The sequence below is a fragment of the Pseudophryne corroboree genome, chromosome 8, assembly GCF_028390025.1.
Source record: "Pseudophryne corroboree isolate aPseCor3 chromosome 8, aPseCor3.hap2, whole genome shotgun sequence".
Lineage (NCBI taxonomy): Eukaryota > Metazoa > Chordata > Amphibia > Anura > Myobatrachidae > Pseudophryne > Pseudophryne corroboree.
In genome coordinates this window covers 3,437,278-3,581,456 of record NC_086451.1, presented here as the reverse complement: position 1 = coordinate 3,581,456, position 144,179 = coordinate 3,437,278, and the positions used below count along the sequence as shown (strand labels likewise).

Genomic DNA, 144,179 nt, shown 5'->3' with positions numbered 1-144,179 from the left:
AACGGAGGGGTATCCCCCTCCAGTTATGAGTCTGAGCCATATTATAGAGACAACATTATCAGGATATGGTTATGTGTATCGATACAGGTATAAATATGAGCATGTTTATAATTATGAGGGGGGTTTTGTCATCGTGTAGCACCGATACAACGGTGTGTCCTTAAAGTCGTACCAGGGAAACCAAACAGCTATAAAGTTAGCTGTTTTCCCGGATGAGAAGGAGACAAGGTCTTCCATGTCTAAAAGGTAGTCAACCCTCGTGAACCACAATTTAATCGAGGGTGGAGAGGTGGATCTCCAAAGGATTGGAACCACCGCTTTAGCTAAGTTGCTAAGGTGTCTTAACAGGGAATGTTTGTAGGAGTGTGATCCTGCGGGGGTGTGATTAAGGAGCCAGAAACCTGGGTCTTTCGGAATCTCATCTCCCACTATCTGTTCTGTGCATTTAAATACCTCTGCCCAGAATGGGGTTACAGTGGCAAACGCAGGATTTGCATGGGGGGGTTTCCAGAACTGGGCGGAGCCAATCACGGGGGTGGGGACTGAGGTGACCCAGTATATGCTGGGTCCGTAAAACTAGCGTGTCTGTGTATATATATATATATATATATACACACATATATATACAGTATACATATATCTACACACACACACACACATATATATATATATATATATACACACATACATATACATGGGTGGTCTTCAGTATGCCGGCGGTCGGGCTCCCGGCGACCAGCATACCGGCGCCGGGAGCCTGACCGCCGGCATACCGACACTTATTCTACCTCGTGGGGGTCCACGACCCCCCTGGAGGGAGAATAGAATAGTGTGGAGCGCGTAGCATGGCGAGCGCAGCGAGCCCGCAAGGGGCTCATTTGCGCTCGCCACACTGTTGGTAAGCCGGTGGCCGGCCTCCCGGCGCCGGTATGCTGGTCGCCGGGAGGCCGGCCGCCGGGAGATCGTAGTGAACCCATATACACATATACATAGCATATTAAACATGCATACATATATATATATATATATATATACACACACATACAGTACACATATATATACACATGTATATATATATATATATATCATGTGTGTGTGTGTGTTTATATGTATGTATGTATATACATGTGTATATATGTAGGCACATAGATATATATGTACTATAATTAAAATAAAGTAAACTTTTATTGCACTTGCAAGTGCCACCAGGAAGACAGCAGGCTGCAGAGGACGCTAGACAGTCATTAATAATACTCATGCAGCTAAATTTAAAAAAAAAATAAAAAAAAAAAAATTTTTTTTTTTTTTAGTGGAGGGGGGTTTCTGGGTACTCGGAAACCCCCCCTGGGTGCGCCACTGGGTTATAAGAGGGCAGTCCCACCAAATATGTAGAAAACTCCCTGGGGCTTTTTTGCATCTCCAACACATATTCGAAAGAGAGGGGAACATTTTATTGAGAACACGAGGAGTCCTGTACCACCTATATATAAGTTTATAAAGGGTCTCTAGTGTCGAGATGCATAAAGAACTCGCCTGGGCGTTCTTAAATACGGAGACCCAGTTAATCTGCGTAGGTAGCCCTGACAATTCCTTCTCCCAGGAAGCCAGGAAGGTAGGAGGTTGTGGGAAAAAGTTTTCCATAATCATCGTATAGATTTGTGAGATAGTATGCGTGGGGGAACTGGGAGAGGTGCATAGTTTTTCAAACGTCCCTAGTTATGTCAGAGAGGTTCTTAGAAGATGATATGAAATGGTGGACCTGCAGGAACCTCCAAAACTCAGCACTATGCAGGTTCCAAGAGGACTGAACATCTGAAAAGGAGCGTACCCTGCCCGAGCTCACCAGCTGACCAACTCTAAAAATCCCAGCTTCTGCCCATGAGGCGAAAGCAGTCCCTCGAAAGCCAGGGGCAAATTCGGAGTTACAGAGAAGGGAGGTTAAGGGGGACCATTTTGAGGATATATGACTCTGGGATCTCAGCTTGGCCCATAATTTGAGCGTGGGGGAGACCGTGGGGTGTGAAACCTTCGGGAGGGTGGGAAGCCAAGGAGCAATTTCAATATAATGTGGGAGACAGCCCTCCTCAAGGAGGACCCATTGTTTGCGGTCTTTGGCACGCGTCCATTCCAGAATCCTATTCAAGTGCACCGCGTGGTAGTAGTTAGGAATATGTGGGAGTTGTTGCCCCCCTTGTTGTTTTCTCCTGAACAAAATATAATGTTTAAACCTGGGTGTTTTACTACCCCATACAAACGCGCGAATAAGACTCTGGACGTCTCGGAGCCAAAGCAGGGGGATGTGTATCGGAAGGGTCTGGAGGAAGAATAAAATCCTAGGGAGAGCATTCATTTTGACAACGTTAATCCTTCTGAACCAGGACAGTCTTAGTTTCTTCCATTTCAGGAAGTCAATAAGGGTTTAAAATTTAGGGAGAACAATTTGGATAAGTCGTTGGTCAGTAGCACCCCCAAATATTTTAGTTTGTGATCGTGCCAGGTGAAAGGGAAGGCCTGTTTCAGGCTTTCTACTATGGCAGGAGGAGTAGTTAAATTCATGGCAATAGATTTGGAATAATTTATTTTGAAGTTAGAGAGGGCTCCAAACCTCTCAAATTCTGCCATCAGGTTTGGCAAGGAGGTGACCGGATTCGTGATTATGGCGAGTAGATCATCGGCATATAATGCCAGTTTGTATTCGGTCCCCCTTACCAACAAGCCCGAAATGTTTGGGTTAGCCCTAATACTTCGGGCTAATGTTTCCATGCAAAGGACAAAGAGCAATGGGGATAACGGGCATCCCTGTCGTGTGCCGTTGGAGATTGAAAAGGAGTCAGAAAGGGAGCCATTAATCCTAATTTTGGCGGACGGGGAGGTATAGAGGGATAAGATTCTGTGAAGACAGACGCTACCCAGTCCCAGATGCTTCAATATACCGGTCAGAAAGTCCCAGTCCACCCTGTCAACAGCTTTTTCGGCATCGGTCGACAGTAGGATTGATGGGGATGAAGACTGGCCGGCACAGTGAACCATGCTGAGCACTTTAGCGGTATTGTCCCTAGCTTCTCGGCCTAAAACAAATCCAGCTTGGTCCCCATGTATCAAGCCAGGTAATAATAAATAAGATTTTACTTACCGATAAATCTATTTCTCGTAGTCCGTAGTGGATGCTGGGGACTCCGTAAGGACCATGGGGATATAGCGGCTCCGCAGGAGACAGGGCACAATAATAAAAGCTTTAGGATCAGGTGGTGTGCACTGGCTCCTCCCCCTATGACCCTCCTCCAAGCCTCAGTTAGGATACTGTGCCCGGACGAGCGTGCATAATAAGGAAGGATATTGAATCCCGGGTAAGACTCATACCAGCCACACCAATTACACCGTACAACCTGTGATCTGAACCCAGTTAACAGTATGATAACAACGAAGGAGCCTCTGACAAGATGGCTCACAACAAGAATAACCCGATTTTTGTAACAATAACTATGTACAAGTATTGCAGACAATCCGCACTTGGGATGGGCGCCCAGCATCCACTACGGACTACGAGAAATAGATTTATCGGTAAGTAAAATCTTATTTTCTCTGACGTCCTAGTGGATGCTGGGGACTCCGTAAGGACCATGGGGATTATACCAAAGCTCCCAAACGGGCGGGAGAGTGCGGATGACCCTGCAGCACCGAATGAGAGACTCCATGTCCTCCTCAGCCAGGGTATCAAATTTGTAGAATTTAGCAAACGTGTTTGCCCCTGACCAAGTAACTGCTCGGCAAAGTTGTAAAGCCGAGACCCCTCGGGCAGTCGCCCAAGATGAGCCCCCTTCCTTTTGGAATGGGCTTTTACAGATTTTGGCTGTGGCAGGCCTGCCACAGAATGTGTAAACTAAATTGTATTACAAATCCAGCGAGCAATCGTCTGCTTAGAAGCAGGAGCACCCATCTTGTTGGGTGCATACAGGCTAAACAGCGAGTCAGATTTTCTGACTCCAGCCGTCCTGGAAACATATTTTTCAGGGCCCTGACAACGTCAAGTAACTTGGAGTCCTCCAAGTCCCTAGTACCCGCAGGTACCACAATAGGTTGGTTCATGTGAAAAACAGAAAACACCTTAAGGAGAAATTGAGGACGAGTCCTCAATTCTGCCCTGTCAGAATGAAAAATTAAGTAAGGGCTTTATATATGATAAAGCCGCCAATTCTGACACACGCCTGGCTGAAGCCAGGGCTAATAGCATCGTCACCTTCCATGTGAGATATTTTAAGTCCACAGTGGTGAGTGGTTCAAACCAATGTGACTTTAGGAAACTCAAAACATTGAGATCCCAAGGTGCCACTGGGGCACAAAATGAGGCTGTATATGCAGTACCCCTTTTACAAACATCTGAACGTCAGGCACTAAAGCCAGTTCTTTCTGGAAGAAATTCGACAGGGCCGAAATTTGAACCTTAATGGACCCTACTTTTAGGCCCATAGACAGTCCTGTTTTCAGGAAATGTAGGAAACGACCCAGTTGGAATTCCTCTGTAGGGGCCTTCTTGGCCTCACACCACGCAACATATCTTCACCAAATGCGGTGAAAATGTTTTGCGGTTACATCCTTCCTGTCTTCGACCAGGGTAGGGATGACTTCATCTGGAATGCCCTTTCAGGATCCGGCGTTCAACCGCCATGCCGTCAAACGCGGCCGCGGTAAGTCTTGGAACAGACAAGGCCCCTGCTGGAGCAGGTCCTTTCTTAAAGGTAGAGGCCACGGGTCTTCCGTGAACATCTCTTGAAGTTTCGGGTACCAAGTCCTTCTTGGCCAATCCGGAACCACGAGTATCGTTCTTACTCATCTCCCTCTTATGATTCTCAGTACTTTTGGTATGAGAGGCATAGGACGGAACACATACTCTGACTGGTACACCCACAGTGTTACCAGAGCGTCCACCGCTATTGCCTGAGGGTCCCTTGACCTGGCGCAATATCTGTCTAGTTTTTTGTTCAGGCGGGACGCCATCATGTCCACCTTTGGTTTTTCTCAACGGTTTACAATCATGTGGAAGACTTCCCGATGAAGTCCCCACTCTCCCGGGTAGAGGTCATGCCTGCTGAGGAAGTCTGCTTCCCAGTTTTCCACTCCCGGAATGAACACTGCTGAGAGTGTTATCACATGATTTTTCGCCCAGCGAAGAATCCTTGTAGTTTCTGCCATTTCCCTCCTGCTTCTTGTGCCGCCCTGTTTACGTGGGCGACTGCCGTGATGTTGTCCTACTGGATCAATACCGGCTGACCTTGAAGCAGAGGTCTTGCTAAGCTTAGAGCATTGTAAATTGCCCTTAGCTCCAGTATATTTATGTGGAGAGAAGTCTCCAGACTTGATCACACTCTCTGGAAATTTTTTCCTTGTGTGACTGCTCCCCAGCCACTCAGGCTGGCATCCGTGGTCACCAGGACCCAGTCCTGAATGCCGAATCTGCGGCCCTTTCATAGATGAGCACTCTGCAGCCACCGCAGAAGAAACACCCTTGTCCTTGGAGACAGGGTTATCCGCTGATGCATCTGAAGATGCGATCCGGACCATTTTTCCAGCAGATCCCACGGAAAGGTTCTTGCGTGAAATCTACCGAATGGGATCGCTTTGTAAGAAACCACCATTTTTCACAGGATCCTTGTGCAATGATGCACTGATACTTTTCCTGGTTTTAGGAGGTTCCTGACTAGCTCGGATAACTCCCTGGCTTTCTTCTCCGGGAGAAAACATCCTTTTCTGGACTGTGTCCAGAATCATCCCTAGGAACAGTAGACGTGTCGTCGGAAAAAACTGCGATTTTGGAATATTTAGAATCCACTCGTGCTGTCGTAGAACTACTTAAGATAGTGCTACTCCGACCTCCAATTGTTCTCTGGACCTTGCCTTTATCAGGAAAGCGTCCATATTTCTTTTAAGAAGAATCATCATTTCGGCCATTACCTTGGTAAAGACCCAGGGTGCCGTGGACAATCCAAACGGCAGCGTCTGAACTGATAGTGACAGTTCTGTACCACGAACCTGAGGTACCCTTGGTGAGAAAGCAAATTTGGACATGTAGGTAAGCGTCCCTGATATCCAGTGACACCATATCGTCCCCTTCTTCCTGGTTCGCTATCACTACTCTGAGTGACTCCATCTTGATTTGAACGCTTGTATGTAAGTGTTCAAATATTTCAGATCTCACCGAGCCGTCTGGCTTCAGTACCACAATATAGTGTGGAATAATACCCCTTCCCTTGTTGTAGAAGGGGTACTTTGATTATCACCTGCTGGGAATACAGCCTGTGAATTGTTCCCAATACTGCCTCCCTGTCGGAGGGAGACGTTGGTAAAGCAGACTTCAGGAACTTGTGAGGGGGAGACGTCTCGAATTTCCAATGTACACCTGGGATACTACGTGTAGGATCCAGGAGTCCACTTGTGAGTGAGCCCCCTGCGTGCTGAAACTCTTGAGATGACCCCCTACCGCACCTGATTCCGCTTGTACTGCCCCAGCGTCATGCTGCGGACTTGGCAGAAGCTGTGGAGGGCTTCTGTTCCTGGGAATGGGCTGCCTGCTGCAGTCTTCTTCCCTTTCCTCTACCCCTGGGCAGATATGACTGGCCCTTTTGCCCGCCTGCCCTTATGGGGACGAAAGGACTGAGACTGAAAAGACTGTGTCCTTTTCTGCTGAGATGTGACTTGGGGTAACAAAAGGTGGATTTTTCAGCTGTTGCCATGGCCACCAGGTCCGATGGGCCGCCCCTTTATACGGCAATACTTCCATGTGCCGTCTGGAATCTGCATCACCTGACCACTGTCGTGTCTTCGTCTGGCAGATATGGACATCACATTTACTCTTGATGCCAGAATGCAAATATCCCTCTGCGCATCTCGCATATATAGAAATGCATCTATAGTCAATAAAATCTTGTCCCTGTCAAGGGTATCAATATTTTCAGTCAGGAAATCCGACCAAGCCCCCTCAGCGCTGCACATCCAGGCTGAGGCGATTGCTGGTCGTAGTATAACACCAGTATGTGTGTATATACTTTTAAGATATTTTTCAGCTTCCTATCAGCTGGCTCCTTGAGGGCTGCCGTATCTGGAGACGGTAACGCCCCTTGTTTTTATAAGCGTGTGAGCGCCTTATCCACCCTAAGGGGTGTTTCCCAACGCGCCCTAACTTCTGGCGGGAAAGGGTATACCGCCAATAATTTTCTATCGGAGGAAACCCACGTATCATCACACACTTCATTTAATTTATCTGATTCAGGAAAAACTACAAGTAGTTTATTCACACCCTACATAATACCCTTATTTGTGGTACTTGTAGTATCAGAAATATGTAACACCTCCTTCATTGCCCTTAACATGAAACGTGTGGCCCTAAAGGAAAATACGTTTGTTTATTCACCGTCGACACTGGAGTCAGTGTCCGTGTCTGTGTCTGTGTCAACCGACTGAGGTAAATGGGCGTTTTTACAAGCCCCTGACGGTGTCTGAGACGCCTGGACAGGTACTAATTTGTTTGCCGGACGTCTCATGTCGTCAACCGACCTTGCAGCGTGTTGACATTATCACGTAATTCCTAAATAAGCCATCCATTCCAGTGTCGACTCCCTAGAGAGTGACATCACCAATACAGGCAATTTGCTCCGCCTCCTCACCAACATCGTCCTCCTACATGTCGACACACACGTACCGACACACAGCACACACACAGGGAATGCTCTGATAGAGGACAGGACCGCACTAGCCCTTTGGGGAGACAGAGGGAGAGTTTGCCAGCACACACCAAAAACGCTATAATTATACAGGGACAACCCCTTATACAAGTGTTTTCCCTTATAGCATTTTTATATATGTAATCATATCGCCAAATAAGTGCCCCCCCTCTCTGTTTTAACCCTGTTTCTGTAGTGCAGTGCAGGGGAGAGCCTGGGAGCCTTCCTCACAGCAGAGCTGAGCAGGAAAATGGCGCCGTGTGCTGAGGAGAATAGGCCCCGCCCCCTTTTCGGCGGGCTCTTCTCCCGGAGTTTGTGAGATCTGGCAGGGGTTAAATACATCCATATAGCCTCAAGGGCTATATGTGATGTATTTTAGCCATAAAAAGGTATTATACATTGCTGCCCAGGGCGCCCCCCCCAGCGCCCTGCACTCTCAGTGACAGTTGGTGACTGTTGGTGAAGTGTGCTGACAACAATGGCGCACAGCTGCAGTGCTGTGCGCTACCTTATGAAGACTGAAAGTCTTCTGCCGCCTGTTTCTGGACCTCTGGACCTCTTCAACTTCGGCATCTGCAAGGGGGGTCGGCGGCACGGCTCCGGGACGAACCCCAGGGTGAGACCTGTGTTCCGACTCCCTCTGGAGCTAATGGTGTCCAGTAGCCTAAGAAGCAAATCCATCCTGCACGCAGGTGAGTTTACTTCTCTCCCCTAAGTCCCTCGTAGCAGTGAGCCTGTTGCCAGCAGGTCTCACTGAAAGAAAAAAACCTAACTTAAACTTTTATTCTAAGCAGCTCAGGAGAGCCACCTAGATTGCACCCTTCTCGGCCGGGCACAAAAATCTTACTGAGGCTTGGAGGAGGGTCATAGGGGGAGGAGCCAGTGCACACCACCTGATCCTAAAGCTTTTATTATTGTGCCCTGTCTCCTGCGGAGCCGCTATATCCCCATGGTCCTTACGGAGTCCCCAGCATCCACTAGGACGTCAGAGAAATTTAAGGCGGTTTGCAATTAATTTGGCAAAAAGTTTTATATCTATATTCAATAGTGAGATTGGCCGGTAGCTAGAGCAAAGACTGGGATCTTTACCCTCCTTAGGTAGAACTGCTATATGAGCTTCAAGAGATTGTGGGGAGAAAGGCGATTGATCTGATATGGTGTTAAAGGCTCTTGTGAGTATAGGTATTAATTTCTCTTTAAAAGCTTTGTAGTAGGCAATAGTATATCCATCAGGGCCGGGACTCTTACCATTAGGAGAGGATTCAATAACTTTCTGAACCTCCTCAGTAGAAAACGGGGCATCTAGGTCTTCTACTTCCGTTGCTGTTAGTGTGGGGAAATGTAAGGTCCGCAAGTAGTCAGCTATGGCTGTTTGATGGGATGACCTGTCAATTCTTCCGGTTGGGCCAGAGAGGTTATACAGAGTGGAATAATAAGTCCTGAAGGCCCTGGCTATGTGGGATGTCTGGTGTTGGGATTGGCCGTGAGTATTTTTAATTGTATGAATAAAAGTAACAGCACGTTGTTCTCTAAGTGCTTTGGCTAGTAGTTTCCCAGGCTTATTGCCCCACTGATAATACCTGCCTCGGCACTTCCGATAAGAATACTTGACTATCAGCGAGTAACTTATTCAGGTCCGCCCTAGCAGTTTCGAGATCAGCATAGTGTTGTGGAGTTTGGGATTTTTTGTGTAGAAGCTCGAGAGATTGTATCTTAGACAGTAAATCACCTCAGAGTTTCTCTCTCTGCTTTTTACGGAAGGATCCTATTTGAACACAAACCCCCCTGATGACACATTTGTGAGCTTCCAGGACTGAGACTTTGGAAATATCATCTAAGTCGTTGGTACAAATGTAAGAGTCTAAAGCGTTGTCGATTCGGGACTTACAATCTGCGTCCTGCAGGAAAGTGTCGTTAAAACGCCAGGACCATTGGCGATGTGTGTTGGGAGGTAAGCGCAGGGTGAGGTTAACTGGGGCATGATCTGACCATACAATCTGTCCTATAGGAGGCATCAGACAGAAGATGTAAATGTCGATGACTCAAAAATAAATAATCAATTCTGGAATAAGTCTGGTGTGGGTGCGAGAAATAGGAGTAGTCTATATCAGTAGGGTGTGTCAATCTCCATGTATCAATCAGCTGGTGGTCGAGCAGGGCACGTCTCACTCCCCTATGCTCCCTCTCTGGCCTACAGGAAATCTTTTTAGAATTGTCCTGGCGGGGATCCAGGGTCCAATTTAGATCACCTCCCATCACAACCACCCCCTCCAAAAGAAGTTCCGCGTCTTCCAGAACTGAGGATATAAAGGAAGGTTGTTTAGCGTTAGGAGCATATATATTCAAGAAAGAGAAACGTTGGCCATGTATATCGCATTTCACCAGCAACCCCCTACCCCTCAGCTATTCTGTGGGAGGCAACATTGAGGACAGGCAGATGGCGAGCTAATAATATGGCTACGCCTAGTGTCTTACCAGCAGAGTTATTAGACAGGAACACATGCGGGTAATAGTGACATTTTAGTGACGGTACGTGTCCTATCTTGAAATGTGTTTCCTGAATAAATGCAACGTCAATTTTCTCATCTCTAAGCCATTTGAGAAGTTTAGATTTTTTTTCAGGAACATTCAGCCCTTTGACGTTAAGAGTAGTTATATGTAGATCATTCACCCCCATTATCAAACGAATTTAATCGCTTCACATTAGTCTTCTCTACGGCAGACCCTGGGAGAGGTGAGGAAGGAACAGCAAGGGGGGGGGGGGGGGGGGGGGGGATGGGATAAGAAAAAGGAGAAAGCAAGGAAAGGGAAAGAAAAAGATGCGGCGTGGGAAACCCCGCCAAAAAGTACTTTGACAATAAACAAAAATGATACTACTACAAAAAGGACTGCTGCAAAAAGGACAGGAGCGGAATCCTGCCGACTCCCGATCCAAAGAAACAAGGGATGCAGCATAGTGGGGTTATACGGGGGGCTCAGGACAGCGACCACCCCCAAGATAGAAACTAGATAAATATTTGGTATTACCGAGGTGTGCACTAGGCATATGTGAAATAAAAAGAAAAAGTATAGAAATACATAAGTATATATGCTTGTATAAGAGCGTACAGACAATCGTTAAATTATCAAACCAGGATTCATGACACTATTATCCAATTACAAAAAACAAAAAGATTAAAAAATAAAAAATAGAAAAAAAAAACGATCTCACTTATGAGCAACATATAGCACTATTAAGAGAGAAAAAGACTCAATGTATAACATAGGTGACAAATAAATTTACGTCCCTTCGGGACGATACTTCTCATTCAGAGAGGCTTCGAAAGTCGTGGACCAGGAGTGGCACCCCGCGTCCGTGGGGAGCGAACTTGCTGCTACGCGTCGTCTGGAGGGAGTACAATAGGCAAGTCCGGCAGGTGGTGAAAAGCGTCCCAGTCTGGCACCGGAACCGGGGGGATTCCCAGAATCGTGAAAAAGGCCTGTAAATCTGAAGGTCTAGTGAGACTTGCGATTTTACCGCCATGGGAGACCTGGAGGGAGAAAGGGAAGCCCCATCGATATTTCAGCTCGAGTTTCCTGAGAGAATCTGTAAGAGGTTTCAAGGCACGACGTTGTTGTAAGGTCGACCAAGCAAGGTCAGGAAATATCTGAATCTTGTCGCCTTGAAAGTCAATGCTGTCCAGTTGATGGGCCGACCTCATTATTTCCTCTTTTTGGGCGTAATAATGGAGCCTACAAATAACGTCCCGTGGTCTGTCGGAGGGTAAGCCCCGAGGACGGAGGGCTCTGTGAGCTCTATCGAATGTAATGTCCATGTTCGGATCCAGGTCAATAAGTTCTCCAAATATCTTGGATAAGGCGGCTACCAGGTCTGTTTGTTGGACACTCTCAGGCAAGCCCCTGACTCTAATATTATTTCGCCGGCCGCGATTATCCATGTCCTCAATGCGTGATTTTAAGAAGGAGATATCATCCCGTTGGTGAGATAGCACTTCCCGAAATTTAGTCAAAGAGTCCACAGTAGACGATTCGTGGCGTTCCAGGACATCAACTCGTGTCGCGATTTGAGACATATCTTGTCGGAGCGCTGTCACTTCCTGAGTGATGGTGGATAGTAGACGAGTCTCCAAGGCTGAGAAGTCTTGTTTCGTAGGAAGTGACCTTACATGAGACAATATTTTGCTTATCTCCGCAGACAGAGAGAGGGCCTGTGGGGGCTCCGGAGTCCCAGGGGAGGCCATGTCGTCCACCGGGTCGTGTAAACTCGGGGAGGTCGGGACGTTAGAGGGAGCAGCGGGGGTTGAGGTTGGAGAAGTTAGGAACTGACGTAGATCTGATGAGCGTCGATTCACCGGGGGGTGGGATCGCGTCCGGCTTGGTCTTGGCCTTCTTTTTTTTCTTTATTCCTTTCACCATGAGATCGGTCTTTAAATAAAGCGGTGTAGAATTACACTTTCACATATCCTCGGCGCTGTGAATCATGAGGGCCGTCGCCGTGCAAAAACCCCCGTCGTGGTCTTAAGGTAGCATCAGGCGGGCATGCATGAAGCTAGGGGCTCATTCGTCCACTTGCAGTGGTGGTATCTCTGATATAGCCCGATGGGGATGTAGTTGCGGGACCCCAGGCCACTGAGCAGGGAGTCAGCCAGCGAATATACTGAATTGATAGATGGATGGGTGAGGGGAACACTGTGACTGGTTTTATAATACACCAATGCCTGTATGGCACAGCCTTGTGGGTCTCCCCCCTTTCCCTTACACTCAGGTGCCTCAGGGTATCCGTCCAGGGACCGCAGTCCCGTTCAGCAGCTTAGTTGCAGAGAAAGCTCAATACCTATCAGTTGTTGCAAGATGGCCGCCGAGCGTCCTCCTGCTCATCGGGTTGCCAGGTCCCCGCCGGGCGTATATACAGCAGCAGGAGCCGGGGGCAGGGAGACACAACTAGCCGTGGCTGGCGGCCAGCGGCAGCAGAGAGCACGGAGCTCCGTGTAGCGTCCACGGCCCGATCAGCGGGTCCCGGAGCCGTCCCCGGCCTAATGCCCAACTCGAGGCCCCGGCTTCTCCCAGCCCCGTAGGCCGCAATCCGCGGGAGCAGTTAAAACTGCTCCCCGATTCCGCGGCACTTCAGGGGTCTCAGCCGGGGGGCACAAGGAGGGCAGCAAAGGAAGTAGGGTGGCTCAGGAGGTGCAGAGGTAAGGGGGTTGAGCAGTTTGGGCTATGGGTCTCAGGAGCTCTCATCAGACACATCTGCCTCCTTTAGCACCCAGACCACGCCCCCTCGTGGATCTTTTTTTTTTTTTACTAAGAATGCCAAATTGATTTCTCACAAATATTTAAAATGCCCGCTCTAATATATATTGCAGACGCCAGGCGCATCTTATTACCATATACGATAAAAGTGCGCTGTACATCGCAAAACACTGCATCCCATAAGAGAAAACAATACACCCACACATTATCTGAGTTCCAAAGCTCATTGATGTATATATTTGTTATTAAAAAGGATATGGATTCAATATATATTACAAAGTACAGTATACCTATAGTTACATGATTACAACTTACACAGTAAGCAGTTAACACATAAAGTTACATACAGTTACATGCCAGCATACAATACCATTATCCTTAAGTTATATACATTCGTCTTTCCATATCACACTCTCTCTCTGTAAAGTAATGCTGGGACTCCATCTTCCTCTGAGACCAAAACAGGAACTGATCTGCCAGCAAGTCCATCATCGTCTCAGACCTTACAGCCACTGAGCTCCAGTGTGATCAATAAGTGTTATCTAGTTTCTGGGGGAGGGGTTCACAATGAGTCACCAATCCCTTTGTATATGCTGAACAGGTTCAGCCTTGGGGACGTCCAAAGGGGCTGGCCTGAGTTTCCTGTCCACCACCTGTTTGGAATATCTATTGTTCTAATAAAAGTGATTTTAGCTTTTATACATTCAATCATAATTATCCGCTGCAATGTCCCACAACTTCACAACAAGCATAAAATGAATCTACACATCAATCTGGTTGCCTCAATAGTAAACATGACAGGTCTATCTCTCGTTTCGTTCAAACAATACACATTCATGAATTTAATTCATTAGATAATTTTAAATCATGATGTCTGGCGCTTGACATTATTATAATTATGTACTGTATGAGATAAGTGTCGAATCCATCTCTGTGGCATGTCCGTGTAAATGCGTGTGTTACCATATATTGCTGTGCTCGCTGCGCATATTTGCAAGTATAGCGACTTATATGTGTGTAGTTTGTATGTTCTTTTTATGTAATTTTTTTTTACTTAAACATTACTGTGAGGGCCAATGTGTGTTTTTTGCTTTTTTTTCTGTGGGGAACTGATGGTGTGCCTTGGCATTTTTAAAAATAAGATTTTACTTACCGGTAAACCTATTTCTCGTAGTCCGTAGTGGATGCTGGGGACTCCGTAAGGACCATGGGGAATAGACGGGCTCCGCAGGAGACATGGGCACTTTAAGAAAGAATTTGGATTCTGGTGTGCTCTGGCTCCTCCCTCTATGTCCCTCCTCCAGACCTCAGTTAGAGAAACTGTGCCCGGAAGAGCTGACAGTACAAGGAAAGGATTTTGGGAATCCAGGGTAAGACTCATACCAGCCACACCAATCACACCGTATAACTTGTGATAACTTTACCCAGTTAACAGTATGAACAACAACAGAGCATCAGACCAACCCTGATGCAACTATAACATAACCCTTATTTAAGCAATAACTATATACAAGCATTGCAGGAGAAGTCCGCACTTGGGACGGGCGCCCAGCATCCACTACGGACTACGAGAAATAGATTTACTGGTAAGTAAAATCTTATTTTCTCTAACGTCCTAGTGGATGCTGGGGACTCCGTAAGGACCATGGGGATTATACCAAAGCTCCCAAACGGGCGGGAGAGTTCGGATGACTCTGCAGCACCGAATGAGCAAACACAAGGTCCTCCTCAGCCAGGGTATCAAACTTGTAGAACTTTGCAAAGGTGTTTGAACCTGACCAAGTAGCCGCTCGGCAAAGCTGTAATGCCGAGACCCCTTGGGCAGCCGCCCAAGAAGAGCCCACCTTCCTTGTGGAATGGGCCTTAACTGATTTAGGCAGCGGCAACCCAGCCGCAAAATGAGCCTGCTGAATCGTGTTACAGATCCAGCGAGCAATCGTTTGCTTTGAAGCAGGCGCCCCAAGCTTGTTGGAAGCATACAGGATAAACAAAGATTCTGTTTTCCTGACCTTAGCCGTTCTGGTTACATAAACCTTCAAAGCCCTGACCACATCCAGTGACTCGGAATCCTCCAAGTCAGTAATAGCCACAGGCATCACAATAGGTTGGTTTATATGAAAGGATGAAACCACGTTCGGCAGAAATTGTGGGCGGGTCCGCAATTCTGCTCTATCCGCATGGAAAACCAGATAAGGGCTTTTATGTGACAAAGCAGCTAATTCTGACACACGCCTAGCTGAAGCCAAGGCTAATAGCATGACCACCTTCCACGTGAGATATTTCAATTCCACCGTTTTGAGTGGTTCAAACCAGTGTGATTTCAGGAAACTCAACACCACGTTAAGATCCCAATGTGCCCCTGGAGGCACAAAGGGAGGCTAAATATGCAGCACTCCTTTCACAAACGTCTGAACTTCTGGCAGAGAAGCCAACTCTTTTTGAAAGAAAATGGAAAGGGCCGAAATCTGGACATTAATTGAGCCTAACTTCAGGCCCAAATCCACTCCTGACTGAAGGAAGTGAAGGAAACGGCCCAGCTGAAACTCCTCTGCAGGAGCATTGCTGGCCTCACACCAAGAAACATATTTTCGCCATATCCGGTGATAATGCTTTGCTGTTATGTCCTTCCTAGCCTTTATCAGCGTAGGGATAACCTCCTCCGGAATACCCTTTTCTGCTAGGATCCGGCGTTCAACCGCCATGCCGTCAAACGCAGCCACGGTAAGTCTTGGAAGAGACAGGGTCCCTGTTGCAACAGGTCCTGTCTTAGAGGAAGAGGCCACGGATCCTCTGTGAGCAATTCTTGCAGATCTGGATACCAAGTCCTTCGTGGCCAATCTGTAACAATGAGAATTGTTCTTACTCCTTTTTCTTATTATCCTCAGTACCTTGGGTATGAGAGGAAGAGGAGGAAATAATAAGAATTTACTTACCGGTAATTTTGTTTCTCGTAGTCCGTAGTGGATGCTGGGAACTCCGTAAGGACCATGGGGAATAGCGGGCTCCGAAGGAGGCTGGGCACTCTAGAAAGATCTTAGACTACCTGGTGTGCACTGGCTCCTCCCACTATGACCCTCCTCCAAGCCTCAGTTAGGTACTGTGACCGGACGAGCGTACACAATAAGGAAGGATTTTGAATCCCGGGTAAGACTCATACCAGCCACACCAATCACACCGTACAACTCGTGATATGAAACAGTTAACAGTATGAAACAATAGAGCCGGCTCAACAATAACCCGATTTAGTTAACAATAACTATGTACAAGTATTGCAGATAGACCGCACTTGGGATGGGCGCCCAGCATCCACTACGGACTACGAGAAACAGAATTACCGGTAAGTAAATTCTTATTTTCTCTAACGTCCTAGTGGATGCTGGGAACTCCGTAAGGACCATGGGGATTATACCAAAGCTCCCAAACGGGCGGGAGAGTGCGGATGACTCTGCAGCACCGAATGAGAGAACTCCAGGTCCTCCTCAGCCAGGGTATCAAATTTATAGAATTTTGCAAACGTGTTTGCCCCTGACCAAGTAGCTGCTCGGCAAAGTTGTAAAGCCGAGACCCCTCGGGCAGCCGCCCAAGATGAGCCCACCTTCCTTGTGGAATGGGCATTGACAGATTTAGGCTGTGGCAGGCCTGCCACAGTATGTGCAAGCTGAATTGTACTACAAATCCAACGAGCAATAGTCTGCTTAGAAGCAGGAGCACCCAGCTTGTTGGGTGCATATAGGATAAACAGCGAGTCAGATTTTCTGACTCCAGCCGTCCTGGAAACATATATTTTCAGGGCCCTGACAACGTCTAGCAACTTGGAGTCCTCCAAATCCTTAGTAGCCGCAGGCACCACAATAGGCTGATTCAGGTGAAACGCTGACACCACCTTAGGGAGAAACTGGGGATGAGTCCTCAATTCTGCCCTATCCATATGAAAAATCAGATAAGGGCTTTTACATGATAAAGCCGCCAATTCTGACACTCGCCTGGCTGATGCCAGGGCCAATAACATGACCACTTTCCACGTGAGATATTTCAGATCCACGGTTTTTAGTGGCTCAAACCAATGTGATTTCAAGAAATTCAACATCACGTTGAGATCCCACGGTGCCACAGGAGGCACAAATGGGGGCTGAATATGCAGCACTCCTTTCACAAATGTCTGAACTTCAGGTACTGAAGCTAGTTCCTTTTGAAAGAAAAATCGACAGAGCCGAGATCTGTACTTTAATGGAGCCTAGTTTTAGGCCCATATTCACTCCTGCTTGCAGGAAATGCAGAAATCGACCCAGTTGAAATTCCTCTGTTGGGGCCTTTTTGGCCTCGCACCATGCAACATATTTCCGCCATATGCGGTGATAATGTTTTGCCGTAACATCTTTCCTGGCTTTAATAAGCGTAGGAATGACTTCCTCCGGAATGCCCTTTTCCTTCAGGATCCGGCGTTCAACCGCCATGCCGTCAAACGCAGCCGCGGTAAGTCTTGGAACAGACAGGGGCCCTGCTGTAGCAGGTCCTGTCTGAGCGGCAGGGACCAAGGGTCCTCTGAGATCATCTCTTGAAGTTCCGGGTACCACGCTCTTCTTGGCCAATCCGGAACCACAAGAATTGTGTTTACTCCTCGCTTTCTTATTATTCTCAGTACCTTTGGTATGAGAGGTAGAGGAGGGAACACATACACTGACCGGTACACCCACGGTGTCACTAGGGCGTCCACCGCTATCGCCTGAGGGTCTCTTGACCTGGCGCAATACTTCTCTAGTTTTTTGTTTATGCGGGACGCCATCATGTCCACCTGTGGACGACCCCATTGATTTACAATCATTTGGAAGACTTCTGGATGAAGTCCCCACTCTCCCGGGTGGAGGTCGTGCCTGCTGAGAAAGTCTGCTTCCCAGTTGTCCACTCCCGGGATGAACACTGCTGACAGTGCTAGTACATGATTCTCCGCCCATCGGAGAATTTTTGTGGCTTCTGCCATCGCCGTCCTGCTTCTTGTGCCGCCCTGTCGATTCACATGGGCGACTGCCGTGATGTTGTCTGACTGGATCAGCACCGGCTGGTGTAGGAGCAGGGATTTTGCTTGACTTAGGGCATTGTAAATGGCCCTTAGTTCCAGAATATTTATGTGAAGGGCAGTCTCCTGACTTGACCATAGTCCCTGGAAATTTCTTCCCTTTGTGACTGCCCCCCAGCCTCGTAGGCTGGCATCCGTGGTCACCAGGACCCAGTCCTGTATGCCGAATCTGCGGCCCTCCAGAAGATGAGCACTGTTCAGCCACCACAGAAGAGACACCCTGGTTCGTGGAGACAGGGTTATTAAACGATGCATCTGAAGATGCGATCCGGACCACTTGTCCAACAGGTTCCACTGAAAGATTCTGGCATGGAACCTGCCGAATGGAATTGCTTCGTAAGAAGCTACCATCTTTCCCAGGACCCGCGTGCAGTGATGCACCGATACCTGTTTTGGTTTTAGGAGGTCTCTGACTAGAGAAGACAACTCCCTGGCTTTCTCCTCCGGGAGAAACACTTTTTTCTGGGCTGTGTCCAGAATCATTCCCAGGAACATTAGACGTGTCGTGGGGACCAGCTGTGACTTTGGGATATTCAGAATCCAACCGTGCTGGCTCAGCACTTCCTGAGATAGTGCTACTCCCACTAACAACTGTTCCTTGGATCGTGCCTTTATTAGGAGATCGTCCAAGTATGGGATAATTAAAACTCCCTTTTTTCGAAGGAGTATCATCATTTCCGCCATAACCTTGGTAAATACCCTCGGTGCCGTGGAGAGTCCAAACGGCAGCGTCTGGAATTGGTAATGGCAATCCTGTACCACAAATCTGAGGTACTCCTGGTGAGAATTGTAAATGGGGACATGCAGGTAAGCATCCTTGATGTCCAGGGATACCATGTAATCCCCCTCGTCCAGGCTTGCAATAACCGCCCTGAGCGATTCCATCTTGAACTTGAATTTTTTTATGTATGTGTTCAAGGACTTCAAATTTAGAATGGGTCTCACCGAACCGTCCGGTTTCGGTACCACAAATAGTGTGGAATAGTAACCCCGGCCTTGTTGAAGTAGGGGTACCTTGATTATCACCTGCTGGGAATACAGCTTGTGAATTGCCGCTAGCACTGCCTCCCTGTCTGAGGGAGCAATCGGCAAGGCGGATTTTAGGAAACGGCGGGGTGGAATCGCCTCGAATTCCAGCCTGTATCCCTGAGATACTATTTGAAGGATCCAGGGATCCACCTGTGAGCGAACCCACTGATCGCTGAAATTCCTGAGGCGGGCCCCCACCGTACCTGGCTCCGCTTGGGAAGCCCCACCGTCATGCGGCGGACTTGGAAGAGGAAGCGGGGGAGGACTTTTGTTCCTGGGAACCTGCTGTTTGCTGCAGCCTTTTTCCCCTGCCTCTTGACAGAAAAGACCCTCCTTTTCCCCGCTTATTTTTCTGGGATCGAAAGGACTGAACCTGATAAAATGGCGCCTTCTTAGGCTGCGAGGGGACATGGGGTAAAAATGCTGACTTCCCAGACGTTGCTGTGGAAACTAGTCGGAGAGACCATCCCCAAATAATTCCTCCCCTTTATAAGGCAAAACTTCCATGTGCCTTTTGGAATCTGCATCTCCAGTCCACTGGCGAGTCCATAAGCATCTCCTAGCAGAGATAGATAGTGCACTTACTTTAGATGCCAGCCGGCAGATTTCCCTCTGTGCATCTCTCATGTATAAGACTGAGTCTTTTATATGGTCAATTGTTAACAGGATTGTGTCTCTGTCTAGTGTGTCAATATTTTCTGACAGGTTATCTGACCACGCAGCGGCAGCACTGCACATCCCTGCTGACGCAATTGCTGGTCTGAGTATAATGCCTGAGTGTGTATATACAGACTTCAGGATCGCCTCCTGCCTTCTATCAGCAGGTTCCTTAAGGGCGGCCGTATCCTGGGACGGTAGTGCCACCTTTTTTGACAAACGTGTGAGCGCTTTATCCACCCTCGGGGGTGTTTCCCAACGTAACCTATCCTCTGGCGGGAAAGGGAACGCCATTAGTAATTTCTTAGGAATCACCAATTTCTTATCAGGGGAAGCCCACGCTTCTTCACACACTTCATTTAATTCATCTGACGGGGGAAAAAATAAGAATTTACTTACCGATAATTCTATTTCTCGGAGTCCGTAGTGGATGCTGGGGTTCCTGAAAGGACCATGGGGAATAGCGGCTCCGCAGGAGACAGGGCACAAAAGTAAAGCTTTTACAGGTCAGGTGGTGTGTACTGGCTCCTCCCCCTATGACCCTCCTCCAGACTCCAGTTAGGTACTGTGCCCGGACGAGCGTACACAATAAGGGAGGATTTTGAATCCCGGGTAAGACTCATACCAGCCACACCAATCACACCGTACAACTTGTGATCTAAACCCAGTTAACAGTATGATAACAGAGGAGCCTCTGAAAGATGGCTTCCTAAACAATAACCCGAATTAGTTAACAATAACTATGCACAAGTATTGCAGATAATCCGCACTTGGGATGGGCGCCCAGCATCCACTACGGACTCCGAGAAATAGAATTATCGGTAAGTAAATTCTTATTTTCTCTATCGTCCTAAGTGGATGCTGGGGTTCCTGAAAGGACCATGGGGATTATACCAAAGCTCCCAAACGGGCGGGAGAGTGCGGATGACTCTGCAGCACCGAATGAGAGAACTCCAGGTCCTCCTTTGCCAGGGTATCAAATTTGTAAAAATTTACAAACGTGTTCTCCCCTGACCACGTAGCTGCTCGGCAGAGTTGTAATGCCGAGACCCCTCGGGCAGCCGCCCAAGATGAGCCCACCTTCCATGCGGAATGGGCCTTAACAGATTTAGGCTGTGGCAGGCCTGCCACAGAATGTACAAGTTGAATTTTGTTACAAATCCAACGAGCAATCGACTGCTTAGAAGCAGGTGCACCCAACTTGTTGGGTGCATACAGTATAAACAGCGAGTCAGATTTTCTGACTCCAGCCGTCCTTTAAATGTATATTTTTAAGGCTCTGACAACGTCCAACAACTTGGAGTCCTTCAAGTCGTCTGTAGCCGCAGGCACTACAATAGGCTGGTTCAGGTGAAACGCTGATACCACCTTAGGGAGAAAATGCGGACGCGTCCGCAGCTCTGCCCTATGTCGAATGGAAAATTAAATAAGGGCTTTTATAAAACAAAAGCCGCCAGTTCAGATACTCTCCCGGCCGAAGCCAGGGCCAGTAACATAGTCACTTTCCATGTGAGATATTTCAAATCCACATTCTTTAGTGGTTCAAACCAATTGGATTTGAGGAAATCTAAAACTACATTTAGATCCCACGGTGCCACCTTAGGCACCACAGGAGGCTGTATATGCAGTACTCCTTTGATAAAAATCTGGACCTCAGGGACTGAGGCCAATTCTTTTTGGAAGAATATTGATAGGGCCGAAATTTGAACCTTAATAGATCCCAATTTGAGACCCATAGACAATCCTGATTGCAGGAAATGTAGGAAAACGACCCAGTTGAAATTCCTCCATCGGAGCACTCCGCTGCTCGCACCACGCAACATATTTTCGCCAAATACGGCGATAATGCTTCGCGGTGACTTCCTTCCTTGCCTTTATCAAGGTAGGAATGACTTCTTCTGGAATGCCTTTTCCTTTTAGGATCTGGCATTCAAACGCCATGCCGTCAAACGCAGCCGCGGTAAGTCTTGAAAAAGACAAGGACCCTGCTGAAGCAGGTCCCTTCTCAGAAGTAGAGGCCACGGATCGTCCGTGACCATCTCTTGAAGTTCCGGGTACCAAGTCCTTCTTGGCCAATCCGGAGCCACTAGTCTTACTCCTCTTTGCCGTATAATCCTCAATACCTTTGGTATGAGAGGCAGAGGAGGAAACACATATACGGACTGGTACACCCAAAGTGTTACCAACGCGTCCACAGCTATTGCCTGCGGATCTCTTGACCTGGCGCAATAACTGTCCAGTGTCTTGTTGAGGCAAGACGCCATCATGTCCACCATTGGTTTTACCCAACGGTTTAATAGCATGTGGAAAACTTCTGGATGAAGTACCCACTCTCCCGGGTGAAGGTCGTGTCTGCTGAGGAAGTCTGCTTCCCAGTTGTCCACGCCCGGGATGAATACTGCTGACCGTGCTATCACGTGATTCTCCGCCCAGCGAAGGATCCTGGCAGCCTCTGCCATTCTGTTTCTTGTGCCGCCCTGTCTGTTTACATGGGCGACTGCCGTGATGTTGTCCGACTGGATCAACACCGGTCTTCCTTGAAGCAGAGGTTCCGCCTGGCTTAGAGCATTGTAGATTGCTCTTAGTTCCAGAATGCTTATGTGAAGAGACTTTTTCAGGCTCGACCACACTCCCTGGAAATTTCTTCCCTGTGTGACTGCTCCCCAGCCTCTCAGGCTGGCATCCGTGGTCACCAGGATCCAATCCTGCATGCCGAATCTGCGGCCCTCCAATAGATGAGCCTCCTGCAACCACCACAGAAGGGATACCCTTGTCCTCGGCGACAGGGTTATCCGCAGGTGCATCTGAAGATGCGACCCTGACCATTTGTCCAACAGATCCCTTTGCATGGAATCTGCCGAAAGGGATTGCTTCGTAAGAAGCTACCATTTTTTCCCAGGACTCTTGTGCATTGATGTACAGACACCTTTCCTGGTTTTAGGAGGTTCCTGACCAGGTCAGATAACTCCTTGGCTTTTTCTTCGGGAAGAAAAACCTTTTTCTGAACTGTGTCCAGAATCATCCCCAGGAACATCAGACGAGTTGTCGGCATTAATTGGGATTTTGGAATATTCAGAATCCATCCGTGCTGCTTTAGCACCTCTTGAGATAGTGCTAAACCCATCTCTAGCTGTTCTCTGGACCTTGTCCTTATTAGGAGATCGTCCAAGTATGGGATAATTAATACGCCTTTTCTTCGAAGAAGAAATATTATCTCGGCCATTACCTTTGTAAAGACCCGAGGTGCCGTGGACAAACCAAACGGCAGCGTCTGAAACTGATAGTGACAGTTTTGTACAACGAACCTGAGGTACCCCTGGTGTGAGGGGTAATTGGAACGTGGAGATACGCATCCTTGATGTCCAAGGATACCATAAAGTCCCCTTCTTCCAGGTTCGCTATCACTGCTCTGAGTGACTCCATCTTGAACTTGAACTTCTTTATGTACAGGTTCAAGGACTTCAGATTTAGAATAGGCCGTACCGAGCCATCCGGCTTCGGTACCACAAAAAGAGTGGAATAATACCCCTTCCCTTGTTGTAGAAGAGGTACCTTGACTATCACCTGCTGAGAATACAGCTTGTGAATGGCTTCCAAAACCGTCTCCCTTTCTGAGGGGGACGTTGGTAAAGCCGACTTCAGGAAACGGCGAGGTGGCTCTGTCTCTAATTTCAACCTGTACCCCTGAGATATTATCTGCAGGATCCAGGGATTTACCTGCGAGTGAGCCCACTGCGCGCTGTAATTTTTGAGACGACCGCCTACCGCCCCCAAGTCCGCTTGCGAAGCCCCAGCGTCATGCTGAGGCTTTTGTAGAAGCCGGGGAGGGCTTCTGTTCCTGGGAAGGAGCTGCCTGTTGCTGTCTCTTCCCTCGTCCTCTGCCTCGTGGCAGATATGAATAGCCCTTTGCTCTCTTATTTTTAAAGGAACGAAAAGGCTGCGGTTGAAAAGTCGGTGCCTTTTTCTGTTGGGGAGTGACTTGAGGTAGAAAGGTGGATTTCCCGGCCGTAGCCGTGGCCACCAAATCCGATAGACCGACCCCAAATAACTCCTCTACGCATCGCCTGTCCACTGTCGTGTCCATAAAGCTCTTCTGGCCGAAATGGACATAGCACTTACCCGTGATGCCAGTGTGCAGATATCTCTCTGTGCATCACGCATATAAAGAAATGCATCCTTTATTTGTTCTAACGACAGTAAAATATTGTCCCCGTCCAGGGTATCAATATTTTCGATCAGGGACTCTGACCAAACTACCCCAGCACTGCACATCCAGGCAGTCGCAATAGCTGGTCGTAGTATAACACCTGCATGTGTGTATATACCTTTTTGGATATTTTCCATCTTCCTATCTGATGGATCTTTAAGTGCGGCCGTCTCAGGAGAGGGTAACGCCACTTGTTTTGATAAGCGTGTTAGCGCTTTGTCCACCCTAGGAGGTGTTTCCCAGCGCTCCCTAACCTCTGGCGGGAAAGGGTATAAAGCCAATAACTTCTTTGAAATTAGCAGTTTTTTATCGGGGCACCCCACGCTTCATCACACACGTCATTTAATTCTTCTGATTCGGTAAAAACTACTGGTAGTTTTTTCACACCCCACATAATACCCTGTTTAGTGGTACCTGTAGTATCAGCTAAATGTAACATCTCCTTTATTGCCAAAATCATATAACGTGTGGCCCTACTGGAAAATACGGTTGATTCGTCACCTTCACCACCGGAATCAGTGCCTGTGTCTGGGTCTGTGTCGACCGACTGAGGCAAGGGGCGTTTTACAGCCCCTGACGGTGTTTGAGGCGCCTGGACAGGCACTAATTGAGTGTCCGGCCGCCTCATGTCGGCAAACGACTGCTTAAGCGAGTTGACGCTATCCCGTAATTCCACAAATAAAGGCATCCATTCTGGTGTCGACCCCCTAGGAGGTGACATCCTCATATTTGGCAATTGCTCCGCCTCCACACCAATAACGTCCTCATACATGTCGACACACACGTACCGACACACAGCAGACACACAGGGAATGCTCTATACGAAGACAGGACCCACTAGCCCTTTGGGGAGACAGAGGGAGAGTCTGCCAGCACACACCAAAAAGCGCTATATATGACAGGGATAGCCTTATGATTAAGTGCTCCCTTATAGCTGCTTTTATATTGATATATTGCCATTTATTTTGCCCCCCCTCTCTGTTATACCCTGTTTCTGTAGTGCAGTGCAGGGGAGAGACCTGGGAGCCTTCCTGACCAGCGGATCTGTGACAGAAAATGGCGCCGTGTGCTGAGGAGATAGGCCCCGCCCCTTTTCCGGCGGGCTCGTCTCCCGCTATTTAGTACATTTAGGCAGGGGTAAATATCTCCATATAGCCTCTGGGGCTATATGTGAGGTATTTTTAGCCTTTTTAAAGGTTTTCATTTGCCTCCCAGGGCGCCCCCCTCCCAGCGCCCTGCACCCTCAGTGACTGCGTGTGAAGTGTGCTGAGAGGAAAATGGCGCACAGCTGCAGTGCTGTGCGCTACCTTAAGAAGACTGCAGGAGTCTTCAGCCGCCGATTCTGGACCTCTTCTTGCTTCAGCATCTGTGAGGGGGCCGGCGGCGTGGCTCCGGTGACCATCCAGGCTGTACCTGTGATCGTCCCTCTGGAGCTTCATGTCCAGTAGCCAAGAAGCCAATCCATCCTGCACGCAGGTGAGTTCACTTCTTCTCCCCTCTGTCCCTCGTTGCAGTGATCCTGTTGCCAGCAGGAATCACTGTAAAATAAAAAAACCTAAGCTAAACTCTCTAAGCAGCTCTTTATGAGAGCCACCTAGAATTGCACCCTTCTCGGCCGGGCACAAAAATCTAACTGGAGTCTGGAGGAGGGTCATAGGGGGAGGAGCCAGTACACACCACCTGACCTGTAAAAGCTTTACTTTTGTGCCCTGTCTCCTGCGGAGCCGCTATTCCCCATGGTCCTTTCAGGAACCCCAGCATCCACTTAGGACGATAGAGAAACTACAGGTAGTTTTTTCTCCCCAAACATAATACCCTTTTTTGTGGTACCTGGATGTAAATCAGAAATATTTAACACCTCTTTCATTGCCTCAATCATGCAGCGAATGGCCTTAACGGGCATTAAATTTGACTCATCGTCGTCGACACTGGCGTCAGTATCCGTGTCGACATCTACTTGTGCCACCTGAGATAACGGGCGTTTTAGAGCCCCTGATGACTTTTGAGACCCTTGGACAGGCACGAGCTGAAGACTCGGCTGTCCCACAGTCGGCATGTCGTCAAATTTTTTATGTAAGGAGTCTATACGTGCACTCATCTCTTGCCATAATACCATCCACTCAGGTGTCTGCCCCGCAGGGGGTGACATCTCTGCTAAAGGCATCTGCTCCCCCTCCACATCATTATCCTCCTCAAACATGTCGACACAGCCGTACCGACACACTCCACACACACAGGGAATGCTCAAATAGAGGACAGGACCCACAAAAGCCCTTTGGGGGGACAGAGTAAGAGTATGCCAGCACACACCAGAGCGCTATATATATACAGGGACTAACTGAGTTATGTCCCTAATAGCTGCTTATATTGTATACAGTGACAATTTAGTGCCCCCCCCTCTCTTTTCCCTCTTACTGTACTGTAGAAATGCAGGGAAGAGCCAGGGAGCTTCCTTCCAGCCGAGCTGTGAGGGAAAAATGGCGCCAGTGTGCTGAGGAGATAGGCTCCGCCCCTTTTTCGCGGCCTATTCTCCCGCTTTTTTTGGGATTCTGGCAGGGGTATTTACCTCATATATAGCCCCAGGGGCTATATATTGAGGTATTTTAGCCAGCCAAGGTGTTTTTATTGCTGCCTCAGGGCGCCCCCCCCCCAGCGCCCTGCACCCTCAGTGACTGGAGTGTGAAGTGTGTATGAGGAGCAATGGCGCACAGCTGCAGTGCTGTGCGCTACCTTGGTGAAGACAGGATGTCTTCATGCCGCCGATTTTCCGGACCATCTTCCTGCTTCTGGCTCTGTAAGGGGGACGGCGGCGCGGCTCCGGGACCGAACATCAAGGCTGGGCCTGCGGTCGATCCCTCTGGAGCTAATGGTGTCCAGTAGCCTAAGAAGCCCAATCCGGCTGCAAGCAGGCGAGTTCGCTTCTTCTCCCCTTAGTCCCTCGCTGCAGTGAGCCTGTTGCCAGCAGGTCTCACTGAAAAAAACAAATTCTAAGACTATAACTTTCTAAGAGCTCAGGAGAGCCCCTAGTGTGCATCCAACCTCGGCCGGGCACGAAATCTAACTGAGGCTTGGAGGAGGGTCATAGTGGGAGGAGCCAGTGCACACCAGGTAGTCTAAGATCTTTCTAGAGTGCCCAGCCTCCTTCGGAGCCCGCTATTCCCCATGGTCCTTACGGAGTTCCCAGCATCCACTAGGACGTTAGAGAAACAGACCGACTGGAACACCCACGGTGTCACCAGGGCGTCTACAGCTACCGCCTGAGGGTCCCTTGACCTGGCGCAATAGCTCTGTAGCTTTTTGTTGAGGCGTGACGCCATAATGTCTATCTGTGGTAGTTCCCACCGACTTGTAATCTGTGTGAAGACTTCTTGATGAAGTCCCCACTCTCCCGGGTGGAGGTCGTGTCTGCTGAGGAAGTCTGCTTCCCAGTTGTCCACTGCCGGGATGAACACTGCTGACAGTGCACTTACGTAATTCTCCGCCCAGCGAAGAATCCTGGTGGCTTCCGCCATCGCCACTCTGCTCCGTGTGCCGCCTTGGCGGTTTACATGAGCCACTGCGGTTATGTTGTCTGACTGAATCAGAACCGGTTGTTCGCGAAGTAGGGTCTCTGCTTGACGTAGGGCGTTGTATACGCCCCTTAGTTCCAGGATGTTGATGTGAAGGCAAGTCTCCTGACTTGACCACAGGCCTTGGAAATTTCTTCCCTGCGTGACTGCCCCCCACCCCCGGAGGTTTGCATCCGTGGTCACCAGGACCCAGTCCTGAATGCCGAATCTGCGGCCCTCCAGAAGGTAAGCAACCTGCAGCCACCACAGGAGAGACACCCTGGCCCTGGGGGATAGGGTGATTAACCAATGCATCTGAAGATGTGATCCGGACCACTTGTCCAGGAGATCCCATTGAAAGGTCCTCGCATGGAACCTGCCGAAGGGAATGGCCTCGTATGATGCCACCATCTTTCCCAGGACTCGTGTGCAGTGATGCACCGACACCTTTTTTGGTTTTAATAGGTCTCTGACCAGTGTCATGAGTTCCTGAGCCTTCTCCATCGGGAGATAAACCCTCTTCTGGTCTGTGTCCAGAATCATGCCCAGGAAGGGCAGACGAGTCGTAGGAATCAACTATTCAGAATCCAGCCGTGCTGTCCTAACACTTCCAGAGAGCGTGCTACGCTGATCAGTAACTGCTCTCTTGACCTCGCTTTTATGAGGAGATCGTCCAAGTATGGGATAATTGTGACCCCTTGCTTCCGCAGGAGTACCATCATTTCTGCCATCACCTTGGTAAATATTCTCGGTGCCGTGGAGAGACCAAACGGCAACGTCTGAAATTGGTAATGACAATCCTGTACCACAAATCTGAGGTACGCCTGATGAGGTGGATAAATGGGGACATGAAGGTATGCATCCTTTATGTCCAGAGACACCATAAAATCCCCCTCTTCCAGGCTTGCAATGACCGCTCTGAGCGATTCCATCTTGAACTTGAACCTTTTCAGGTATATGTTCAGAGATTTTAAATTTAATATGGGTCTGACCGAACCGTCCGGTTTCGGTACCACAAACATGGTTGAATAATAACCCTTCCCTTGTTGAAGGAGGGGAACCTTGACCACCACATGCTGAAGATACAATTTGTGAATTGCAGCTAACACTACTTTCCTCTCTAATGGGGAAGCTGGCAGGGCCGATTTGAAGTATCGGTGAGGGGGCATCTCTTCGAATTCCAGCTTGTATCCCTGAGACACAATCTCTATTGCCCAGGGATCCACCTGGGAGTGAACCCACTTGTTGCTGAAATTTCGGAGACGCGCCCCCACTGGGCCTAGCTCCGCCTGTGGAGCCCCAGCGTCATGCGGTGGATTTAGTGGAAGCCGGGGAGGACTTCTGTTCCTGGGAACTAGCTGTGTTGTGCAGCTTCCTTCCTCTGCCCCTGCCTCTGGCAAGAAAGGACGCACCTCGGACTTTCTTGCCTTTTTCCTCAGACAAGGTATCCGTCCATGCTGCTACAGCACTACACACCCAGGCCGACGCAATCGCCGGCCTTAGTAAGGTACCTGAATGTGTATAAATGGACTTCAAGGTACCCTCTTGCTTTCTATCAGCAGCATCTTTTCGGGTGGCCGTATCCTGTGACGGCAGGGCTACCCTCTTGGATAAGTGTGTTAGAGCTTTGTCCACCCTAGGGGAGGATTCCCAGCGTAACCTGACCGTTGGCGGGAAGGGATACGCCATAAGCATCCTCTTGGAAATCTGCAGTTTTCTATCTGGAGATTCCCAAGCCTTTTCACATAACTCATTCAGCTCGTGTGAGGGGGGAAAGGTCACCTCCTGCCTTTTTTCCCCATACATATAAACCCTCTTGTCAGGGACTGGGATTTCCTCTGTGATGTGCAACACCTCCTTCATTGCTATAATCATATAACGGATGGCTTTAGCCAATTTAGGCTGTAACTTTGCATCATCGTAATCGACACTGGAGTCACAATCCATGTCGGTATCTGTGTCAACAATTTGGGATAGTGAGCGCTTCTGAGACCCTGACAGCCTCTGCGACATCGGATCAGGCATGGGCTGAGACCCCGACTGTCCTAAGGTTTCAGCTTTATCCAACCTTTTATGCAAGGAATTAACATTATCATTTAAAACCTTCCACATATCCATCCAATCGGGGGTCGGCGCCGTCGGCGGAGACCCCACATTCATTTGCTCCCGCTCTGCTTCCACATAGCCTTCCTCGTCAAACATGTCGACACAAGCGTACCGACACACCACACACACAGGGAATGCTCTTTTTGAAGACAGTTCCCCCACAAGGCCCTTTGGAGAGACAGAGAGAGAGTATGCCAGCACACACCTCAGCGCTATATGTCCCAGGAATTACACAGTAACTTAGTGTTAACCCAGTAGCTGCTGTATATTATGTTTTTGCGCCAAATTTATGTGCCCCCCCTCTCTTTTTATCCTCTTCTACTGTGAGTCTGCAGGGGAGAGCCTGGGGAGCTTCCTCTCAGCGGAGCTGTGGAGAGAAAATGGCGCTGGTGAGTGCTGAGGAAGAAGCCCCGCCCACTCAGCGGCGGGCTTCTGTCCCGCGTTTATGTACACTATTATGGCGGGCGCTCATACATATATACAGTGCCTAACTGTATATATGTGTAACTTTTGCCAAAGAGGTCTCTAATTGCTGCCCAGGGCGCCCCCCCTCCCTGCGCCCTGCACCCTACAGTGACCGGAGTATGTGGGTTTAGTGTGGGAGCAATGGCGCACAGCTGCAGTGCTGTGCGCTACCTCATATGAAGACTGGAGTCTTCTGCCGCCGATTTCGAAGTCTTTTTGCTTCTTTCACCCGGCTTCTGTCTTCTGGCTCTGCGAGGGGGGCGGCGGCGCGGCTCCGGGATCGGACGACGAGGGTGAGATCCTGTGTACGATCCCTCTGGAGCTAATGGTGTCCAGTAGCCTAAGAAGCAGGACCTACCAGAGAGTAGGGCTGCTTCTCTCCCCTCAGTCCCACGATGCAGGGAGTCTGTTGCCAGCAGATCTCTCTGAAAATAAAAAACCTAACAAAATACTTTCTTTCTAGCAAGCTCAGGAGAGCTCACTGAAAAGCACCCAGCTCGTCCGGGCACAGATTCTAACTGAGGTCTGGAGGAGGGACATAGAGGGAGGAGCCAGTGCACACCAGAATCTACATTCTTTCTTAAAGTGCCCATGTCTCCTGCGGAGCCCGTCTATTCCCCATGGTCCTTACGGGGTCCCCAGCATCCACTAGGACGTTAGAGAAAATAAGAATTTACTTACCGATAATTCTATTTCTCATAGTCCGTAGTGGATGCTGGGAACTCCGTAAGGACCATGGGGAATAGCGGCTCCGCAGGAGACTGGGCACAAAAGTAAAAGCTTTAGGACTACCTGGTGTGCACTGGCTCCTCCCCCTATGACCCTCCTCCAAGCCTCAGTTAGGATACTGTGCCCGGACGAGCGTACACAATAAGGAAGGATTTTGAATCCCGGGTAAGACTCATACCAGCTACACCAATCACACCGTACAACCTGTGATATGAACCCAGTTAACAGCATGATAACAGAGGAGCCTCTGAAAGATGGCTCACAACAATAATAACCCGATTTTTGTAACAATAACTATGTACAATTATTGCAGACAATCCGCACTTGGGATGGGCGCCCAGCATCCACTACGGACTATGAGAAATAGAATTATCGGTAAGTAAATTCTTATTTTCTCTGACGTCCTAGTGGATGCTGGGAACTCCGTAAGGACCATGGGGATTATACCAAAGCTCCCAAACGGGCGGGAGAGTGCGGATGACTCTGCAGCACCGAATGAGAGAACTCCAGGTCCTCCTCAGCCAGGGTATCAAATTTGTAGAATTTAGCAAACGTGTTTGCCCCTGACCAAGTAGCTGCTCGGCAAAGTTGTAAAGCCGAGACCCCTCGGGCAGCCGCCCAAGGTGAGCCCACCTTCCTTGTGGAATGGGCTTTTACAGATTTTGGCTGTGGCAGGCCTGCCACAGAATGTGCAAGTTGAATTGTACTACAAATCCAACGAGCAATCGTCTGCTTAGAAGCAGGAGCACCCAGCTTGTTGGGTGCATACAGGATAAACAGCGAGTCAGATTTTCTGACTCCAGCCGTCCTGGAAACATATATTTTCAGGGCCCTGACTACGTCCAGCAACTTGGAGTCCTCCAAATCCCTAGTAGCCGCAGGCACCACAATAGGTTGGTTTAGGTGAAACGCTGAAACCACCTTAGGTAGAAATTGAGGACGAGTCCTCAATTCTGCCCTGTCCGTATGAAAAATTAGGTAAGGGCTTTTATAGGATAAAGCCGCCAATTCTGAGACACTGAAGCCAGTTCTTTCTGGAAGAAAATCGACAGGGCCGAAATTTGAACCTTAATGGACCCTAATTTTAGGCCCATAGACAGTCCTGTTTGCAGGAAATGCAGGAAACGACCCAGTTGAAATTCCTCTGTAGGGGCCTTCCTGGCCTCACACCACGCAACATATTTACGCCAAATACGGTGATAATGCTGCACGGTTACATCCTTCCTGGCTTTGATCAGGGTAGGGATGACTTCATCCGGAATGCCTTTTTCCTTCAGGATCCGGCGTTCAACCGCCATGCCGTCAAACGCAGCCGCGGTAAGTCTTGGAACAGACAGGGTCCCTGCTGGAGCAGGTCCTTTCTTAGAGGTAGAGGCCACGGGTCCTCCGTGAGCATCTCTTGAAGTTCCGGGTACCAAGTCCTTCTTGGCCAATCCGGAGCCACGAGTATAGTCCTTACTCCGCTCCTTCTTATGATTCTCAGTACCTTGGGTATGAGAGGCAGTGGAGGGAACACATACACTGACTGGTACACCCACGGTGTTACCAGAGCGTCCACAGCTATTGCCTGAGGGTCCCTTGACCTGGCGCAATATCTGTCTAGTTTTTTGTTGAGGCGGGACGCCATCATGTCCACCTTTGGTTTTTCCCAACGGTTCACAATCATGTGGAAGACTTCTGGGTGAAGTCCCCACTCCCCCGGGTGGAGGTCGTGTCTGCTGAGGAAGTCTGCTTCCCAGTTGTCCACTCCCGGAATGAACACTGCTGACAGTGCTATCACATGATTTTCCGCCCAGCGAAGAATCCTTGCAACTTCTGCCATTGCCCTCCTGCTTCTTGTGCCGCCCTGTCTGTTTACGTGGGCGACTGCCGTAATGTTGTCCGACTGGATCAACACCGGCTGACCCTGAAGCAGAGGCCTTGCTTGACTTAGGGCATTGTAAATGGCCCTTAGTTCCAGGATATTTATGTGAAATGACGTTTCCATGCTTGACCACAAGCCCTGGAAATTTTTTCCCTGTGTGACTGCTCCCCAGCCTCTCAGGCTGGCATCCGTGGTCACCAGGACCCAGTCCTGAATGCCGAATCTGCGGCCCTCTAGAAGATGAGCACTCTGCAACCACCACAGGAGGGACACCCTTGTCCTTGGAGATAGGGTTATCCGCTGATGCATCTGAAGATGCGATCCGGACCATTTGTCCAGCAGATCCCACTGAAAAGTTCTTGCGTGGAATCTGCCGAATGGAATCGCTTCGTAAGAAGCCACCATTTTTCCCAGGACCCTTGTGCATTGATGCACTGACACTTGGCCTGGTTTTAGGAGGTTCCTGACTAGCTCGGATAACTCCCTGGCTTTCTCCTCCGGGAGAAACACCTTTTTCTGGACTGTGTCCAGAATCATCCCTAGGAACAGCAGACGTGTCGTCGGAATCAGCTTCGATTTTGGAATATTTAGAATCCATCCGTGCTGTCGTAGTACTACTTGAGATAGTGCTACTCCGACCTCTAACTGTTCCCTGGACCTTGCCCTTATCAGGAGATCGTCCAAGTAAGGGATAATTAAGACGCCTTTTCTTCGAAGAAGAATCATCATTTCGGCCATTACCTTGGTAAAGACCCGGGGTGCCGTGGACAATCCAAACGGCAGCGTCTGAAACTGATAGTGACAGTTCTGTACCACAAACCTGAGGTACCCTTGGTGAGAAGGGCAAATTGGGACATGGAGGTAAGCATCCTTGATGTCCAGAGACACCATATAGTCCCCTTCTTCCAGGTTCGCTATCACTGCTCTGAGTGACTCCATCTTGAATTTGAACCTTTGTATGTAAGTGTTCAAGGATTTCAGATTTAAAATAGGTCTCACCGAGCCGTCCGGCTTCGGTACCACAAACAGCGTGGAATAATACCCCTTTCCCTGTTGTAGGAGGGGTACCTTGATTATCACCTGCTGGGAATACAGCTTGTGAATGGCTTCCAATACCGCCTCCCTGTCTGAGGGAGACGTCGGTAAAGCAGACTTCAGGAACCGGCGAGGGGGAGACGTCTCGAATTCTAATTTGTACCCCTGAGTTACTACCTGCAGGATCCAGGGGTCCACTTGCGAGTGAGCCCACTGCGCGCTGAAATTCTTGAGACGACCCCCCACCGTACCTGAGTCCGCTTGTAAGGCCCCAGCGTCATGCTGAGGACTTGGCAGAAGCGGGGGAGGGCTTCTGATCCTGGGAAGAGGCTGCCTGCTGCAGTCTTTTTCCCCTTCCTCTGCCCCGGGGCAGATATGAGTGGCCTTTTGCCCGCTTGCCCTTAAGGGGACGAAAGGACTGAGCCTGAAAAGACGGTGTCTTTTTCTGCTGAGAGGTGACCTGGGGTAAAAAGGTGGATTTCCCAGCCGTTGCCGTGGCCACCAGGTCCGATAGACCGACCCCAAATAACTCCTCCCCTTTATACGGCAATACTTCCATATGCCGTTTGGAATCCGCATCACCTGACCACTGCAGCGTCCATAACCCTCTTCTGGCAGAAATGGACAGCGCACATACTCTTGATGCCAGAGTGCAAATATCCCTCTGTGCATCTCGCATATATAGAAATGCATCCTTTAAATGCTCTATAGTCAATAATATACTGTCCCTGTCCAGGGTATCAATATTTTCAGTCAGGGAATCCGACCAAGCCACCCCAGCACTGCACATCCAGGCTGAGGCGATTGCTGGTCGCAGTATAACACCAGTATGTGTGTATATACTTTTTAGGATATTTTCCAGCTTCCTATCAGCTGGCTCCTTGAGGGCGGCCGTATCAGGAGACGGTAACGCCACTTGTTTTGATAAGCGTGTGAGTGCCTTATCTACCCTAGGGGGTGTTTCCCAACGCGCCCTAACCTCTGGCGGGAAAGGGTATAATGCCAATAATATTTTAGAAATTAGCAGTTTTTTATCGGGGGAAACCCACGCTTCATCACACACCTCATTTAATTCATCTGATTCAGGAAAAACTACGGGTAGTTTTTTCACACCCCACATAATACCCTTTTTTGTGGTACTTGTAGTATCAGAAATGTTCAAAACCTCCTTCATTGCCGTGATCATGTAACGTGTGGCCCTACTGGAAAATACGTTTGTTTCCTCACCGTCGACACTGGAGTCAGTGTCCGTGTCTGGGTCTGTGTCGACCATCTGAGGTAACGGGCGCTTTAGAGCCCCTGACGGTGTTTGAGACGCCTGGACAGGTAATAACTGATTTGCCGGCTGTCTCATGTCGTAAACAGTCTTTTGTAAAGTGCTGACGCTATCACGTAATTCCTTCCATAGGACCATCCAGTCAGGTGTCGACTCCCTAGGGGGTGACATCACTATTACAGGCAATTGCTCCGCCTCCATACCATTTTCCTCCTCATACATGTCGACACGACGTACCGACACACAGCACACACACAGGGAATGCTCTGATAGAGGACAGGACCCCTCTAGCCCTTTGGGGAGACAGAGGGAGAGTTTGCCAGCACACACCAGAGCGCTATATATATATATACAGGGATAACCTTATATAAGTGTTTTTCCCTTATATAGCTGCTGTATTGATTAATCTGCCAAATTAGTGCCCCCCCTCTCTTGTTTTACCCTGTTTCTGTAGTGCAGGACTGCAGGGGAGAGTCAGGGAGACGTCCTTCCAGCGGAGCTGTGAGGGAAAATGGCGCTTGTGTGCTGAGGAGATAGGCTCCGCCCCCTTCTCGGCGGCCTTTCTCCCGCTTTTTTAAGGAAAAACTGGCAGGGGTTAAATGCATCCATATAGCCCAGGAGCTATATGTGATGTATTTTTCGCCATCTAAGGTGTTTTTATTGCGTCTCAGGGCGCCCCCCCCTCAGCGCCCTGCACCCTCAGTGACCGGAGTGTGAAGTGTGCTGAGAGCAATGGCGCACAGCTGCGGTGCTGTGCGCTACCTTATTGAAGACAGGACGTCTTCTGCCGCCGATTTCCCGGACCTCTTCTGTCTTCTGGCTCTGTAAGGGGGCCGGCGCCGCGGCTCTGGGACCCATCCATGGCTGGGCCTGTGATCGTCCCTCTGGAGCTAATGTCCAGTAGCCTAAGAAGCCCAATCCACTCTGCACGCAGGTGAGTTCGCTTCTTCTCCCCTTAGTCCCTCGGTGCAGTGAACCTGTTGCCAGCAGGACTCACTGAAAATAAAAAACCTATACTTAAACTTTTTCACTAAGCAGCTCAGGAGAGCCACCTAGTGTGCACCCTTCTCGTTCGGGCACAAAAATCTAACTGAGGCTTGGAGGAGGGTCATAGGGGGAGGAGCCAGTGCACACCAGGTAGTCCTAAAGCTTTTACTTTTGTGCCCAGTCTCCTGCGGAGCCGCTATTCCCCATGGTCCTTACGGAGTTCCCAGCATCCACTAGGACGTCAGAGAAATAATAAATATAAACCCACCTAAATTCATCCAATTAGCAAAGTATGCAAAATAAAAAATAATTTTTTATTTGGTTTAGTTACAGACTGAATGATGTGTTTCATGGCTGTTACTCTTTCTCTTCTCAGCCAGAAGTAATGTGCATATTCTGTAACTAGTGTGCAATAAGTGCTTATTAATAATATATCAACATAACACTGAATCTATGTTATTATATTATTACCAATCAGTGCATAAGCAGCTGCCTCCCTCAGATACACTGCACAATCACTGCAGCTGCCTCCCCCAGACACACCGCACAATCACTGCAGCTGCCTCCCCCAGATACACCGCACAATCACTGCAGCTGCCTCCCCCAGACACACCGCACAATCACTGCAGCTGCCTCCCCCAGATACACTGCACAATCACTGCAGCTGCCTCCCCCAGACACACCGCACAATCACTGCAGCTGCCTCCCCCAGATACACCGCACAATCACTGCAGCTGCCTCCCCCAGATACACTGCACAATCACTGCAGCTGCCTCCCCCAGACACACCGCACAATCACTGCAGCGGTCTCTCCCAGATACACTGCACAATCACTGCAGCTGCCTCCCCCAGATACACTGCACAATCACTGCAGCTGCCTCCAACAGATACACTGCACACAATCACTGCAGCTGCCTCCCCCAGATACACCGCACAATCACTGCAGCTGCCTCCCCCAGATACACCGCAATTTCACTGCAGCTGCCTCCAACAGATACACTGCACAATCACCGCAGCTGCCTCCCCCAGATACACTGCACAATCACCGCAGCTGCCTCCCCCAGATACACTGCACAATCACCGCAGCTGCCTCCCCCAGATACACTGCACACAATCACCGCAGCTGCCTCCCCCAGATACACCGCACAATCACCGCAGCTGCCTCCCCCAGATACACCGCACAATCACCGCAGCTGCCTCCCCCAGATACACCGCACAATCACCGCAGCTGCCTCCCCCAGATACACCGCACAATCACTGCAGCTGCCTCCCCCAGATACACCGCACAATCACCGCAGCTGCCTCCCCCAGATACACCGCACAATCACCGCAGCTGCCTCCCCCAGATACACCGCACAATCACTGCAGCTGCCTCCCCCAGATACACTGCAGCTGCCTCCCCCAGATACACTGCACATTCACTGCAGCTGCCTCCCCCAGATACACTGCACATTCACTGCAGCTGCCTCTGCACATTCACTGCAGCTGCCTCCCCCAGATACACTGCACATTCACCGCAGCTGCCTCCCCCAGATACACTGCACAATCACCGCAGCTGCCTCCCCCAGATACACTGCACAATCACCGCAGCTGCCTCCCCCAGATACACTGCACAATCACCGCAGCTGCCTCCCCCAGATACACTGCACAATCACCGCAGCTGCCTCCCCCAGATACACTGCACAATCACCGCAGCTGCCTCCCCCAGATACACTGCACAATCACCGCAGCTGCCTCCCCCAGATACACTGCACACAATCACCGCAGCTGCCTCCCCCAGATACACCGCACAATCACTGCAGCTGCCTCCCCCAGATACACCGCACAATCACCGCAGCTGCCTCCCCCAGATACACCGCACAATCACCGCAGCTGCCTCCCCCAGATACACCGCACAATCACCGCAGCTGCCTCCCCCAGATACACCGCACAATCACTGCAGCTGCCTCCCCCAGATACACTGCACACAATCACTGCAGCTGCCTCCCCCAGATACACTGCACAATCATGCACACAATCACTGCAGCTGCCTCCCCCATATACACTGCACACAATCACTGCAGCTGCCTCCCCCAGATACACTGCACAATCACTGCAGCTGCCTCCCCCAGATACACTGCACAATCATGCACACAATCACTGCAGCTGCCTCCCCCAGATACACTGCAATCACTGCAGCTGCCTCCCCCAGATACACTGCACATTCAATGCAGCTGCCTCCCCCAGATACACTGCACATTCAATGCAGCTGCCTCCCCCAGATACACTGCACATTCACCGCAGCTGCCTCCCCCAGATACACTGCACAATCACCGCAGCTGCCTCCCCCAGATACACTGCACAATCACTGCAGCTGCCTCCCCCAGATACACCGCACATTCACTGCAGCTGCCTCCAACAGATACACTGCACACAATCACTGCAGCTGCCTCCCCCAGATACACTGCACAATCACTGCAGCTGCCTCCCCCAGATACACCGCAATTTCACTGCAGCTGCCTCCAACAGATACACTGCACAATCACCGCAGCTGCCTCCCCCAGATACACTGCACAATCACCGCAGCTGCCTCCCCCAGATACACTGCACAATCACCGCAGCTGCCTCCCCCAGATACACTGCACACAATCACCGCAGCTGCCTCCCCCAGATACACTGCACAATCACCGCAGCTGCCTCCCCCAGATACACCGCACAATCACCGCAGCTGCCTCCCCCAGATACACCGCACAATCACCGCAGCTGCCTCCCCCAGATACACCGCACAATCACCGCAGCTGCCTCCCCCAGATACACCGCACAATCACTGCAGCTGCCTCCCCCAGATACACCGCACAATCACCGCAGCTGCCTCCCCCAGATACACCGCACAATCACCGCAGCTGCCTCCTCCAGATACACCGCACAATCACCGCAGCTGCCTCCCCCAGATACACCGCACAATCACTGCAGCTGCCTCCCCCAGATACACTGCACAATCATGCACACAATCACTGCAGCTGCCTCCCCCAGATACACTGCACAATCACTGCAGCTGCCTCCCCCAGATACACCGCACAATCACCGCAGCTGCCTCCCCCAGATACACCGCACATTCACCGCAGCTGCCTCCAACAGATACACTGCACAATCACCGCAGCTGCCTCCCCCAGATACACTGCACAATCACCGCAGCTGCCTCCCCCAGATACACCGCACAATCACCGCAGCTGCCTCCCCCAGATACACCGCACAATCACCGCAGCTGCCTCCCCCAGATACACCGCACAATCACCGCAGCTGCCTCCCCCAGATACACCGCACAATCACCGCAGCTGCCTCCCCCAGATACACCGCACAATCACCGCAGCTGCCTCCCCCAGATACACCGCACAATCACCGCAGCTGCCTCCCCCAGATACACCGCACAATCACCGCAGCTGCCTCCCCCAGATACACCGCACAATCACCGCAGCTGCCTCCCCCAGATACACCGCACAATCACCGCAGCTGCCTCCCCCAGATACACCGCACAATCACCGCAGCTGCCTCCCCCAGATACACCGCACAATCACCGCAGCTGCCTCCCCCAGATACACCGCACAATCACCGCAGCTGCCTCCCCCAGATACACCGCACAATCACCGCAGCTGCCTCCCCCAGATACACCGCACAATCACCGCAGCTGCCTCCCCCAGATACACCGCACAATCACCGCAGCTGCCTCCCCCAGATACACCGCACAATCACCGCAGCTGCCTCCCCCAGATACACCGCACAATCACCGCAGCTGCCTCCCCCAGATACACCGCACAATCACCGCAGCTGCCTCCCCCAGATACACCGCACAATCACCGCAGCTGCCTCCCCCAGATACACCGCACAATCACCGCAGCTGCCTCCCCCAGATACACCGCACAATCACCGCAGCTGCCTCCCCCAGATACACCGCACAATCACCGCAGCTGCCTCCCCCAGATACACCGCACAATCACCGCAGCTGCCTCCCCCAGATACACCGCACAATCACCGCAGCTGCCTCCCCCAGATACACCGCACAATCACCGCAGCTGCCTCCCCCAGATACACCGCACAATCACCGCAGCTGCCTCCCCCAGATACACCGCACAATCACCGCAGCTGCCTCCCCCAGATACACCGCACAATCACCGCAGCTGCCTCCCCCAGATACACCGCACAATCACCGCAGCTGCCTCCCCCAGATACACCGCACAATCACCGCAGCTGCCTCCCCAGATACACCGCACAATCACCGCAGCTGCCTCCCCCAGATACACCGCACAATCACCGCAGCTGCCTCCCCCAGATACACCGCACAATCACTGCAGCTGCCTCCCCCAGATACACTGCACAATCACTGCAGCTGCCTCCCCCAGATACACTGCACACAATCACTGCAGCTGCCTCCCCCAGATACACTGCACAATCACTGCAGCTGCCTCCCCCAGATACACCGCACAATCACTGCAGCTGCCTCCCCCAGATACACTGCACAATCACTGCAGCTGCCTCCCCCAGATACACTGCACACAATCACTGCAGCTGCCTCCCCCAGATACACTGCACAATCACTGCAGCTGCCTCCCCCAGATACACCGCACATTCACTGCAGCGGCCTCCAACAGATACACTGCACAATCACTGCAGCTGCCTCCCCCAGATACACTGCACACAATCACTGCAGCTGCCTCCCCCAGATACACCGCACAATCACCGCAGCTGCCTCCCCCAGATACACCGCACAATCACCGCAGCTGCCTCCCCCAGATACACCGCACAATCACTGCAGCTGCCTCCCCCAGATACACCGCACAATCACCGCAGCTGCCTCCCCCAGATACACCGCACAATCACCGCAGCTGCCTCCCCCAGATACACCGCACAATCACCGCAGCTGCCTCCCCCAGATACACTGCACACAATCACTGCAGCTGCCTCCCCCAGATACACTGCACACAATCACTGCAGCTGCCTCCCCCAGATACACTGCACATTCACTGCAGCTGCCTCCCCCAGATACACTGCACATTCACTGCAGCTGCCTCTGCACATTCACTGCAGCTGCCTCCCCCAGATACACTGCACAATCACCGCAGCTGCCTCCCCCAGATACACTGCACAATCACCGCAGCTGCCTCCCCCAGATACACTGCACAATCACCGCAGCTGCCTCCCCCAGATACACTGCACACAATCACTGCAGCTGCCTCCCCCAGATACACCGCACAATCACCGCAGCTGCCTCCCCCAGATACACTGCACAATCACTGCAGCTGCCTCCCCCAGATACACCGCACACAATCACCGCAGCTGCCTCCCCCAGATACACCGCACAATCACCGCAGCTGCCTCCCCCAGATACACTGCACAATCACTGCAGCTGCCTCCCCCAGATACACCGCACAAAATCACTGCAGCTGCCTCCCCCAGATACACCGCACACAATCACCGCAGCTGCCTCCCCCAGATACACTGCACAATCACTGCAGCTGCCTCCCCCAGATACACCGCACACAATCACTGCAGCTGCCTCCCCCAGATACACCGCACAATCACCGCAGCTGCCTCCCCCAGATACACTGCACAATCACTGCAGCTGCCTCCCCCAGATACACTGCACAATCACTGCAGCTGCCTCCCCCATATACACTGCACACAATCACTGCAGCTGCCTCCCCCAGATACACTGCACAATCACTGCAGCTGCCTCCCCCAGATACACTGCACAATCATGCACACAATCACTGCAGCTGCCTCCCCCAGATACACTGCAATCACTGCAGCTGCCTCCCCCAGATACACTGCACAATCACTGCAGCTGCCTCCCCCAGATACACCGCACATTCAATGCAGCTGCCTCCCCCAGATACACTGCACATTCACCGCAGCTGCCTCCCCCAGATACACTGCACAATCACCGCAGCTGCCTCCCCCAGATACACTGCACAATCACTGCAGCTGCCTCCCCCAGATACACCGCACATTCACTGCAGCTGCCTCCAACAGATACACTGCACACAATCACTGCAGCTGCCTCCCCCAGATACACTGCACAATCACTGCAGCTGCCTCCCCCAGATACACCGCAATTTCACTGCAGCTGCCTCCAACAGATACACTGCACAATCACCGCAGCTGCCTCCCCCAGATACACTGCACAATCACCGCAGCTGCCTCCCCCAGATACACTGCACAATCACCGCAGCTGCCTCCCCCAGATACACTGCACACAATCACCGCAGCTGCCTCCCCCAGATACACCGCACAATCACCGCAGCTGCCTCCCCCAGATACACCGCACAATCACCGCAGCTGCCTCCCCCAGATACACCGCACAATCACCGCAGCTGCCTCCCCCAGATACACCGCACAATCACCGCAGCTGCCTCCCCCAGATACACCGCACAATCACTGCAGCTGCCTCCCCCAGATACACCGCACAATCACCGCAGCTGCCTCCCCCAGATACACCGCACAATCACCGCAGCTGCCTCCTCCAGATACACCGCACAATCACCGCAGCTGCCTCCCCCAGATACACCGCACAATCACTGCAGCTGCCTCCCCCAGATACACTGCACAATCATGCACACAATCACTGCAGCTGCCTCCCCCAGATACACTGCACAATCACTGCAGCTGCCTCCCCCAGATACACCGCACAATCACCGCAGCTGCCTCCCCCAGATACACCGCACATTCACCGCAGCTGCCTCCAACAGATACACTGCACAATCACCGCAGCTGCCTCCCCCAGATACACTGCACAATCACCGCAGCTGCCTCCCCCAGATACACTGCACAATCACCGCAGCTGCCTCCCCCAGATACACTGCACACAATCACCGCAGCTGCCTCCCCCAGATACACCGCACAATCACCGCAGCTGCCTCCCCCAGATACACCGCACAATCACCGCAGCTGCCTCCCCCAGATACACCGCACAATCACCGCAGCTGCCTCCCCCAGATACACCGCACAATCACTGCAGCTGCCTCCCCCAGATACACCGCACAATCACCGCAGCTGCCTCCCCCAGATACACCGCACAATCACCGCAGCTGCCTCCCCCAGATACACCGCACAATCACTGCAGCTGCCTCCCCCAGATACACTGCAGCTGCCTCCCCCAGATACACTGCACATTCACTGCAGCTGCCTCCCCCAGATACACTGCACATTCACTGCAGCTGCCTCTGCACATTCACTGCAGCTGCCTCCCCCAGATACACTGCACACAATCACTGCAGCTGCCTCCCCCAGATACACCGCACAATCACCGCAGCTGCCTCCCCCAGATACACCGCACAATCACCGCAGCTGCCTCCCCCAGATACACCGCACAATCACCGCAGCTGCCTCCCCCAGATACACCGCACAATCACCGCAGCTGCCTCCCCCAGATACACCGCACAATCACCGCAGCTGCCTCCCCCAGATACACCGCACAATCACCGCAGCTGCCTCCCCCAGATACACCGCACAATCACCGCAGCTGCCTCCCCCAGATACACCGCACAATCACCGCAGCTGCCTCCCCCAGATACACCGCACAATCACCGCAGCTGCCTCCCCCAGATACACCGCACAATCACCGCAGCTGCCTCCCCCAGATACACCGCACAATCACCGCAGCTGCCTCCCCCAGATACACCGCACAATCACCGCAGCTGCCTCCCCCAGATACACCGCACAATCACCGCAGCTGCCTCCCCCAGATACACCGCACAATCACCGCAGCTGCCTCCCCCAGATACACCGCACAATCACCGCAGCTGCCTCCCCCAGATACACCGCACAATCACCGCAGCTGCCTCCCCCAGATACACCGCACAATCACCGCAGCTGCCTCCCCCAGATACACCGCACAATCACCGCAGCTGCCTCCCCCAGATACACCGCACAATCACCGCAGCTGCCTCCCCCAGATACACCGCACAATCACCGCAGCTGCCTCCCCCAGATACACCGCACAATCACCGCAGCTGCCTCCCCCAGATACACCGCACAATCACCGCAGCTGCCTCCCCCAGATACACCGCACAATCACCGCAGCTGCCTCCCCCAGATACACCGCACAATCACCGCAGCTGCCTCCCCCAGATACACCGCACAATCACCGCAGCTGCCTCCCCCAGATACACCGCACAATCACCGCAGCTGCCTCCCCCAGATACACCGCACAATCACCGCAGCTGCCTCCCCCAGATACACCGCACAATCACCGCAGCTGCCTCCCCCAGATACACCGCACAATCACCGCAGCTGCCTCCCCAGATACACCGCACAATCACCGCAGCTGCCTCCCCCAGATACACCGCACAATCACCGCAGCTGCCTCCCCCAGATACACCGCACAATCACTGCAGCTGCCTCCCCCAGATACACTGCACAATCACTGCAGCTGCCTCCCCCAGATACACTGCACACAATCACTGCAGCTGCCTCCCCCAGATACACTGCACAATCACTGCAGCTGCCTCCCCCAGATACACTGCACATTCACTGCAGCGGCCTCCAACAGATACACTGCACAATCACTGCAGCTGCCTCCCCCAGATACACTGCACACAATCACTGCAGCTGCCTCCCCCAGATACACCGCACAATCACCGCAGCTGCCTCCCCCAGATACACCGCACAATCACCGCAGCTGCCTCCCCCAGATACACCGCACAATCACTGCAGCTGCCTCCCCCAGATACACCGCACAATCACCGCAGCTGCCTCCCCCAGATACACCGCACAATCACCGCAGCTGCCTCCCCCAGATACACCGCACAATCACCGCAGCTGCCTCCCCCAGATACACTGCACACAATCACTGCAGCTGCCTCCCCCAGATACACTGCACACAATCACTGCAGCTGCCTCCCCCAGATACACTGCACATTCACTGCAGCTGCCTCCCCCAGATACACTGCACATTCACTGCAGCTGCCTCTGCACATTCCCTGCAGCTGCCTCCCCCAGATACACTGCACATTCACCGCAGCTGCCTCCCCCAGATACACTGCACATTCACCGCAGCTGCCTCCCCCAGATACACCGCACAATCACCGCAGCTGCCTCCCCCAGATACACCGCACAATCACCGCAGCTGCCTCCCCCAGATACACCGCACAATCACCGCAGCTGCCTCCCCCAGATACACCGCACAATCACCGCAGCTGCCTCCCCCAGATACACTGCACACAATCACTGCAGCTGCCTCCCCCAGATACACTGCACACAATCACTGCAGCTGCCTCCCCCAGATACACTGCACATTCACTGCAGCTGCCTCCCCCAGATACACTGCACATTCACTGCAGCTGCCTCCCCCAGATACACTGCACATTCACTGCAGCTGCCTCTGCACATTCACTGCAGCTGCCTCCCCCAGATACACTGCACAATCACCGCAGCTGCCTCCCCCAGATACACTGCACAATCACCGCAGCTGCCTCCCCCAGATACACTGCACAATCACCGCAGCTGCCTCCCCCAGATACACTGCACACAATCACTGCAGCTGCCTCCCCCAGATACACCGCACAATCACTGCAGCTGCCTCCCCCAGATACACCGCACAATCACCGCAGCTGCCTCCCCCAGATACACTGCACAATCACTGCAGCTGCCTCCCCCAGATACACCGCACACAATCACTGCAGCTGCCTCCCCCAGATACACCGCACAATCACCGCAGCTGCCTCCCCCAGATACACTGCACAATCACTGCAGCTGCCTCCCCCAGATACACCGCACAAAATCACTGCAGCTGCCTCCCCCAGATACACCGCACACAATCACTGCAGCTGCCTCCCCCAGATACACTGCACAATCACTGCAGCTGCCTCCCCCAGATACACTGCACAATCACTGCAGCTGCCTCCCCCAGATACACCGCACAAAATCACTGCAGCTGCCTCCCCCAGATACACTGCACACAATCACTGCAGCTGCCTCCCCCAGATACACTGCACAATCACTGCAGCTGCCTCCCCCAGATACACTGCACAATCACTGCAGCTGCCTCCCCCAGATACACTGCACACAATCACTGCAGCTGCCTCCCCCAGATACACCGCACAATCACTGCAGCTGCCTCCCCCAGATACACTGCACAATCACCGCAGCTGCCTCCCCCAGATACACTGCACAATCACTGCAGCTGCCTCCCCCAGATACACCGCACACAATCACTGCAGCTGCCTCCCCCAGATACACCGCACACAATCACTGCAGCTGCCTCCCCCAGATACACCGCACACAATCACTGCAGCTGCCTCCCCCAGATACACCGCACAATCACCGCAGCTGCCTCCCCCAGATACACTGCACAATCACTGCAGCTGCCTCCCCCAGATACACCGCACACAATCACTGCAGCTGCCTCCCCCAGATACACTGCACAATCACTGCAGCTGCCTCCCCCAGATACACTGCACAATCACTGCAGCTGCCTCCCCCAGATACACCGCACACAATCACTGCAGCTGCCTCCCCCAGATACACCGCACAATCACCGCAGCTGCCTCCCCCAGATACACTGCACAATCACCGCAGCTGCCTCCCCCAGATACACCGCACAATCACCGCAGCTGCCTCCCTCAGATACACTGCACAATCACTGCAGCTGCCTCCCCCAGATACACCGCACAATCACTGCAGCTGCCTCCCCCAGATACACTGCACAATCACCGCAGCTGCCTCCCCCAGATACACCGCACAATCACCGCAGCTGCCTCCCTCAGATACACTGCACAATCACCGCAGCTGCCTCCCCCAGATACACCGCACAATCACTGCAGCTGCCTCCCCCAGATACACTGCACAATCACTGCAGCTGCCTCCCCCAGATACACCGCACACAATCACTGCAGCTGCCTCCCCCAGATACACTGCACACAATCACTGCAGCTGCCTCCCCCAGATACACCGCACACAATCACTGCAGCTGCCTCCCCCAGATACACCGCACAATCACTGCAGCTGCCTCCCCCAGATACACCGCACAATCACCGCAGCTGCCTCCCCCAGATACACCGCACAATCACCGTAGCTGCCTCCCCCAGACACACCGCACACAATCACTGCAGCTGCCTCCCCCAGATACACCGCACAATCACTGCAGCTGAATAACTCCCTCCATGAGTCCAGCACTGGCAGGTCACTGATTCATGTGCAGTCTCTGCAATACATTCCAGTAGAAATGAGTCACGTGTCTCAACTCAGTTCACTGAATCACTTTGCCCATGACTAATAGAAACACAACTACCCCAAACGCTCGGAAAACGAAGACAACATGCAGGAGCTGTGAGGGCGGAAGTTCTCTCCTGCCCTCTCCTTATGTCACTTCCAGGTCCTGAGCACGAAGGTAACAACCGTATCGCACCGGAGGGTGACGTACCGCGCATGTCTGTATCGCGAGGGGTGGTGACGTACCGCGCATGTCTGTATCGCGAGGGGTGGTGACGTACCGCGCATGCCTGTAACGCGAGTGGGGGAGTGACGTACAGCGCATGTCTGTATCGCCAGGGGGAAAGACGTATGGCGCATGCGTTCTGTACTCGCACATCACCTGACTTTTTACTGACAGACGTTTTCGCCGTCCAATTACTGCAATCTCCCGCCCCCGAGCCTCTCCCTGTTAGATTGACAATAGCGGCAGCCTATGAGTGTCGCTCTTGTCACCTGATCGCCGGCCAGTCATGTGATTCCGTTCCTTGTGTCAGAGGCATGAAGATGGCGGCAGTGACGGGTCCGTTCCTGTTCTCTGTTCTCCTTATATCGGCGCTGCCGCGGTCTGTGACCCCGTCCCAGCAAGTGCCCGTCCTGCTGTGGTCCAGCGAGAGGTGAGTGTGTGTCTGTGATAGAGGCACGGAGAGCGTAGTGGGCAGCATTACTGCACTCCCACCATGTCTATCTGTGTGGAGTTTGCATGTTCCTTCCTGCGCCTGCATGGGCGATAAGGAATATATAGGGGCTGATGTACTAAGCCTGGAGAAGTGATAATGCACCGGCGTGTCGGCTCGTGTTATGTCGCAGGCGGGCGCGTTGTCCCGTCACAGGCGGGCGCGTTGTCCCTTGTCCCGTCACAGGCGGGCGCGTTGTCCCTTGTCCCATCACAGGCGGGCGCGTTGTGCCTTGTCCCGTCGCAGGCGGGCGCGTTGTGCCTTGTCCCGTCGCAGGCGGGCGCGTTGTGCCTTGTCCCGTTGCAGGCGGGCGCGTTGTGCCTTGTCCCGTTGCAGGCGGGCGCGTTGTGCCTTGTCCCGTTGCAGGCGGGCGCGTTGTGCCTTGTCCCGTTGCAGGCGGGCGCGTTGTCCCTTGTCCCGTCACAGGCAGACGCGTTGTCCCTTGTCCCGTCACAGGCGGGCGCGTTGTCTCTTGTCCCGTCGCAGGCGGGCGCGTTGTGCCTTGTCCCGTTGCAGGCAGGCGCGTTGTCCCTTGTCCCGTCACAGGCAGACGCGTTGTCCCTTGTCCCGTCACAGGCCGGCGCGTTGTCTCTTGTCCCGTCGCAGACGGGCGCGTTGTGCCTTGTCCCGTTGCAGGCAGACGCGTTGTCCCTTGTCCCGTCACAGGCGGGCGCGTTGTCCCGTCACAGGCGGGCGCGTTGTCCCGTCACAGGCAGACGCGTTGTCCCGTCGCAGGCGGGCGCGTTGTCCCTTGTCCCGTCGCAGGCGGGCGCGTTGTCCCTTGTCCCGTCGCAGGCGGGCGCGTTGTCCCTTGTCCCGTCGCAGGCGGGCGCGTTGTCCCTTGTCCCGTCGCAGGCGGGCGCTTTGTGCCTTGTCCCGACGCAGGCGGGCGCGTTGTGCCTTGTCCCGTCACAGGCGGGCGCGTTGTCCCGTCACAGGCGGGCGCGTTGTCCCGTCACAGGCGGGCGCGTTGTCCCTTCACAGGCGGGCGCGTTGTCCCTTGTCCCGTCGCAGGCGAGCTGAAATGCGTGAAAAGTGACCCGTTTGGTCGCCCAAACGGGACTTTTCACGATCGCGCCCATGTCTTTAGTCGGGTTTAGCTGCTTTACGCGGCTAAACCCGGCTCTTATGGGCGCGATCAGCGTGAAAACGGGGGTCATTCGTGTATCGCCCCGCGATCTTCTGTCACTTTAGACGGGAGATGGGGGCGATAAAATATTTGTATTCCCGCCCTATGTGTGTGTCCATGTGATGGGGAATATAGAGTGTAAGCTCTGCTGGTGCAGGGACTGGTGTGAGTGACATCCTCTCTGTACAGCGCTGCGGTATATGTGTGTGTACATGTGATGGGGAATATAGAGTGTAAGCTCTGCTGGTGCAGGGACTGGTGTGAGTGACATCCTCTTTGTACAGCACTGCGGTATATGTGTGTACATGTGATGGAGAATATAGAGTGTAAGCTCTGCTGGTGCAGGGACTGGTGTGAGTGACATCCTCTCTGTACAGCGCTGCGGTATATGTGTGTGTACATGTGATGGGGAATATAGAGTTTAAGCTCTGCTGGTGCAGAGACTGGTGTGAGTGACATCCTCTCTGTACAGCGCTGCGGTATATGTGTGTGTACATGTGATGGGGAATATAGAGTGTAAGCTCTGCTGGTGCAGAGACTGGTGTGAGTGACATCCTCTCTGTACAGCGCTGCGGTATATGTGTGTGTCCATGTGATGGGGAATATAGAGTGTAAGCTCTGCTGGTGCAGTGACTGGTGTGAGTGACATCCTCTCTGTACAGCACTGCGGTATATGTGTGTGTACATGTGATGGGGAATATAGAGTGTAAGCTCTGCTGGTGCAGGGACTGGTGTGAGTGACATCCTCTCTGTACAGCGCTGCGGTATATGTGTGTGTCCATGTGATGGGGAATATAGAGTGTAAGCTTTGCTGGTGCAGGGACTGGTGTGACTGACATCCTCTCTGTACAGCGCTGCGGTATATGTGTGTGTCCATGTGATGGGGAATATAGAGTGTAAGCTTTGCTGGTGCAGGGACTGGTGTGACTGACATCCTCTCTGTACAGCGCTGTGGTATATGTGTGTGTCCATGTGATGGGGAATATAGAGTGTAAGCTCTGCTGGTGCAGGGACTGGTGTGAGTGACATCCTCTCTGTACAGCACTGTGGTATATGTGTGTGTCCATGTGATGGGGAATATAGAGTGTAAGCTCTGCTGGTGCAGGGACTGGTGTGAGTGACATCCTCTCTGTACAGCGCTGCGGTATATGTGTGTGTCCATGTGATGGGGAATATAGAGTGTAAGCTCTGCTGGTGCAGGGACTGGTGTGAGTGACATCCTCTCTGTACAGCGCTGTGGTATATGTGTGTACATGTGATGGGGAATATAGAGTGTAAGCTCTGCTGGTGCAGGGACTGGTGTGAGTGACATCCTCTCTGTACAGCGCTGCGGTATATGTGTGTGTACATGTGATGGGAATATAGAGTGTAAGCTCTGCTGGTGCAGGGACTGGTGTGAGTGACATCCTCTCTGTACAGCACTGCGGTATATGTGTGTGTCCATGTGATGGGGAATATAGAGTGTAAGCTCTGCTGGTGCAGGGACTGGTGTGAGTGACATCCTCTATGTACAGCACTGCGGTATATGTGTGTGTGTCTATGTGATGGGGAATATAGAGTGTAAGCTCTGCTGGTGCAGGGACTGGTGTGAGTGACATACTCTCTGTACAGCGCTGCGGTATATGTGTGTCCATGTGATGGGGAATCTAGAGTGTAAGCTCTGCTGGTGCAGGGACTGGTGTGAGTGACATCCTCTCTGTACAGCACTGCGGTATATGTGTGTGTCCATGTGATGGGGAATATAGAGTGTAAGCTCTGCTGGTGCAGGGACTGGTGTGAGTGACATCCTCTATGTACAGCACTGCGGTATATGTGTGTGTGTCTATGTGATGGGGAATATAGAGTGTAAGCTCTGCTGGTGCAGGGACTGGTGTGAGTGACATACTCTCTGTACAGCGCTGCGGTATATGTGTGTCCATGTGATGGGGAATATAGAGTGTAAGCTCTGCTGGTGCAGGGACTGGTGTGAGTGACATACTCTCTGTACAGCGCTGCGGTATATGTGTGTCCATGTGATGGGGAATCTAGAGTGTAAGCTCTGCTGGTGCAGGGACTGGTGTGAGTGACATCCTCTCTGTACAGCACTGCGGTATATGTGTGTGTCCATGTGATGGGGAATATAGAGTGTAAGCTCTGCTGGTGCAGGGACTGGTGTGAGTGACATCCTCTATGTACAGCACTGCGGTATATGTGTGTGTGTCTATGTGATGGGGAATATAGAGTGTAAGCTCTGCTGGTGCAGGGACTGGTGTGAGTGACATACTCTCTGTACAGCGCTGCGGTATATGTGTGTCCATGTGATGGGGAATCTAGAGTGTAAGCTCTGCTGGTGCAGTGACTGGTGTGAGTGACATACTCTCTGTACAGCGCTGCGGTATATGTGTGTGTACATGTGATGGGGAATATAGAGTGTAAGCTCTACTGGTGCAGGGACTGGTGTGAGTGACATCCTCTCTGTACAGCGCTGCGGTATATGTGTGTGTCCATGTGATGGGGAATATAGAGTGTAAGCTCTGCTGGTGCAGGGACTGGTGTGAGTGACATCCTCTCTGTACAGCACTGCGGTATATGTGTGTCCATGTGATGGGGAATATAGAGTGTAAGCTCTGTTGGTGCAGGGACTGGTGTGAGTGACATCCTCTCTGTACAGTACTGCGGTATATGTGTGTGTCCATGTGATGGGGAATATAGAGTGTAAGCTCTGCTGGTGCAGGGACTGGTGTGAGTGACAATCTCTCTGTACAGCGCTGCGGTATATGTGTGTCCATGTGATGGGGAATATAGAGTGTAAGCTCTGCTGGTGCAGGGACTGGTGTGACTGACATCCTCTCTGTACAGCGCTGCGATATATGTGTGTGTACATGTGATGGGGAATATAGAGTGTAAGCTCTGCTGGTGCAGGGACTGGTGTGACTGACACCCTCTCTGTACAGCGCTGTGGTATATGTGTGTGTCCATGTGATGGGGAATATAGAGTGTAAGCTCTGCTGGTGCAGGGACTGGTGTGACTGACATCCTCTCTGTACAGCACTGCGGTATATGTGTGTGTACATGTGATGGGGAATATAGAGTGTAAGCTCTGCTGGTGCAGGGACTGGTGTGAGTGACATACTCTCTGTACAGCGCTGCGGTATATGTGTGTGTCTATGTGATGGGGAATATAGAGTGTAAGCTCTGCTGGTGCAGGGACTGGTGTGAGTGACACCCTCTCTGTACAGCGCTGCGGTATATGTATGTGTCCATGTGATGGGGAATATAGAGTGTAAGCTCTGCTGGTGCAGGGACTGGTGTGAGTGACATACTCTGTACAGCGCTGCGGTATATGTGTGTGTCCATGTGATGGGGAATATAGAGTGTGAGCTCTGCTGGTGCAGGGACTGGTGTGAGTGACATCCTCTCTGTACAGCACTGCGGTATATGTGTGTGTACATGTGATGGGGAATATAGAGTGTAAGCTCTGCTGGTGCAGGGACTGGTGTGACTGACATCCTCTCTGTACAGCACTGCGGTATATGTGTGTGTACATGTGATGGGGAATATAGAGTGTAAGCTCTGCTGGTGCAGGGACTGGTGTGACTGACATCCTCTGTACAGCGCTGCGGTATATGTGTGTGTACATGTGATGGGGAATATAGAGTGTAAGCTCTGCTGGTGCAGGGACTGGTGTGAGTGACATCCTCTCTGTACAGCGCTGCGGTATATGTGTGTGTACATGTGATGGGGAATATAGAGTTTAAGCTCTGCTGGTGCAGGGACTGGTGTGAGTGACATACTCTCTGTACAGCGCTGCGGTATATGTGTGTGTCCATGTGATGGGGAATATAGAGTGTAAGCTCTGCTGGTGCAGTGACTGGTGTGAGTGACATCCTCTCTGTACAGCACTGCGGTATATGTGTGTATACATGTGATGGGGAATATAGAGTGTAAGCTCTGCTGGTGCAGGGACTGGTGTGAGTGACATCCTCTCTGTACAGCGCTGCGGTATATGTGTGTGTCCATGTGATGGGGAATATAGAGTGTAAGCTCTGCTGGTGCAGGGACTGGTGTGAGTGACATCCTCTCTGTACAGCGCTGTGGTATATGTGTGTACATGTGATGGGGAATATAGAGTGTAAGCTCTGCTGGTGCAGGGACTGGTGTGAGTGACATCCTCTCTGTACAGCGCTGCGGTATATGTGTGTGTACATGTGATGGGAATATAGAGTGTAAGCTCTGCTGGTGCAGGGACTGGTGTGAGTGACATCCTCTCTGTACAGCACTGCGGTATATGTGTGTGTCCATGTGATGGGGAATATAGAGTGTAAGCTCTGCTGGTGCAGGGACTGGTGTGAGTGACATCCTCTATGTACAGCACTGCGGTATATGTGTGTGTGTCTATGTGATGGGGAATATAGAGTGTAAGCTCTGCTGGTGCAGGGACTGGTGTGAGTGACATACTCTCTGTACAGCGCTGCGGTATATGTGTGTCCATGTGATGGGGAATCTAGAGTGTAAGCTCTGCTGGTGCAGGGACTGGTGTGAGTGACATCCTCTCTGTACAGCACTGCGGTATATGTGTGTGTCCATGTGATGGGGAATATAGAGTGTAAGCTCTGCTGGTGCAGGGACTGGTGTGAGTGACATCCTCTATGTACAGCACTGCGGTATATGTGTGTGTGTCTATGTGATGGGGAATATAGAGTGTAAGCTCTGCTGGTGCAGGGACTGGTGTGAGTGACATACTCTCTGTACAGCGCTGCGGTATATGTGTGTCCATGTGATGGGGAATATAGAGTGTAAGCTCTGCTGGTGCAGGGACTGGTGTGAGTGACATACTCTCTGTACAGCGCTGCGGTATATGTGTGTCCATGTGATGGGGAATCTAGAGTGTAAGCTCTGCTGGTGCAGGGACTGGTGTGAGTGACATCCTCTCTGTACAGCACTGCGGTATATGTGTGTGTCCATGTGATGGGGAATATAGAGTGTAAGCTCTGCTGGTGCAGGGACTGGTGTGAGTGACATCCTCTATGTACAGCACTGCGGTATATGTGTGTGTGTCTATGTGATGGGGAATATAGAGTGTAAGCTCTGCTGGTGCAGGGACTGGTGTGAGTGACATACTCTCTGTACAGCGCTGCGGTATATGTGTGTCCATGTGATGGGGAATCTAGAGTGTAAGCTCTGCTGGTGCAGTGACTGGTGTGAGTGACATACTCTCTGTACAGCGCTGCGGTATATGTGTGTGTACATGTGATGGGGAATATAGAGTGTAAGCTCTACTGGTGCAGGGACTGGTGTGAGTGACATCCTCTCTGTACAGCGCTGCGGTATATGTGTGTGTCCATGTGATGGGGAATATAGAGTGTAAGCTCTGCTGGTGCAGGGACTGGTGTGAGTGACATCCTCTCTGTACAGCACTGCGGTATATGTGTGTCCATGTGATGGGGAATATAGAGTGTAAGCTCTGTTGGTGCAGGGACTGGTGTGAGTGACATCCTCTCTGTACAGTACTGCGGTATATGTGTGTGTCCATGTGATGGGGAATATAGAGTGTAAGCTCTGCTGGTGCAGGGACTGGTGTGAGTGACAATCTCTCTGTACAGCGCTGCGGTATATGTGTGTCCATGTGATGGGGAATATAGAGTGTAAGCTCTGCTGGTGCAGGGACTGGTGTGACTGACATCCTCTCTGTACAGCGCTGCGATATATGTGTGTGTACATGTGATGGGGAATATAGAGTGTAAGCTCTGCTGGTGCAGGGACTGGTGTGACTGACACCCTCTCTGTACAGCGCTGTGGTATATGTGTGTGTCCATGTGATGGGGAATATAGAGTGTAAGCTCTGCTGGTGCAGGGACTGGTGTGACTGACATCCTCTCTGTACAGCACTGCGGTATATGTGTGTGTACATGTGATGGGGAATATAGAGTGTAAGCTCTGCTGGTGCAGGGACTGGTGTGAGTGACATACTCTCTGTACAGCGCTGCGGTATATGTGTGTGTCTATGTGATGGGGAATATAGAGTGTAAGCTCTGCTGGTGCAGGGACTGGTGTGAGTGACACCCTCTCTGTACAGCGCTGCGGTATATGTATGTGTCCATGTGATGGGGAATATAGAGTGTAAGCTCTGCTGGTGCAGGGACTGGTGTGAGTGACATACTCTGTACAGCGCTGCGGTATATGTGTGTGTCCATGTGATGGGGAATATAGAGTGTGAGCTCTGCTGGTGCAGGGACTGGTGTGAGTGACATCCTCTCTGTACAGCACTGCGGTATATGTGTGTGTACATGTGATGGGGAATATAGAGTGTAAGCTCTGCTGGTGCAGGGACTGGTGTGACTGACATCCTCTCTGTACAGCACTGCGGTATATGTGTGTGTACATGTGATGGGGAATATAGAGTGTAAGCTCTGCTGGTGCAGGGACTGGTGTGACTGACATCCTCTGTACAGCGCTGCGGTATATGTGTGTGTACATGTGATGGGGAATATAGAGTGTAAGCTCTGCTGGTGCAGGGACTGGTGTGAGTGACATCCTCTCTGTACAGCGCTGTGGTATATGTGTGTGTGTCCATGTGATGAGGAATATAGAGTGTAAGCTCTGCTGGTGCAGGGACTGGTGTGAGTGACATCCTCTCTGTACAGCGCTGCGGTATATGTGTGTGTCCATGTGATGGGTAATATAGAGTGTAAGCTCTGCTGGTGCAGGGACTGGTGTGAGTGACGATCTCTCTGTACAGCACTGCGGTATATGTGTGTGTACATGTGATGGGGAATATAGAGTGTAAGCTCTGCTGGTGCAGGGACTGGTGTGAGTGACGGCCTCTTTGAACATCTGATAATGTGAAGTAGTTTTAGCCCATATGTCATCAGAAATACAGATAATGGAGTTTTCACAAACATTCCAGCATCAGTGTATAGTGTAAGGGGGCAGGTGCTGTTCCTGCGTCCGGTGCACGTGGGGTGGACAGTACTGTGCGCTGTATGAGCCGGCGTGTCACCTGCCCTCCTGTGTGTACGGTACCTGCTTTCCCAGAAGATTGCTGCTGAGGGCTAGACGTTCGTCCATAAGATTACCTGTTGTAAGCTGCAGTCGGGAGGGGGGTGGTGTGTGTGTGTGTGTGTGTGTGTGTGTGTGTGTGTGTGTGTATTCTGTGCTGCCCTGTGTTACTTGGTACAGCCATCCGGGTAAAGGGTTTCGACTGCATTGACCCATCACACACTGAGAAACACTAGTCTCAGCGTGACTCCTTCTCTGTAATATTACATATGTCCTGCCAGCCAGCATTACCACAAGGAAAGGATTCCATGACCTAGGCAAATGCAGGGGAGGTTTCCGGTTGCCCGGAAACCCCCCTCCTCTTGGCAAGTCGCACAAATTATGTCAATAGCAATGATATATATAATATGATTACTAGAGCTGCCGCCACATCATGCAGTGTAAGGGACGGAGCAGAACTATTGCACATGCCCAGTGGTAGCAGCTTCTTCTACCATGTGTGTGTGTGTGGATCTAAATCCACAGTCAGTGCTCTGGACTAGAGAGCAGCTACCAGGAAGAAGAGACAGGAGCCTTACCATGAGGTGGGAGAATGTGTGCTTAGACAGTGCAGTACTGGTTCTATAATGTTTGTGTATTTATTTCCTGACCACTTATCTTACTAGTTATATATGTTTGATACAGCCCATAGTATAAACCATCTATAGCATTAATACTGTATTCTGAACACTATGTAGTATATAAATACTGTAGACCAGCGTTTACACTAATGTCCAGGGTCTTTATTAGGTTCTTCTGCCGCTCCCCAGACTCCCGCATTTGCTCCAGTGTTCTGCAGAGAGGGAGATTGTGTTCTGCAGAGAGGGAGATTGTGTTCTGCAGAGAGGGAGATTGTGTTCTGCAGAGAGGGAGATTGTGTTCTGCAGAGAGGGAGATTGTGTTCTGCAGAGAGGGAGATTGCGTTCTGCAGAGAGGGAGATTGCGTTCTGCAGAGAGGGAGATTGCGTTCTGCAGAGAGGGAGATTGCGTTCTGCAGAGAGGGAGATTGCGTTCTGCAGAGAGGGAGATTGCGTTCTGCAGAGAGGGAGATTGCGTTCTGCATTTGGAAACTCCCCTCTAGAAATCCTGCGTTTGCCACTGAATGAGGATGTATAAATGTCTCCATTGTCCTGCACTGTGTAACCACGGTCTGAGTCACCGCTGATATGCGCCATGTTCCGTCAGTCATGTGACACGTAATCATGTGCTGGTTACAGCCTGGAAACTCCATCCCTGTGATCATTCTGCAGACGCTGATATTACTGCTATTCCCGGCATTTGATCTCGGTAGTAAATTGTTTTCTCTGACGTCCTAGTGGATGCTGGGAACTCCGTAAGGACCATTGGGAATAGCGGCTCCGCAGGAGACTGGGCACAAAAGTAAAAGCTTTATGACTAGCTGGTGTGCACTGGCTCCTCCCCCTATGACCCTCCTCCAAGCCTCAGTTAGATTTTTGTGCCCGGCCGAGAAGGGTGCATGCTAGGTAGCTCTCCTGAGCTGCTTAGAGTAAAAGTTTAAATAGGTTTTTTATTTTCAGTGAGACCTGCTGGCAACAGGCTCACTGCATCGTGGGACTAAGGGGAGAAGAAGCGAACTCACCTGCATGCAGAGTGGATTGGGCTTCTTGGCTACTGGACATTAGCTCCAGAGGGACGATCACAGGCTCAGCTTGGATGGGTCCCGGAGCCGCGCCGCCGGCCCCCTTACAGAGCCAGAAGAGCGAAGAGGTCCGGAAAAATCGGCGGCAGAAGACGTTCCTGTCTTCAATAAGGTAGCGCACAGCACTGCAGCTGTGCGCCATTGCTCTCAGCACACTTCATACTCCGGTCACTGAGGGTGCAGGGCGCTGGGGGGGAGCGCCCTGAGACGCAATAAAACACATTTTAAACCTTATATGGCTAAAGAAATGCATCACATATAGCTCCTGGGCTATATGGATGCATTTAACCCCTGCCAGTTTTCCTAAAAAAAGCGGGAGAAAAGGCTGCCGAAAAGGGGGCGGAGCCTATCTCCTCAGCACACAAGCGCCATTTTCCCTCACAGCTCCGCTGGAAGGACGGCTCCCTGACTCTCCCCTGCAGTCCTGCTACAGAATCAGGGTAAAACAAGAGAGGGGGGGCACTAATTGGCAGATAATACAAATACAGCAGCTATAGAAGGGAAAAACACTTATATAAGGTTATCCCTGCATATATATAGCGCTCTGGTGTGTGCTGGCAAACTCTCCCTCTGTCTCCCCAAAGGGCTCGTGGGGTCCTGTCCTCTATCAGAGCATTCCCTGTGTGTGTGCTGTGTGTCGGTACGATTGTGTCGACATGTATGAGGAGGAAAATGATGTGGAGGCGGAGCAATTGCCTGTAATAGTGATGTCACTCCCTAGGGAGTCGACACCTGACTGGATGGTCGTATGGAACGAATTACGTGACAGTGTCAGCACTTTGCAAAAAACTGTTGACGACATGAGACAGCCGGCAAATCAGTTAGTGCCTGTCCAGGCGTCTCAAACACCGTCAGGGGCTCTAAAGCGCCCGTTACCTCAGATGGTCGACACAGACCCAGACACGGATACTGACTCCAGCGTCGACGGTGACGAGACAAACGTAATGTCCAGTAGGGCCACACGTTACATGATCACGGCAATGAAGGAGGCTTTGAACATTTCTGATACTACAAGTACCACAAAAAGGGGTATTATGTGGGGTGTGAAAAAACTACCCATAGTTTTTCCTGAATCAGATGAATTAAATGAGGTGTGTGACAAAGCGTGGGTTTCCCCCAATAAAAAACTGCTGATTTCTAATAAATTATTGGCATTATACCCTTTCCCGCCAGAGGTTAGGGCGCGTTGGGAAACACCCCCTAGGGTAGATAAGGCGCTCACACGCTTATCAAAACAAGTAGCGTTGCCGTCTCCTGATACGGCCGCCCTCAAGGAACCAGCTGATAGGAAGCTGGAAAATATCCTTAAAAGTATATACACACATACTGGTATTATACTGCGACCAGCAATCGCCTCAGCCTGGATGTGCAGCGCTGGGGTGGCTTGGTCGGATTCCCTGACTGAAAATATTGATACCCTGGATAGGGACAGTATATTATTGACTATAGAGCATTTGAAGGATGCATTACTATATATGCGAGATGCACAGAGGGATATTTGCACCCTGGCATCAAGAGTAAGTGCGATGTCCATATCTGCCAGAAGAAGTTTATGGACACGACAGTGGTCAGGTGATGCGGATTCCAAACGGCATATGGAAGTTTTGCCGTATAAAGGGGAGGAGTTATTTGGGGTCGGTCTATCGGACCTGGTGGCCACGGCGACGGCTGGGAAATCCACCTTTTTACCCCAGGTCACCTCTCAGCAGAAAAAGACACCGTCTTTTCAAACTCAGTCCTTTCGTCCCCATAAGGGCAAGCGGGCAAAAGGCCACTCATATCTGCCCCGGGGCAGAGGAAGGGGAAAAAGACTGCAGCAGGCAGCCTCTTCCCAGGATCAGAAGCCCTCCCCCGCTTCTGCCAAGTCTTCAGCATGACGCTGGGGCTTTACAAGCGGACTCAGGCACGGTGGGGGCCCGTCTCAAAAATTTCAACGCGCAGTGGGCTCACTCGCAAGTGGACCCCTGGATCCTGCAGGTAGTATCACAGGGGTACAAATTGGAATTCGAGACGTCTCCCCCTCGCCGGTTCCTGAAGTCTGCTCTACCAACGTCTCCCTCCGACAGGGAGGCGGTATTGGAAGCCATTCACAAGCTGTATTCCCAGCAGGTGATAATCAAGGTACCCCTCCTACAACAGGGAAAGGGGTATTACTCCACGCTGTTTGTGGTACCAAAGCCGGACGGCTCGGTGAGACCGATTTTAAATCTGAAATCATTGAACACCTTACATAAAAAGGTTCAAATTCAAGATGGAGTCACTCAGAGCAGTGATAGCGAACCTGGAAGAAGGGGACTATATGGTGTCTCTGGACATCAAAGATGCTTATCTCCATGTCCCAATCTACCCTTCTCACCAAGGGTACCTCAGGTTTGTGGTACAAAACTGTCATTATCAGTTTCAGACGCTGCCGTTTGGATTGTCCACGGCACCACGGGTCTTTACCAAGGTAATGGCCGAAATGATGATTCTTCTTCGAAGAAAAGGCGTCTTAATTATCCCTTACTTGGACGATCTCCTGATAAGGGCAAGGTCCAGGGAACAGTTAGAGGTCGGAGTAGCACTATCTCAGGTAGTGCTACGTCAGCACGGGTGGATTCTAAATATTCCAAAATCGCAGCTGATTCCAACAACACGTCTACTGTTCCTAGGGATGATTCTGGACACAGTCCAGAAAAAGGTGTTTCTCCCGGAGGAGAAGGCCAGGGAGTTATCCGAGCTAGTCAGGAACCTCCTGAAACCAGGACAAGTGTCAGTGCATCAATGCACAAGGGTCCTGGGAAAGATGGTGGCTTCTTACGAAGCGATTCCATTCGGAAGATTCCATGCAAGAACTTTTCAGTGGGATCTGCTGGACAAATGGTCCGGATCGCATCTTCAGATGCATCAGCGGATAACCCTATCTCCAAGGACAAGGGTGTCTCTCCTGTGGTGGTTGCAGAGTGCTCATCTTCTAGAGGGCCGCAGATTCGGCATTCAGGACTGGATTCTGGTGACCACGGATGCCAGCCTGAGAGGCTGGGGAGCAGTCACACAGGGAAGAAATTTCCAGGGCTTGTGGTCAAGCATGGAAACGTCTCTTCACATAAATATCCTGGAACTAAGGGCAATTTACAATGCCCTAAGTCAAGCAAGGCCTCTGCTTCAGGGTCAGTCGGTATTGATCCAATCGGACAACATCACGGCAGTCGCCCACGTAAACAGACAGGGCGGCACAAGAAGCAGGAGGGCAATGGCAGAAGCTGCAAGAATTCTTCGCTGGGCGGAAAATTGTGACAGCACTGTCAGCGGTGTTCATTCCGGGAGTGGACAACTGGGAAGCAGACTTCCTCAGCAGACACGACCTCCACCCGGGGGAGGGGGGACTTCACCCAGAAGTCTTCCACGTGATTGTAAACCGTTGGGAAAAACCAAAGGTGGACATGATGGCGTCTCGTCTCAACAAGAAACTAGACAGATATTGCGCCAGGTCAAGGGACCCTCAGGCGATAGCGGTGGACGCTCTGGTAACACCGTGGGTGTACCAGTCAGTGTATGTGTTCCCTCCTCTGCCTCTCATACCCAAAGTATTGAGAATCATAAGAAGGAGAGGAGTAAGGACTATACTCGTGGCTCCGGATTGGCCAAGGAGGACTTGGTACCCGGAACTTCAAGAGATGCTCACGGAGGACCCGTGGCCTCTACCTCTAAGAAAGGACCAGCAGGGACCTTGTCTGTTCCAAGACTTACCGCGGCTGCGTTTGACGGCATGGAGGTTGAACGCCGGATCCTGAAGGAAAAAGGCATTCCAGATGAAGTCATCCCTACCCTGATCAAGGCCAGGAAGGATGTAACCGCGAAACATTATCACCGCATTTGGCGAAAATATGTTGCGTGGTGTGAGGCCAAGAAGGCCCCTACAGAGGAATTTCAACTGGGTCGTTTCCTGCATTTCCTGCAAACAGGACTATCTATGGGCCTAAAATTAGGGTCCATTTAAGGTTCAAATTTCGGCCCTGTCAATATTCTTCCAAAAAGAACTGGCTTCAGTGCCTGAAGTTCAGACGTTTGTCAAAGGGGTACTGCATATACAGCCTCCTTTTGTGCCTCCAGTGGCACCTTGGGATCTCAATGTAGTGTTGAGTCTCCTAAAGTCACATTGGTTTGAACCACTCACCACTGTGGAATTAAAATATCTCACATGGAAAGTGGTCATGCTGTTAGCCCTGGCTTCAACCAGGCGTGTCTCAGAATTGGCGGCTTTATCATATAAAAGCCCTTACCTAATTTTTCATTCAGACAGGGCAGAACTGAGGACTCGCCCTCAATTTCTCCCTAAGGTGGTTTCAGCGTTTCACATGAACCAGCCTATTGTGGTGCCTGCGGCTACTAGGGACTTGGAGGACTCCAAGTTGCTGGACGTAGTCAGGGCCCTGAAAATATGTTTCCAGGACGGCGGGAGTCACAAAATCTGACTCGCTGTTTATCCTGTATGCACCCAACAAGCTGGGTGCTCCTGCTTCTAAGCAGACGATTGCTCGTTGGATTTGTAGTACGATTCAGCTTGCACATTCTGTGGCAGGCCTGCCACAGCCAAAATCTGTAAAAGCCAATTCCACAAGGAAGGTGGGCTCATCTTGGGCGGCTGCCCGAGGGGTCTCGGCTTTACAACTTTGCCGAGCAGCTACTTGGTTAGGGGCAAACACGTTTGCTAAATTCTACAAATTTGATACCCTGGCTGAGGAGGACCTGGAGTTCTCTCATTCGGTACTGCAGAGTCATCCGCACTCTCCCGCCCGTTTGGGAGCTTTGGTATAATCCCCATGGTCCTTACGGAGTTCCCAGCATCCACTAGGACGTCAGAGAAAATAAGAATTTACTTACCGATAATTCTATTTCTCATAGTCCGTAGTGGATGCTGGGCGCCCATCCCAGGTGCGGATTGTCTGCAATACTTGTATATAGTTATTGTTACAAAAATCGGGTTGTTTATTGTTGTGAGCCATCTTTTCAGAGGCTCCTACGTTTATCATACTGTTAACTGGGTTCAGATCACAAGTTGTACGGTGTGATTGGTGTGACTGGTATGAGTCTTACCCGGGATTCAAGATCCTTCCTTATTATGTACGCTCGTCCGGGCACAGTATCCTAACTGAGGCTTGGAGGAGGGTCATAGGGGGAGGAGCCAGTGCACACCAGCTAGTTCAAGCTTTTACTTTTGTGCCCAGTCTCCTGCGGAGCCGCTATTCCCCATGGTCCTTACGGAGTCCCCAGCATCCACTACGGACTATGAGAAATAGAATTATCGGTAAGTAAATTCTTATTATCAATCTTCTCACATTTACATTATTTATCCCACATGTCTCCACAGTTCCCTATGGAAAGCCCAGCCCAGCTCCCATGGTGGTCATGTGACCACCGACCTCCAATTGGGCCAGTACTTGGACAGTGCGCTGAGCAGCGGCCCCAGGAACGTCCTGCTTTTCCTCCAGGAGAAGGTAATCCTCCGCCTCTTGTCTGCTCCTTTTACATTCGCCCAATGAATATATCTTGGATAATTGTGATGGCGTGAAACAAACGTGCAGTAATCTGAGGTCTCCGATAATTATTTACTTCCACTGATACAGTAAAATGAATACTCAGTCCGTGTGAAATGGTATTGTGCTCTTTCAGTGTATGTCTCGGCCACTGCCGTCCATTCCTCTTTAAGGTGGGTCTGCCACTCAGAGAATGGGTTAAACCAATATGCAGACAACGCAGCTTACCCATTAGCAAGATGATGGTTCTTTCAGTTCTGCCTAGCAAGCAGACATGCCTCATGGTCTGCACTTAGGTTTATGTCTGGGTTATGGAGCAAGAAGGTTGCAGAGGAGAGTAGACGCATCGGCGTCCCTCTGTTCTGGCATCAGTTGAAGGAGGAGACTTCTGGTGCAGGAATAAGAGAGTTATGGAGCGAGAAGGTTGCACCAGGGGAGCAGAGTACAGAGTAGACACACCGCCGTCTCTCGGTTCTGGCATCAGTAGAAGGAGGAGACTGCTGGTGCAGGAATGAGAGAGTTATGGAGCGGAAAGGTTGCAGAGGAGAGTAGCCACATTAGCGTCTCTCAGTTCTGGCATCAGTTGAAGGAGGAGACTTCTGGTGCAGGAATAAGAGAGTTATGGAGCGAGAAGGTTGCAGAAGGGAAGCAGAGTACAGAGTAGACATACCGGCGTAGCTCGGTTCTGGCATCAGTAGAAGGAGGAGACTGCTGGTGCAGGAATGAGAGAGTTATGGAGCGAGAAGGTTGCAGAAGGGAAGCAGAGTAAAGAGTAGACATACCGGCGTAGCTCGGTTCTGGCATCAGTAGAAGGAGGAGACTGCTGGTGCAGGAATGAGAGAGTTATGGAGCGAGAAGGTTGCACCAGGGGAGCAGAGTACAGAGTAGACACACCGGCGTAGCTCGGTTCTGGCATCCGTAGAAGGAAGAGAGTTCTGATGCATCAATGTGAGAGTTATGGAACGAGAAGGTTGCAGAGGAGGGTAGCCACATCAGCGTCTCTCGGTTCTGGCATCAGTAGAAGGAGCAGACTTCTGGTGCAGGAATGAGAGCGTTATGGAGCGAGAAGGGAAGCAGAGGAGAGAGTAGGTGTACCGGCGTCCCTCTGTTCTGGCATCAGTAGAAGGAGGAGACTGCTGGTGCAGGAATGAGAGAGTTATGGAGCGGGAAGGTTGCAGAGGAGAGTAGCCACATCAGCGTCTCTCGGTTCTGGCATCAGTAGAAGGAGGAGAGTTCTGGTGCAGGAATGAGAGAGTTATGGAGCGAGAAGGTTGCACCAGGGGAGCAGAGTACAGAGTAGACACACCGGCGTAGCTCGGTTCTGGCATCAGTAGAAGGAAGAGACTTCTGGTGCATCAATGAGAGAGTTACAGAACGAGAAGGTTTCAGAGGAGAGTAGCCACATCAGTGTCTCTCGGTTCTGGCATCAGTAGAAGGAGGAGACTGCTGGTGCAGGAATGAGAGAGTTATGGAGCAGGAAGGTTGCAGAAGGGAAGCAGAGTACAGAGTAGACACACCGCCATCTCTCGGTTCTGGCATCAGTAGAAGGAAGAGACTTCTGGTGCATCAATGAGAGAGTTACAGAACGAGAAGGTTGCAGAGGAGAGTAGCCACATCAGCGTCTCTCAGTTCTGGCATCAGTAGAAGGAGGAGACTGCTGGTGCATCAATGAGAGAGTTACAGAACGAGAAGGTTGCAGAGGAGAGTAGCCACATCGGTGTCTCTCGGTTCTGACATCAGTAGAAGGAGGAGACTGCTGGTGCAGGAATGAGAGAGTTATGGAGCGGGAAGGTTGCAGAAGGTAAGCAGAGTACAGAGTAGACACACCGCCGTCTCTCGGTTCTGGCATCAGTAGAAGGAGGAGACTTCTGGTGCATCAATGAGAGAGTTATGGAACGAGAAGGTTGCAGAGGAGAGTAGCCACATCAGCGTCTCTCGGTTCTGGCATCAGTAGAAGGAAGAGACTTCTGGTGCATCAATGAGAGAGTTACAGAACAAGAAGGTTGCAGAGGAGAGAGTAGCCACATCAGCGTCTCTCGGTTCTGACATCAGTAGAAGGAAGAGACTTCTAGTGCATCAATGAGAGAGTTACAGAACGAGAAGGTTGCAGAGGAGAGTAGCCACATCAGTGTCTCTCGGTTCTGGCATCAGTAGAAGGAGGAGACTGCTGTTGCAGGAATGAGAGCGTTATGGAGAGGGAAGGTTGCAGAAGGGAAGCAGAGTACAGAGTAGACATACCGGCGTAGCTCGGTTCTGGCATCAGTAGAAGGAGGAGACTTCTGGTGCAGGAATGAGAGAGTTATGGAGAGGGAAGGTTGCAGAAGGGAAGCAGAGTACAGAGTAGACATACCGGTGTAGCTCGGTTCTGGCATCAGTAGAAGGAGGAGACTTCTGGTGCAGGAATGAGAGAGTTACAGAACGAGAAGGTTGCAGAGGAGAGTAGCCACATCAGCGTCTCTCTGTTCTGACATCAGTAGAAGGAGGAGACTTCTGGTGCAGGAATGAGAGTTATGGAGCGAGAAGGGAAGCAGAGGAGAGACTAGGTGTACCGGCGTCCCTCTGTTCTGGCATCAGTAGAAGGAGGAGACTGCTGGTGCAGGAATTATAGAGCGTTATGGAGCGGGAAGGTTGCAGAAGGGAAGCAGAGTACAGAGTAGACATACCGGCGTAGCTCGGTTCTGGCATCAGTAGAAGGAGGAGACTGCTGGTGCAGGAATGAGAGAGTTATGGAGCGAGAAGGTTGCAGAAGGGAAGCAGAGTACAGAGTAGACATACCGGCGTAGCTCGGTTCTGGCATCAGTAGAAGGAGGAGACTGCTGGTGCAGGAATGAGAGAGTTATGGAGTGGGAAGGTTGCAGAAGGGAAGCGGAGTACAGAGTAGACATACCGCCGTCTCTCGGTTCTGGCATCAGTAGAAGGAGGAGACTGCTGGTGCAGGAATGAGAGAGTTATGGAGCGAGAAGGTTGCAGAGGAGAGTAGCCACATCAGTGTCTCTCGGTTCTGGCATCAGTAGAAGGAGGAGACTGCTGTTGCAGGAATGAGAGCGTTATGGAGAGGGAAGGTTGCAGAAGGGAAGCAGAGTACAGAGTAGACATACCGCCGTCTCTCGGTTCTGGCATCAGTAGAAGGAGGAGACTGCTGGTGCAGGAATGAGAGAGTTAGGGAGCGAGAAGGTTGCAGAGGAGAGTAGCCACCTCAGCGTCTCTCGGTTCTGGCATTAGTAGAAGGAGGAGACTGCTGGTGCAGGAATGAGAGAGTTATGGAACGAGAAGGTTGCAGAGGAGAGTAGCCACATCAGCGTCTCTCGGTTCTGGCATCAGTAGAAGGAGGAGACTGCTGGTGCAGGAATGAGAGAGTTATGGAGCGAGAAGGTTGCAGAAGGGAAGCAGAGTAAAGAGTAGACATACCGGCGTAGCTCGGTTCTGGCATCAGTAGAAGGAGGAGACTGCTGGTGCAGGAATGAGAGAGTTATGGAGCGAGAAGGTTGCACCAGGGGAGCAGAGTACAGAGTAGACACACCGGCGTAGCTCGGTTCTGGCATCCGTAGAAGGAAGAGAGTTCTGATGCATCAATGTGAGAGTTATGGAACGAGAAGGTTGCAGAGGAGAGTAGCCACATCAGCGTCTCTCGGTTCTGGCATCAGTAGAAGGAGCAGACTTCTGGTGCAGGAATGAGAGCGTTATGGAGCGAGAAGGGAAGCAGAGGAGAGAGTAGGTGTACCGGCGTCCCTCTGTTCTGGCATCAGTAGAAGGAGGAGACTGCTGGTGCAGGAATGAGTGAGTTATGGAACGGGAAGGTTGCAGAAGGGAAGCAGAGTACAGAGTAGACACACCGCCGTCTCTCGGTTCTGGCATCAGTAGAAGGAAGAGAGTTCTGATGCATCAATGTGAGAGTTATGGAACGAGAAGGTTGCAGAGGAGAGTAGCCACATCAGCGTCTCTCGGTTCTGGCATCAGTAGAAGGAGGAGACTGCTGGTGCAGGAATGAGAGAGTTATGGAGCAGGAAGGTTGCAGAAGGGAAGCAGAGTACAGAGTAGACACACCGCCATCTCTCGGTTCTGGCATCAGTAGAAGGAAGAGACTTCTGGTGCATCAATGAGAGAGTTACAGAACGAGAAGGTTGCAGAGGAGAGTAGCCACATCAGCGTCTCTCAGTTCTGGCATCAGTAGAAGGAGGAGACTGCTGGTGCATCAATGAGAGAGTTACAGAACGAGAAGGTTGCAGAGGAGAGTAGCCACATCGGTGTCTCTCGGTTCTGACATCAGTAGGAGGAGGAGACTGCTGGTGCAGGAATGAGAGAGTTATGGAGCGGGAAGGTTGCAGAAGGGAAGCAGAGTACAGAGTAGACACACCGCCGTCTCTCGGTTCTGGCATCAGTAGAAGGAAGAGACTTCTGGTGCATCAATGAGAGAGTTACAGAACGAGAAGGTTGCAGAGGAGAGTAGCCACATCGGTGTCTCTCGGTTCTGACATCAGTAGGAGGAGGAGACTGCTGGTGCAGGAATGAGAGAGTTATGGAGCGGGAAGGTTGCAGAAGGGAAGCAGAGTACAGAGTAGACACACCGCCGTCTCTCGGTTCTGACATCAGTAGAAGGAGGAGACTTCTGGTGCAGGAATGAGAGTTATGGAGCGAGAAGGGAAGCAGAGGAGAGACTAGGTGTACCGGCGTCCCTCTGTTCTGGCATCAGTAGAAGGAGGAGACTGCTGGTGCAGGAATGAGAGAGTTATGGAGCGGGAAGGTTGCAGAAGGGAAGCAGAGTACAGAGTAGACATACCGGCGTAGCTCGGTTCTAGCATCAGTAGAAGGAGGAGACTTCTGGTGCAGGAATGAGAGAGTTATGGAGAGGGAAGGTTGCAGAAGGGAAGCAGAGTACAGAGTAGACATACCGGTGTAGCTCGGTTCTGGCATCAGTAGAAGGAGGAGACTTCTGGTGCAGGAATGAGAGAGTTACAGAACGAGAAGGTTGCAGAGGAGAGTAGCCACATCAGCGTCTCTCTGTTCTGACATCAGTAGAAGGAGGAGACTTCTGGTGCAGGAATGAGAGTTATGGAGCGAGAAGGTTGCAGAGGAGAGTAGCCACATTAGCGTCTCTCGGTTCTGACATCAGTAGAAGGAAGAGACTTCTGGTGCAGGAATGAGAGAGTTACAGAATGAGAAGGTTGCAGAGTAGAGTAGCCACATCAGTGTCTCTCGGTTCTGGCATCAGTAGAAGGAGGAGACTGCTGTTGCAGGAATGAGAGAGTTATGGAGTGGGAAGGTTGTAGAAGGGAAGCAGAGTACAGAGTAGACATACCGGTGTAGCTCGGTTCTGGCATCAGTAGAAGGAGGAGACTTCTGGTGCAGGAATGAGAGAGTTACAGAACGAGAAGGTTGCAGAGGAGAGTAGCCACATCAGCGTCTCTCTGTTCTGACATCAGTAGAAGGAGGAGACTTCTGGTACAGGAATGAGAGTTATGGAGCGAGAAGGGAAGCAGAGGAGAGACTAGGTGTACCGGCGTCCCTCTGTTCTGGCATCAGTAGAAGGAGGAGACTGCTGGTGCAGGAATTATAGAGCGTTATGGAGCGGGAAGGTTGCAGAAGGGAAGCAGAGTACAGAGTAGACATACCGGCGTAGCTCGGTTCTGGCATCAGTAGAAGGAGGAGACTGCTGGTGCAGGAATGAGAGAGTTATGGAGCGAGAAGGTTGCAGAAGGGAAGCAGAGTACAGAGTAGACATACCGGCGTAGCTCGGTTCTGGCATCAGTAGAAGGAGGAGACTGCTGGTGCAGGAATGAGAGAGTTATGGAGGAAGAAGGTTGCAGAGGAGAGTAGCCACATCAGCGTCTCTCGGTTCTGACATCAGTAGAAGGAGGAGACTGCTGGTGCAGGAATGAGAGAGTTATGGAGCAAGAAGGTTGCAGAGGAGAGTAGCCACATTAGCGTCTCTCGGTTCTGACATCAGTAGAAGGAGGAGACTGCTGGTGCAGGAATGAGAGAGTTATGGAGGAAGAAGGTTGCAGAGGAGAGTAGCCACATCAGTGTCTCTCGGTTCTGGCATCAGTAGAAGGAGGAGACTGCTGGTGCAGGAATGAGAGAGTTATGGAGCGAGAAGGTTGCAGAAGGGAAGCCGAGTACAGAGTAGACATACCGCCGTCTCTCGGTTCTGGCATCAGTAGAAGGAGGAGGCTGCTGGTGCAGGAATGAGAGAGTTATGGAGTGGGAAGGTTGCAGAAGGGAAGCAGAGTACAGAGTAGACATACCGGCGTAGCTCGGTTCTGGCATCAGTAGAAGGAGGAGACTGCTGGTGCAGGAATGAGAGAGTTATGGAGTGGGAAGGTTGCAGAAGGGAAGCAGAGTACAGAGTAGACATACCGCCGTCTCTCGGTTCTGGCATCAGTAGAAGGAGGAGACTGCTGGTGCAGGAATGAGAGAGTTATGGAGCGAGAAGGTTGCAGAAGGGAAGCAGAGTACAGAGTAGACATACCGCCGTCTCTCGGTTCTGGCATCAGTGGAAGGAGGAGACTTCTGGTGCAGGAATGAGAGAGTTATGGAACGAGAAGGTTGCAGAGGAGAGTAGCCACATCAGCGTCTCTCGGTTCTGGCATTAGTAGAAGGAGGAGACTGCTGGTGCAGGAATGAGAGAGTTATGGAACGAGAAGGTTGGGAGAGTAGCCACATCAGCGTCTCTCTGTTCTGGCATCAGTAGAAGGAGGAGACTGCTGGTGCAGGAATGAGAGAGTTATGGAGCGAGAAGGTTGCAGAAGGGAAGCAGAGTACAGAGTAGACATACCGGCGTAGCTCGGTTCTGGCATCGGTAGAAGGAGGAGACTGCTGGTGCAGGAATGAGAGCATTATGTAGAGGGTGGACCTTCTCACCCATGTCTGGGAAGTGGGACTTATTCCTGCACCTTCATGTTGCGAATCAGAGACGTCCATCTTGAGGCTCATTCCACAGTATAATATAATAGGACTAATGTAATAAACAGCCTGGTGCCATCTCCCAGGACTGATGAATACAACGCGTATGAGACCGTACTGTGTATGTGAAGAAGGCTTAATGTATCAGGTGACAGTAAGGGGTCCAAGCTTGGATGTGATGGTGCACAGTGCGTGACTACTGGTGTCCTGAGAACGGAGGTGTGCCTCTTGTAGTCTCACCGGTTCAGAACCAATGCCCTTTGCAGATGGCTAGCGATTTGTATACGTGACCATCGCCTATATGCTGACCACCTTCTACAGGAACACGGCCCTCAGCTTATTGTCCCATCTCTGCTGCAGAGCGTAGAACTGATATCTGTGTCCTGTAAGGAAATGGTAAATGTGCTGCGTGTGTGATCGCCAGAGATGCTTCCCCCCCCCCCCCCCCCCCCCCCCCCACCAGTGACACTTATACGTGGTGGGGATAACCTGTGACCCCTGACATATCTGTATTATTCCACAGCTGAGCGTTGAAGATTTCACAGCATTCGGAGGAGTCTATGGAAACAAACAAGACAGCGTCTTCCCAAATCTAGAGGTCAGTTGTGTCTGCGCTGGTGGCTCTGTGTATTGCGTCCTGTACCTGGGGGGAAACGTGGCATGCGGGTGTTATATAGTGCTGGTTAGCGGTGTCTGGGCCGCAGTCCGCAGTTTTTATCGCCGCGTCTGGACTGTCCGCATTTAGTGGCTGCAGAGGATCTTCCAGAGTCTACGTGCTGGGAATTGTTCTGCTGCGCACAGGGGGAAATTTACTAAGGTGTGAGGATTTTACAACTGGTGATGTTTCTCATAGCAACCAATTAGATTCTACTTAACATTTATCTGGCTGCTTCTAGAAGATAATAGAATCTGATTGGTTGTGTGGGCAACATCACCAGTTCTAAAAACCTCCCACCTTAGTAAATTTACCCCACAGTTGGGATTGGGACATATTTTACACAGTAACATTGCTGTGCCGTACCCACTCCCAGTATACTCCTCCTGCGCCGTACCCACTCCCAGTATACTCCTCCTGTGCCGTACCCACTCCCAGTATACTCCTCCTGTGCCGTACCCACTCCCAGTATACTCCTCCTGTGCCGTACCCACTCCCAGTATACTCCTCCTGTGCCGTGCCCACTCCCAGTATACTCCTCCTGTGCCGTACCCACTCCCAGTATACTCCTCCTGTGCCGTACCCACTCCCAGTATACTCCTCCTGCGCCGTACCCACTTCCAGTATACTCCTTCTGTGCCGTACCAACTCCCAGTATACTCCTTCTGTGCCGTACCAACTCCCAGTATACTCCTCCTGTGCCGTACCCACTCCCAGTATACTCCTGTGCCGTACCCACTCCCAGTATACTCCTCCTGTGCCGTACCCACTCCCAGTATACTCCTCCTGCGCCGTACCCACTTCCAGTATACTCCTTCTGTGCCGTACCAACTCCCAGTATACTCCTTCTGTGCCGTACCAACTCCCAGTATACTCCTTCTGTGCCGTACCCACTCCCAGTATACTCCTCCTGCGCCGTATCTACTCCCAGTATACTCCTTCTGTGCCGTACCCACTCCCAGTATACTCCTCCTGTGCCGTGCCCACTCCCAGTATACTCCTCCTGTGCCGTGCCCACTCCCAGTATACTCCTCCTGCGCCGTACCCACTCCCAGTATACTCCTCCTGCGCCGTACCCACTCCCAGTATACTCCTCCTGCGCCGTACCCACTCCCAGTATACTCCTCCTGCGCCGTACCCACTCCCAGTATACTCCTCCTGCGCCGTACCCACTCCCAGTATACTCCTCCTGCGCCGTACCCACTCCCAGTATACTCCTCCTGCGCCGTACCCACTCCCAGTATACTCCTCCTGCGCCGTACCCACTCCCAGTATACTCCTCCTGCGCCGTACCCACTCCCAGTATACTCCTCTTGCGCCGTACCCACTCCCAGTATACTCCTCTTGCGCCGTACCCACTCCCAGTATACTCCTCCTGCGCCGTACCCACTCCCAGTATACTCCTCCTGCGCCGTACCCACTCCCAGTATACTCCTCCTGCGCCGTACCCACTCCCAGTATACTCCTCCTGCGCCGTACCCACTCCCAGTATACTCCTCCTGCGCCGTACCCACTCCCAGTATACTCCTCCTGCGCCGTACCCACTCCCAGTATACTCCTCCTGCGCCGTACCCACTCCCAGTATACTCCTCCTGCGCCGTACCCACTCCCAGTATACTCCTCCTGCGCCGTACCCACTCCCAGTATACTCCTCCTGCGCCGTACCCACTCCCAGTATACTCCTCCTGCGCCGTACCCACTCCCAGTATACTCCTCCTGCGCCGTACCCACTCCCAGTATACTCCTCCTGCGCCGTACCCACTCCCAGTATACTCCTCCTGCGCCGTACCCACTCCCAGTATACTCCTCCTGCGCCGTACCCACTCCCAGTATACTCCTCCTGCGCCGTGCCCACTCCCAGTATACTCCTCCTGCGCCGTGCCCACTCCCAGTATACTCCTCCTGTGCCGTGCCCACTCCCAGTATACTCCTCCTGTGCCGTGCCCACTCCCAGTATGCTCCTCCTGTGCCGTACCCACTCCCAGTATGCTCCTCCCTGTGCCGTACCCATTCCCAGTATGCTCCTCCCTGTGCCGTACCCACTCCCAGTATACTCCTCCCTGTGCCAGTGGTTTCTCACATCACAGCCACACCTTTCCCCTCGCTCCTCCTGTTCTGCATGGTCTCGGGCACTGTGCGGCTGTGGCTATCCCAGTACAGGTCAGGGCGCAGCGGTCAGACGCAGAGCGTGCAGCGTTATATGAGACCATTATACGGGGGTGCTGTGCTGCTCTGAACAATCTTATCTATTCTAATTACAGAGTATTATGGAGTCCTCGCCCTCTTCCATGGTGCTGCCCGCTGTAGACTGGTATGCCGCTAACATCCTGCCCACTTACCTGAAGGAGAAACTGGGTGTGAGCCCCCTCCACGTGGATCAGTCCACTCTGCTAGAGCTGAGGCTAAATGAGACGATCCCGTCATTGCTGGTTGTGAGGCTGCCCTACGCCAACAGGTGACTGATCCCTACTCCATATCCTGCTGCTGTCACTGCTCCATGTTATACCTATAGGGTACATATAGAGATCTGCGTGTGATGCTGCCCTACGCCAACAGGTGACTGATCCCTACTCCATATCCTGTCACTGCTCCATGTTATACCTATAGGGTACATATAGAGACCTGCGTGTGATGCTGCCCTACACCTACAGGTGACTGATCCCTACTCCATATCCTGTCGCTGCTCCATGTTATACCTATAGGTTACATATAGAGACCTGCGTGTGATGCTGCCCTACACCTACAGGTGACTGATCCCTACTCCATATCCTGTCACTGCTCCATGTTATACCTATAGGGTACATATAGAGACCTGCGTGTGATGCTGCCCTACACCTACAGGTGACTGATCCCTACTCCATATCCTGTCACTGCTCCATGTTATACCTATAGGTTACATATAGAGACCTGCGTGTGATGCTGCCCTACAGGTGACTGATCCCTACTCCATATCCTGTCACTGCTCCATGTTATACCTATAGGGTACATATAGAGACCTGCGTGTGATGCTGCCCTACGCCTACAGTTGACTGATCCCTACTCCATATCCTGTCACTGCTCCATGTTATACCTATAGGGTACATATAGAGACCTGCGTGTGATGCTGCCCTACACCTACAGGTGACTGATCCCTACTGATCCCTACTCCATGTCCTGTCACTGCTCCATGTTATACCTATAGGGTACATATAGAGACCTGCGTGTGATGCAGCCCTACACCTACAGGTGACTGATCCCTACTCCATATCCTGTCACTGCTCCATGTTATACCTATAGGGTACATATAGAGACCTGCGTGTGATGCTGCCCTACACCTACAGGTGACTGATCCCTACTCCATATCCTGTCACTGCTCCATGTTATACCTATAGGGTACATATAGAGACCTGCGTGTGATGCTGCCCTACGCCTACAGTTGACTGATCCCTACTCCATATCCTGTCACTGCTCCATGTTATACCTATAGGGTACATATAGAGACCTGCGTGTGATGCTGCCCTACACCTACAGGTGACTGATCCCTACTCCATATCCTGTCACTGCTCCATGTTATACCTATAGGGTACATATAGAGACCTGCGTGTGATGCTGCCCTACGCCTACAGTTGACTGATCCCTACTCCATATCCTGTCACTGCTCCATGTTATACCTATAGGGTACATATAGAGACCTGCGTGTGATGCTGCCCTACACCTACAGGTGACTGATCCCTACTCCATATCCTGTCACTGCTCCATGTTATACCTATAGGGTACATATAGAAACTTCATTTCTTTTTCATCCACTAGGGGTCACTGGAGTACTCTTGGGATATGGACGGCTTAGCAGTAACAAAGGCACTGAATATTTAAATTTAGAACTCTCCAACCCTCCATATCCCAGAGTACCTCAGTGTACGACCTCAGTGTTTTTTCCGTGCTCACAGCAATAACAAGGCTTGTGGGGACTTCCCACACTTGGTGAAAGATTTTATTAATTTTTCATTTTTACTTTTTACTTTTTAATTTTTACACTTAGCACATCCCTTCCCAGTTTCTGGAAAAACATGGGTCCGGGATGGTGCCGCTGCAAGGACAGCGCATGGCGTGTCGGTCCTCACAAAGAGCACCCTCACAGCCACAGGCAGCCCACTGTCTCCTGCAACAGCTGGACGGAGCTTACACATAGAAGCCCCGTCACAGCCATGACCGGAAAGCGTCGCAGACCTCCCTACAAAAGGTATGCTGGGGAAACGGGGCTGTCAGCGCAGGCTGCCGCCCCGCTGTGTGGGGTCCGTGGGTAAAGCCGACCGCTCACTACCGTGATAGCCGCCCCAGCCGCTCCAGCGCTCCGTCTGCCGCTCCGACCGCCCGCCCCACGCTCCGTCCTCCCGCCAGGCGCTCCGTCCTCCCGCCAGACGCTCCGTCAGCGGTACACCGCTCACAGAGGGAGACCCGCCGCAGCTTCGCTCCGTCAGCGGTGCTCACAGAGAGAGACCCGCGCAGCTTGCCTAGCAACGCCGCGCTCCGGCCAGCCGACCTCAGCTGCTCTGGACTATGTGTCCCTCGCCTCCCTGCAATGAGCTTCCCGGCTCCCCGCTGAGACACAGCGCTACAGGGAGTACAGGGAAGGGGGGGGGAATGGGGGACCTGGCTGATTACTGCGTGGCTGCAGCTGCCAGATGCTGCAAGGGGAAAATCACGGTATAATAGGCTGTTGAGCCTATATATATAGCTGCCATATCTATAGATATTAATATTAACATATAGAAGATATTAATACAAAATTAACTGCAGGCAGAGCTTATATTAAATGTGCCCTGCCTGTGATTGTATTGTAACCTGCATGTCATTATCAGTGTATACTAGACTGTGATTATCAGTGTATAATAATCTATTGAGCCTATATTAACTGCAGCAGGTATTGTAACTTGTCCTGTGAGTCTCAGTGTAAGCATGGCATGGGGGCCATTTTAATCATGTTTCCTGTTTCTTCCAGTGGTAATTCCAGAACATTCCTGCCCTACATCTCTACGCCACCGGAGGCGCAGGGGTGTTAGTGGGAATTTTGGTTCAGGTTTCACATAGGCTGCCCATGTAAACTGTATTTAGCCATAAATATATATATATATATATATATATATATATATATATATATAATATATATATATATATATTACGCACCTTAAGTAAAGATTTTACTGAGTCGTGCAAGTGTCTGTCCTTTGGCTATTGTGGCATAAATCTACCACAGATTCAGTTGTTTTGTAGGTTTCCACTCCGGAAGCCGGTTCATTCCCAGATCCTATGTTAAGCATTGGCAATTCAAATGGACTCCGTTCGACAGGAGCGGTAAGATCGGAGTCTCGGAAGTTACTCCGCCAGCTCTAACGGAGAAGTCTCAGCCTTTCCAAAGGTCCAACTTCCCTTTGGGTACCAGGGTGTTAATGTAACTGCTCTTATAATTTAATGCAGTCTGACAATTCTCTGTCAAACCTCACAGCGATAACTACGAGTGAGAAGGGTACATTAGACCAGCACTCAGATAGTGCGGGTTTGTGCAACCATACATTGCTAATGACCAGTGAGTCAATGTCTCAAATTTACAGAGACTAAGGAGACTTCTAACATCTAATCCGTCGAATTTAATAAACGACAGATCTTCAATGAGTTTCTTATTTAGAATATCTGACTAAGATTTAAGTCTATTTACCCGTTTCCACATCTAAATGGGAGAATCCGCCATTGGTGAATTCGTCTGTGTCAAACATTATAAAGACCCAAGATACATTTGGGTCACTAGACTCTATGTATGGAAACAATGACGATCACTGTTAATAAGAAGCTGCAGAGTATCTCTGTAAAGCTTCTGCTGACACCTGTTACCTCGATTCTCGCTTTTCATCGTCGCTAGTTTCAGCACAACAAGGCCAGAAGTTGTGTGGTCCTAAATTTGATATTCAGGCCAAGGCGGAGGGGGGGGGGAGTCTAGCCATTGCCGCCTCCGGTATCAAAACGGAAATACTTTGGTCCGGGGTTTAAACCCTTTAGACTTCAGTCTTTTCAAGGCTGTGGTACAAAAACAGTCACGACTTGTAACGCCAGGGCGCTAAAGTCAACAAGCCAGTGGCCATCTCGATTTTCCAATTGTGGAAGCGCGCCTTTACACGTTACATTTGCCGGGTTTCCAAACATCCACTCATGGATGTATCCGCTATTTACAGTTTAAAAGACAAGACTGCCTCTGTCGGATGAAATTAGGCGTTTTGGCAGGTTGCCATTTAGTCTCTGCTGGTTTCAGCTGTCTTTATAACCAGGCAGTAGTACACCAACAGAGTCAGGGTTACTTATTCCCCTCTGTTTGGGGTAACAAAACCAGACAGCTCCGTCGCAGTCTCAATCAGCAAGTCACTTACTGCAGTTGGAAAATGGATTTTCTGCGGTTAGTATTTGCATATTTGGAGCCACAAGATTGCATGATTGCGCTTGATCTCCAGGATGCGTATTTACCCATTCCGGTTTGGTCACCGCATCACAGGTTCTTGCGTTTTGCAATACGCCACAACCATTAACCGTTTCAGGTTCTACCGTTTGGCCTCTTGTCAACGCCTCGGGTATTCACCAAAGTGATGTTGGTGGTGATAGCTCATCTCAGAGCCCTGCCAGTGACAATCGTTCCATACTTAGACGATCTGCTCATAAGAACTCTGTTTCAACAGAGGTTCCTCTTACTTGCGCTACTAAAGTACACCACGGTTGCAGTGTCAAGTTCAAAAACAATCGCATCTAATTCCGTCTGAACGACTTCAATTCCTAGGTATGATTATAAATACGGTAAATCAAAGAGATTTACCTACTACACCAGAAAGAACAGACACTAGCGGTACATTGGTGTATTCGCCTATTAGGAACAATGATGTGTTTTCAAAGCGCTTTAGTTCGCCGGGTTTCACTCGCGTTTCCCACAGGGGGGCGTGGGTGTCTATACTCTGGGCGAGAGTCTCAGAGGTTGAGGAGTTGTAGTTAAAAAGATCAGCGACAGGGGTTTTAAAACGGATCACGACAGATTGCTGTCTATAAATGTCCTGGAACTCCGTGCAATTTACAATGCACTACATGCTTCGCTTTCAGTCTGTCCAAGTGCAGTCAGACAACGCAACGGGAGTTGCATACACAACAACCAGGGAGGACCGAGAAGCCGCATGGCAATGCGGGAGGTAGCTCGAATCCTCAATTGCCCAGAATACCACAAGGTGATATTGTCGACGGGGTTCATTCCGGGAGTGGACATCTGTTAGACAGATGATCTTAGCCGTCGGGATTTTCATCCAGAAAACTGGGCATTAAATCCAGAGGTGTTTCACATGTGGATCCACAGGGGTGGTTACCCTCAGGTGTACATGATGGCATCTCGCCACAATTACAAACGCTCAGTATGTGTACAGAACGACAGATCACAAGGGCAGTGGCGGTGGAGGCTCTCACATTCGTGTGGTCGTACAGTCTCGTGTATCTGGCTCCACCGTTTTCCGCTGCTCTCTCCGTTGCTAAAACGGATCATAAGACAGTTCGTCACAGTCATACTAGTGATATCTCATGGGTTTCGGAGAGCTTGCTTCTCGAATCTCCAAGGAATACTCGCACACGATCTTTGCCCGCTCATAATACGTCCAACCTGTTACAACAGGGACCGTTCTTTTACCCCTATTTACCTATGTACCGCTGCTGCGGTTGACGGGGTGGTGGTTGAGACCGCCCTCTTAAGAAAAGAGATAGGGCATTACAGTATCGGTTATACCAACCATGTTACGAGCTAGGAAGCCGGTTACGGCAGCTCATTATTACAGAATTTGGTGTGCCTATATAGGTTGGTGTGAAGCTCGGAAGTTTCCGACATCATCTTTCAAGTTACCCGTATTCTGTTATTTTACAGACGGGGTGGGATGGAGAACTGCGTTTATCTACACTGAGGGTGCAGGTATCTGTGTTGTCAATTTATTTTCAAAGACGTTTGACTCTATTGCCTCGGTACACACCTTTCTACAAGGTGTCATCAGAGTGCAGCCTCCATTTATCCCACCTACAGCGCCATGCGACTTGAAGCTGGGTTCAGATTTCTTACAGTTTTCATATTTTGAACCCTTACAACAAATGGGGATTAAGTTTCTCACTTGGAAAACGTTTTTTTTTTCTAGCCTTAGCTTCGGCAAGGGTTTTGTTTTCAAATTTGGGTGCCTTGTATTCCAAGCCACCGTATTTGGGTTTCCTCATGACAGAGCGGAACTTCGGACGAATTCCGATTTCTTATTTTTCACATCAATAAACCAATAGGGTTTCCTGTGTTGACAGCACATTCTAGAATTCTGAATGTGGTACACGCATTACGCGTTTATATGTCCCGAACGTCTACAGTTCGTAATACGGATACGTTGTTTGTTCTCTATGATGCTGCCAACTGGGATTAGCCAGTTTCTCAGCAGACATTATCCAGTTGGATAAAACTGACTACAAGTCAGGCTTACCTTAAGGCTAAGTTACAGTCGCCTACGTCAGTAATAGCTCATCCCACAGGTTCTGTGGGAATGTCATGACCAGCTGGTCGTGGAGCTTCTACGACGCGGCTACGTGGTCTTCAGTGCACACGTTTGTGCGCGTTTACAAGTTTTGAAACGTTTGCGGCATCAGCATCTAGCTTTGGCCGCCTACTGTTACAGGTGTCAAACAGTTCTCCCGCCCACGAGGGAAGCTTTGGTACGTCCCAAGAGTACTCCAGTGACCCCTAGTGGATGAAAAAGAAAATAGGATTTCTCTATCGTCCTAAGTGGATGCTGGGGTTCCTGAAAGGACCATGGGGAATAGCGGCTCCGCAGGAGACAGGGCACAAAAAAGTAAAGCTTTACTAGGTCAGGTGGTGTGCACTGGCTCCTCCCCCTATGACCCTCCTCCAGACTCCAGTTAGATTTTGTGCCCGAACGAGAAGGGTGCAATCTAGGTGGCTCTCCTAAAGAGCTGCTTAGAGAAAGTTTAGTTTAGGTTTTTTTCTTTACAGTGAGTCCTGCTGGCAACAGGATCACTGCAACGAGGGACTTAGGGGGAAAGTAGTAAACTCACCTGCATGCAGAGTGGATTTGCTGCTTGGCTACTGGACACCATTAGCTCCAGAGGGATCGAACACAGGCCCAGCCGTGGAGTCCGGTCCCGGAGCCGCGCCGCCGACCCCCTTGCAGATGCTGAAGCGTGAAGAGGTCCGGAAACCGGCGGCTGAAGACTCCTCAGTCTTCATAAGGTAACAGCACTGCAGCTGTGCGCCATTTTCCTCTCAGCACACTTCACTGGGCAGTCACTGAGGGTGCAGAGCGCTGGGGGGGGGCGCTCTGAGAGGCAAATATAAACCTTATACAAGGCTAAAAATACCTCACATATAGCCCATAGGGGCTATATGGAGATATTTAACCCCTGCCTGACTGGAAAAATAGCGGGAGAAGAACCCGCCGAAAAAGGGGCGGGGCCTATCTCCTCAGCACACGGCGCCATTTTCTGTCACAGCTCCGCTGGTCAGAACGGCTCCCAGGTCTCTCCCCTGCACTGCACTACAGAAACAGGGTAAAACAGAGAGGGGGGGCACATTAATGGCTATATATATATATATTAAAGCAGCTATAAGGGAGCACTTAATATAAGGATATCCCTTGTATATATAGCGCTTTGTGGTGTGTGCTGGCAGACTCTCCCTCTGTCTCCCCAAAAGGGCTAGTGGGTCCTGTCTTCATTAGAGCATTCCCTGTGAGTTTGCGGTGTGTGTCGGTACGTGGTGTCGACATGTATGAGGACGATATTGGTGTGGAGGCGGAGCAATTGCCAAATATGCAGATGTCACCCCCCAGGGGGTCGACACCAGAATGGATGCCTTTATTTGTGGAATTACGTGATGGTTTATCTTCCCTTAAACAGTCAGTTGAGGACATGAGGCGGCCGGACAATCAATTAATGCCTGTCCAGGCGCCTCAAACACCGTCAGGGGCTGTAAAACGCCCTTTGCCTCAGTCGGTCGACACAGACCCAGACACGGGCACTGATTCCAGTGACGACGGTAGAAATTCAAACGTATTTTCCAGTAGGGCCACACGTTATATGATTTTGGCAATGAAGGAGACGTTACATTTAGCTGATACTACAGATACCGTAAAACAGGGTATTATGTATGGTGTGAAAAAACTACAAACAGTTTTTCCTGAATCAGAAGAATTAAATGACGTGTGTGATGAAGCGTGGGTTGCTCCTGATAAAAAGTTGATAATTTCAAAAAAGTTATTGGCATTATACCCTTTCCCGCCAGAGGTTAGGGCGCGCTGGGAAACACCCCCTAAGGTGGACAAGGCGCTCACACGCTTATCCAAACAAGTGGCGTTACCCTCTCCTGAGACGGCCGCACTTAAGGATCCATCAGATAGAAAGATGGAAGTTATTCAAAAGAATATATACACACATGCAGGTGTTATACTACGACCAGCTATAGCAACTGCCTGGATGTGCAGTGCTGGAGTAGTTTGGTCAGAATCCCTGATTGAAAATATTGATACCCTAGATAGGGACAATGTTTTACTGTCGTTAGAACAAATAAAGGATGCATTTATCTATATGCGTGATGCACAGAGGGATATTTGCACACTGGCATCTCGGGTGAGTGCTATGTCCATTTCAGCCAGAAGAGCCTTATGGACACGACAGTGGACAGCCGATGCGGATTCAAAACGTCACATGGAGGTTTTGCCGTATAAAGGGGAGGAGTTATTTGGAGTTGGTCTATCAGACTTGGTGGCCACGGCTACTGCCGGGAAATCCACTTTTTTACCTCAAGTCACTCCCCAACAGAGAAAGGCACCGACCTTTCAACCGCAGCCTTTTCGCTCCTACAAAAATAAGAGAGCAAAGGGCTTGTCGTACCTGCCACGAGGCAGAGGAAGAGGGAAGAGACACCAACAGGCAGCTCCTTCCCAGGAACAGAAGCCCTCCCCGGCTCCTGCAAAAACCTCAGCATGACGCTGGGGCCTCTCAAGCGGACTCGGGGACAGTGGGGGGCCGTCTCAAAAATTACAGCGCGCAGTGGGCTCACTCGCAGGTAGACCCCTGGATCCTGCAGATAATATCTCAGGGGTACAGGTTGGAATTAGAGACGGATCCTCCTCATCGTTTCCTGAAGTCTGCCTTACCAACCGTCTCTTCCGAAAGGGAGAGGGTGTTGGAAGCCATTCACAAGCTGTACGCTCAGCAGGTGATAGTCAAAGTACCCCTATTACAACAAGGAAAGGGGTATTATTCCACTCTATTTGTGGTACCGAAGCCGGATGGCTCGGTAAGGCCTATTCTAAATCTGAAGTCCTTGAACCTCTACATAAAAAAGTTCAAGTTCAAGATGGAGTCACTCAGAGCAGTGATAGCGAACCTGGAAGAAGGGGACTTTATGGTATCCTTGGACATCAAGGATGCGTATCTACACGTTCCGATTTACCCCGCACACCAGGGGTACCTCAGGTTCATTGTTCAAAACTGTCACTATCAGTTTCAGACGCTGCCGTTCGGATTGTCCACGGCGCCTCGGGTCTTTACCAAGGTAATGGCCGAGATGATGATTCTTCTTCGAAGAAAAGGCGTATTAGTTATCCCATACTTGGACGATCTCCTAATAAGGGCAAGGTCCAGAGAACAGCTGGAGACAGCTTTAGCACTATCTCAAGAGGTGCTAAGACAACACGGGTGGATTCTGAATATTCCAAAATCCCATTTAATCCCGACAACTCGTCTGCTGTTCCTAGGAATGATTCTGGACACGGTTCAGAAAAAGGTTTTCCTTCCAGAGGAAAAAGCCAAGGAGTTATCCGATCTGGTCAGGAACCTCCTAAAACCAGGAAAAGTGTCAGTACATCAATGCACAAGAGTCCTGGGAAAAATGGTGGCTTCTTACGAAGCAATTCCATTCGGCAGATTCCATGCAAGAATATTCCAAAGGGATCTGTTGGACAAATGGTCAGGGTCGCATCTGCAGATGCACCTGCGAATAACCCTGTCACCAAAGACAAGGGTGTCACTTCTGTGGTGGTTGCAGAAGGCTCACCTATTAGAAGGCCGCAGATTCGGCATTCAGGATTGGATCCTGGTGACCACGGACGCCAGCCTGAGAGGCTGGGGAGCAGTCACACAAGGAAGAAACTTCCAGGGAGTATGGACGAGTCTGGAAAAGTCTCTTCACATAAACATTCTGGAACTAAGAGCAATCTACAATGCTCTAAGCCAGGCGGAACTTCTCCTGCAAGGAAAGCCGGTGTTGATTCAGTCGGACAACATCACGGCGGTCGCCCATGTAAACAGGCAGGGCGGCACAAGAAGCAGGAGTGCAATGGCAGAAGCTGCCAAGATTCTTCGCTGGGCGGAGAATCACGTGATAGCACTGTCAGCAGTGTTCATCCCGGGCGTGGACAACTGGGAAGCAGACTTCCTCAGCAGACACGATCTTCATCCGGGAGAGTGGGGTCTACATCCAGAAGTCTTCAACATGTTAATAGACCGTTGGGAAAGACCAATTGTAGACATGATGGCGTCTCGCCTCAACAAGAAACTGGACAAATATTGCGCCAGGTCAAGAGATCCACAGGCAATAGCTGTGGACGCACTGGTAACTCCTTGGGTGTACCAGTCAGTGTATGTGTTTCCTCCTCTGCCGCTCATACCAAAGGTATTGAAGATCATACGGCAAAGAAGAGTAAGAACAATACTAGTGGTTCCGGATTGGCCGAGAAGGACTTGGTATCCGGAACTTCAAGAGATGCTCACGGACGAACCGTGGCCTCTACCTCTGAGAAGGGACCTGCTACAGCAGGGTCCCTGTCTTTTTCAAGACTTACCGCGGCTGCGTTTGACGGCATGGCGGTTGAACGCCAGATCCTAAAAGGGAAAGGCATTCCAGAAGAAGTCATTCCTACCTTGATTAAGGCACGGAAGGAAGTCACCGTGAAACATTATCACCGCATTTGGCGAAAATATGTAGCGTGGTGCGAGGATCGGAGGGTTCCGACGGAGGAATTCCAACTGGGTCGTTTCCTACATTTCCTGCAATCAGGATTATCTATGGGTCTCAAATTGGGATCCATTAAGGTTCAAATTTCGGCCCTGTCAATATTCTTCCAAAAAGAATTGGCCTCTGTCCCTGAGGTCCAGACTTTTGTCAAGGGAGTACTGCATATACAGCCTCCTGTGGTGCCTCCGGTGGCACCGTGGGATCTAAATGTAGTTTTAGATTTCCTCAAATCCCATTGGTTTGAACCATTGAAAAAGGTGGATTTGAAATATCTCACATTGAAAGTGACTATGTTACTAGCCCTGGCCTCTGCCAGGAGAGTATCTGAATTGGCGGCTTTATCTTATAAAAGTCCTTATCTAATCTTCCATTCGGATAGGGCAGAACTGCGGACTCGTCCGCATTTTCTCCCTAAAGTGGTATCAGCATTTCATCTGAACCAACCTATTGTGGTGCCTGCGGCCACTAGCGACTTGGAGGACTCCAAGTTGTTGGACGTTGTCAGAGCCTTAAAAATATACATTGCAAGGACGGCTGGAGTCAGAAAATCTGACTCGCTGTTTATATTGTATGCACCCAACAAGTTGGGCGCACCTGCTTCTAAGCAGTCGATTGCTCGTTGGATTTGTAACACAATTCAACTTGCACATTCTGTGGCAGGCCTGCCACAGCCTAAAACTGTAAAAGCCCACTCCACAAGGAAGGTGGGCTCATCTTGGGCGGCTGCCCGAGGGGTCTCGGCATTACAACTCTGCCGAGCAGCTACGTGGTCGGGGGAGAACACGTTTGTAAAATTTTACAAATTTGATACCCTGGCAAAGGAGGACCTGGAGTTCTCTCATTCGGTGCTGCAGAGTCATCCGCACTCTCCCGCCCGTTTGGGAGCTTTGGTATAATCCCCATGGTCCTTTCAGGAACCCCAGCATCCACTTAGGACGATAGAGAAAATAAGAATTTACTTACCGATAATTCTATTTCTCGGAGTCCGTAGTGGATGCTGGGCGCCCATCCCAAGTGCGGATTATCTGCAATACTTGTACATAGTTATTGTTAACTAATTCGGGTTATTGTTAAGGAGCCATCTTTAAGAGGCCCTTTCTGTTGTCATACTGTTAACTGGGTTTAGATCACAAGTTGTACGGTGTGATTGGTGTGGCTGGTATGAGTCTTACCCGGGATTCAAAATGCCTCCCTTATTGTGTATGCTCGTCCGGGCACAGTACCTAACTGGAGTCTGGAGGAGGGTCATAGGGGGAGGAGCCAGTGCACACCACCTGACCTAGTAAAGCTTTACTTTTTTGTGCCCTGTCTCCTGCGGAGCCGCTATTCCCCATGGTCCTTTCAGGAACCCCAGCATCCACTACGGACTCCGAGAAATAGAATTATCGGTAAGTAAATTCTTATTTTTGGTACTTACGAGGTAAATCCTTTTCTTTGAATCCATAGGGGGCACTGGACGCCCACCCAGAGCAGTTTTATCTGGGTTGTATTAAGCTCAGAGGAGCTTATGGTAACACATTTTCTCTAACGTCCTAAGTGGATGCTGGGGACTCCGTCAGGACCATGGGGAATAGCGGCTCCGCAGGAGACAGGGCACAAAAATAAAGCTTTAGGATCAGGTGGTGTGTACTGGCTCCTCCCCCTATGACCCTCCTCCAAGCCTCAGTTAGGTTTTTGTGCCCGTCCGAGCAGGGTGCAATCTAGGTGGCTCTCTTAAAGAGCTGCTTAGAAAAAGTTTTTTAGGTTTTTTATTTTCAGTGAGTCCTGCTGGCAACAGGCTCACTGCATCGAGGGACTTAGGGGAGAGAATTTCAACTCACCTGCGTGCAGGATGGATTGGATTCTTAGGCTACTGGACACCATTAGCTCCAGAGGGAGTCGGAACACAGGTCTCACCCTGGGGTTCGTCCCGGAGCCGCGCCGCCGACCCCCCTTACAGATGCCGAAGATTGAAGGTCCGGAAACAGGCGGCAGAAGGCTTTTCAGTCTTCATGAAGGTAGCGCACAGCACTGCAGCTGTGCGCCATTGTTGTCACACACTTCACACCAAGCGGTCACGGAGGGTGCAGGGCGCTGCTGGGGGCGCCCTGGGCAGCAATATTTTATTACCTTAAGGCAAAAGAATACATCACATATAGCCATTAAGGCTATATGTATGTATTTAACCCATGCCAGTTATCTAAATCCACGGGAGGAAAGCCCGCCGAAATAGGGGGCGGGGCTTATTCTCCTCAGCACACAGCGCCATTTTCCTGCTCAGCTCCGCTGTGAGGAAGGCTCCCAGGACTCTCCCCTGCACTGCACTACAGAAACAGGGTAAAACAGAGAGGGGGGGCATTTTTTGGCGATATACTGGATATATTTAAGCTGCTATAAGGAACAACACTTATATAAGGTTGTTCCCATATATATTATAGCGCTTGGGTGTGTGCTGGCAAACTCTCCCTCTGTCTCCCCAAAGGGCTAGTGGGGTCCTGTCTTCGATAAGAGCATTCCCTGTGTGTCTGCTGTGTGTCGGTACGTGTGTGTCGACATGTATGAGGACGATGTTGGCGTGGAGGCAGAGCAATTGCCGATAATGGTGATGTCACCCCCCAGGGAGTCGACACCGGAATGGATGGCTTTGTTTATGGAATTACGTGATAATGTCAGCACATTACAAAAATCAGTTGACGACATGAGACGGCCGGCAAACCAGTTAGTACCTGCCCAGGCGTCTCAGACACCGTCAGGGGCTGTAAAGCGCCCTTTACCTCAGTCGGTCGACACAGACCCAGACACAGACACTGAATCTAGTGTCGACGGTGATGAAACAAACGTATTTTCAAGTAGGGCCACACGTTATATGATCACGGCAATGAAGGAGGCTTTGCATATCTCTGATGCTGCAAGTACCACAAAAAGGGGTATTATGTGGGGGGTGAAAAAACTACCTGTAGTTTTTCCTGAATCAGAGGAATTAAATGATGTATGTGATGAAGCGTGGTTTAACCCATTCTGGACACGGTTCAGAAAAAGGTGTTTCTTCCGGAGGAGAAAGCCAGGGAGTTATCCGAACTTGTCAGGAACCTCCTAAAACCAGGGACAGTGTCTGTACATCAATGCACAAGAGTCCTGGGAAAGATGGTGGCTTCTTACGAAGCGATTCCATTCGGCAGATTCCACGCACGAACTTTTCAGTGGGATCTGCTGGACAAATGGTCCGGATCGCATCTGCAGATGCATCAGCGGATAACCTTATCGCCACGGACAAGGGTGTCTCTTCTGTGGTGGTTGCAGAGTGCTCATCTGTTAGAGGGCCGCAGATTCGGCATACAGGACTGGGTCCTGGTGACCACGGATGCCAGTCTGAGAGGCTGGGGAGCGGTCACACAAGGAAGAAACTTCCAGGGAGTATGGTCAAGCCTGGAGATGTCTCTTCACATAAATATACTGGAGCTAAGAGCGATTTACAATGCTCTAAGTCTGGCAAAACCCCTGCTTCAGGGTCAGCCGGTGTTGATCCAGTCGGACAACATCACGGCAGTCGCCCACGTAAACAGACAGGGCGGCACAAGAAGCAGGACAGCAATGGCAGAAGCTGCAAGGATTCTTCGCTGGGCGGAAGATCATGTGATAGCACTGTCGGCAGTATTCATTCCGGGAGTGGACAACTGGGAAGCAGACTTCCTCAGCAGACACGATCTACACCCGGGAGAGTGGGGACTTCATCCAGAAGTCTTCCACATGATTGTGAACCGTTGGGAAAAACCAATGGTGGATATGATGGCGTCCCGCCTCAACAAAAAACTGGACAGGTATTGCGCCAGGTCAAGAGATCCTCAGGCAATAGCTGTGGACGCTCTGGTAACACCGTGGGTGTTCCAGTCAGTGTATGTGTTTCCTCCTCTGCCTCTCATACCAAAAGTACTGAGAATTATACGGCAGAAGGGAGTAAGAACGATACTAGTGGCTCCGGATTGGCCAAGAAGAACTTGGTACCCGGAACTTCAAGAGATGCTCACGGAGGATCCGTGGCCTCTACCTCTAAGACGGGACCTGCTTCAGCAGGGACCGTGTCTATTCCAAGACTTACCGCGGCTGCGTTTGACGGCATGGCGGTTGAACGCCGAATTCTAAAGGAAAAAGGCATTCCGGAAGAGGTCATCCCTACCCTGGTAAAAGCCAGGAAGGAGGTGACTGCACAACATTATCACCGCATTTGGAGAAAATATGTTGCGTGGTGTGAGGCCAGGAAGGCCCCCACGGAGGAATTTCAACTGGGTCGATTCCTACATTTCCTGCAAACAGGATTGTCTATGGGCCTCAAATTGGGGTCCATTAAGGTTCAAATTTCGGCCCTGTCGATTTTCTTCCAGAAAGAATTGGCTTCAGTTCCTGAAGTCCAGACTTTTGTAAAAGGAGTACTACATATACAGCCCCCGGTTGTGCCCCCAGTGGCACCGTGGGATCTTAATGTAGTCTTGGATTTTCTCAAATCCCATTGGTTTGAGCCACTCAAATCGGTGGAGCTGAAGTATCTTACATGGAAAGTAACCATGCTACTGGCCCTGGCTTCAGCCAGGAGAGTGTCAGAATTGGCGGCTTTATCATATAAGAGCCCATATCTGATTTTCCATACGGACAGGGCAGAACTGCGGACGCGTCCTCATTTTCTGCCTAAGGTGGTGTCAGCGTTTCACCTGAACCAGCCTATTGTGGTGCCTGCGGCTACTAACGAGTTGGAGGATTCCAAGTTGTTGGACGTGGTCCGGGCATTGAAAATATATATTTCAAGAACGGCGGGAGTCAGAAAGTCTGACTCAATGCTTATATTGTATGCACCCAACAAGATGGGTGCTCCTGCTTCTAAGCAGACGATTGCTCGTTGGATTTGTAGCACAATTCAACTTGCACATTCTGTGGCAGGCTTGCCACAACCTAAATCTGTCAAGGCCCATTCCACAAGGAAAGTGGGCTCATCCTGGGCGGCTGCCCGGGGAGTCTCGGCATTACAACTCTGCCGAGCTGCTACTTGGTCAGGGGCAAATACGTTTGCAAAATTCTACAAATTTGATACCCTGGCTGAGGAGGACCTTGAGTTCTCTCATTCGGTGCTGCAGAGTCATCCGCACTCTCCCGCCCGTTTGGGAGCTTTGGTATAATCCCCATGGTCCTGACGGAGTCCCCAGCATCCACTTAGGACGTTAGAGAAAATAAGAATTTACTTACCGATAATTCTATTTCTCGTAGTCCGTAGTGGATGCTGGGCGCCCATCCCAAGTGCGGATTGTCTGCAATACTTGTACATAGTTATTGTTACAAAAAAATCGGGTTGTTATTTGTTGTGAGCCGTCTGTTCAGAGGCTCCTACGTTTGTCATACTGTTAACTGGGTTCAGATCACAAGTTATACGGTGTGATTGGTGTGGCTGGTATGAGTCTTACCCGGGGTTCAATATCCTTCCTTATTGTGTACGCTCGTCCGGGCACAGTATCCTAACTGAGGCTTGGAGGAGGGTCATAGGGGGAGGAGCCAGTACACACCACCTGATCCTAAAGCTTTATTTTTGTGCCCTGTCTCCTGCGGAGCCGCTATTCCCCATGGTCCTGACGGAGTCCCCAGCATCCACTACGGACTACGAGAAATAGAATTATCGGTAAGTAAATTCTTATTTTCACCGATTGGTTCAAATTATAAGGTTCTATCGGTTATGGTGTCAACTGTTTAGTTGTCAGTAACGTTATGTGTCAACTTTGTTGTTGTCCGTTATGTTATAGGAATTCTCCATTGTCAACCTCTCTATAGTTCCTGTTCGCTCAGTAAAAAACACTGAGGTCGTACACTGAGGTACTCTGGGATATGGAGGGGTGGAGAGTTCTAAATTTAAATATTCAGTGCCTTTGTTTCTGCTAAGCCGTCCATATCCCAAGAGTACTCCAGTGCCCCCTATGGATTCAAAGAAAAGGATTTACCTGGTAAGTACCAAAATCCTATTTTTTCCGTGTCTTTGCAGTGATTGGATGAGAGGTGGCGGTCATATTGCTTTTAGTAGAAGTGTCACATGACCCCCAGTGGTGCTGTATGGAAAAATGTCTGAATAATAAATTGGTTTTCTCCAGATAATTCTACAATGAAACATCTGCAACACCCTTTTTATACAGAATCCCGGCAATTTCCCAGCATTTCGGTGGCGGGTCGTGTTGCCGGTCTCTGTCTGCCCCCCCCCCTTCCTCAACACAGAGTAGCAAATTACCAGATCAAGAATTTCCACCCAGTAATTTGCGTATTAAAACGGGTGTTTTGCCTGTGTGAAAGGGTCATCCCGGGTCTCCAGCATGACCCGTGTTTTTCTGCAAATTACCAGGTAGAACTTCTTCCCCCGGGAATGTCATTTTCTATGTGACCGGTGTATCGGTGATGAGAGAGGAGCACTCTCTCATTATAATGCAGACTTACAGTATTTTCTATTTCATCACTTTTTAGTGTTTACTTACGTATTTTTTTGTTTATTTAGTGCTGGCTTAATGGCTGCTAAAGATCTGCTCCGAGCTAATGGTACGTATTGCGGTATATGCATGCGCTGTAGGCGTTACGCAGGCCATCAAGATAACTATGCTACTTGTACCATACAAAGCTAACACAATGCCCTACAGTGCCAGCCGCACGTCCCTGGTATACACAATGCCCTACAGTGCCAGCCGCACGTCCCTGGTATACACAAAGCCCTACAGTGCCAGCCGCACGTCCCTGGTATACACAATGCCCTACAGTGCCAGCCGCACGTCCCTGGTATACACAATGTGGGCATGGCGTTACTGTCCAGTGCAGCGCTTCCAAAACACAGTCCTCCAGCACCCCAACAGTCCAGCCCTTTCTCAGGGCTATCCCTGCTTGTGCACAGGTGACTTAATACCTCAGTCAGTTTGATTATACCACCTGTGCACAAGCAGGGATAGCCCTATGACGGGGCTGGACTGTTGGGGTGCCTGGAGAAATGCTGCACCAGTCGCACTGCATCACTGTCAGGAGGACCCAGCGTCAGAGGTGGCACCCCCACTTAGGAGCAGAGCGGGGAGATCGTGTTCTAAGTAGGTATTATTAAAAACACGGTTTACTTTGGGTGGTCGGGAAGGGGGGGGGGGGGTGCATTAGAGGGAACCCAAGTATACCTGAGGTCACTACAGACATGTATCCAGGGCCATACACGGCAAAGGGTCATCAGTAGCCAATGGCTGGTTCCCTCTCGGCTTACTGCGGTCACATTCCTTCACATCAGCCCCTGATTTACTAATGGATTGGTTGCCGTTTATTATAAGAGAATGATACAGGATGTTATAGGGTCTTCAGTCCGGGGTAATTACCATATAGAAATAGTAACACAACACAGTTTTCTGGAAGATTGTATTGAATAGATTCCTGTCATCCTTCATAGCGGTCTGATCATCAGACAAAGTCTCTGTCATTATCGGTATCTTCTGTCTTTCCAGATGAAGTCATTGGGCAGGTACTGAGCACACTGAAGGCAGAGGGTGTCCCATACACAGCACTTCTCACTGCCCTGAGACCCTCCCGGGTATGTAATAGCATGTTTCAGGCTTCTCTGCAGGGTGCAGTGGTATTATTACCAGGGGGGTGAGCTGGGGGATAGCTGTGGTGACGGCGTGTTGCAGGGTGCAGTGGTATTATTACCAGGGGGGTGAGCTGGGGATAGCTGTGGTGATGGCGTGTTGCAGGGTGCAGTGGTATTGTTACCAGGGGGGTGAGCTGGGGGATAGCTGTGGTGACGGCGTGTTGCAGGGTGCAGTGGTATTATTACCAGGGGGCTGAGCTGGGGATAGCTGTGGTGACGGTGTGTTGCAGGGTGCAGTGGTATTGTTACCAGGGGGGTGAGCTGGGGATAGCTGTGGTGACGGCGTGTTGCAGGGTGCAGTGGTATTATTACCAGGGGGGTGAGCTGGGGATAGCTGTGGTGACAGCGTGTTGCAGGGTGCAGTGGTATTATTACCAGGGAGGTGAGCTGGAGATAGCTATGGTGACGGCGTGTTGCAGGGTGCAGTGGTATTATTACCAGGGAGGTGAGCTGGAGATAGCTGTGGTGACGGCGTGTTGCAGGGTGCAGTGGTATTATTACCAGGGGGGTGAGCTGGGGATAGCTGTGGTGACGGCGTGTTGCAGGGTGCAGTGGTATTATTACCAGGGGGGTGAGCTGGGGATAGCTGTGGTGACAGCGTGTTGCAGGGTGCAGTGGTATTATTACCAGGGAGGTGAGCTGGAGATAGCTATGGTGACGGCGTGTTGCAGGGTGCAGTGGTATTGTTACCAGGGAGGTGAGCTGGAGATAGCTGTGGTGACGGCGTGTTGCAGGGTGCAGTGGTATTATTACCAGGGGGGTGAGCTGGGGATAGCTGTGGTGACGGCGTGTTGCAGGGTGCAGTGGTATTATTACCAGGGGGGTGAGCTGGGGATAGCTGTGGTGACGGCGTGTTGCAGGGTGCAGTGGTATTATTACCAGGGAGGTGAGCTGGAGATAGCTATGGTGACGGCGTGTTGCAGGGTGCAGTGGTATTATTACCAGGGAGGTGAGCTGGAGATAGCTGTGGTGACGGCGTGTTGCAGGGTGCAGTGGTATTATTACCAGGGGGGTGAGCTGGGAGATAGCTGTGGTGACGGCGTGTTGCAGGGTGCAGTGGTATTATTACCAGGGGGGTGAGCTGGGGATAGCTGTGGTGACGGCGTGTTGCAGGGAGCAGTGGTAGTGTTACCAGGGGGGTGAGCTGGGGATAGCTGTGGTGGCGGCGTGTTGCAGGGTGCAGTGGTATTATTACCAGGGAGGTGAGCTGGAGATAGCTGTGGTGACGGCGTGTTGCAGGGTGCAGTGGTATTATTACCAGGGAGGTGAGCTGGGAGATAGCTGTGGTGACGGGGTGTTGCAGGGTGCAGTGGTATTGTTACCAGGGGTGTGAGCTGGGGATAGCTGTGGTGACAGCGTGTTGCAGGGTGCAGTGGTATTATTACCAGGGAGGTGAGCTGGAGATAGCTGTGGTGACGGCGTGTTGCAGGGTGCAGTGGTATTATTACCAGGGGGGTGAGCTGGGAGATAGCTGTGGTGACGGCGTGTTGCAGGGTGCAGTGGTATTGTTACCAGGGGGGTGAGCTGGGGATAGCTGTGGTGACGGCGTGTTGTAGGGAGCAGTGGTATTGTTGCCAGGGAGGTGAGCTGGGGATAGCTGTGGTGACGGCGTGTTGCAGGGTGCAGTGGTATTGTTACCAGGGGGGTGAGCTGGGAGATAGCTGTGGTGACGGCGTGTTGCAGGGTGCAGTGGTATTGTTACCAGGGGGGTGAGCTGGGAGATAGCTGTGGTGACGGCGTGTTGCAGGGTGCAGTGGTATTGTTACCAGGGGGGTGAGCTGGGGATAGCTGTGGTGACGGCGTGTTGTAGGGAGCAGTGGTATTGTTGCCAGGGAGGTGAGCTGGGGATAGCTGTGGTGACGGCGTGTTGCAGGGTGCAGTGGTATTGTTACCAGGGGGGTGAGCTGGGAGATAGCTGTGGTGACGGCGTGTTGCAGGGTGCAGTGGTATTGTTACCAGGGGGGTGAGCTGGGGATAGCTGTGGTGACGGCGTGTTGCAGGGAGCAGTGGTATTGTTACCAGGGGGGTGAGCTGGGGATAGCTGTGGTGACAGCGTGTTGCAGGGTGCAGTGGCATTGTTACCAGGGGGGTGAGCTGGGGATAGCTGTGGTGACGGCGTGTTGCAGGGTGCAGTTGTATTGTTACCAGGGAGGTGAGGTGGGGATAGCTGTGGTGACTCAGTGGTATTATTACCAGGGGGGTGAGCTGGGTATAGCTGTGGTGACGGCGTGTTGCAGGGTGCAGTGGTATTGTTACCAGGGGGGTGAGCTGGGGATAGCTGTGGTGACGGCGTGTTGCAGGGTGCAGTGGTATTATTACCAGGGGGGTGAGCTGGGGATAGCTGTGGTGATGGCGTGTTGCAGGGTGCAGTGGTATTGTTACCAGGGGGGTGAGCTGGGGATAGCTGTGGTGACGGCGTGTTGCAGGGTGCAGTGGTATTACCAGGGAGGTGAGCTGGGGGTAGCTGTGGTGATGGCGTGTTGCAGGGTGCAGTGGTATTATTACCAGGGGGGTGAGCTGGGGATAGCTGTGGTGACGGCGTGTTGCAGGGAGCAGTGGTATTGTTACCAGGGGGGTGAGCTGGGGATAGCTGTGGTGACGGCGTGTTGCAGGGAGCAGTGGTATTGTTACCAGGGGGGTGAGCTGGGGATAGCTGTGGTGACGGCGTGTTGCAGGGTGCTGTGGTATTGTTACCAGGGAGGTGAGCTGGGGATAGCTGTGGTGACGGCGTGTTGCAGGGTGCAGTGGTATTGTTACCAGGGAGGTGAGGTGGAGATAGCTGTGGTGACGGCGTGTTGCAGGGTGCAGTGGTATTATTACCAGGGGGGTGAGCTGGGGGATAGCTGTGGTGACGGTGTGTTGCAGGGTGCAGTGGTATTATTACCAGGGAGGTGAGCTGGGGATAGCTCTGGTGATGGCGTGTTGCAGGGTGCAGTGGTATTATTACCAGGGAGGTGAGCTGGAGATAGCTATGGTGACGGCGTGTTGCAGGGTGCAGTGGTATTATTACCAGGGAGGTGAGCTGGAGATAGCTGTGGTGACGGCGTGTTGCAGGGTGCAGTGGTATTATTACCAGGGGGGTGAGCTGGGGATAGCTGTGGTGACGGCGTGTTGCAGGGTGCAGTGGTATTATTACCAGGGGGGTGAGCTGGGGATAGCTGTGGTGACGGCGTGTTGCAGGGTGCAGTGGTATTATTACCAGGGAGGTGAGCTGGAGATAGCTATGGTGACGGCGTGTTGCAGGGTGCAGTGGTATTATTACCAGGGAGGTGAGCTGGGGATAGCTGTGGTGACGGCGTGTTGCAGGGTGCAGTGGTATTATTACCAGGGGGGTGAGCTGGGGATAGCTGTGGTGACGGCGTGTTGCAGGGTGCAGTGGTATTATTACCAGGGAGGTGAGCTGGAGATAGCTATGGTGACGGCGTGTTGCAGGGTGCAGTGGTATTATTACCAGGGAGGTGAGCTGGAGATAGCTGTGGTGACGGCGTGTTGCAGGGTGCAGTGGTATTATTACCAGGGGGGTGAGCTGGGAGATAGCTGTGGTGACGGCGTGTTGCAGGGTGCAGTGGTATTATTACCAGGGGGGTGAGCTGGGGATAGCTGTGGTGACGGCGTGTTGCAGGGAGCAGTGGTAGTGTTACCAGGGGGGTGAGCTGGGGATAGCTGTGGTGGCGGCGTGTTGCAGGGTGCAGTGGTATTATTACCAGGGAGGTGAGCTGGAGATAGCTGTGGTGACGGCGTGTTGCAGGGTGCAGTGGTATTATTACCAGGGAGGTGAGCTGGGAGATAGCTGTGGTGACGGGGTGTTGCAGGGTGCAGTGGTATTGTTACCAGGGGTGTGAGCTGGGGATAGCTGTGGTGACAGCGTGTTGCAGGGTGCAGTGGTATTATTACCAGGGAGGTGAGCTGGAGATAGCTGTGGTGACGGCGTGTTGCAGGGTGCAGTGGTATTATTACCAGGGGGGTGAGCTGGGAGATAGCTGTGGTGACGGCGTGTTGCAGGGTGCAGTGGTATTGTTACCAGGGGGGTGAGCTGGGGATAGCTGTGGTGACGGCGTGTTGTAGGGAGCAGTGGTATTGTTGCCAGGGAGGTGAGCTGGGGATAGCTGTGGTGACGGCGTGTTGCAGGGTGCAGTGGTATTGTTACCAGGGGGGTGAGCTGGGAGATAGCTGTGGTGACGGCGTGTTGCAGGGTGCAGTGGTATTGTTACCAGGGGGGTGAGCTGGGAGATAGCTGTGGTGACGGCGTGTTGCAGGGTGCAGTGGTATTGTTACCAGGGGGGTGAGCTGGGGATAGCTGTGGTGACGGCGTGTTGTAGGGAGCAGTGGTATTGTTGCCAGGGAGGTGAGCTGGGGATAGCTGTGGTGACGGCGTGTTGCAGGGTGCAGTGGTATTGTTACCAGGGGGGTGAGCTGGGAGATAGCTGTGGTGACGGCGTGTTGCAGGGTGCAGTGGTATTGTTACCAGGGGGGTGAGCTGGGGATAGCTGTGGTGACGGCGTGTTGCAGGGAGCAGTGGTATTGTTACCAGGGGGGTGAGCTGGGGATAGCTGTGGTGACAGCGTGTTGCAGGGTGCAGTGGCATTGTTACCAGGGGGGTGAGCTGGGGATAGCTGTGGTGACGGCGTGTTGCAGGGTGCAGTTGTATTGTTACCAGGGAGGTGAGGTGGGGATAGCTGTGGTGACTCAGTGGTATTATTACCAGGGGGGTGAGCTGGGTATAGCTGTGGTGACGGCGTGTTGCAGGGTGCAGTGGTATTGTTACCAGGGGGGTGAGCTGGGGATAGCTGTGGTGACGGCGTGTTGCAGGGTGCAGTGGTATTATTACCAGGGGGGTGAGCTGGGGATAGCTGTGGTGATGGCGTGTTGCAGGGTGCAGTGGTATTGTTACCAGGGGGGTGAGCTGGGGATAGCTGTGGTGACGGCGTGTTGCAGGGTGCAGTGGTATTACCAGGGAGGTGAGCTGGGGGTAGCTGTGGTGATGGCGTGTTGCAGGGTGCAGTGGTATTATTACCAGGGGGGTGAGCTGGGGATAGCTGTGGTGACGGCGTGTTGCAGGGAGCAGTGGTATTGTTACCAGGGGGGTGAGCTGGGGATAGCTGTGGTGACGGCGTGTTGCAGGGAGCAGTGGTATTGTTACCAGGGGGGTGAGCTGGGGATAGCTGTGGTGACGGCGTGTTGCAGGGTGCTGTGGTATTGTTACCAGGGAGGTGAGCTGGGGATAGCTGTGGTGACGGCGTGTTGCAGGGTGCAGTGGTATTGTTACCAGGGAGGTGAGGTGGAGATAGCTGTGGTGACGGCGTGTTGCAGGGTGCAGTGGTATTATTACCAGGGGGGTGAGCTGGGGGATAGCTGTGGTGACGGTGTGTTGCAGGGTGCAGTGGTATTATTACCAGGGAGGTGAGCTGGGGATAGCTCTGGTGATGGCGTGTTGCAGGGTGCAGTGGTATTGTTACCATGGGGGTGAGCTGGGGATAGCTGTGGTGACGGCGTGTTGCAGGGTGCAGTGGAATTATTACCAGGGGGGTGAGCTGGGGATAGCTGTGGTGACGGCGTGTTGCAGGGTGCAGTGGTATTGTTACCAGGGGAGTGAGCTGGGGATAGCTGTGGTGACGGCGTGTTGCAGGGTGCAGTGGTATTGTTACCAGGGGGGTGAGCTGGGGATAGCTGTGGTGACGGCGTGTTGCAGGGTGCAGTGGTATTGTTACCAGGGGGGTGAGCTGGGGATAGCTGTGGTGACGGCGTGTTGCAGGGTGCAGTGGAATTATTACCAGGGAGGTGAGCTGGGGATAGCTGTGGTGACGGCGTGTTGCAGGGTGCAGTGGTATTGTTACCAGGGGGGTGAGCTGGGGATAGCTGTGGTGACGGCGTGTTGCAGGGTGCAGTGGAATTATTACCAGGGGGGTGAGCTGGGGATAGCTGTGGTGACGGCGTGTTGCAGGGTGCAGTGGAATTGTTACCAGGGGGGTGAGCTGGGGATAGCTGTGGTGACAGCGTGTTGCAGGGTGCAGTGGCATTGTTACCAGGGGGGTGAGCTGGGGATAGCTGTGGTGACGGCGTGTTGCAGGGTGCAGTTGTATTGTTACCAGGGAGGTGAGGTGGGGATAGCTGTGGTGACTCAGTGGTATTATTACCAGGGGGGTGAGCTGGGTATAGCTGTGGTGACGGCGTGTTGCAGGGTGCAGTGGTATTGTTACCAGGGGGGTGAGCTGGGGATAGCTGTGGTGACGGCGTGTTGCAGGGTGCAGTGGTATTATTACCAGGGGGGTGAGCTGGGGATAGCTGTGGTGATGGCGTGTTGCAGGGTGCAGTGGTATTGTTACCAGGGGGGTGAGCTGGGGATAGCTGTGGTGACGGCGTGTTGCAGGGTGCAGTGGTATTACCAGGGAGGTGAGCTGGGGGTAGCTGTGGTGATGGCGTGTTGCAGGGTGCAGTGGTATTATTACCAGGGGGGTGAGCTGGGGATAGCTGTGGTGACGGCGTGTTGCAGGGAGCAGTGGTATTGTTACCAGGGGGGTGAGCTGGGGATAGCTGTGGTGACGGCGTGTTGCAGGGAGCAGTGGTATTGTTACCAGGGGGGTGAGCTGGGGATAGCTGTGGTGATGGCGTGTTGCAGGGTGCAGTGGTATTGTTACCAGGGGGGTGAGCTGGGGATAGCTGTGGTGATGGCGTGTTGCAGGGTGCAGTGGTTTTGTTACCGGGGGGGTGAGCTGGGGATAGCTGTGGTGACGGCGTGTTGCAGGGTGCAGTGGTATTATTACCAGGGAGGTGAGCTGGGGATAGCTGTGGTGACGGCGTGTTGCAGGGTGCAGTGGTATTGTTACCAGGGGGGTGAGCTGGGGATAGCTGTGGTGATGGCGTGTTGCAGGGTGCAGTGGTATTGTTACCAGTGGGGTGAGCAGGGGGGCAGCGATGTCTGCAGGGGGGTGAGCTGGGGGGCTGCGATGTCTGCAGGGGGGTGAGGTGGGTGGCAGCGATGCCTGCAGGGGGGGACACTGCTTGTATTATGTGCTTGCCTATTGTTCCCTGTTTCTGCTTCATGTAGGTGAACAGAGAGAGTGACTTTGCGGTGGGAAGTCTCGGTCGCCAGCTATTAGCGTCTCCCACTCCTGCGCCTCTTCCCAGCTATCCTCCAGTCGCGTTCAGGAACGGAACACAGAACGGCACCTGTATCCTGTTCTGGGCCTCAAACATCTCTGTGTTTATGGATCAGGCCCTCGTAGACCTCACTAATAGTACATTCAACAGGACGGGGGATGAACTCACAGCTGGCTCCACCTGCAACACAACTAATGCAGTGTGAGTTATGCCTCAGAATGTGTAATGCCTCGTTATGCCCTGTCTGTGTGAGTTACGCCTCAGAATGTGTAATGCCTCGTTATGCTCTGTCCGTGTGAGTTACGCCTCAGAATGTGTAATGCCTCGTTATGCTCTGTCCGTGTGAGTTACGCCTCAGAATGTGTAATGCCTCGTTATGCTCTGTCTGTGTGAGTTATGCCTCAGAATGTGTAATGCCTCGTTATGACCTGTCTGTGTGAGTTACGCCTCAGAATGTGTAATGCCTCGTTATGCTCTGTCCGTGTGAGTTACGCCTCAGAATGTGTAATGCCTCGTTATGCTCTGTCCGTGTGAGTTATACCCTGTCCGTGTGAGTTACGCCTCAGAATGTGTAATGCCTCGTTATGCCCTGTCTGTGAGAGTTACGCCTCAGAATGTGTAATGCCTCGTTATGCTCTGTCCGTGTGAGTTACGCCTCAGAATGTGTAATGCCTCGTTATGCTCTGTCCGTGTGAGTTACGCCTCAGAATGTGTAATGCCTCGTTATGCCCTGTCTGGTGAGTTACGCCTCAGAATGTGTAGTGCCTCGTTATGCTCTGTCCGTGTGAGTTATGCCTCAGAATGTGTTAATGCCTCGTTATGCCCTGTCTGTGTGAGTTACGCCTCAGAATGTGTAATGCCTCGTTATGCTCTGTCCGTGTGAGTTACGCCTCAGAATGTGTAATGCCTCGTTATGCTCTGTCCGTGTGAGTTACGCCTCAGAATGTGTAATGCCTCGTTATGCTCTGTCAGAGGCGGGACGGGGCAGAGAAGGAGGCGGATTATTCTCCTCAGCACCAGCAGTTACAGCACTGAGCAGGGCAGCATCAGAGGCGGGACGGGGCAGAGAAGGAGACGGATTATTCTCCTCAGTACCAGCAGTTACAGCACTGAGCAGGGCAGCATCAGAGGAGGGACGGGGCAGAGAAGGAGATGGATTATTCTCCTCAGAACCAGCAGTTACAGCACTGAGCAGGGCAGCATCAGAGGAGGGACGGGGCAGAGAAGGAGATGGATTATTCTCCTCAGAACCAGCAGTTACAGCACTGAGCAGGGCAGCATCAGAGGCGGGACGGGGCAGAGAAGGAGGCGGATTATTCTCCTCAGCACCAGCAGATACAGCACTGCGCAGGGCAGCATCAGAGGCGGGACGGGGCAGAGAAGAAGGCGGATTATTCTCCTCAGCACCAGCAGTTACAGTACTGAGCAGGGCAGCATCAGAGGCGGGACGGGGCAGAGAAGAAGGCGGATTATTCTCCTCAGCACCAGCAGTTACAGCACTGAGCAGGGCAGCATCAGAGGAGGGACGGGGCAGAGAAGGAGATGGATTATTCTCCTCAGCACCAGCAGTTACAGCACTGAGCAGGGCAGCATCAGAGGTGGGACGGGGCAGAGAAGGAGGCGGATTATTCTCCTCAGCACCAGCAGTTACAGCACTGAGCAGGGCAGCATCAGAGGCGGGACGGGGCAGAGAAGGAGGCAGATTATTCTCCTCAGCACCAGCAGTTACAGCACTGAGCAGGGCAGCATCAGAGGAGGGACGGGGCAGAGAAGGAGGCGGATTATTCTCCTCAGCACAAGCAGTTACAGCACTGAGCAGGGCAGCATCAGAGGTGGGACAGGGCAGAGAAGGAGGCGGATTATTCTCCGCAGTTACAGCACTGAGCAGGGCAGCATCAGAGGCGGGATGGGGCAGAGAAGGAGGCGGATTATTCTCCTCAGCACCAGCATATACAGCACTGAGCAGGGCAGCATCAGAGGCAGGACGGGGCAGAGAAGGAGGAGGATTATTCTCCTCAGCACCAGCATGTACAGCACTGAGCAGGGCAGCATCAGAGGCAGGACGGGACAAAGAAGGAGGCGGATTATTCTCCTCAGCACCAGCAGTTACAGCACTGAGCAGGGCAGCATCAGAGACAGGACGGGGCAGAGAAGGAGGTGGATTATTCTCCTCGGCACCAGCAGTTACAGCACTGAGCAGGGCAGCATCAGAGGCGGGACGGGACAGAGAAGGAGGCGGATTATTCTCCTCAGCACCAGCAGTTACAGCACTGAGCAGGGCAGCATCAGGGACGGGACAAAGAAGGAGGCGGATTATTCTCCTCAGCACCAGCAGTTACAGCACTGAGCAGGGCAGCATCAGAGACAGGACGGGGCAGAGAAGGAGGTGGATTATTCTCCTCGGCACCAGCAGTTACAGCACTGAGCAGGGCAGCATCAGAGGCAGGACGGGGCAGAGAAGGAGGCAGATTATTCTCCTCAGCACCAGCATGTACAGCACTGAGCAGGGCAGCATCAGAGACGGGACGGGGCAGAGAAGGAGGATTATTCTCCTCAGCCCCAGCATGTACAGCACTGAGCAGGGCAGCATCAGAGGCAGGACGGGGCAGAGAAGGAGGTGGCTTATTCTCCTCAGCCCCAGCAGTTACAGCACTGAGCAGGGCAGCATCAGAGGCGGGACGGGGCAGAGAAGGAGGCGGATTATTCTCCTCAGTGCCAGCAGTTACAGCACTGAGCAGGGCAGCATCAGATGAGGGACGGGGCAGAGAAGGAGGAGGATTATTCTCCTCAGCACCATCATGTACAGCACTGAGCAGGGCAGCATCAGAGACAGGACGGGGCAGAGAAGGAGGCGGATTATTCTCCTCAGCACCAGCAGTTACAGCACTGAGCAGGGCAGCATCAGAGGCGGGACGGGACAGAGAAGGAGGCGGATTATTCTCCTCAGCACCAGCAGTTACAGCACTGAGCAGGGCAGCATCAGAGGAGGGACGGGGCAGAGAAGGAGATGGATTATTCTCCTCAGAACCAGCAGTTACAGCACTGAGCAGGGCAGCATCAGAGGCGGGACGGGGCAGAGAAGGAGGCGGATTATTCTCCTCAGCACCAGCAGATACAGCACTGCGCAGGGCAGCATCAGAGGCGGGACGGGGCAGAGGAGAAGGCGGATTATTCTCCTCAGCACCAGCAGTTACAGTACTGAGCAGGGCAGCATCAGAGGCGGGACGGGGCAGAGAAGAAGGCGGATTATTCTCCTCAGCACCAGCATGTACAGCACTGAGCAGGGCAGCATCAGAGGAGGGACGGGGCAGAGAAGGAGATGGATTATTCTCCTCAGCACCAGCAGTTACAGCACTGAGCAGGGCAGCATCAGAGGCGGGACGGGGCAGAGAAGAAGGCGGATTATTCTCCTCAGCACCAGCAGTTACAGCACTGAGCAGGGCAGCATCAGAGGCAGGACGGGGCAGAGGAGGAGGCGGATTATTCTCCTCAGCACCAGCAGTTACAGCACTGAGCAGGGCAGCATCAGAGGAGGGACGGGGCAGAGAAGGAGGAGGATTATTCTCCTCAGCACCATCATGTACAGCACTGAGCAGGGTAGCATCAGAGACTGGACGGGGCAGAGAAGGAGGCGGATTATTCTCCTCAGCACCAGCAGTTACAGCACTGAGCAGGGCAGCATCAGAGGCGGGACGGGACAGAGAAGGAGGCGGATTATTCTCCTCAGCACCAGCAGTTACAGCACTGAGCAGGGCAGCATCAGAGGCGGGACGGGGCAGAGAAGGAGATGGATTATTCTCCTCAGCACCAGCATGTACAGCACTGTGCAGGGCCGCATCAGAGGAGGGACGGGGCAGAGAAGGAGATGGATTATTCTCCTCAGCACCAGCAGATACAGCACTGAGCAGGGCAGCATCAGAGGCGGGACGGGGCAGAGAAGGAGGCGGATTATTCTCCTCAGCACCAGCACATACAGCACTGCGCAGGGCAGCATCAGAGGCGGGACGGGGCAGAGAAGAAGGCGGATTATTCTCCTCAGCACCAGCATATACAGCAATGAGCAGGGCAGCATCAGAGGCGGGATGGGGCAGAGAAGGAGGTGGATTATTCTCCTCGGTACCAGCATGTACAGCACTGAGCAGGGCAGCATCAGAGACAGGACGGGGCAGAGAAGGATGCGGATTATTCTCCTCAGCACCAGCAGTTACAGCACTGAGCAGGGCAGCATCAGAGGCAGGACGGGGCAGAGAATGAGGCGGATTATTCTCCTCAGCACCAGCAGTTACAGCACTGAGCAGGGCAGCATCAGAGGCGGGATGGGGCAGAGAAGTAGGTGGATTATTCTCCTCGGTACCAGCATGTACAGCACTGAGCAGGGCAGCATCAGAGACAGGACGGGGCAGAGAAGAAGGAGGCGGATTATTCTCCTCAGCACCAGCAGTTACAGCACTGAGCAGGGCAGCATCAGAGGCGGGACGGGGCAGAGAAGGAGGCGGATTATTCTCCTCAGCACCAGCATGTACAGCGCTGAGCAGGGCAGCATCAGAGGCAGGACGGGGCAGAGAAGGAGGCAGATTATTCTCCTCAGCACCAGCATGTACAGCACTGAGCAGGGCAGCATCAGAGGCAGGACGGGGCAGAGGAGGAGGCTGATTATTCTCCTCAGCACCAGCAGTTACAGCACTGAGCAGGGCAGCATCAGAGGCGGGAGGGGGCAGAGAAGGAGGCAGATTATTCTCCTCAGCACCAGCAGTTACAGCACTGAGCAGGGCAGCATCAGAGGCGGGACAGGGCAGAGAAGGAGGAGTATTATTCTCCTCAGCACCAGCAGTTACAGCACTGAGCAGGGCAGCATCAGAGGTGGGACGGGGCAGAGAAGGAGGTGGATTATTCTCCTCAGCACCAGCATGTACAGCACTGAGCAGGGCAGCATCAGAGGCGGGACGGGGCAGAGAAGGAGGCGAATTATTCTCCTCAGCACCAGCAGTTACAGCACTGAGCAGGGCAGCATCAGAGGCGGGACGGGGTAGAGAAGGAGGCGGATTATTCTCCTCAGCACCAGCAGTTACAGCACTGAGCAGGGCAGCATCAGAGGCAGGACGGGGCAGAGAAGGAGGCAGATTATTCTCCTCAGCACCACCATGTACAGCACTGAGCAGGGCAGCATCAGAGGCAGGACGGGGCAGAGGAGGAGGCGGATTATTCTCCTCAGCACCAGCATGTACAGCACTGAGCAAGGCAGCATCAGAGGCGGGACGGGGCAGAGAAGGAGGCGGATTATTCTCCTCAGCACCAGCAGTTACAGCACTGAGCAGGGCAGCATCAGAGGCAGGACGGGGCAGAGAATGAGGCGGATTATTCTCCTCGGTACCAGCATGTACAGCACTGAGCAGGGCAGCATCAGAGACAGGACGGGGCAGAGAAGGATGCGGATTATTCTCCTCAGCACCAGCAGTTACAGCACTGAGCAGGGCAGCATCAGAGGCAGGACGGGGCAGAGAATGAGGCGGATTATTCTCCTCAGCACCATCAGATACAGCACTGAGCAGGGCAGCATCAGAGGAGGGATGGGGCAGAGAAGGAGGTGGATTATTCTCCTCAGCACCAGCATGTACAGCACTGAGCAGGGCAGCATCAGAGGTGGGACGGGGCAGAGAAGGAGGCGGATTATTCTCCTCAGCACCAGCAGTTACAGCACTGAGCAGGGCAGCATCAGAGGCAGGACGGGGCAGAGAATGAGGCGGATTATTCTCCTCAGCACCATCAGATACAGCACTGAGCAGGGCAGCATCAGAGGAGGGATGGGGCAGAGAAGGAGGTGGATTATTCTCCTCAGCACCAGCATGTACAGCACTGAGCAGGGCAGCATCAGACGAGGGACGGGGCAGAGAAGGAGGCGGATTATTCTCCTCAGCACCAGCAGTTACAGCACTGAGCAGGGCAGCATCAGAGGAGGGACGGGGCAGAGAAGGAGGCGGATTATTCTCCTCAGCACCAGCAGTTACAGCACTGAGCAGGGCAGCATCAGAGGCGGGACAGGGCAGAGAAGGAGGAGGATTATTCTCCTCAGCACCAGCAGTTACATCACTGAGCAGGGCAGCATCAGAGGTGGGACAGGGCAGAGAAGGAGGCGGATTATTCTCCTCAGCACCAGCAGATACAGCAGTGCGCAGGGCAGCATCAGAGGCGGGATGGGGCAGAGAAGAAGGCGGATTATTCTCCTCAGCACCAGCAGTTACAGTACTGAGCAGGGCAGCATCACAGGCGGGACGGGGCATAGAAGAAGGCGGATTATTCTCCTCAGCACCAGCATATACAGCAATGAGCAGGGCAGCATCAGAGGCGGGATGGGGCAGAGAAGGAGGTGGATTATTCTCCTCGGTACCAGCATGTACAGCACTGAGCAGGGCAGCATCAGAGACAGGACGGGGCAGAGAAGGATGCGGATTATTCTCCTCAGCACCAGCAGTTACAGCACTGAGCAGGGCAGCATCAGAGGCAGGACGGGGCAGAGAATGAGGCGGATTATTCTCCTCAGCACCAGCAGTTACAGCACTGAGCAGGGCAGCATCAGAGGCGGGACGGGGCAGAGAAGGAGGCGGATTATTCTCCTCAGCACCAGCAGTTACAGCACTGAGCAGGGCAGCATCAGAGGCAGGACGGGGCAGAGAATGAGGCGGATTATTCTCCTCAGCACCAGCAGTTACAGCACTGAGCAGGGCAGCATCACAGGCGGGACGGGGCATAGAAGAAGGCGGATTATTCTCCTCAGCACCAGCATATACAGCAATGAGCAGGGCAGCATCAGAGGCGGGATGGGGCAGAGAAGGAGGTGGATTATTCTCCTCGGTACCAGCATGTACAGCACTGAGCAGGGCAGCATCAGAGACAGGACGGGGCAGAGAAGGATGCGGATTATTCTCCTCAGCACCAGCAGTTACAGCACTGAGCAGGGCAGCATCAGAGGCAGGACGGGGCAGAGAATGAGGCGGATTATTCTCCTCAGCACCAGCAGTTACAGCACTGAGCAGGGCAGCATCAGAGGCGGGACGGGACAGAGAAGAAGGCGGATTATTCTCCTCAGCACCAGCAGTTACAGCACTGAGCAGGGCAGCATCAGAGGTGGGACGGGGCAGAGAAGGAGATGGATTATTCTCCTCAGCACCAGCATGTACAGCACTGTGCAGGGCCGCATCAGAGGAGGGACGGGGCAGAGAAGGAGATGGATTATTCTCCTCAGCACCAGCAGATACAGCACTGAGCAGGGCAGCATCAGAGGCGGGACGGGGCAGAGAAGGAGGCGGATTATTCTCCTCAGCACCAGCACATACAGCACTGCGCAGGGCAGCATCAGAGGCGGGACGGGGCAGAGAAGAAGGCGGATTATTCTCCTCAGCACCAGCATATACAGCAATGAGCAGGGCAGCATCAGAGGCGGGATGGGGCAGAGAAGGAGGTGGATTATTCTCCTCGGTACCAGCATGTACAGCACTGAGCAGGGCAGCATCAGAGACAGGACGGGGCAGAGAAGGATGCGGATTATTCTCCTCAGCACCAGCAGTTACAGCACTGAGCAGGGCAGCATCAGAGGCAGGACGGGGCAGAGAATGAGGCGGATTATTCTCCTCAGCACCAGCAGTTACAGCACTGAGCAGGGCAGCATCAGAGGTGGGATGGGGCAGAGAAGTAGGTGGATTATTCTCCTCGGTACCAGCATGTACAGCACTGAGCAGGGCAGCATCAGAGACAGGACGGGGCAGAGAAGAAGGAGGCGGATTATTCTCCTCAGCACCAGCAGTTACAGCACTGAGCAGGGCAGCATCAGAGGCGGGACGGGGTAGAGAAGGAGGCGGATTATTCTCCTCAGCACCAGCATGTACAGCGCTGAGCAGGGCAGCATCAGAGGCAGGACGGGGCAGAGAAGGAGGCAGATTATTCTCCTCAGCACCAGCATGTACAGCACTGAGCAGGGCAGCATCAGAGGCAGGACGGGGCAGAGGAGGAGGCGGATTATTCTCCTCAGCACCAGCAGTTACAGCACTGAGCAGGGCAGCATCAGAGGCGGGACAGGGCAGAGAAGGAGGAGTATTATTCTCCTCAGCACCAGCAGTTACAGCACTGAGCAGGGCAGCATCAGAGGTGGGACGGGGCAGAGAAGGAGGTGGATTATTCTCCTCAGCACCAGCATGTACAGCACTGAGCAGGGCAGCATCAGAGGCGGGACGGGGCAGAGAAGGAGGCGAATTATTCTCCTCAGCACCAGCAGTTACAGCACTGAGCAGGGCAGCATCAGAGGCGGGACGGGGTAGAGAAGGAGGCGGATTATTCTCCTCAGCACCAGCAGTTACAGCACTGAGCAGGGCAGCATCAGAGGCAGGACGGGGCAGAGAAGGAGGCAGATTATTCTCCTCAGCACCACCATGTACAGCACTGAGCAGGGCAGCATCAGAGGCAGGACGGGGCAGAGGAGGAGGCGGATTATTCTCCTCAGCACCAGCATGTACAGCACTGAGCAAGGCAGCATCAGAGGCGGGACGGGGCAGAGAAGGAGGCGGATTATTCTCCTCAGCACCAGCAGTTACAGCACTGAGCAGGGCAGCATCAGAGGTGGGATGGGGCAGAGAAGGAGGTGGATTATTCTCCTCGGTACCAGCATGTACAGCACTGAGCAGGGCAGCATCAGAGACAGGACGGGGCAGAGAAGGATGCGGATTATTCTCCTCAGCACCAGCAGTTACAGCACTGAGCAGGGCAGCATCAGAGGCAGGACGGGGCAGAGAATGAGGCGGATTATTCTCCTCAGCACCATCAGATACAGCACTGAGCAGGGCAGCATCAGAGGAGGGATGGGGCAGAGAAGGAGGTGGATTATTCTCCTCAGCACCAGCATGTACAGCACTGAGCAGGGCAGCATCAGAGGAGGGACGGGGCAGAGAAGGAGGCGGATTATTCTCCTCAGCACCAGCAGTTACAGCACTGAGCAGGGCAGCATCAGAGGTGGGACGGGGCAGAGAAGGAGGCGGATTATTCTCCTCAGCACCAGCAGTTACAGCACTGAGCAGGGCAGCATCAGAGGAGGGACGGGTCAGAGAAGGAGGCAGATTATTCTCCTCAGCACCAGCAGTTACAGCACTGAGCAGGGCAGCATCAGAGGCGGGACAGGGCAGAGAAGGAGGAGGATTATTCTCCTCAGCACCAGCAGTTACATCACTGAGCAGGGCAGCATCAGAGGTGGGACAGGGCAGAGAAGGAGGCGGATTATTCTCCTCAGCACCAGCAGATACAGCAGTGCGCAGGGCAGCATCAGAGGCGGGATGGGGCAGAGAAGAAGGCGGATTATTCTCCTCAGCACCAGCAGTTACAGTACTGAGCAGGGCAGCATCACAGGCGGGACGGGGCATAGAAGAAGGCGGATTATTCTCCTCAGCACCAGCATATACAGCAATGAGCAGGGCAGCATCAGAGGCGGGATGGGGCAGAGAAGGATGCGGATTATTCTCCTCAGCACCAGCAGTTACAGCACTGAGCAGGGCAGCATCAGAGGCAGGACGGGGCAGAGAATGAGGCGGATTATTCTCCTCAGCACCAGCAGTTACAGCACTGAGCAGGGCAGCATCAGAGGCGGGACGGGGCAGAGAAGGAGGCGAATTATTCTCCTCAGCACCAGCAGTTACAGCACTGAGCAGGGCAGCATCAGAGGCGGGACGGGGTAGAGAAGGAGGCGGATTATTCTCCTCAGCACCAGCATGTACAGCGCTGAGCAGGGCAGCATCAGAGGCAGGACGGGGCAGAGAAGGAGGCAGATTATTCTCCTCAGCACCAGAATGTACAGCACTGAGCAGGGCAGCATCAGAGGCAGGACGGGGCAGAGGAGGAGGCGGATTATTCTCCTCAGCACCAGCAGTTACAGCACTGAGCAGGGCAGCATCAGAGGCGGGACAGGGCAGAGAATGAGGCGGATTATTCTCCTCAGCACCATCAGATACAGCACTGAGCAGGGCAGCATCAGAGGCGGGATGGGGCAGAGAAGGAGGTGGATTATTCTCCTCAGCACCAGCATGTACAGCACTGAGCAGGGCAGCATCAGAGGAGGGACGGGGCAGAGAAGGAGGCGGATTATTCTCCTCAGCACCAGCAGTTACAGCACTGAGCAGGGCAGCATCAGAGGTGGGACGGGGCAGAGAAGGAGGCGGATTATTCTCCTCAGCACCAGCAGTTACAGCACTGAGCAGGGCAGCATCAGAGGAGGGACGGGTCAGAGAAGGAGGCAGATTATTCTCCTCAGCACCAGCAGTTACAGCACTGAGCAGGGCAGCATCAGAGGCGGGACAGGGCAGAGAAGGAGGAGGATTATTCTCCTCAGCACCAGCAGATACAGCAGTGCGCAGGGCAGCATCAGAGACAGGACGGGGCAGAGAAGGATGCGGATTATTCTCCTCAGCACCAGCAGTTACAGCACTGAGCAGGGCAGCATCAGAGGCGGGATGGGGCAGAGAAGGAGGTGGATTATTCTCCTCAGCACCAGCATGTACAGCACTGAGCAGGGCAGCATCAGAGGCGGGACGGGGCAGAGAAGGAGGCGGATTATTCTCCTCAGCACCAGGAGATACAGCACTGAGCAGGGCAGCATCAGAGGCGGGATGGGGCAGAGAAGGAGGTGGATTATTCTCCTCAGCACCAGCATGTACAGCACTGAGCAGGGCAGCATCAGAGGCGGGACGGGGCAGAGAAGGAGTCGGATTATTCTCCTCAGCACCAGGAGATACAGCACTGAGCAGGGCAGCATCAGAGGCGGGACGGGGCAGAGAAGGAGGTGGATTATTCTCCTCAGCACCAGCAGTTACAGCACTGAGCAGGGCAGCATCAGAGGAGGGACGGGGCAGAGAAGGAGGAGGATTATTCTCCTCAGCACCAGCAGTTACAGCACTGAGCAGGGCAGCATCAGAGACAGGACGGGGCAGAGAAGGAGGTGGATTATTCTCCTCAGCACCAGCAGTTACAGCACTGAGCAGGGCAGCATCAGAGGAGGGACGGGGCAGAGAAGGAGGCAGATTATTCTCCTCAGCACCAGCAGTTACAGCACTGAGCAGGTCAGCATCAAAGGCAGGACGGGGCAGAGAAGGAGGCAGATTATTCTCCTCAGCACCAGCAGTTACAGCACTGAGCAGGGCAGCATCAGAGGCAGGACGGGGCAGAGAATGAGGCGGATTATTCTCCTCGGTACCAGCATGTACAGCACTGAGCAGGGCAGCATCAGAGACAGGACGGGGCAGAGAAGGATGCGGATTATTCTCCTCAGCACCAGCAGTTACAGCACTGAGCAGGGCAGCATCAGAGGCAGGACGGGGCAGAGAATGAGGCGGATTATTCTCCTCAGCACCATCAGATACAGCACTGAGCAGGGCAGCATCAGAGGAGGGATGGGGCAGAGAAGGAGGTGGATTATTCTCCTCAGCACCAGCATGTACAGCACTGAGCAGGGCAGCATCAGAGGTGGGACGGGGCAGAGAAGGAGGCGGATTATTCTCCTCAGCACCAGCAGTTACAGCACTGAGCAGGGCAGCATCAGAGGCAGGACGGGGCAGAGAATGAGGCGGATTATTCTCCTCAGCACCATCAGATACAGCACTGAGCAGGGCAGCATCAGAGGAGGGATGGGGCAGAGAAGGAGGTGGATTATTCTCCTCAGCACCAGCATGTACAGCACTGAGCAGGGCAGCATCAGACGAGGGACGGGGCAGAGAAGGAGGCGGATTATTCTCCTCAGCACCAGCAGTTACAGCACTGAGCAGGGCAGCATCAGAGGTGGGACGGGGCAGAGAAGGAGGCGGATTATTCTCCTCAGCACCAGCAGTTACAGCACTGAGCAGGGCAGCATCAGAGGCGGGACAGGGCAGAGAAGGAGGAGGATTATTCTCCTCAGCACCAGCAGTTACATCACTGAGCAGGGCAGCATCAGAGGTGGGACAGGGCAGAGAAGGAGGCGGATTATTCTCCTCAGCACCAGCAGATACAGCAGTGCGCAGGGCAGCATCAGAGGCGGGATGGGGCAGAGAAGAAGGCGGATTATTCTCCTCAGCACCAGCAGTTACAGTACTGAGCAGGGCAGCATCACAGGCGGGACGGGGCATAGAAGAAGGCGGATTATTCTCCTCAGCACCAGCATATACAGCAATGAGCAGGGCAGCATCAGAGGCGGGATGGGGCAGAGAAGGAGGTGGATTATTCTCCTCGGTACCAGCATGTACAGCACTGAGCAGGGCAGCATCAGAGACAGGACGGGGCAGAGAAGGATGCGGATTATTCTCCTCAGCACCAGCAGTTACAGCACTGAGCAGGGCAGCATCAGAGGCAGGACGGGGCAGAGAATGAGGCGGATTATTCTCCTCAGCACCAGCAGTTACAGCACTGAGCAGGGCAGCATCAGAGGCGGGACGGGGCAGAGAAGGAGGCGGATTATTCTCCTCAGCACCAGCAGTTACAGCACTGAGCAGGGCAGCATCAGAGGCAGGACGGGGCAGAGAATGAGGCGGATTATTCTCCTCAGCACCAGCAGTTACAGCACTGAGCAGGGCAGCATCACAGGCGGGACGGGGCATAGAAGAAGGCGGATTATTCTCCTCAGCACCAGCATATACAGCAATGAGCAGGGCAGCATCAGAGGCGGGATGGGGCAGAGAAGGAGGTGGATTATTCTCCTCGGTACCAGCATGTACAGCACTGAGCAGGGCAGCATCAGAGACAGGACGGGGCAGAGAAGGATGCGGATTATTCTCCTCAGCACCAGCAGTTACAGCACTGAGCAGGGCAGCATCAGAGGCAGGACGGGGCAGAGAATGAGGCGGATTATTCTCCTCAGCACCAGCAGTTACAGCACTGAGCAGGGCAGCATCAGAGGCGGGACGGGACAGAGAAGAAGGCGGATTATTCTCCTCAGCACCAGCAGTTACAGCACTGAGCAGGGCAGCATCAGAGGTGGGACGGGGCAGAGAAGGAGATGGATTATTCTCCTCAGCACCAGCATGTACAGCACTGTGCAGGGCCGCATCAGAGGAGGGACGGGGCAGAGAAGGAGATGGATTATTCTCCTCAGCACCAGCAGATACAGCACTGAGCAGGGCAGCATCAGAGGCGGGACGGGGCAGAGAAGGAGGCGGATTATTCTCCTCAGCACCAGCACATACAGCACTGCGCAGGGCAGCATCAGAGGCGGGACGGGGCAGAGAAGAAGGCGGATTATTCTCCTCAGCACCAGCATATACAGCAATGAGCAGGGCAGCATCAGAGGCGGGATGGGGCAGAGAAGGAGGTGGATTATTCTCCTCGGTACCAGCATGTACAGCACTGAGCAGGGCAGCATCAGAGACAGGACGGGGCAGAGAAGGATGCAGATTATTCTCCTCAGCACCAGCAGTTACAGCACTGAGCAGGGCAGCATCAGAGGCAGGACGGGGCAGAGAATGAGGCGGATTATTCTCCTCAGCACCAGCAGTTACAGCACTGAGCAGGGCAGCATCAGAGGTGGGATGGGGCAGAGAAGTAGGTGGATTATTCTCCTCGGTACCAGCATGTACAGCACTGAGCAGGGCAGCATCAGAGACAGGACGGGGCAGAGAAGAAGGAGGCGGATTATTCTCCTCAGCACCAGCAGTTACAGCACTGAGCAGGGCAGCATCAGAGGCGGGACGGGGTAGAGAAGGAGGCGGATTATTCTCCTCAGCACCAGCATGTACAGCGCTGAGCAGGGCAGCATCAGAGGCAGGACGGGGCAGAGAAGGAGGCAGATTATTCTCCTCAGCACCAGCATGTACAGCACTGAGCAGGGCAGCATCAGAGGCAGGACGGGGCAGAGGAGGAGGCGGATTATTCTCCTCAGCACCAGCAGTTACAGCACTGAGCAGGGCAGCATCAGAGGCGGGACAGGGCAGAGAAGGAGGAGTATTATTCTCCTCAGCACCAGCAGTTACAGCACTGAGCAGGGCAGCATCAGAGGTGGGACGGGGCAGAGAAGGAGGTGGATTATTCTCCTCAGCACCAGCATGTACAGCACTGAGCAGGGCAGCATCAGAGGCGGGACGGGGCAGAGAAGGAGGCGAATTATTCTCCTCAGCACCAGCAGTTACAGCACTGAGCAGGGCAGCATCAGAGGCGGGACGGGGTAGAGAAGGAGGCGGATTATTCTCCTCAGCACCAGCAGTTACAGCACTGAGCAGGGCAGCATCAGAGGCAGGACGGGGCAGAGAAGGAGGCAGATTATTCTCCTCAGCACCACCATGTACAGCACTGAGCAGGGCAGCATCAGAGGCAGGACGGGGCAGAGGAGGAGGCGGATTATTCTCCTCAGCACCAGCATGTACAGCACTGAGCAAGGCAGCATCAGAGGCGGGACGGGGCAGAGAAGGAGGCGGATTATTCTCCTCAGCACCAGCAGTTACAGCACTGAGCAGGGCAGCATCAGAGGTGGGATGGGGCAGAGAAGGAGGTGGATTATTCTCCTCGGTACCAGCATGTACAGCACTGAGCAGGGCAGCATCAGAGACAGGACGGGGCAGAGAAGGATGCGGATTATTCTCCTCAGCACCAGCAGTTACAGCACTGAGCAGGGCAGCATCAGAGGCAGGACGGGGCAGAGAATGAGGCGGATTATTCTCCTCAGCACCATCAGATACAGCACTGAGCAGGGCAGCATCAGAGGAGGGATGGGGCAGAGAAGGAGGTGGATTATTCTCCTCAGCACCAGCATGTACAGCACTGAGCAGGGCAGCATCAGAGGAGGGACGGGGCAGAGAAGGAGGCGGATTATTCTCCTCAGCACCAGCAGTTACAGCACTGAGCAGGGCAGCATCAGAGGTGGGACGGGGCAGAGAAGGAGGCGGATTATTCTCCTCAGCACCAGCAGTTACAGCACTGAGCAGGGCAGCATCAGAGGAGGGACGGGTCAGAGAAGGAGGCAGATTATTCTCCTCAGCACCAGCAGTTACAGCACTGAGCAGGGCAGCATCAGAGGCGGGACAGGGCAGAGAAGGAGGAGGATTATTCTCCTCAGCACCAGCAGTTACATCACTGAGCAGGGCAGCATCAGAGGTGGGACAGGGCAGAGAAGGAGGCGGATTATTCTCCTCAGCACCAGCAGATACAGCAGTGCGCAGGGCAGCATCAGAGGCGGGATGGGGCAGAGAAGAAGGCGGATTATTCTCCTCAGCACCAGCAGTTACAGTACTGAGCAGGGCAGCATCACAGGCGGGACGGGGCATAGAAGAAGGCGGATTATTCTCCTCAGCACCAGCATATACAGCAATGAGCAGGGCAGCATCAGAGGCGGGATGGGGCAGAGAAGGAGGTGGATTATTCTCCTCGGTACCAGCATGTACAGCACTGAGCAGGGCAGCATCAGAGACAGGACGGGGCAGAGAAGGATGCGGATTATTCTCCTCAGCACCAGCAGTTACAGCACTGAGCAGGGCAGCATCAGAGGCAGGACGGGGCAGAGAATGAGGCGGATTATTCTCCTCAGCACCAGCAGTTACAGCACTGAGCAGGGCAGCATCAGAGGCGGGACGGGGCAGAGAAGGAGGCGAATTATTCTCCTCAGCACCAGCAGTTACAGCACTGAGCAGGGCAGCATCAGAGGCGGGACGGGGTAGAGAAGGAGGCGGATTATTCTCCTCAGCACCAGCATGTACAGCGCTGAGCAGGGCAGCATCAGAGGCAGGACGGGGCAGAGAAGGAGGCAGATTATTCTCCTCAGCACCAGAATGTACAGCACTGAGCAGGGCAGCATCAGAGGCAGGACGGGGCAGAGGAGGAGGCGGATTATTCTCCTCAGCACCAGCAGTTACAGCACTGAGCAGGGCAGCATCAGAGGCGGGACAGGGCAGAGAATGAGGCGGATTATTCTCCTCAGCACCATCAGATACAGCACTGAGCAGGGCAGCATCAGAGGCGGGATGGGGCAGAGAAGGAGGTGGATTATTCTCCTCAGCACCAGCATGTACAGCACTGAGCAGGGCAGCATCAGAGGAGGGACGGGGCAGAGAAGGAGGCGGATTATTCTCCTCAGCACCAGCAGTTACAGCACTGAGCAGGGCAGCATCAGAGGTGGGACGGGGCAGAGAAGGAGGCGGATTATTCTCCTCAGCACCAGCAGTTACAGCACTGAGCAGGGCAGCATCAGAGGAGGGACGGGTCAGAGAAGGAGGCAGATTATTCTCCTCAGCACCAGCAGTTACAGCACTGAGCAGGGCAGCATCAGAGGCGGGACAGGGCAGAGAAGGAGGAGGATTATTCTCCTCAGCACCAGCAGATACAGCAGTGCGCAGGGCAGCATCAGAGACAGGACGGGGCAGAGAAGGATGCGGATTATTCTCCTCAGCACCAGCAGTTACAGCACTGAGCAGGGCAGCATCAGAGGCGGGATGGGGCAGAGAAGGAGGTGGATTATTCTCCTCAGCACCAGCATGTACAGCACTGAGCAGGGCAGCATCAGAGGCGGGACGGGGCAGAGAAGGAGGCGGATTATTCTCCTCAGCACCAGGAGATACAGCACTGAGCAGGGCAGCATCAGAGGCGGGATGGGGCAGAGAAGGAGGTGGATTATTCTCCTCAGCACCAGCATGTACAGCACTGAGCAGGGCAGCATCAGAGGCGGGACGGGGCAGAGAAGGAGTCGGATTATTCTCCTCAGCACCAGGAGATACAGCACTGAGCAGGGCAGCATCAGAGGCGGGACGGGGCAGAGAAGGAGGTGGATTATTCTCCTCAGCACCAGCAGTTACAGCACTGAGCAGGGCAGCATCAGAGGAGGGACGGGGCAGAGAAGGAGGAGGATTATTCTCCTCAGCACCAGCAGTTACAGCACTGAGCAGGGCAGCATCAGAGACAGGACGGGGCAGAGAAGGAGGTGGATTATTCTCCTCAGCACCAGCAGTTACAGCACTGAGCAGGGCAGCATCAGAGGAGGGACGGGGCAGAGAAGGAGGCAGATTATTCTCCTCAGCACCAGCAGTTACAGCACTGAGCAGGTCAGCATCAAAGGCAGGACGGGGCAGAGAAGGAGGCAGATTATTCTCCTCAGCACCAGCAGTTACAGCACTGAGCAGGGCAGCATCAGAGGCAGGACGGGGCAGAGAATGAGGCGGATTATTCTCCTCGGTACCAGCATGTACAGCACTGAGCAGGGCAGCATCAGAGACAGGACGGGGCAGAGAAGGATGCGGATTATTCTCCTCAGCACCAGCAGTTACAGCACTGAGCAGGGCAGCATCAGAGGCAGGACGGGGCAGAGAATGAGGCGGATTATTCTCCTCAGCACCATCAGATACAGCACTGAGCAGGGCAGCATCAGAGGAGGGATGGGGCAGAGAAGGAGGTGGATTATTCTCCTCAGCACCAGCATGTACAGCACTGAGCAGGGCAGCATCAGAGGTGGGACGGGGCAGAGAAGGAGGCGGATTATTCTCCTCAGCACCAGCAGTTACAGCACTGAGCAGGGCAGCATCAGAGGCAGGACGGGGCAGAGAATGAGGCGGATTATTCTCCTCAGCACCATCAGATACAGCACTGAGCAGGGCAGCATCAGAGGAGGGATGGGGCAGAGAAGGAGGTGGATTATTCTCCTCAGCACCAGCATGTACAGCACTGAGCAGGGCAGCATCAGACGAGGGACGGGGCAGAGAAGGAGGCGGATTATTCTCCTCAGCACCAGCAGTTACAGCACTGAGCAGGGCAGCATCAGAGGTGGGACGGGGCAGAGAAGGAGGCGGATTATTCTCCTCAGCACCAGCAGTTACAGCACTGAGCAGGGCAGCATCAGAGGCGGGACAGGGCAGAGAAGGAGGAGGATTATTCTCCTCAGCACCAGCAGTTACATCACTGAGCAGGGCAGCATCAGAGGTGGGACAGGGCAGAGAAGGAGGCGGATTATTCTCCTCAGCACCAGCAGATACAGCAGTGCGCAGGGCAGCATCAGAGGCGGGATGGGGCAGAGAAGAAGGCGGATTATTCTCCTCAGCACCAGCAGTTACAGTACTGAGCAGGGCAGCATCACAGGCGGGACGGGGCATAGAAGAAGGCGGATTATTCTCCTCAGCACCAGCATATACAGCAATGAGCAGGGCAGCATCAGAGGCGGGATGGGGCAGAGAAGGAGGTGGATTATTCTCCTCGGTACCAGCATGTACAGCACTGAGCAGGGCAGCATCAGAGACAGGACGGGGCAGAGAAGGATGCGGATTATTCTCCTCAGCACCAGCAGTTACAGCACTGAGCAGGGCAGCATCAGAGGCAGGACGGGGCAGAGAATGAGGCGGATTATTCTCCTCAGCACCAGCAGTTACAGCACTGAGCAGGGCAGCATCAGAGGCGGGACGGGGCAGAGAAGGAGGCGGATTATTCTCCTCAGCACCAGCAGTTACAGCACTGAGCAGGGCAGCATCAGAGGCAGGACGGGGCAGAGAATGAGGCGGATTATTCTCCTCAGCACCAGCAGTTACAGCACTGAGCAGGGCAGCATCACAGGCGGGACGGGGCATAGAAGAAGGCGGATTATTCTCCTCAGCACCAGCATATACAGCAATGAGCAGGGCAGCATCAGAGGCGGGATGGGGCAGAGAAGGAGGTGGATTATTCTCCTCGGTACCAGCATGTACAGCACTGAGCAGGGCAGCATCAGAGACAGGACGGGGCAGAGAAGGATGCGGATTATTCTCCTCAGCACCAGCAGTTACAGCACTGAGCAGGGCAGCATCAGAGGCAGGACGGGGCAGAGAATGAGGCGGATTATTCTCCTCAGCACCAGCAGTTACAGCACTGAGCAGGGCAGCATCAGAGGCGGGACGGGACAGAGAAGAAGGCGGATTATTCTCCTCAGCACCAGCAGTTACAGCACTGAGCAGGGCAGCATCAGAGGTGGGACGGGGCAGAGAAGGAGATGGATTATTCTCCTCAGCACCAGCATGTACAGCACTGTGCAGGGCCGCATCAGAGGAGGGACGGGGCAGAGAAGGAGATGGATTATTCTCCTCAGCACCAGCAGATACAGCACTGAGCAGGGCAGCATCAGAGGCGGGACGGGGCAGAGAAGGAGGCGGATTATTCTCCTCAGCACCAGCACATACAGCACTGCGCAGGGCAGCATCAGAGGCGGGACGGGGCAGAGAAGAAGGCGGATTATTCTCCTCAGCACCAGCATATACAGCAATGAGCAGGGCAGCATCAGAGGCGGGATGGGGCAGAGAAGGAGGTGGATTATTCTCCTCGGTACCAGCATGTACAGCACTGAGCAGGGCAGCATCAGAGACAGGACGGGGCAGAGAAGGATGCAGATTATTCTCCTCAGCACCAGCAGTTACAGCACTGAGCAGGGCAGCATCAGAGGCAGGACGGGGCAGAGAATGAGGCGGATTATTCTCCTCAGCACCAGCAGTTACAGCACTGAGCAGGGCAGCATCAGAGGTGGGATGGGGCAGAGAAGTAGGTGGATTATTCTCCTCGGTACCAGCATGTACAGCACTGAGCAGGGCAGCATCAGAGACAGGACGGGGCAGAGAAGAAGGAGGCGGATTATTCTCCTCAGCACCAGCAGTTACAGCACTGAGCAGGGCAGCATCAGAGGCGGGACGGGGTAGAGAAGGAGGCGGATTATTCTCCTCAGCACCAGCATGTACAGCGCTGAGCAGGGCAGCATCAGAGGCAGGACGGGGCAGAGAAGGAGGCAGATTATTCTCCTCAGCACCAGCATGTACAGCACTGAGCAGGGCAGCATCAGAGGCAGGACGGGGCAGAGGAGGAGGCGGATTATTCTCCTCAGCACCAGCAGTTACAGCACTGAGCAGGGCAGCATCAGAGGCGGGACAGGGCAGAGAAGGAGGAGTATTATTCTCCTCAGCACCAGCAGTTACAGCACTGAGCAGGGCAGCATCAGAGGTGGGACGGGGCAGAGAAGGAGGTGGATTATTCTCCTCAGCACCAGCATGTACAGCACTGAGCAGGGCAGCATCAGAGGCGGGACGGGGCAGAGAAGGAGGCGAATTATTCTCCTCAGCACCAGCAGTTACAGCACTGAGCAGGGCAGCATCAGAGGCGGGACGGGGTAGAGAAGGAGGCGGATTATTCTCCTCAGCACCAGCAGTTACAGCACTGAGCAGGGCAGCATCAGAGGCAGGACGGGGCAGAGAAGGAGGCAGATTATTCTCCTCAGCACCACCATGTACAGCACTGAGCAGGGCAGCATCAGAGGCAGGACGGGGCAGAGGAGGAGGCGGATTATTCTCCTCAGCACCAGCATGTACAGCACTGAGCAAGGCAGCATCAGAGGCGGGACGGGGCAGAGAAGGAGGCGGATTATTCTCCTCAGCACCAGCAGTTACAGCACTGAGCAGGGCAGCATCAGAGGTGGGATGGGGCAGAGAAGGAGGTGGATTATTCTCCTCGGTACCAGCATGTACAGCACTGAGCAGGGCAGCATCAGAGACAGGACGGGGCAGAGAAGGATGCGGATTATTCTCCTCAGCACCAGCAGTTACAGCACTGAGCAGGGCAGCATCAGAGGCAGGACGGGGCAGAGAATGAGGCGGATTATTCTCCTCAGCACCATCAGATACAGCACTGAGCAGGGCAGCATCAGAGGAGGGATGGGGCAGAGAAGGAGGTGGATTATTCTCCTCAGCACCAGCATGTACAGCACTGAGCAGGGCAGCATCAGAGGAGGGACGGGGCAGAGAAGGAGGCGGATTATTCTCCTCAGCACCAGCAGTTACAGCACTGAGCAGGGCAGCATCAGAGGTGGGACGGGGCAGAGAAGGAGGCGGATTATTCTCCTCAGCACCAGCAGTTACAGCACTGAGCAGGGCAGCATCAGAGGAGGGACGGGTCAGAGAAGGAGGCAGATTATTCTCCTCAGCACCAGCAGTTACAGCACTGAGCAGGGCAGCATCAGAGGCGGGACAGGGCAGAGAAGGAGGAGGATTATTCTCCTCAGCACCAGCAGTTACATCACTGAGCAGGGCAGCATCAGAGGTGGGACAGGGCAGAGAAGGAGGCGGATTATTCTCCTCAGCACCAGCAGATACAGCAGTGCGCAGGGCAGCATCAGAGGCGGGATGGGGCAGAGAAGAAGGCGGATTATTCTCCTCAGCACCAGCAGTTACAGTACTGAGCAGGGCAGCATCACAGGCGGGACGGGGCATAGAAGAAGGCGGATTATTCTCCTCAGCACCAGCATATACAGCAATGAGCAGGGCAGCATCAGAGGCGGGATGGGGCAGAGAAGGAGGTGGATTATTCTCCTCGGTACCAGCATGTACAGCACTGAGCAGGGCAGCATCAGAGACAGGACGGGGCAGAGAAGGATGCGGATTATTCTCCTCAGCACCAGCAGTTACAGCACTGAGCAGGGCAGCATCAGAGGCAGGACGGGGCAGAGAATGAGGCGGATTATTCTCCTCAGCACCAGCAGTTACAGCACTGAGCAGGGCAGCATCAGAGGCGGGACGGGGCAGAGAAGGAGGCGAATTATTCTCCTCAGCACCAGCAGTTACAGCACTGAGCAGGGCAGCATCAGAGGCGGGACGGGGTAGAGAAGGAGGCGGATTATTCTCCTCAGCACCAGCATGTACAGCGCTGAGCAGGGCAGCATCAGAGGCAGGACGGGGCAGAGAAGGAGGCAGATTATTCTCCTCAGCACCAGAATGTACAGCACTGAGCAGGGCAGCATCAGAGGCAGGACGGGGCAGAGGAGGAGGCGGATTATTCTCCTCAGCACCAGCAGTTACAGCACTGAGCAGGGCAGCATCAGAGGCGGGACAGGGCAGAGAATGAGGCGGATTATTCTCCTCAGCACCATCAGATACAGCACTGAGCAGGGCAGCATCAGAGGCGGGATGGGGCAGAGAAGGAGGTGGATTATTCTCCTCAGCACCAGCATGTACAGCACTGAGCAGGGCAGCATCAGAGGAGGGACGGGGCAGAGAAGGAGGCGGATTATTCTCCTCAGCACCAGCAGTTACAGCACTGAGCAGGGCAGCATCAGAGGAGGGACGGGTCAGAGAAGGAGGCAGATTATTCTCCTCAGCACCAGCAGTTACAGCACTGAGCAGGGCAGCATCAGAGGCAGGACGGGGCAGAGAAGGAGGCGCATTATTCTCCTCAGCACCAGCATGTACAGCACTGAGCAGGGCAGCATCAGAGGTGGGACGGGGCAGAGAAGGAGGCGGATTATTCTCCTCAGCACCAGCAGATACAGCACTGAGCAGGGCAGCATCAGAGGCGGGATGGGGCAGAGAAGGAGGTGGATTATTCTCCTCAGCACCAGCATGTACAGCACTGAGCAGGGCAGCATCAGAGGTGGGACGGGGCAGAGAAGGAGGCGGATTATTCTCCTCAGCACCAGCAGTTACAGCACTGAGCAGGGCAGCATCAGAGGCGGGACGGGGCAGAGAAGGAGGCGGATTATTCTCCTCAGCGCCAGCAGTTACAGCACTGAGCAGGGCAGCATCAGAGGAGGGACGGGGCAGAGAAGGAGGAGGATTATTCTCCTCAGCACCATCATGTACAGCACTGAGCAGGGTAGCATCAGAGACAGGACGGGGCAGAGAAGGAGGCGGATTATTCTCCTCAGCACCAGCAGTTACAGCACTGAGCAGGGCAGCATCAGAGGCGGGACGGGACAGAGAAGGAGGCGGATTATTCTCCTCAGCACCAGCAGTTACAGCACTGAGCAGGGCAGCATCAGAGGCGGGACGGGGCAGAGAAGGAGATGGATTATTCTCCTCAGCACCAGCATGTACAGCACTGTGCAGGGCCGCATCAGAGGAGGGACGGGGCAGAGAAGGAGATGGATTATTCTCCTCAGCACCAGCAGATACAGCACTGAGCAGGGCAGCATCAGAGGCGGGACGGGGCAGAGAAGGAGGCGGATTATTCTCCTCAGCACCAGCACATACAGCACTGCGCAGGGCAGCATCAGAGGCGGGACGGGGCAGAGAAGAAGGCGGATTATTCTCCTCAGCACCAGCATATACAGCAATGAGCAGGGCAGCATCAGAGGCGGGATGGGGCAGAGAAGGAGGTGGATTATTCTCCTCGGTACCAGCATGTACAGCACTGAGCAGGGCAGCATCAGAGACAGGACGGGGCAGAGAAGGATGCGGATTATTCTCCTCAGCACCAGCAGTTACAGCACTGAGCAGGGCAGCATCAGAGGCAGGACGGGGCAGAGAATGAGGCGGATTATTCTCCTCAGCACCAGCAGTTACAGCACTGAGCAGGGCAGCATCAGAGGTGGGATGGGGCAGAGAAGTAGGTGGATTATTCTCCTCGGTACCAGCATGTACAGCACTGAGCAGGGCAGCATCAGAGACAGGACGGGGCAGAGAAGAAGGAGGCGGATTATTCTCCTCAGCACCAGCAGTTACAGCACTGAGCAGGGCAGCATCAGAGGCGGGACGGGGTAGAGAAGGAGGCGGATTATTCTCCTCAGCACCAGCATGTACAGCGCTGAGCAGGGCAGCATCAGAGGCAGGACGGGGCAGAGGAGGAGGCGGATTATTCTCCTCAGCACCAGCAGTTACAGCACTGAGCAGGGCAGCATCAGAGGCGGGACAGGGCAGAGAAGGAGGAGTATTATTCTCCTCAGCACCAGCAGTTACAGCACTGAGCAGGGCAGCATCAGAGGTGGGACGGGGCAGAGAAGGAGGTGGATTATTCTCCTCAGCACCAGCATGTACAGCACTGAGCAGGGCAGCATCAGAGGCGGGACGGGGCAGAGAAGGAGGCGAATTATTCTCCTCAGCACCAGCAGTTACAGCACTGAGCAGGGCAGCATCAGAGGCGGGACGGGGTAGAGAAGGAGGCGGATTATTCTCCTCAGCACCAGCAGTTACAGCACTGAGCAGGGCAGCATCAGAGGCAGGACGGGGCAGAGAAGGAGGCAGATTATTCTCCTCAGCACCACCATGTACAGCACTGAGCAGGGCAGCATCAGAGGCAGGACGGGGCAGAGGAGGAGGCGGATTATTCTCCTCAGCACCAGCATGTACAGCACTGAGCAAGGCAGCATCAGAGGCGGGACGGGGCAGAGAAGGAGGCGGATTATTCTCCTCAGCACCAGCAGTTACAGCACTGAGCAGGGCAGCATCAGAGGTGGGATGGGGCAGAGAAGGAGGTGGATTATTCTCCTCGGTACCAGCATGTACAGCACTGAGCAGGGCAGCATCAGAGACAGGACGGGGCAGAGAAGGATGCGGATTATTCTCCTCAGCACCAGCAGTTACAGCACTGAGCAGGGCAGCATCAGAGGCAGGACGGGGCAGAGAATGAGGCGGATTATTCTCCTCAGCACCATCAGATACAGCACTGAGCAGGGCAGCATCAGAGGAGGGATGGGGCAGAGAAGGAGGTGGATTATTCTCCTCAGCACCAGCATGTACAGCACTGAGCAGGGCAGCATCAGAGGAGGGACGGGGCAGAGAAGGAGGCGGATTATTCTCCTCAGCACCAGCAGTTACAGCACTGAGCAGGGCAGCATCAGAGGTGGGACGGGGCAGAGAAGGAGGCGGATTATTCTCCTCAGCACCAGCAGTTACAGCACTGAGCAGGGCAGCATCAGAGGAGGGACGGGTCAGAGAAGGAGGCAGATTATTCTCCTCAGCACCAGCAGTTACAGCACTGAGCAGGGCAGCATCAGAGGCGGGACAGGGCAGAGAAGGAGGAGGATTATTCTCCTCAGCACCAGCAGTTACATCACTGAGCAGGGCAGCATCAGAGGTGGGACAGGGCAGAGAAGGAGGCGGATTATTCTCCTCAGCACCAGCAGATACAGCAGTGCGCAGGGCAGCATCAGAGGCGGGATGGGGCAGAGAAGAAGGCGGATTATTCTCCTCAGCACCAGCATGTACAGCGCTGAGCAGGGCAGCATCAGAGGCAGGACGGGGCAGAGAAGGAGGCAGATTATTCTCCTCAGCACCAGAATGTACAGCACTGAGCAGGGCAGCATCAGAGGCAGGACGGGGCAGAGGAGGAGGCGGATTATTCTCCTCAGCACCAGCAGTTACAGCACTGAGCAGGGCAGCATCAGAGGCAGGACGGGGCAGAGGAGGAGGCGGATTATTCTCCTCAGCACCAGCAGTTACAGCACTGAGCAGGGCAGCATCAGAGGCGGGACAGGGCAGAGAATGAGGCGGATTATTCTCCTCAGCACCATCAGATACAGCACTGAGCAGGGCAGCATCAGAGGCGGGATGGGGCAGAGAAGGAGGTGGATTATTCTCCTCAGCACCAGCATGTACAGCACTGAGCAGGGCAGCATCAGAGGAGGGACGGGGCAGAGAAGGAGGCGGATTATTCTCCTCAGCACCAGCAGTTACAGCACTGAGCAGGGCAGCATCAGAGGAGGGACGGGTCAGAGAAGGAGGCAGATTATTCTCCTCAGCACCAGCAGTTACAGCACTGAGCAGGGCAGCATCAGAGGCGGGACAGGGCAGAGAAGGAGGAGGATTATTCTCCTCAGCACCAGCAGATACAGCAGTGCGCAGGGCAGCATCAGAGGCGGGATGGGGCAGAGAAGAAGGCGGATTATTCTCCTCAGCACCAGCATGTACAGCGCTGAGCAGGGCAGCATCAGAGGCAGGACGGGGCAGAGAAGGAGGCAGATTATTCTCCTCAGCACCAGAATGTACAGCACTGAGCAGGGCAGCATCAGAGGCAGGACGGGGCAGAGGAGGAGGCGGATTATTCTCCTCAGCACCAGCAGTTACAGCACTGAGCAGGGCAGCATCAGAGGCGGGACAGGGCAGAGAATGAGGCGGATTATTCTCCTCAGCACCATCAGATACAGCACTGAGCAGGGCAGCATCAGAGGCGGGATGGGGCAGAGAAGGAGGTGGATTATTCTCCTCAGCACCAGCATGTACAGCACTGAGCAGGGCAGCATCAGAGGAGGGACGGGGCAGAGAAGGAGGCGGATTATTCTCCTCAGCACCAGCAGTTACAGCACTGAGCAGGGCAGCATCAGAGGTGGGACGGGGCAGAGAAGGAGGCGGATTATTCTCCTCAGCACCAGCAGTTACAGCACTGAGCAGGGCAGCATCAGAGGAGGGACGGGTCAGAGAAGGAGGCAGATTATTCTCCTCAGCACCAGCAGTTACAGCACTGAGCAGGGCAGCATCAGAGGCGGGACAGGGCAGAGAAGGAGGAGGATTATTCTCCTCAGCACCAGCAGATACAGCAGTGCGCAGGGCAGCATCAGAGACAGGACGGGGCAGAGAAGGATGCAGATTATTCTCCTCAGCACCAGCAGTTACAGCACTGAGCAGGGCAGCATCAGAGGCAGGACGGGGCAGAGAAGGAGGCGCATTATTCTCCTCAGCACCAGCATGTACAGCACTGAGCAGGGCAGCATCAGAGGTGGGACGGGGCAGAGAAGGAGGCGGATTATTCTCCTCAGCACCAGCAGATACAGCACTGAGCAGGGCAGCATCAGAGGCGGGATGGGGCAGAGAAGGAGGTGGATTATTCTCCTCAGCACCAGCAGTTACATCACTGAGCAGGGCAGCATCAGAGGTGGGACAGGGCAGAGAAGGAGGCGGATTATTCTCCTCAGCACCAGCAGATACAGCAGTGCGCAGGGCAGCATCAGAGGCGGGATGGGGCAGAGAAGAAGGCGGATTATTCTCCTCAGCACCAGCATGTACAGCGCTGAGCAGGGCAGCATCAGAGGCAGGACGGGGCAGAGAAGGAGGAGTATTATTCTCCTCAGCACCAGCAGTTACAGCACTGAGCAGGGCAGCATCAGAGGCGGGATGGGGCAGAGAAGAAGGCGGATTATTCTCCTCAGCACCAGCAGTTACAGCACTGAGCAGGGCAGCATCAGAGGCGGGACAGGGCAGAGAAGGAGGAGTATTATTCTCCTCAGCACCAGCAGTTACAGCACTGAGCAGGGCAGCATCAGAGGTGGGACGGGGCAGAGAAGGAGGTGGATTATTCTCCTCAGCACCAGCATGTACAGCACTGAGCAGGGCAGCATCAGAGGCGGGACGGGGCAGAGAAGGAGGCGAATTATTCTCCTCAGCACCAGCAGTTACAGCACTGAGCAGGGCAGCATCAGAGGCGGGACGGGGTAGAGAAGGAGGCGGATTATTCTCCTCAGCACCAGCAGTTACAGCACTGAGCAGGGCAGCATCAGAGGCAGGACGGGGCAGAGAAGGAGGCAGATTATTCTCCTCAGCACCACCATGTACAGCACTGAGCAGGGCAGCATCAGAGGCAGGACGGGGCAGAGGAGGAGGCGGATTATTCTCCTCAGCACCAGCATGTACAGCACTGAGCAAGGCAGCATCAGAGGCGGGACGGGGCAGAGAAGGAGGCGGATTATTCTCCTCAGCACCAGCAGTTACAGCACTGAGCAGGGCAGCATCAGAGGTGGGATGGGGCAGAGAAGGAGGTGGATTATTCTCCTCGGTACCAGCATGTACAGCACTGAGCAGGGCAGCATCAGAGGCAGGACAGGGCAGAGAAGGAGGAGGATTATTCTCCTCAGCACCAGCAGTTACATCACTGAGCAGGGCAGCATCAGAGGTGGGACAGGGCAGAGAAGGAGGCGGATTATTCTCCTCAGCACCAGCAGATACAGCAGTGCGCAGGGCAGCATCAGAGGCGGGATGGGGCAGAGAAGAAGGCGGATTATTCTCCTCAGCACCAGCATGTACAGCGCTGAGCAGGGCAGCATCAGAGGCAGGACGGGGCAGAGAAGGAGGCAGATTATTCTCCTCAGCACCAGAATGTACAGCACTGAGCAGGGCAGCATCAGAGGCAGGACGGGGCAGAGGAGGAGGCGGATTATTCTCCTCAGCACCAGCAGTTACAGCACTGAGCAGGGCAGCATCAGAGGCGGGACAGGGCAGAGAATGAGGCGGATTATTCTCCTCAGCACCATCAGATACAGCACTGAGCAGGGCAGCATCAGAGGCGGGATGGGGCAGAGAAGGAGGTGGATTATTCTCCTCAGCACCAGCATGTACAGCACTGAGCAGGGCAGCATCAGAGGAGGGACGGGGCAGAGAAGGAGGCGGATTATTCTCCTCAGCACCAGCAGTTACAGCACTGAGCAGGGCAGCATCAGAGGTGGGACGGGGCAGAGAAGGAGGCGGATTATTCTCCTCAGCACCAGCAGTTACAGCACTGAGCAGGGCAGCATCAGAGGAGGGACGGGTCAGAGAAGGAGGCAGATTATTCTCCTCAGCACCAGCAGTTACAGCACTGAGCAGGGCAGCATCAGAGGCGGGACAGGGCAGAGAAGGAGGAGGATTATTCTCCTCAGCACCAGCAGATACAGCAGTGCGCAGGGCAGCATGAGAGGCGGGATGGGGCAGAGAAGAAGGCGGATTATTCTCCTCAGCACCAGCATGTACAGCGCTGAGCAGGGCAGCATCAGAGGCAGGACGGGGCAGAGAAGGAGGCAGATTATTCTCCTCAGCACCAGAATGTACAGCACTGAGCAGGGCAGCATCAGAGGCAGGACGGGGCAGAGGAGGAGGCGGATTATTCTCCTCAGCACCAGCAGTTACAGCACTGAGCAGGGCAGCATCAGAGGCGGGACAGGGCAGAGAATGAGGCGGATTATTCTCCTCAGCACCATCAGATACAGCACTGAGCAGGGCAGCATCAGAGGCGGGATGGGGCAGAGAAGGAGGTGGATTATTCTCCTCAGCACCAGCATGTACAGCACTGAGCAGGGCAGCATCAGAGGAGGGACGGGGCAGAGAAGGAGGCGGATTATTCTCCTCAGCACCAGCAGTTACAGCACTGAGCAGGGCAGCATCAGAGGTGGGACGGGGCAGAGAAGGAGGCGGATTATTCTCCTCAGCACCAGCAGTTACAGCACTGAGCAGGGCAGCATCAGAGGAGGGACGGGTCAGAGAAGGAGGCAGATTATTCTCCTCAGCACCAGCAGTTACAGCACTGAGCAGGGCAGCATCAGAGGCGGGACAGGGCAGAGAAGGAGGAGGATTATTCTCCTCAGCACCAGCAGATACAGCAGTGCGCAGGGCAGCATCAGAGACAGGACGGGGCAGAGAAGGATGCGGATTATTCTCCTCAGCACCAGCAGTTACAGCACTGAGCAGGGCAGCATCAGAGGCAGGACGGGGCAGAGAAGGAGGCGCATTATTCTCCTCAGCACCAGCATGTACAGCACTGAGCAGGGCAGCATCAGAGGTGGGACGGGGCAGAGAAGGAGGCGGATTATTCTCCTCAGCACCAGCAGATACAGCACTGAGCAGGGCAGCATCAGAGGCGGGATGGGGCAGAGAAGGAGGTGGATTATTCTCCTCAGCACCAGCATGTACAGCACTGAGCAGGGCAGCATCAGAGGCGGGACGGGGCAGAGAAGGAGGCGGATTATTCTCCTCAGCACCAGGAGATACAGCACTGAGCAGGGCAGCATCAGAGGCGGGATGGGGCAGAGAAGGAGGTGGATTATTCTCCTCAGCACCAGCATGTACAGCACTGAGCAGGGCAGCATCAGAGGCGGGACGGGGCAGAGAAGGAGGCGGATTATTCTCCTCAGCACCAGGAGATACAGCACTGAGCAGGGCAGCATCAGAGGCGGGACGGGGCAGAGAAGGAGGTGGATTATTCTCCTCAGCACCAGCAGTTACAGCACTGAGCAGGGCAGCATCAGAGGAGGGACGGGGCAGAGAAGGAGGAGGATTATTCTCCTCAGCACCAGCAGTTACAGCACTGAGCAGGGCAGCATCAGAGACAGGACGGGGCAGAGAAGGAGGTGGATTATTCTCCTCAGCACCAGCAGTTACAGCACTGAGCAGGGCAGCATCAGAGGAGGGACGGGGCAGAGAAGGAGGCAGATTATTCTCCTCAGCACCAGCAGTTACAGCACTGAGCAGGTCAGCATCAAAGGCGGGACGGGGCAGAGAAGGAGGCAGATTATTCTCCTCAGCACCAGCAGTTACAGCACTGAGCATGGCAGCATCAGAGGCGGGACAGGGCAGAGAAGGAGGCGGATTATTCTCCTCAGCACCAGCAGTTACAGCACTGAGCAGGTCAGCATCAAAGGCGGGACGGGGCAGAGAAGGAGGCAGATTATTCTCCTCAGCACCAGCAGTTACAGCACTGAGCAGGGCAGCATCAGAGGTGGGACGGGGCAGAGAAGGAGGCAGATTATTCTCCTCAGCACCAGCAGTTACAGCACTGAGCAGGGCAGTATCAGAGGCAGGACGGGGCAGAGAAGGAGGCGGATTATTCTCCTCAGTACCAGCATGTACAGCACTGAGCAGGGCAGCATCAGAGGCGGGACAGGGCAGAGAAGGAGGAGGATTATTCTCCTCAGCACCAGCATGTACAGCACTGAGCAGGGCAGCATCAGAGGAGGGACGGGTCAGAGAAGGAGGCAGATTATTCTCCTCAGCACCATCATGTACAGCACTGAGCAGGTCAGCATCAAAGGCGGGACGGGGCAGAGAAGGAGGCAGATTATTCTCCTCAGCACCAGCAGTTACAGCACTGAGCAGGGCAGCATCAGAGGTGGGACGGGGCAGAGAAGGAGGCAGATTATTCTCCTCAGCACCAGCAGTTACAGCACTGAGCAGGGCAGCATCAGAGGAGGGACGGGGCAGAGAAGGAGGCAGATTATTCTCCTCAGCACCAGCAGTTACAGCACTGAGCAGGGCAGCATCAGAGGTGGGACGGGGCAGAGAAGGAGGCAGATTATTCTCCTCAGCACCAGCAGTTACAGCACTGAGCAGGGCAGCATCAGAGGAGGGACGGGGCAGAGAAGGAGGCGGATTATTCTCCTCAGCACCAGCAGTTACAGCACTGAGCAGGGCAGCATCAGAGGCGGGACGGGGCAGAGAAGGAGGAGGATTATTCTCCTCAGCACCAGCAGTTACATCACTGAGCAGGGCAGCATCAGAGGTGGGACGGGGCAGAGAAGGAGGTGGATTATTCTCCTCAGCACCAGCAGTTACATCACTGAGCAGGGCAGCATCAGAGGTGGGACGGGGCAGAGAAGGAGGCGAATTATTCTCCTCAGCACCAGCAGTTACAGCACTGAGCAGGGCAGCATCAGAGGCGGGACGGGGCAGAGAAGGAGGCGGATTATTCTCCTCAGCACCAGCAGTTACATCACTGAGCAGGGCAGCATCAGAGGCAGGACGGGGCAGAGAAGGAGGCAGATTATTCTCCTCAGCACCAGCATGTACAGCACTGAGCAGGGCAGCATCAGAGGCAGGACGGGGCAGAGGAGGAGGCGGATTATTCTCCTCAGCACCAGCAGTTACAGCACTGAGCAGGGCAGCATCAGAGGTGGGACGGGGCAGAGAAGGAGGCGGATTATTCTCCTCAGCACCAGCAGTTACAGCACTGAGCAGGGCAGCATCATAGGCGGGACGGGCAGAGAAGGAGGTGGATTATTCTCCTCAGCACCAGCAGTTACAGCACTGAGCAGGGCAGCATCAGAGGCGGGACGGGGCAGAGAAGGAGGCGGATTATTCTCCTCAGCACCAGCAGTTACATCACTGAGCAGGGCAGCATCAGAGGCAGGACGGGGCAGAGAAGGAGGCAGATTATTCTCCTCAGCACCAGCATGTACAGCACTGAGCAGGGCAGCATCAGAGGCAGGACGGGGCAGAGAAGGAGGCAGATTATTCTCCTCAGCACCAGCATGTACAGCACTGAGCAGGGCAGCATCAGAGGCAGGACGGGGCAGAGAAGGAGGCGGATTATTCTCCTCAGCACCAGCATGTACAGCACTGAGCAGGGCAGCATCAGAGGCAGGACGGGGCAGAGAAGGAGGCGGATTATTCTCCTCAGCACCAGCAGTTACAGCACTGAGCAGGGCAGCATCAGAGGTGGGACGGGGCAGAGAAGGAGGCGGATTATTCTCCTCAGCACCAGCAGTTACAGCACTGAGCAGGGCAGCATCATAGGCGGGACGGGCAGAGAAGGAGGTGGATTATTCTCCTCAGCACCAGCATGTACAGCACTGAGCAGGGCAGCATCATAGGCGGGACGGGCAGAGAAGGCGGATCATTCTCCTCAGTGCCAGCATTTTGACAGCATCAGTCCGGGGGAAGACCTACCCAGAGGTGCGGCCTGACAAAGATTGGCATTATACTTGAAGTTCTGTAGCGAAGCACGGGTATTCAGCTGGTATTATAATAAAATGAATATAAAATAAATGGCTTTTATAAAGATTCAGTGCTGCAGGAACAGGAAATACATGATGGGTTTATTCGGTATATAATATTACAATTTGCACAATTCCTCTATTATCTACAGATTATTACATTTTAGTTGCAAAATACTAGAAAATCACATAGTGTCTTTCATTATAATCCGAAGTGCTCGGAAAACTGACCACCAGTGATAGACATAGAGTATTGGGTGTGAGATACAAGAACACCCTCCTCATCCTTTCACCTGATACCGCTGTGGGCATATTACACCTACCTGCCCATAGATTGTCACCCTGCTGCACCATGCTCCATTATATAGCTACTTATATGAAGGATTATGTATAATAATATTTCTTTGTGTCTTGCAGCCTGGTCCTGAATTATGAGAATGGTCTGCAAGTACGGTAAGTGACGGATGCACTATGGGGGGAATTCAAATGTTTGAAAAGTCGGTTGGGTGTCTGTTTTTTCTTGTCTATTAGATACCCAACTGACTTGTCAAACAATTGAATCTCCCCCTAGGACTGTTTCTTTTTCACTCTGTATGATACAGTGAGTGTGGTCAGGCCGCTGGATAGGTGAGGAGCGCTGTGATGTCACTCTGTATGATACAGTGAGTGTGGTCAGGCCGCTGGATAGGTGAGGAGCGCTGTGATGTCACTCTGTATGATACAGTGAGTGTGGTCAGGCCGCTGGATAGGTGAGGAGCGCTATGATGTCACTCTGTATAATACAGTGAGTGTGGTCAGGCCGCTGGATAGGTGAGGAGCGCTGTGATGTCACTCTGTATGATACAGTGAGTGTGGTCAGGCCGCTGGATAGGTGAGGAGCGCTGTGATGTCACTCTGTATGATACAGTGAGTGTGGTCAGGCCGCTGGATAGGTGAGGAGCGCTATGATGTCACACTGTATGATACAGTGAGTGTGGTCAGGCTGCTGGATAGGTGAGGAGCGCTGTGATGTCACTCTGTATGATACAGTGAGTGCGGTCAGGCCGCTGGATAGGTGAGGAGTGCTGTGATGTCTCTGTATGATACAGTGAGTGTGGTCAGGCCGCTGGATAGGTGAGGAGCGCTGTGATGTCACTCTGTATGATACAGTGAGTGTGGTCTGGCCGCTGGATAGGTGAGGAGCGCTATGATGTCACTCTGTATGATACAGTGAGTGTGGTCAGGCCGCTGGATAGGTGAGGAGCGCTGTGATGTCACTCTGTATGATACAGTGAGTGTGGTCAGGCCGCTGGATAGGTGAGGAGCGCTGTGATGTCACTCTGTATGATACAGTGAGTGTGGTCAGGCCGCTGGATAGGTGAGGAGCGCTGTGATGTCACTCTGTATGATACAGTGAGTGTGGTCAGGCCGCTGGATAGGTGAGGAGCGCTGTGATGTCACTCTGTATAAATACAGTGAGTGCAGTCAGGCCGCTGGATAGGTGAGGAGCGCTATGATGTCACTCTGTATAATACAGTGAGTGTGGTCAGGCCGCTGGATAGGTGAGGAGCGCTATGATGTCACTCTGTATAATACAGTGAGTGTGGTCAGGCCGCTGGATAGGTGAGGAGCGCTGTGATGTCACACTGTATGATACAGTGAGTGTGGTCAGGCTGCTGGATAGGTGAGGAGCGCTGTGATGTCACTCTGTATAATACAGTGAGTGCGGTCAGGCCGCTGGATAGGTGAGGAGCGCTATGATGTCACTCTGTATGATACAGTGAGTGTGGTCAGGCCGCTGGATAGGTGAGGAGCGCTGTGATGTCACTCTGTATGATACAGTGAGTGCGGTCAGGCCGCTGGATAGGTGAGGAGCGCTATGATGTCACTGTATGATACAGTGAGTGCGGTCAGGCCGCTGGATAGGTGAGGAGCGCTATGATGTCACTGTATGATACAGTGAGTGTGGTCAGGCCGCTGGATAGGTGAGGAGCGCTATGATGTCACTCTGTATGATACAGTGAGTGTGGTCAGGCCGCTGGATAGGTGAGGAGCGCTATGATGTCACTCTGTATAATACAGTGAGTGTGGTCAGGCCGCTGGATAGGTGAGGAGCGCTGTGATGTCACTCTGTATGATACAGTGAGTGTGGTCAGGCCGCTGGATAGGTGAGGAGCGCTATGATGTCACTCTGTATAATACAGTGAGTGTGGTCAGGCCGCTGGATAGGTGAGGAGCGCTATGATGTCACTCTGTATGATACAGTGAGTGTGGTCAGGCCGCTGGATAGGTGAGGAGCGCTGTGATGTCACTCTGTATGATACAGTGAGTGTGGTCAGGCCGCTGGATAGGTGAGGAGCGCTGTGATGTCACTCTGTATGATACAGTGAGTGTGGTCAGGCCGCTGGATAGGTGAGGAGCGCTGTGATGTCACTCTGTATGATACAGTGAGTGTGGTCAGGCCGCTGGATAGGTGAGGAGTGCTGTGATGTCACTCTGTATAAATACAGTGAGTGCAGTCAGGCCGCTGGATAGGTGAGGAGCGCTGTGATGTCACTCTGTATAATACAGTGAGTGTGGTCAGGCCGCTGGATAGGTGAGGAGCGCTATGATGTCACTGTATGATACAGTGAGTGTGGTCAGGCTGCTGGATAGGTGAGGAGCGCTATGATGTCACTCTGTATAATACAGTGAGTGTGGTCAGGCCGCTGGATAGGTGAGGAGCGCTGTGATGTCACTCTGTATAATACAGTGAGTGTGGTCAGGCCGCTGGATAGGTGAGGAGCGCTATGATGTCACTGTATGATACAGTGAGTGTGGTCAGGCTGCTGGATAGGTGAGGAGCGCTATGATGTCACTCTGTATAGTACAGGGAGTGTGGTCAGGCCGCTGGATAGGTGAGGAGCGCTGTGATGTCACTCTGTATGATACAGTGAGTGCGGTCAGGCCGCTGGATAGGTGAGGAGCGCTGTGATGTCACTCTGTATAATACAGTGAGTGTGGTCAGGCCGCTGGATAGGTGAGGAGCGCTGTGATGTCACTCTGTATAGTACAGGGAGTGTGGTCAGGCCGCTGGATAGGTGAGGAGCGCTGTGATGTCACTCTGTATGATACAGTGAGTGCGGTCAGGCCGCTGGATAGGTGAGGAGCGCTGTGATGTCACACTGTATGATACAGTGAGTGTGGTCAGGCCGCTGGATAGGTGAGGAGCGCTGTGATGTCACTCTGTATAATACAGTGAGTGTGGTCAGGCCGCTGGATAGGTGAGGAGCGCTGTGATGTCACACTGTATAGTACAGTGAGTGCGGTCAGGCCGCTGGATAGGTCAGGAGCGCTGTGATGTCACTCTGTATGATACAGTGAGTGCGGTCAGGCCGCTGGATAGGTGAGGAGCGCTGTGATGTCACTCTGTATGATACAGTGAGTGCGGTCAGGCCGCTGGATAGGTGAGGAGCGCTGTGATGTCACTCTGTATGATACAGTGAGTGTGGTCAGGCCGCTGGATAGGTGAGGAGCGCTGTGATGTCACTCTGTATAATACAGTGAGTGCGGTCAGGCCGCTGGATAGGCGAGGAGCGCTATGATGTCACTCTGTATAATACAGTGAGTGTGGATAGGTGAGGAGCGCTGTGATGTCACTCTGTATAATACAGTGAGTGCGGTCAGGCCGCTGGATAGGTGAGGAGCGCTATGATGTCACTCTGTATAATACAGTGAGTGTGGTCAGGCCGCTGGATAGGTGAGGAGCGCTGTGATGTCACTCTGTATAATACAGTGAGTGTGGTCAGGCCGCTGGATAGGTGAGGAGCGCTGTGATGTCACTCTGTATGATACAGTGAGTGTGGATAGGTGAGGAGCGCTGTGATGTCACTCTGTATAATACAGTGAGTGTGGATAGATGAGGAGCGCTGTGATGTCACTCTGTATAATACAGTGAGTGTGGATAGGTGAGGAGCGCTGTGATGTCACTCTGTATAATACAGTGAGTGTGGATAGATGAGGAGCGCTGTGATGTCACTCTGTATGATACAGTGAGTGTGGTCAGGCCGCTGGATAGATGAGGAGCGCTGTGATGTCACTCTGTATAATACAGTGAGTGTGGTCAGGCCGCTGGATAGGTGAGGAGCGCTGTGATGTCACTCTGTATAATACAGTGAGTGCGGTCAGGCCGCTGGATAGGTGAGGAGCGCTATGATGTCACTGTATAATACAGTGAGTGCGGTCAGGCCGCTGGATAGGTGAGGAGCGTTGTGATGTCACTCTGTATAATACAGTGAGTGTGGATAGGTGAGGAGCGCTGTGATGTCACACTGTATGATACAGTGAGTGCGGTCAGGCCGCTGGATAGGTGAGGAGCGCTGTTATGTCACTCTGTATGATACAGTGAGTGCGGTCAGGCCGCTGGATAGATGAGGAGCGCTGTGATGTCACACTGTATAATACAGTGAGTGTGGTCAGGCCGCTGGATAGATGAGGAGCGCTGTGATGTCACTCTGTATGATACAGTGAGTGTGGTCAGGCCGCTGGATAGGTGAGGAGCGCTGTGATGTCACTCTGTATGATACAGGGAGTGTGGTCAGGCCGCTTGATAGGTGAGTAGTGCTGTGATGTCACTCTGTATGATACAGTGAGTGTGGTCAGGCCGCTGGATAGGTGAGTAGCGCTGTGATGTCACTCTGTATGATACAGTGAGTGTGGTCAGGCCGCTGGATAGGTGAGTAGCGCTGTGATGTCACTCTGTATGATACAGGGAGTGTGGTCAGGCCGCTGGATAGGTGAGTAGCGCTGTGATGTCACTCTGTATGATACAGTGAGTGTGGTCAGGCCGCTTGATAGGTGAGTAGTGCTGTGATGTCACTCTGTATGATACAGTGAGTGTGGTCAGGCCGCTGGATAGGTGAGGAGCGCTGTGATGTCACTCTGTATGATACAGTGAGTGTGGTCAGGCCGCTGGATAGGTGAGGAGCGCTGTGATGTCACTCTGTATGATACAGTGAGTGTGGTCAGGCCGCTGGATAGGTGAGTAGCGCTGTGATGTCACTCTGTATGATACAGTGAGTGTGGTCAGGCCGCTTGATAGGTGAGTAGTGCTGTGATGTCACTCTGTATGATACAGTGAGTGTGGTCAGGCCGCTGGATAGGTGAGGAGCGCTGTGATGTCACTCTGTATGATACAGTGAGTGTGGTCAGGCCGCTGGATAGGTGAGGAGCGCTGTGATGTCACTGTAGGATACAGTGAGTGCGGTCAGGCCGCTGGATAGATGAGGAGCGCTGTGATGTCACTCTGTATAATACAGTGAGTGTGGATAGGTGAGGAGCGCTGTGAAGTCACTCTGTATGATACAGTGAGTGTGGTCAGGCCGCTGGATAGATGAGGAGCGCTGTGATGTCACTGTAGGATACAGTGAGTGCGGTCAGGCCGCTGGATAGATGAGGAGCGCTGTGATGTCACTCTGTATAATACAGTGAGTGTGGATAGGTGAGGAGCGCTGTGATGTCACTCTGTATGATACAGTGAGTGTGGTCAGGCCGCTGGATAGGTGAGGAGCGCTGTGATGTCACTGTAGGATGCAGTGAGTGCGGTCAGGCCGCTGGATAGATGAGGAGCGCTGTGATGTCACTCTGTATAATACAGTGAGTGTGGATAGGTGAGGAGCGCTGTGATGTCACTGTATAATACAGTGAGTGTGGTCAGGCCGCTGGATAGATGAAGAGTGCTGTGTTTTCGGCTGAGCAGTCCTTATATGTAGCGTAGTCTGTAATACTGGGAGAACGGGATCTAGCGTTGCTGATGATGGGATAGGCGGTTTTGCTGCCTGTGTGTGTACCAGCAGTGACACTTCCTATTCTCCTCTTCAGATTTCATCTGGAAAGCCGCTGGTACAGGGTGTCTGCGCGCCCTTGGTTCTCTCTGAGCCGGGTGGAGGTCAGTAATGCCACCAGTAATGCCACCTTCCTGGCTTCCCAAGTGAGCGCTCCCAGCAGCTACTCCTTTCACTGTCAGTATGTCAGCAGCCTCTCTGTCCACGACTCTCTGCTGATCAGCAACACCACCGGCTCCAAGTGGCAGCTTCACATCACCAATTTCCAGGTAGGTCGCACTTCCTGTAAGTCGGCTACATGTTATGGGAAGTGCTGGGGTGTGTAATGTGCAGCTATGGTGACAGGTTACGCAGGCAAGCAATTGTCTTTTGTCATCTCCTTTCTTCTGCCAGTTGGTGTTATTTTACATTACCATTATTATCATGGAGGCACAGTGGTTAGCATTGTAACGGGGGAGCGTTATATGGGTGACCCGGGCCCCATGACCAGCATAGGGAGAGCTTGATCCCCAGCGCTTGGAGAAGAGCAGATCAGGTAGCACCCGCGTGCAGTGTAAATAGGGTCTGACCTGGGTTTGAACCATGTTGGCCCCGGGGTTTTGGTGTAAATGTGGGATCATTGTGCTGCAGTACCTAAAGTCTCCTTCAGGTGGAGCTGTGTAATCCCTTCTTGTTTCTCTCCCCAGATCCAGGGTTTTAATGTCACTGGCCTGAAGTTTTCTTCCGCCAGTGACTGTGCTGGATTCTTCTCCCCCGGGATCTGGATGGGTCTAATCACCACTTTGCTCTTTGTCTTCATCCTGACCTATGGGCTGCACATGGTGATGAATCTTAAAACCATGGATCGATTTGATGACCCCAAAGGACCGACTATAGCTGTACCCCAGACTGAGTGACGACCGTTCTCCATCCTGTGTCCCCAACTCCTAGCTACATTCCACGTTTTATCTGATCTGTGCCCACACGAGAGCCGAGGTGTTACTAGTGACTGAGGTACAAAACGCCTCCGCTGTGCCATCTACTGCGTTCCTAACACCTGCCCCGCCCACAAAATGGCCGCTTGCCCTGTTAGGTTAAATTTTAATAAACCGCATCAAAGTACAATTGGTGCAGAGAACATATTGGGGGCCTCATTCTAAGTACATATAATTAGTAACTTGTAGTACACAATCCTGCCCAGTTTATCACTTATTACCCCTTCCTGCAGACACACGTTCAGGATTTATATGTAACACAAAGGGGGAGACATGACGGAACATCTGCGTATGAATTGTCAGCCTCTGGCACCACTTGTACATGAAAGCAGCACTGCAGCGCTCCTTACTCTGGTGTCAGCCACGCCTGGGCAATCTGTGGCTCTCCGTGGGCCTGATCGCTGGCAGAGTATGTGAGCCACTGATTGTCCTATCCTGAGAGTGCACAGAGAATATGTAGTCCCCTCAGTGCTCCGCGGAAGCTGTATAAACTCCATAGAAGGTGTACATAATTCTATTTATTTGTGTTTGTCATTGGTTTAGTGCAAGTGTAGGGAGCAGTGACTGCAGCTGCGGTTGGCATTCTTGGACTTGTAGTTAGTGGAGTGCTGGTAAGCCTCTAGTTACGTGGCTGTGTTGGATAAAGTGCACTGTTCTGCAGGTATATGTCAGTAGCTATCTCCTCTGTGAAATGTGATTTCTTCCATTAAAATACAATTTCCTCTGTAACTATTCACTGTATAACTTATGAGAAATAAAGTGTTGCTGTGTCGCTGTTTATAATGCAGTGTTTCGTGGTCATTATTCTGCTCTCAGTAGTTACAGCTTCATCCATACCCTGTTCCTACAGATAGATGAGAAAAGTTCCTGCTGTAGGAGATCACTAAAGTTCTGTGACCATAGAGCAGCTCAGTGTACAGGAGAGACCTCAGTGTGACCATAGAGCAGCTCAGTGTACAGGAGAGACCTCAGTGTGACCATAGAGCAGCTCAGTGTACAGGAGAGACCTCAGTGTGACCATAGAGCAGCTCAGTGTACAGGAGAGACCTCAGTGTGACCATAGAGCAGCTCAGTGTACAGGAGAGACCTCAGTGTGACCGTAGAACAGCTCAGTGTACAGGAGAGACCTCAGTGTGACCGTAGAGCACCTCAGTGTACAGGCGAGGCCTCAGTGTGACCGTAGAGCAGCTCAGTGTACAGGAGAGGCCTCAGTGTGACCGTAGAGCAGCTCAGTGTACAGGAGAGACCTCAGTGTGACCATAGAGCAGCTCAGTGTACAGGAGAGACCTCAGTGTGACCATAGAGCAGCTCAGTGTACAGGAGAGACCTCAGTGTGACCATAGAGCAGCTCAGTGTACAGGAGAGAGATCTCAGTGTGGCCATAGAGCAGCTCAGTGTACAGGAGAGACCTCAGTGTGACCATAGAGCAGCTCTGTGTACAGGAGAGACCTCAGTGTGACCGTAGAGCAGCTCAGTGTACAGGAGAGACCTCAGTGTGACCGTAGAACAGCTCAGTGTACAGGAGAGACCTCAGTGTGACCGTAGAGCAGCTCTGTGTACAGGAGAGACCTCAGTGTGACCATAGAGCAGCTCAGTGTACAGGAGAGACCTCAGTGTGACCGTAGAGCAGCTCAGTGTACAGGAGAGACCTCAGTGTGACCGTAGAGCAGCTCAGTGTACAGGAGAGACCTCAGTGTGACCGTAGAGCAGCTCAGTGTACAGGAGAGACCTCAGTGTGACCGTAGAACAGCTCAGTGTACAGGAGAGACCTCAGTGTGACCGTAGAGCAGCTCAGTGTACAGGAGAGACCTCAGTGTGACCGTAGAACAGCTCAGTGTACAGGAGACACCTCAGTGTGACCGTAGAGCAGCTCAGTGTACAGGAGAGACCTCAGTGTGACCGTAGAACAGCTCAGTGTACAGGAGAGACCTCAGTGTGACCGTAGAGCAGCTCTGTGTACAGGAGAGACCTCAGTGTGACCGTAGAGCAGCTCAGTGTACAGGAGAGACCTCAGTGTGACCGTAGAGCAGCTCAGTGTACAGGAGAGACCTCAGTGTGACCGTACAACAGCTCAGTGTACAGGAGAGACCTCAGTGTGACCATAGAGCAGCTCTGTGTACAGGAGAGACCTCAGTGTGACCATAGAGCAGCTCTGTGTACAGGAGAGACCTCAGTGTGACCATAGAGCAGCTCAGTGTACAGGAGAGACCTCAGTGTGACCATAGAGCAGCTCAGTGTACAGGAGAGACCTCAGTGTGACCATAGAGCAGCTCAGTGTACAGGAGAGACCTCAGTGTGACCATACAGCAGCTCAGTGTACAGGAGAGACCTCAGTGTGACCATAGAGCAGCTCAGTGTACAGGAGAGACCTCAGTGTGACCATAGAGCAGCTCAGTGTACAGGAGAGACCTCAGTGTGACCATACAGCAGCTCAGTGTACAGGAGAGACCTCAGTGTGACCATAGAGCAGCTCAGTGTACAGGAGAGACCTCAGTGTGACCATAGAGCAGCTCAGTGTACAGGAGAGACCTCAGTGTGACCATAGAGCAGCTCAGTGTACAGGAGAGACCTCAGTGTGACCGTAGAACAGCTCAGTGTACAGGAGAGACCTCAGTGTGACCGTAGAGCAGCTCAGTGTACAGGAGAGACCTCAGTGTGACCATAGAGCAGCTCAGTGTACAGGAGAGACCTCAGTGTGACCATAGAGCAGCTCAGTGTACAGGAGAGACCTCAGTGTGACCGTAGAACAGCTCAGTGTACAGGAGAGACCTCAGTGTGACCGTAGAGCACCTCAGTGTACAGGCGAGGCCTCAGTGTGACCGTAGAGCAGCTCAGTGTACAGGAGAGGCCTCAGTGTGACCGTAGAGCAGCTCAGTGTACAGGAGAGACCTCAGTGTGACCGTAGAGCAGCTCAGTGTACAGGAGAGACCTCAGTGTGACCATAGAGCAGCTCAGTGTACAGGAGAGACCTCAGTGTGACCATAGAGCAGCTCAGTGTACAGGAGAGAGATCTCAGTGTGGCCATAGAGCAGCTCAGTGTACAGGAGAGACCTCAGTGTGACCATAGAGCAGCTCAGTGTACAGGAGAGACCTCAGTGTGACCATAGAGCAGCTCTGTGTACAGGAGAGACCTCAGTGTGACCGTAGAGCAGCTCAGTGTACAGGAGAGACCTCAGTGTGACCGTAGAACAGCTCAGTGTACAGGAGAGACCTCAGTGTGACCGTAGAGCAGCTCTGTGTACAGGAGAGACCTCAGTGTGACCGTAGAGCAGCTCAGTGTACAGGAGAGACCTCAGTGTGACCGTAGAGCAGCTCAGTGTACAGGAGAGACCTCAGTGTGACCGTAGAGCAGCTCAGTGTACAGGAGAGACCTCAGTGTGACCGTAGAGCAGCTCAGTGTACAGGAGAGACCTCAGTGTGACCGTATAACAGCTCAGTGTACAGGAGAGACCTCAGTGTGACCGTAGAGCAGCTCAGTGTACAGGAGAGACCTCAGTGTGACCGTAGAACAGCTCAGTGTACAGGAGAGACCTCAGTGTGACCGTAGAGCAGCTCAGTGTACAGGAGAGACCTCAGTGTGACCGTAGAACAGCTCAGTGTACAGGAGAGACCTCAGTGTGACCGTAGAGCAGCTCTGTGTACAGGAGAGACCTCAGTGTGACCGTAGAGCAGCTCAGTGTACAGGAGAGACCTCAGTGTGACCGTAGAGCAGCTCAGTGTACAGGAGAGACCTCAGTGTGACCGTACAACAGCTCAGTGTACAGGAGAGACCTCAGTGTGACCATAGAGCAGCTCTGTGTACAGGAGAGACCTCAGTGTGACCATAGAGCAGCTCTGTGTACAGGAGAGACCTCAGTGTGACCATAGAGCAGCTCAGTGTACAGGAGAGACCTCAGTGTGACCATAGAGCAGCTCAGTGTACAGGAGAGACCTCAGTGTGACCATAGAGCAGCTCAGTGTACAGGAGAGACCTCAGTGTGACCATACAGCAGCTCAGTGTACAGGAGAGACCTCAGTGTGACCATACAGCAGCTCAGTGTACAGGCGAGGCCTCAGTGTGACCATACAGCAGCTCAGTGTACAGGAGTAGAGCAGCTCAGTGTACAGGAGAGACCTCAGTGTGACCATAGAGCAGCTCTGTGTACAGGAGAGACCTCAGTGTGACCATAGAGCAGCTCAGTGTACAGGAGAGACCTCAGTGTGACCATAGAGCAGCTCAGTGTACAGGAAAGACCTCAGTGTGACCATAGAGCAGCTCAGTGTACAGGAGAGACCTCAGTGTGACCATAGAGCAGCTCATTGTACAGGAGAGACCTCAGTGTGACCATAGAGCAGCTCATTGTACAGGAGAGACCTCAGTGTGACCATAGAGCAGCTCAGTAGATAGGTATATAGGGGGTAAAACCATGTGCACTGCAGGGGGGGGGGGGGGCAGATATAACATGTGCAGAGAGAGATAGATTTGGGTGTGGTGAGTTCAATCTGCAATCTAAATTGCAGTGTAAAAATAAAGCAGCCAGTATTTACCCTGCACAGAAACAAAATAACCCACCCAAATCTAACTCTCTCTGCACATGTTATATCTGCCACACCTGCAGTGCACATGGTTTTGCCCAACTGCTAAAAAATATCCTGCTGCGATCAACTTGGAATTACCCCCATAGGGTATTACACAGCATGTATGGGTGGTATTAGATAGGTATATAGGGTGTTACACAGTATATATGGGTTGTATTAGATAATAAGATTTTAAACCTACTGTGGCCGGAGAGCCCCAGCCACGAGGCAAATGGCCGCCGCAGCACTGAAGGGGTTAACCCCTAGTGCCCGGCGCCATTTTAACAAGACAATGGGCGCTTGGCGCCAGATTTGAAAAGTGATGGGCGCTTGGCGCCAGATTTGAAAAATGTAGTTCCCTGTGGAAAAAAAAATGTATTTTTAAATATGCCGTGGTCCCGGACCTCTCCGGAGACCACGGCAGGGAGGACAGCCCCCCGGCGCGCTCAGCAGTGTGTGCGCGCCGGGGGAGAGAAGGCAGCCGCTGACCGCCGGAATCCGGGAGCTCCGCTCCCGGCAGCAGTCAGTGTAGCCCCGGGCGCACTGGAGTGTGCGCGCCGGGGAGAAGGGTGAGCGCTGCGGCTGGGAGCTCGGCTCCCGCTGCAGTGCTCTCTGTGAGAGCCGCCGCTGGGGGCCGGGAACTCTGCTCCCGGTGCCTCAGCCCAGCACGGGTGGCCAGCCGCAGCAGCCGGGACGGACGTCCCGGGCTGCTAGCCGGCGAGGGGGGGTGCGCCGCAGCCCGGCTCCCCGCCGGACGCTGCGGCGAGGCCACAAGTCAGCGCCGCTCAGGGGGGACCGGGCTAGCCGGCTCCCTAGCGGCGTGGGTGAATTAGGATGGTGAGCGCTGGGGTCCGGGAGCTACGCTCCCGGCGCCTCAGCGCTGAAACAAGCCAGAGTCACGGCGGCCGGGACAAGTGTCCTGGGCCACCGGGCTTTCGGTACAGGGGGGTGCGCCGCACTGTGCGGTGAGGCCACTGAGTAGTGCCACACTGGGGGGGGACAGGGAGAGCCAGCTCCCTGGAACCCCAGAGGCAGGAAGGGAGGATGGGGGAAGCCAGCCCCATACCTCCAGCACTGAGAGAGAGCCCTAGCAGCCAGGCTGCAGGGCTAGGGAAGCCCAGCGCTGAGCGCTGGGCACAGTAGTTAAATAACAAGACATTGTGTAAAAAATTTAATGACATACAGTGTGTTGTAAGGCACTGCAGTGCCTGAGTATGTAGAGTCTGCGGGGCACAGGCTCAGTGTATATTTAAAGGGAAATGTACAGTGTGATTTAAATGTGATGTATTTAAAGGTAAATTGCACTTACTTGATTGTGTGTCCCAGGAGGGGGGAATCCATGGCTGTGCAGGCTGATGGATTCTCCCAGACCTTTTCCCCAAAAACGGAATGCTTTCCCATCCAGCCTCACATTTCCAAGGGGCACAGGGAGAAAGAGAAGCAGCTCAGCTATGAAACAAGCTGAGTGGTTTCTTGGAGCTCCATGGAGATCACCCGTAGTGCCAAGAAACCTGGACCGGGGAGCCAGGCTGCCCAGCTCTGGAGCCCAAATCCAGGCTGCAGGCAGTGAGAGGGGTCCCGGGCAGGTTTCTGGAAGTCAGTTTAGGAGGGAAAACTTCCCCCCAGCCAGACTGAACGGCACCGGGGAGTATCCTGATTCTCCAAGATGGGAGAGGCAAAAGAGACCGACCACTCCCCACTGTCCATAGAGGACAATGTTAGCTGTGCATGAGACCAAAGCATGCACAGCTCATGGGTAAACGTTGATTGGTTGTGCACCACAGGGCGGGCTTACCCCCTGTGGTAAGGGGTCTTGGAGAGGGATAAAAGGAGGGCAGCTGGCCCATAGGAGGGTGTATTATTCCGTCTTATTCTGCTGAAAACATCTGATTGTATGCTGTTACCCCTAGCAATAGGGAGGAGCCTTTTTAAAGGTTATTTGAGCAATAAACATCTTTGCCTCAAGAAGACTGCTTCATCTTGTGACCAACAGGGTTAGGCCAAACCTAGCCCCGTCCTCCGGCTGTCCAGGGAAGCACCTAGCGTCTCCAAGCTCCGCCTTCCGCCAGCTACCGGTAGAGGCCTAGCAAGTGGCTAGTGGGGATTCGTCAGTACCACACAGATGTGGTAAGGCAGTGCGTCGGCACATACAGAGCAGAACCGTGGTTCCAAACGCCACGGCAGGTTAGGAGTTTGGTGGTGGCAGCGAGTGGAGTCAGTAACAGGCGGT

At 52.9% G+C, this 144,179-nt stretch overlaps 1 protein-coding gene across 1 annotated transcript; it reads left to right on the top strand.

The window, feature by feature from the left end:
- The first annotated feature begins 47,591 nt into the window (after positions 1–47,591).
- On the top strand, positions 47,592–138,175 carry ATP6AP1 (ATPase H+ transporting accessory protein 1). The gene is made up of 10 exons (XM_063935827.1): positions 47,592–47,782; positions 62,999–63,125; positions 70,588–70,662; positions 72,981–73,174; positions 90,267–90,307; positions 91,240–91,325; positions 98,428–98,681; positions 131,035–131,070; positions 136,456–136,687; positions 137,105–138,175. Exons 1-10 carry the CDS (start codon positions 47,667–47,669, stop codon positions 137,312–137,314), a joined length of 1,371 nt encoding a protein of 456 aa, XP_063791897.1. The 5' UTR covers positions 47,592–47,666; the 3' UTR covers positions 137,315–138,175.
- The last annotated feature ends 6,004 nt before the right edge of the window (positions 138,176–144,179 follow it).

Coding starts and splice junctions, on each gene's coding strand:
- ATP6AP1 (XM_063935827.1), top strand. CDS start 47,667: ATGAAGATGGCGGCAGTGACGGGTCCGTTCCTGTTCTCTGTTCTCCTT. Junction 91,326..98,427: donor CTGCCCTGAGACCCTCCCGG/GTATGTAATAGC, acceptor TGCTTCATGTAG/GTGAACAGAGAGAGTGACTT. Junction 136,688..137,104: donor TTCACATCACCAATTTCCAG/GTAGGTCGCACT, acceptor TTCTCTCCCCAG/ATCCAGGGTTTTAATGTCAC.